The sequence below is a fragment of the Hyperolius riggenbachi genome, chromosome 8 (assembly GCF_040937935.1).
Source record: "Hyperolius riggenbachi isolate aHypRig1 chromosome 8, aHypRig1.pri, whole genome shotgun sequence".
Lineage (NCBI taxonomy): Eukaryota > Metazoa > Chordata > Amphibia > Anura > Hyperoliidae > Hyperolius > Hyperolius riggenbachi.
The window spans coordinates 277439798-277583976 of record NC_090653.1 but is presented as its reverse complement, the minus strand read 5'-3'; the positions used below and the strand labels follow the sequence as shown (position 1 = coordinate 277583976).

The 144179-nt window shown below is 46.8% G+C and overlaps 1 long non-coding RNA gene across 1 annotated transcript; it reads right to left on the bottom strand.

The window, feature by feature from the left end:
• Window positions 1–34373: 34373 nt before the first annotated feature.
• Window positions 34374–88419, bottom strand: LOC137528576 (uncharacterized). Its single transcript, XR_011023427.1, has 4 exons — window positions 88370–88419; window positions 78821–78882; window positions 68876–68957; window positions 34374–34581 (listed from the first exon to the last, which is right to left on the bottom strand). It is a non-coding gene; the product is annotated as an uncharacterized lncRNA (long non-coding RNA).
• Between the last annotated feature and the right edge of the window lie 55760 nt (window positions 88420–144179).

Sequence of the window (144179 nt, the reverse complement as noted above, 5' to 3'; positions counted from 1 at the left end):
ATGGAAAGAGGGCTTCATCCAACATTTTGCTGGTATGGCTCCACCCATGACCACACCCAAATTCTGGTGCATGGCCACACCCATTTTCTGGCTGGAGTGCCTAAAAGTGCTCCAAATCTCTTAGGATCCTAGCAACGCCCCTGAATTAGTTCCTGCAGAAGAGCGCTTTTGCCAGAAACATGTCCCTTTTTGGTAATCAGTGCCGGCGGTGGCATTCAAATGTATTCTTCTTTTACACTCTTGGCATGTGAAATACCAGATCACCATCCCAGGCCACAGGCCAGATATCTTAATCCTCGAAAGTCATTTACATACGTTGCTTGGATGTTCGAACATCATTTGCAATATCTACCCAGGCTCTCTGGCAACAAAAAAGTATCAAAGTCAATGTTTTGCATGCGTTGCAAAGAAAATATCAGCATCATAAAATTATATTCAAGAAATTGAGCTTAAGAACCTGGGCCCATACACAGAGATGCATTGTTGAGTGCTAGTAGAAGTCTTCAGAAACCCTTTAAGAAAAATGATATCCAGGCTTTTGGTCATTACGATATCCTTTGATTTTGCCATTCTGCTGTTAGCCATGCCAGGCAGCCTATTTATACTTCTGATGAATGTACGCAATGCGGCTACTTCAAAAAGACTTGAAATAAGTGACCAACTCATTTGTACCATCAATTTCTGCAATATTTTGTACCAGCTCTTATACATCAGTGAGGATGTTCTTTCTGTTATAAATACAGATGGTTGGTCCACCAATGAAGTTGCCTCAATTCTTTTTTGCTTTGAGTACATTCTTCATCAGAAAAAAGCCAACTGGTTTTTACAATAACACTTTGACTTATGAATATCAAGATGATTTTGTGACGATGTATAGGTCCCACATGAATTCATCTGAGATTTATTGTCTGTTATTTTCAGTGTCCTTCTTCATATCATCTTCTTCAGCCCTGGTGGTTTTGACTTCCTTGCTTCATCACATGAAGAGGATGCAGAACAGTTCTGAAGGCTTCAGAGCTCCAAGCATTGAGGCTCATATCCAAGCGGCTCGAATCATTCTCTCTCTCCTGGTGCTCAATATATTACAATTTATTTCTGGGTTGTACTGGTATATTACAAATATCGAGGTACTCTTTCAATATGTTTATTACTCGACTTCTGCTATAAGCTTGATCCTCTGTCCTATCATTTTTATAATGGGCAACAATAAACTTAAAAAGGCTTTTCACAAAATGCTAAATGCTATAACCACAGAGAACTGATCAAATCAAATCAAAATCAAATCAAATATAGCTTTATTGGCATGGCCGAGATTCATACAGGCATTGTCAAAGCAGGGGGGAATAGAGGACATGGAACAGGGTGGGGTAGGGGTACAGTGGGTTAACAGTTCATGGACATCTTTAGATTGATAGTTTATTTATGCTCATCTCAGTCTGTGGCATGATCTTTAACCACTTGAGGACCACAGTCTTTCTACCTACTAACCAGAACCTTTTTTTTTCAATTCAGACCACTGCAGCTTTCACGGTTTATTGCTCGGTCATACAACCTACTATCTAAATGAATTTTACCTCCTTTTCTTGTCACTAATACAGCTTTCTTTTGGTGCTATTTGATTGCTGCTGCGAGTTTTAGTTTTTATTATATTCATCAAAAAAGACATGAATTTTGTCAAAAAAATGATTTTTTTTTAACTTTCTGTGATAAAATTTGTCAAATAAAGCAAAATTTCTGTATACATTTTTGTCAAATTTTATTGTGCTACATGTCTTTGATAAAAAAAAAAAAAAGCATGCAGTGTATATTTATTGGTTTGGGTAAAAGTTATAGCGTTTACAAACTATGGTGCAAAAAGTGAATTTTCCCATTTTGAAACATCTCCGACTTTTCTGAGCACCTGTCATGTTTCATGAGGTGCTAATATTCCAGGATAGTATAAATACCCCCCAAATGACCCCATTTTGGAAAGAAGACATCCCAAAGTATTCACTCAGAGGCATGGTGAGTTCATAGAAGATTTTATTTTTTGTCACAAGTTAGCAGAAAATGACACTTTGAGACAAAAAAAAAAGTTTCCATTTCTTCTAACTTGTGACAAAAAAAAAAAATGAAATCTGCCACGGACTCACCATGCCCCTCTCTGAATACCTTGAAGTGTCTACTTTCCAAAATGGGGTAATTTGTGGGGTGTGTTTACTGTCCTGGCATTTTGGGGGGTGCTAAATTGTAAGCACCCCTGTAAAGCCTAAAGGTGCTCATTGGACTTTTGGCCCCTTAGCGCAGTTAGGCTGCAAAAAAGTGCCACACATGTGGTATTGCCGTACTCAGGAGAAGTAGTATAATGTGTTTTGGGGTGTATTTTTACATATACCCATGCTGGGTGGGAGAAATATCTCTGTAAATGACAATGTTTTGATTTTTTTTACACACAATTGTTCATTTACAGAGAGATTTCTTCCACCCAGCATGAGTATGTGTAAAAATACACCCCAAAACACATTATACTACTTCTCCTGAGTACAGCGATACCACATGTGTGGCACTTTTTTGCACCCTAACTGCGCTAAGGGGCCCAAAGTCCAATGAGTATCTTTAGGATTTCACAGGTCGTTTTGAGACATTTGGTTTCAAGACTACGCCTCACGGTTTAGGGCCCCTAAAATGCCAGGGCAGTATAGGAACCCCACAAGTGACCCCATTTTAGAAAGACAACACCACAAGGTATTCTGTTAGGAGTATGGTGAGTTCATAGAAGATTTTTTTTTTTTTGTCACAAGTTAGCGGAAAATGAAACTTTGTGAAAAAAAAAAAAACAATAAAAATCAATTTCCGCTAACTTGTGACAAAAAATAAAATCTTCTATGAACTCACCATACCCCTAACGGAATACCTTGGGGTGTCTTCTTTCTAAAATGGGGTCACTTGTGGGGTTCCTATACTGCCCTTGCATTTTAGGGGCCCTAAACCGTGAGGAGTAGTCTTGAAACCAAATGCCTCAAAATGACCTGTAAAATCCTAAAGGTACTCATTGGACTTTGGGCCCCTTAGCGCAGTTAAGGTGCAAAAAATGCCACATGTGGTACTTCCGTACTCAGGAGAAGTAGTATAATGTGTTTTGTGGTATATTTTTACATATACCCATGCTGAGTGGGAGAAATATCTCTGTAAATGACAATTTTTTGATTTTTTTTTTACACACAATTGTCTATTTACAGAGATATTTCTCCCACCCAGCATGGGTATGTGTAAAAATACACCACAAAACACGGGGGCGTGGCTTCCGCTTTGGAGAAGACGGACGCAACCTAGCTAAGCTCCGGGGAGACAGCGGGCTAAAAGCGGCTAACAGCAGTGACCACCGGCGATCACATCATGCAGCAGATGGAGGAGATGACGCTGGAGACGGAGAGCTCCAAAAAAAGAAAGCAGGGGCTGGCAACACCGGCACCGCGGAAAGTCACAGACTTCTTCCAGCCGCGGCAGGCAGAGCGGGCCCAAAATGGCGGCGACGAGACAGAAGGAGACCCGCGTGCAGCCTCAGCACAGGGCGGCGGAGAGGACTCTACAAATGACCCAGCAATCTGCAGGAAAGATCAGCCCAATGCAGACCCATCTCCGTCGGGCAGCCCTGCAAAATCCAGACCGAGGAGAGACTCAGGAAGCTGGGTAAGCGGAGCAGTGCAACCACACACGCAGGCAGAGGACATACTAACCTCCATAGAGGCCTTCCCCACCTCAGATACCACAGCATCACAGTCTTTTATTAAAGACATTCTAATCACCTTTAGAGCCTCCCTCATGGCAGATCTCTCTACTATAACTGCAGGCTTGCACACAGAAGTAGCTGCTTTGGGAAACAGAGTGGCAAAGGTAGAAGACAAAATGAGTGAGCTAATTACAAAATACACCACAAAACACATTACACTACTTCTCCTGAGTACGGCGATACCACATGTGTGGCATTTTTTTGCACCCTAACTGCGCTAAGGGGCCCAACGTCCTATGAGTACCTTTAGGATTTCACAGGTCATTTTGAGGCATTTGGTTTCAAGACTAGTCCTCACGGTTTAGGGCCCCTAAAATGCCAGGGCAGTATAGGAACCCCACAAGTGACCCCATTTTAGAAAGAAGACACCCCAAGGTATTCCGTTAGTAGTATGGTGAGTTCATGGAAGATTTTATTTTTTGTCACAAGTTAGCGGAAATTGATTTTTTTTCCCCTCACAAAGTGTCATTTTCCACTAACTCGTGACAAAAAAATAAAAACTTCTATGAACTCACCATACTACTGACGGAATACCTTGGGGTGTCTTCTTTCTAAAATTCGGTCACTTGTGGGGTTCCTATACTGCCCTGTCTGAGGTGTGCTGTGGGCGATCAGAGGGCGGGGGGGGATCAGTGTGTTTGGGTGCGACTTAGGGTGGCTGCAGCCTGCCCTGGTGGTCCCTCGATCACTGGGACCACCAGGGCAGGAGGCAGCCTGTATAATACACTTTGTATACATTACAAAGCGTAGTATACGCTTGTATGGTGGCGATCGAGGGGTTAACAACCCGCCGGCACTTACTACCGGCCGGCGCAATGATGTCGCGGGTGGGCGGAGCCTGTTGCCAGGGGCAACGAGTGACGCAATCACTGCCCCTATGAGTCGAAAGGAGCCGCCGCCGTTCGGCGTATTGCGCTCCTTTTGGCGTCCACTTTGCCGCCGCCCATCGGCTGTGGGCGGTCGGCAAGTGGGTAAAAGGACACCCGAGGTGATATGTGACATGATGAGATAGACATGTACATGTACAGTGCCAAGCACACAAATAACTAGGCTGCGTTCATTTTTTTCTCTCTCTCACTTGCATACCTGATGTTAAACACTTTCAGGCCATTTCTGTTTGGGTCGAACTAAAGCTAACCCTTACTGATAAGGAGTTGCAGCCATAAAAAACAATTTTCTGGCAGGAAATGGTTTCTAAGTGCAAGAGAGAGACAAAAAGGGTAAATAGATTTTAGCTCTGGCATACTTCAATGCATGGGTCATTGAGCAGAAGACAACAAAACAGTAAAAAGAAAAAAAAATGTAAAAAGTAAATTTAAAAATGAAATTAAACCATGGGATATCTAAAAAAAAAGCGAAGCAGGATAGATACAATGGTTTCTCTCATCAGTGTATGTTCACTGTGTTTCCATTAAGTGCTGAATGACTATTGGTGCATGAATTATTGGGGCCAATAAATTATCTACTGGCTTCTCACAGCTATGGTGACATCAAGGGCGAGATCCACTCATCATACGTCTTGGTTCCAGATAGCTGGATGGTCAGTGACTTTTCCTCCTTTGTCATAGTAAATATTTGTATCTATGTATGTATGACAAATCTGTATTTTTATTGTACAGCAGTGTGTACTATGTTGATTGGTTTATAAATAAAATATAACTATAATAATTTCTACCTCCTGTCACCTCCATCTTATATCTCAAATGTATCTTTCCCTTGCACAACATGCTGGTAAATGCTTATGCATGTGAGCAGAAACTACACCCAAACGTAATGACGCATTGTAATTCATAATTACGCATGGTAATTGTAATGCAAAGTTTGTAAATGACGCTTATGAATTTACGTGTAAAATCTACCACTATGCGTAATTACGACTGTTAAGCGTAGTTCACATGTGTATTGCGAAACCACCTACGAATGTACTATACGCATACGGATGATTATGATGCATAGGCATGCGAATTGGACTTATTTACGGATATACGCTTACGGACATTTTTCTGCACACGGACATAAGTGTCCGCATACAACTACGTTCAACTTACACGTAATTTCGTAATTTAATGCGTAATTACATTTGACAACTGTAGGTGAAAGCTGGTTACACAAACATAATTTCACTACGCGTAACTGCGGAAAATTACGCATAATTAAACGTAATCGTAGTTTGCTCATTACGAGTCAGTTGCATAACACATGCATTAAAATGTGTGTGAACTACAATGGAGACTGGACATAGACTTTAAGGCAAAGCCTGTTACTGCGAACAGGCCCATAGAATGGTATGGGCTGTGAGTTGACATACAGAATTATTCTGCAATGCAACTGACCACTGTAAACACGGCCTTAGGCTCACTGTCTGCAACAGCAAGAAGCTTTGAATCAGGATAATACCATTTATTGGCTAACTTAGAAGAGAAGCAGTAAGCTTTCAGCTATGAAGCCTTCGTCAGACTGATTTGTGTATACTGACAAAACTTAGAATAATACAATAATATAATAATAATACAATACAATAACATAACATTTCTATAGCGCTTTTCTCCCATAGGACTCAAAGCGCTTCGGCTCTCTCAGATTCATTAATTGGTAGTAGGATGAAGTATTCACAAAACAAAAGTTATATTTCTGCAAATGCCAAACTGAACAGGTGGGTTTTCAGTCTGGACTTGAACGCGTCCAGGGATGGAGCTGTCCTGATCTGTTGAGGTAAGGAGTTCCAAAACTTAGGGGCAGCATGACAGATGGCTCTGGGAATGACTAGATTATATACTATAATTATATAGACAGTTTATATACTCTGGGCATTAAAAAGAGATACATTGTTCTGCAATAAATGTCATTGGATGCCTTAATTACAACATCAAGAAGGTTTGACTGGCATGCCAGTTAATTTATGACCAAAAGATAAGACCACTTGTTTGATTTAACATTACATTCCACAGACTTAACAAGTGATGGATTAAGGTACGTACACACGTCCAACTTTTTTGAACAACTTTTCATCCTACTTGTCATTTGCACGACACGGATGTGTGTACGCGCAGTCAAGCAACTGATAACAGCCGATTTGCCCGATCCGCTCAGCAGTAGAGATGGCGCGAACCTCCAATTTTCGGTTCAGGAACATCCGCAAAAAGTTCAGTATGCAAGCACTTGCGCGAACCGCAACATCTGAGTTTTTGCATGGTAGAGTGGGATACATGCCAAAAGTCCCGGGGAAAAATCTGGATTTGACCCACAGCAGGATTTAAGGGCAGAAATCACATTGCATTGCTAAATTGGAGGCCTAAAGTGCTTTGAAACATCTTGCATGTGTATACATCAATCAGGTAGTGTAATTAGTGTACTGCTTCACACCGACACACCAAACTCACTGTGTAACTCACCGCAAACAGCTGTTTGTGTAGTGACTGCCATGCTGGACTGGTGCGCACCATGATGAGAGTGCAGGTGATGGCGGCTTTCAAGCCCATATGGTCGGCGGGCTGAGGTAGCTCAATGACAGAACAGTCACTGTCCAGCTGATCGAATTTGGTCTGTCCACAATGATGCAACAACCTTATTATCTTGGGTGTGAACCCCCCCCCCCCCCCGATACACTCATATAGCCGTCGGTCATTGCTTCATTGTGATACGCAAGCCCCTTCACCGCGGCAAGGTAACGATCACGAAGGGGAATTGACACATGTACAGTGGCTTGCAAAAGTATTCGGCCCCCTTGAAGTTTTCCACATTTTGTCACATTACTGCCACAAACATGAATCAATTTTATTGGAATTCCACATGAAAGACCAATACAAAGTGGTGTACACGTAAGTGGAACGAAAATCCTACATGATTCCAAACATTTCAAATTACATTACAAATCAATAACTGCAAAGTGGGGTGTGCGTAATTATTTAGCCCCCTTGGTCTGAGTGCAGTCAGTTGCCCATAGACATTGCCTAATGAGTGCTAATGACTAAATAGAGTGCACCTGTGTGTAATCTAATCTCAGTACAAATACAGCTGCTCCGTGACGGCCTCAGAGGTTGTCTAAGAGAATATTGGGAGCAACAACACCATGAAGTCCAAAGAACACACCAGACAGGTCAGGGATAAAGTTATTGAGGAATTTAAAGCAGGCTTAGGCTACAAAAAGATTTCCAAAGCCTTGGACATCCCACGGAGCACTGTTCAGGTGATCATTCAGAAATGGAAGGAATATGGCAGAACTGTAAACCTACCAAGACAAGGCCGTCCACCTAAACTCACAGGCCGAACAAGGAGAGCACTGATCAGAAATGCAGTCAAGAGGCCCATGGTGACTCTGGACAAGCTGCAGAGATCTACAGCTCAGGGGGGGGGGGTCTGTCCATAGGACAACTATGAGTCGTGCACTGCACAAAGTTGGCCTTTATGGAAGAGTGGCAAGAAGAAAGGCATTGTTAACAGAAAAGCATAAGTAGTCCTATTTGTTGTTTGACACAAGTCACGTGCGGGACACAGCAAACATGTGGAAGAAGGTGCTCTGGTCAGATGAGACCAAAATTGAACTTTTTGGCCAAAATGTAAAACGCTATGTGTGGCGGAAAACTAACACTGCACATCACTCTGAACACACCATCCCCACTGTCAAATATGGTGGCGGCAGCATCATGCTCTGAGGGTGCTTCTCTTCAGCAGGGACAGGGAAGCTGGTCAGAGTTGTTGGGCAGATGGATGGAGCCAAATACAGTGCAATCTTGTAAGAAAACCTCTTGGAGTCTGCAAAAGACTTGAGACTGGGGCGAGGTTCACCTTCCAGCAGGACAACGACCCTAAACATAAAGCAAGGGCAACAATGGAATGGTTTAAAACAAAACATATCCATGTGTTAGAATGCCCCAGTCAAAGTCCAGATCTAAATCCAATCAAGAATCTGTGGCAAGATCTGAAAACTGCTGTTCACAAATACTGTCCATCTAATCTGACTGAGTTGGAGCTGTTTTGCAAAGAAGAATGGGCAAGGAGTTCAGTCTGTAGATGTGCAAAGCCGGTAGAGACATACCCTAAAAGACTGGCAGCTGTAATTGCAGCAAAAGGTGGTTCTACAAAGTATTGACTCAGGGGGCTGAATAATTATGCACACCCCACTTTGCAGTTATTTATTTGTAAAAAATGTTTGGAATCATGTATGATTTTAGTTCCACTTCTCATGTGTACACCACTTTGTATTGGTCTTTCACAAGGAATGCCAATAAAATTGATTCAGGTTTGTGGCAGTAATGTGACAAAATGTGGAAAACTTCAAGGGGGCCGAATACTTTTGCAAGCCACTGTACATGCCTTTTGTTTTGTTGTTGCAGCTGCAGTGCAGCCAGAAAACTTAGGCAGGCATGTACACGCACCAGAAAAATTATTATAGCGACCGCTGCTAGCAGCGGCCTTAAAAATTCAGGAATCCGCCTGGAGTCCTGGACCCTGTTGGTGGTGGCGGAGAAGGCAGTCAAGCAGCCTGCAGGCAGAGATGCTGTGTGTGGGGACTGACTTAGTCTTCGGGGCGGGCAGTAGCCCTCCGGGATCCATGCCTCATTCATTTTGATAAAAGGTGAGGTACTGAACACTTTTGTGACCTAGGCGACTTCTCTTCTCAGTGACAATGCCTACAGCTGCGCTGAAGGTCCTTTCTGACAGGATGCTTGAGGCAGGGCAACACAGAAGTTGGATGGTAAATTGTGACAGCTCTGGCCACAGGTCAAGCCTGCGCACCCAATAGTCCAAGGGTTCATCACTGCTCACAGTGTCTACATCCACACTTAAGGCCAGGTAGTCGGCAACCTGCCAGTCGAGGCGTTGGTGGAAGGTGGATCCGGAAGGGCTAAGGCGAGACTGACTAAAGAATGTCCGCATGCCCGACATCACCATGAGATCGCTAGAGCGTCCTGTCCTTGCCTGCGTGGACATGGGAGGATTACTGGCAGTGGTACCTTAATTGCATTGTGCTGTGACATCACCCTTAAACGCATTGTAAAGCATAGTTGCCAGCTTGTTCTGCAAGTGCTGCATCCTTTCTGCCTTCTGGTGATTTGGAAACATCTTCGCCACTTTGTGCCTATACCAAGGGTCTACTAGCGTGGCCACCAAGTACAGCTCATTCCCCTTGAGTTTTTTTTATACGGCGGTCCCTCAAAATGCTGGACAACATGAAAGACAACATCTGCACAAAATTGGATGCAGACGTACTCTCCATCTCCTCTTGCTCTTCCTCAGTGATGTCAGCTAAGTTTGCCTCCTCCCCCAGCCACAAACAATACAACGGGAAAGTTGAGCAGCACAAGCCCCCTGCGACACCTGCTGCAGTTGTTCTTCCACCGCCGCCTCCTCCAAAAAAACACCTTCCTCATCATCTGATTCCTCTTCCCCACACGACTTTATGGCATTGAGGATACTTCTTCGGGCATTGCGATTTAGCTATGTTCATGTCCATGATACTTAATGCAGGGGTTACAGATGCGTTGCCACTGTTGATTGTAGCGAAAGTAGTATAAATGAAGTTAGGCAGAAGTGGTTGTTTTAATATGCCAAGCTCCAAAAGGTGGATTTATGGCTGTGTGAAGGCATTTCAAATTAAGCACATTGGGTATACCGTTGCCGAAAGTTTAGGAACAATGCAGCTGTGTAGGCCTGAGAGAAGGCCTGCAACTTACGTGTGCCCCAGTCTGAAGATGTATGACGTGGTCTGCGGTTGGAGGATTCAGGGCGTCAGCAGTGTTTCCAGCCAGAAAGGCAGTGGCCTGGGAGGATTGTGGTGGAGTCCAGGTTGATGCGGGTGCCAGTCCTGCGTCACAGGAGTCACCGGTGTGTAACGCGGGTTTTAGGCCTATACGTGGCCGCGACCTCGGGCTCGCGTAGATTCTGTGGCCGGCGGCAGGGGGGAGTCGGAGCTCTGAAGGTTGCGTCTGCTCACATGAGGCGCCGGAGCCGGAAGTCGTAGTTAGATTTTAATTATACTCTAAGGCCTCGTTCATATCTAGGGCATTTGTGCTTTTTTTAAGCGCAGAAGATTTTTAAAATCACCAAAACGCTTGTGCAATGAAGCTCTATGAGAAGGTTTATATCAGTGTTTTTCGTGCCTGTACCATTTTTGGGGTGATTTTGGTCTAATGAAAGGTATAGGAAGAGTGCTAAACGCTCACAAAATTGCTTTGTGCGGCGATTGTGTTTGGGATTTTAAGAATAAATACATTGTATTTATTCTTTTCCGGGTCAAAGAGTTCAATTCCTGACTGACATCAGGAAGTGAAAAACGGAATCGCTCTGCAAAAGCGCTTTGCACAAAATCGTAGTGCGCAGTGGAGTGCTAGGAGGGGGGGAAAAAAAAGCACAAAAAAAATACATTTCAAAACGCTCGTGTTTGCGATTTCGTTTTTAGATGTGAGTAAGGGCTCAGAGCAGGGGGACGCATGGACAAGGGAGTAAACAAATCTTCAATCCATATAGGGTTCTTCAAAATTGCGCCATGGCCATAGTCCGGGTAGGAGAATATGCCCATCTGTGTTTAAATGTTACAGGAACACTTACATTTTAATGTAACCCGTGACATTCCAGTAGGGCTTGTTCACACTGCAGGCGTCTGCTATTTTTTAAGTGCTTACGCAATGATTCTGTATGAGATAGTTCACATATGAGCGGCTCGTTTGCGATCCGCTTTGTAAAGCAGTGTTTGAGCCATTTTTGAGGCGATTTTGCCTCAAAAGGTATAGAAAAAACGCAAAACTCTCACAAAACCGGCTTTGTGGAGCGATTGCGTTCGCCTTTTTAAGAATAAATACATTGTATTTATTATTTTCCCGATCAAAGAGTTCACTTCCTGATTTACGTCAGGGAGTAAATTACCAAAACGCTCGGGAAAAACGTGTCGGAAACCGCTAACCACAAAAACGAATCGTCCAACCAAGCGCCGGGAATTGGAAAAAAAAGGCCCACCGCGTACAAACACGTGAGCGGAACGCAATATGAACAAGGCCTCAATTTTTGAACATCGATGGGCTGAGAAGGATATGGATTTTTCCTTTTAACCATTTAAGTCTATTTGGACAGAAATCCCGCCGCCCCGTTAGCCCGGAGATCAATGAATGGGAACACAGTTCCCATTCATTGATCTAAGTTCCCGTATGAAAGACCGACACTGTCAACGAGATGGTTCCGTCTTTCACAAATCCCCTCTGTCCCGGACATGCATCACTTCCGCTTTGCGGAGAAATTTTGGCATGCAGAAGTGAGCGGCGAGGGCATCTTGTGGCCAAATAGTAAAATTATATCTGGAAATAAAAATTTCCAGATAATGACATTTTTTACTTTTAAAATTGATCCCTTACCTCCCACACTCCCCCATAGGGAAGCATAATTTTTTTTTGTAAAAAAATAAATAATTAAACATACAATAAAAAAATAGTTATCTTAGGTACTGAACTTTTTAATATGTATATAGTAAAGTATATTACGGTTATTGTTTAAATTATGGGCTTATAATAAGTGATGGATGCAAAACTGAAAAAATGCACCTTAATTTCCAAATAAAATATCGGCGCCATACATTATAGGCCATACATATAGGGACATAAATTAAACGGTGTAATAACCAGGACAAATGGGCAAATAAAATGCAAAAAAAAAAAAAACCCTGAGAAATTGTATTTTTTATTTTTCTTAATCTTCCTGTTAAAATGGATTTATAATAAAATAATTCTTAGCAAAATGTACCACCCAAAGAAAGCCTAAATGGTGGCGGAAAAAAACAAGATATAGATCATTTCATTATTGGCGAATGAATGGGAGGTGAGAGTTGCTCAGATGCATAAGGTAAAATGACACTGAAGACTGAAGTGGTTAAAATAATACCAGTGTCTCTAATATTTTCAGCCACAGCCCCTGAACAAGCATGCAGATCAGGTGCTCTGACAGAAGTCATACTGGATTACCTGCATGCTTGTTTCAGGTGTGTAATCCAGCCACTACTGCAGCCAAAGATAAGCAGAATTGCCAGGCAACTGGTATTGTTTAAAAGGAAACATCCATATCCCTCTCAGTTAAGGTTCCCTTTAACCCAGACTATGGTCGTTACATAATTCTGGATGATTGCCTATGTAGGAGGGTGAGTTCCAAAAGTAGCTGCTAAACTGTCAGTCTCCACATCCCCCAGGAAAAAGCTAATTGTGAAACCATCTGGGTGGCAACATGACCGCTTTCTATCATCTGTATTTTACGTTGTATATTTTTATCTGGTTCATGGAGTTTGGACCCAAATGTAAGAGTTTACCCATAAGGCATGCAACCCACTGCAAATCGCTAGCGTTTTTTAATTAGTGCTTTGTAAGCTATTTCATGAGCGTTTTCTGGCGATTTTGGTAGCAAATTTAAAAAGTGTAAGCTTCTTGACAGTGATTGTAATAGCGATTTGCGGTTTTAATTCTGATTGGTCCTTTCAATTCATTACAATTTTTTACAGTTTACAGTATTTTAAAATCGCGCACAAATCACTATGTGTAGCGTTTTATGAGCGATTTGTCAACGCTTCAATACTTTACAAAGAAGCGCAAATGCTGTATGTCCTGAGATTGCGATTTTGCTAATCGCAATCGCTACTGCGGAATTTTACATTTATTTACATTGGCAGAGCGTTTAGGGAAATCGCTAGTGATTTAAAGCGCTCCCTAAATGCTCAAAAAAGCGCTCTAGTGGGTTCCAGGCCTAAAGGGAGGTTTGTAAATGGTGTGTGTGTAACATTAAACTTACCTCTCCACAAGGGTGTCAGCACTGCAGCTGGCCATGCCACTTACCACTCCACAAGGGCACCAATCTTGCAGCTGGCCATGCCACTTACCTCTCCACAAGGGCACCAATCTTGCAGCTGGCCATGCCACTTACCTCTCCACAAGGGCACCAATCTTTCAGCTGGCCATGCCACTTACCTCTCCACAAGGGCACCAATCTTGCAGCTGGCCATGCCACTTACCACTCCACAAGGGCACCAATCTTGCAGCTGGCCATGCCACTTACCTCTCCACAAGGGCACCAATCTTGCAGCTGGCCATGCCACTTACCACTCCACAAGGGCACCAATCTTGCAGCTGGCCATGCCACTTACCTCTCCACAAGGGCACCAATCTTGCAGCTGGCCATGCCACTTACCACTCCACAAGGGCACCAATCTTGCAGCTGGCTATGCCACTTACCTCTCCACAAGGGCACCAATCTTGCAGCTGGCCATGCCACTTACCACTCCACAAGGGCACCAATCTTGCAGCTGGCTATGCCACTTACCTCTCCACAAGGGCACCAATCTTGCAGCTGGCCATGCCACTTACCTCTCCACAAGGGCACCAATCTTGCAGCTGGCCATGCCGCTTACCTCTCCACAAGGGCACCAATCTTGCAGCTGGCCATGCCACTTACCTCTCCACAAGGGCACCAATCTTGCAGCTGGCCATGCCACTCACCTCTCCACAAGGGCACCAATCTTGCAGCTGGCCATGCCACTTACCTCTCCACAAGGGCACCAATCTTGCAGCTGGCCATGCCACTTACCTCTCCACAAGGGCACCAATCTTGCAGCTGGCCATGCCACTTACCTCTCCACAAGGGCACCAATCTTGCAGCTGGCCATGCCACTTACCTCTCCACAAGGGCACCAATCTTGCAGCTGGCCATGCCACTTACCGCTCCACAAGGGTGTCAGTGCTGCAGCTGGCCATGCCACTTACCGCTCCACAAGGGCACCAATCTTGCAGCTGGCCATGCCACTTACCGCTCCACATGGGTGTCAGTGCTGCAGCTGGCCATGCCATTTACCGCTCCACAAGGGTGTCAGTGCTGCAGCTGGCCATGCCACTTACCACTCCACAAGGGCACCAATCTTGCAGCTGGCCATGCCACTTACCTCTCCACATGGGTGTCAGTGCTGCAGCTGGCCATGCCACTTACCTCTCCACAAGGGCACCAATCTTGCAGCTGGCCATGCCACTTACCTCTCCACATGGGTGTCAGTGCTGCAGCTGGCCATGCCACTTACCTCTCCACAAGGGCACCAATCTTGCAGCTGGCCATGCCACTTACCTCTCCACAAGGGCACCAATCTTGCAGCTGGCCATGCCGCACAGCTGTAGCGTATAGGGTCCATGATTCCAGCGCATTCCCGGCCACTTGTGTATACTGGGAGATGTAGCTTGCCCAGCCACTGTGCATGCCAGGAGATATAAAGGCATTAATGGCTACATATCACTCTCAGTTCAGAATTAGTGTGCCGACTACTATGTTGTATTAGGTGTACAATAAGGACAGAGGAAAAGAAGTGGTAGAAGGGAAGAAGAGAGAAGAAAGCCCTGCCTGGGGTCAGAGAAGGGTGTTATCCATTTTGTTGCCTCAGAGGGGAGCGCTCTGCATGTGCACTACCAAGTTGTTATGAAGTACTTAGCTCAGTAGAGGTTTCCCCCTATTGCCATTCCAGCATTGGCACTCACCAAAGCATTTTGACCAAGGTTTGTCGACATAACTCGGCCACAGTGCACAGCCGGCTCCTTGCTACTGTGCGGGCTATCCTGCGTCTTCACAGTGTGGCCACGTTTGTTCTTGAGAGCATGGTCACAAACTGCAGAAGGCCCCAGTGCTGGAACAGAGGGGAAGGGGAAGCCTCTGGAGTACCAAAGGCTTTACTCTACCAAGGTAAGTATCTTAATTTTTGCCCTAAGATTCCCACAGGTTTGCTTTAAAGAGATACTTCTGTCCGTAAAAAAAGGGCAGTTATACTTACTTGGGGCTTCTACCGGCCCCCTGCAGTTGCCCTGTGCCGGTACTCAATGATCATCCAGTCTCCCGCCGATTGAGCTTGCGTGGCCCTGGCTGCACACGTCCTTGTTTGCACTCCCGTTGCTGGGAGAAACCTGTGCAGGCGCAGTAGGTGCAGTGGCCGGCAACAGGCTCAGTCGACAAAAATTAAACTGAGCCGCGGCCGGTAGAAGCCCCAGGTAAGTAAAACTGCTTTTTTTTTTTTTAACAGACTTACCGTATTTTTCGGACTATAAGACGCTCCGGACTATAAGACGCACCTAGATTTAGAGGGCAAAAACCAGGAAAAAAATAATAAAAAATACTAAATCTAGGTGCCTCCATGGTCCAGGAGTCTCCTATAGACCTTTAACCTCCCCCTAAGATGTTTCTATCTAAGTTATACTTCCCAGCTACACTAACCACTTCTGCCCCACCAACTACACTAACAACTGATTCCTCACCCCCAGCTACACTATACTTCACTAACCACTGCTGTATCCCCTGTAGAGGTCATCAAGGCTGGGTGCTGGACGGGAGATATGTTTCCCCGCTGTTTGGACTCTGGTCCCTTTAAGCACGTGTGGTCCGTGGAAAGGAGCCCGGGTTTTTAGGCAGCAAGCAATTGCTGCCTGTGTGTTTTTTTTTCTTTTCAGGGCCGGACTCCTGGGATGGGAGGGAAGGATGGGCGGGCCTTCCCATCCCACCTCGGGCCACACCTGTTTTCCTCTGGGCTGTTCAGCTCAGGTAATGAGATTCATAAGGGCTGCTCTGACAGGCAGTCAGGGAAGGTGTTTGGAGGAGTAGCATGCTGGCTACTGAAACTCTTGTTTATAGAGTATTGCAAATAAGATTGCTGAAAGCTTGCTGAAGGCCAGGCCACACACTGGACTGTGAATTATGTGTGGTTTGGTCCTGTTGGAGACTTGCTGTATCTGAACAAACTGGACTTTACCTTTACCAAAGCTGAAGTAAGCTTCCTGTTATTTTCCTTTTACTGCTGATGTCAAGCTGTTTAATACCCTGCTGGTTAAATAAATGGACTTTGTTTTTATACAAACTGTGTACTGCGTGCTGGCTGCGAACCCCAACTTTACAACTGGTGCTCGGATGCGGGCAGCGCAGCACTGCAGAGAAGAAGAAAAAAAAAAAAAAAAGTTCCATTTAAAAAGTGACATTTAAAGGGCCAGTCTTCTTGTGTGCATCATGGAGGAAGTGGTGAAGCAGTTGGCCTTGGCAACTTTACAGCTGCAGCAGAGTATGGTGGCCCAGCAGGCGAGCATGGTGACCCAACAGCAAGCCACAGAGGCACAAGCTGCGGCACATCAGCAAGCTATAGAAGCCCTACGGGAGACCGCAGAGGCACAAGCAGCGACTCAACAGCGGGCCGCAGAGGCGCAAGCTGCGGCACAACAGCAAGCCACAGAAGCCCTACGAGAGGCCTCGGAAGCACAAGCTAAAATGCTACTTGAGGCGGTGCGGCAGATGGCCCAAGGGCGAGAGGCAGCCGGAGTTGCCCCTAGCAACCAAGCGATCGTAAGAGCCAGTCACTTTCTGCAGAAGTTGACGCCCACCGATGATGTGGAAGCCTTTCTTAAGACCTTTGAGAGGACTGCAGAGCGCGAAGGATGGTCGAGAGACAGATGGGCTGGACTCCTTGCACCGTTCTTGACAGGAGAACCCCAAAAGGCCTACTACGACCTCACCCCTGCAGACGCTCTGGACTATGATCGGTTAAAGGCGGAGATCCTGGCCCGGCTAGGTGTAACAACAGCGGTTCGGGCCCAGCGGGTGTACAGTTGGAAATACCTGTTGGATCGGCCAGCCAGGTCCCAGATGCATGACCTAGTTCAACTGGCGACAAAATGGCTACAACCAGAGGTCCTCACCGGTCCCCAGATGGTGGAGCGATTTGTGTTGGATCGGTTTCTGCGTGCCCTACCAGTGAACCTACAACGGTGGGTCAGTCATGGGGACCCCAAAACAGCAGAGCAGCTGGTGGAGATGGTAGAGAGATACACTGCCGTGGAGGATCTGCTATCCCCAAAGGGTCAGGCGGGCCCCACCTCCTCCCGTGTGGCTAGGTTCTCTTCCTTTGGAAAGGGTGCTGCATGGAACCCTGGAACCAACACCTCCAGTAACAGGGAAGGGCCCCCAGGAGCCACTCAGGGTCTGCCACCTGTTGTTGCTGCACCTAGGAGGGGAGGTGCTATCCAGTGTTGGCGATGTTCTGCATGGGGCCATACCAGAGCCCAGTGTCCACTACAGGAGGAGCCCATGCAGTGTGATGTACTGCGGAGGGTTTCATATTTTGCTCATGATGTGTGCCTGGCGGGGTGCCAGGAAAACTTTGTTTGCACTATCAGTGTGAACCAGGTACCTACGAAAGCCTTACTGGACTCAGGCAGTATGGTGACCATGGTGCACGCTGATCTAATTAAAACGAAAATTATTTCTGGACTAAAGCCACTGAAGGTGGTATGCATCCATGGAGACACAAAGACTTATCCGGTGGTTCCCGTACTAATGGCGACTGACTGTGGGACAATCACTCATGCCGTTGGAGTGGTAAGGAACCTAATGTGTAAAGTGATTTTGGGAAGAGACTTTCCACTGTTTTGGGAACTTTTGGAGAGGGTAAGAGGGACTTCTGTTAGAGATGTTTTAGCCCCTACTCCCTCTCCAATAGAGATTGATGGTCAAGGTTTGAAAGAAAATATGTTATTAAAAAATGATAATGTATTGGCGCAAGTTGATAAAAGGATGTTCGAACATCCAGTTCGGGACCCTGAGCAGGTTTCTGAGGGGGGGGAAGATTCCCCATTACAAATTATGTTGGGCGAGGATGATGAGGAATCTTCTCCCCAATCTATGCTCCCCGATCTGGATGTATCAAAAGGGACATTTATTACTGCACAGATGCGAGATCCAACGCTGTCCCACGCTAGGGAGCAGGTAACCGTAATGAATGGAGTGTCCCAGGAGCCTGGGGCTGATGAGAGATTTCCCCATTTTTCAGTACATGGAGATCTACTGTATCGAGTCTCAAAAGTAAGAGACGAGGTGGTAGAACAGCTGCTGGTTCCTCAAACTTTTCGGAGGATGGTACTAGATTTGGCGCACAACGAAGCATTGGGAGGCCACCTGGGGGCTGAGAAAACGGAGGCGCGGATTGCTGACAGGTTTTATTGGCCGGGTTTAAAGGCCGATGTAAAGAACTTTTGTGCTTCCTGCCCAACCTGTCAGTTAACCGCGCCAATGTCCCATTTTCGAAACCCTTTGGTGCCCTTGCCAATAATAGAGGTTCCATTCGAGCGCATTGCTATGGATATCGTGGGACCCTTGGTAAAATCTGCAAGGGGGCACCAATATATCCTGGTAGTGCTCGATTATGCCACCCGTTACCCTGAGGCATTCCCTTTGAGGAAACCAACGTCCAAAGCCATCGCCCGTGAGTTATTCAATATGTTTACTCGGACGGGTTTTCCCAGGGAAATCCTTACGGACCAGGGGACTCCTTTCATGTCTAAAGTTATGGCTGATTTATGTAAATTGTTCAAAATCCAACAGATGAGAACTTCTGTCTACCATCCCCAGACAGATGGACTGGTTGAGCGGTTTAACAAAACTCTGAAAATGATGTTAAAAAGAGTAGTACAAAAAGACGGAAAGGATTGGGATTGTTTGATACCTGCTGTAATGTTTGCTGTCCGGGAGGTGCCCCAGGCCTCCACCGGTTTTTCCCCATTTGAATTGGTGTATGGGCGCAGACCTAGGGGGTTGCTTGACCTGGTAAAAGAGACCTGGGAAAGTGAGTCCAGTCCCCATATAAGCGTGGTGGAACATATTTCCCAGATGCAAGAACGCATTGCTAAGGTAATGCCCCTGGTCAAGGAACACCTAATGGCAGCCCAAGAAGCGCAGAGACGCGTATATAACCGTGCAGCAAAGGTCAGGCAGTTCCAGATAGGAGACAGAGTGGCGGTGTTAATTCCCACCGTGGAAAGTAAATTTTTGGCTAGGTGGCAAGGACCATTCGAAATTATCGAAAAAATAGGAGATGTGAACTATAAGGTACATCAGCCTGGGAAACGGAAACCGTTTCAACTATATCATGTGAATTTGTTGAAGCTCTGGAAAGAGAGAGAAACCGATCCGGTTATGGTGGGTGTGAGTGTGGTGCCCCAGGTCAGCATCGAGAGTGTGAAAATAGCTCCCACCCTGTCTAAGCCGCAGGTTCAACAGGTGAAGGAGTTTCTCCAGAGAAACAGGGGGATATTTTCAGATTTGCCGGGTCTCACCCATTTGATCGAGCATAACATTATAACTGAGCCCAGGACAAAAGTTTTCATCAAGCCCTATCGAATTCCGGAGGCCCGCAGGAAGGCCGTGTCGGAAGAGGTAAAACGGATGTTAGAGCTGGATATCATTGAGGAATCACAGAGTGATTGGTCGAGCCCAATAGTGTTGGTACCCAAGCCCAACGGAACTTGGCGGTTCTGCAATGATTTCCGGAAATTGAACGATGTGTCCAAGTTTGATGGATATCCGATGCCCCGGGTAGACGAGCTGATTGAAAGATTAGGCCCTGCTCGTTACATTTCCACATTAGATCTGACCAAGGGGTATTGGCAAATACCCTTGGCCAAGGAAGCTCGGGAAAAAACTGCATTTTCCACACCCGAGGGGCATTTCCAATACAAGCGGATGCCTTTTGGGTTGCAGACTGCCCCCGCCACCTTCCAGAGAGTCATGGACAGGTTGCTGCGTCCCCATCAGAGATATGCGTCAGTCTATTTGGATGACATTGTCATTTTCAGCTCAGACTGGGAGTCCCACTTGCCGAAGGTACAAGCAGTCCTGGATGCGTTGAGAAAAGGGGGTTTCACAGTGAACCCCGAGAAATGTGCCCTAGGTATGGAAGAGGCGAAGTACTTGGGGTACATTGTCGGAAAGGGGTTGGTGAAACCCCAAGTGAACAAGGTTGAGGCAATCCAGGAATGGCCCCGCCCCGTCAGTAAGAAGCAGGTTCGTGCTTTCTTAGGCATAGTGGGGTACTACAGACGCTTCATCCCCAATTTTTCCACCCTGGCAGCCCCCTTGACTGATTTGACGAAGGGCCGCAAGTCAGTAATGATCCAATGGACTGGGGAAACCGACAAAGCGTTTATGGAGTTAAAGTTAGCATTGTGCCAAAATCCTGTCCTGGTAGCCCCAGATTTCACCCGAGAGTTTGTGGTGCAGACAGATGCCTCAGATGTGGGATTGGGGGCGGTGCTCTCCCAGGTGATTGATGGTGAGGAACATCCAGTAGTTTTTCTCAGTAGGAAGCTGACAGCGGCTGAGAAAAACTATGCGGTTGTGGAGAGAGAATGCCTGGCCATAAAATGGGCTCTAGACTCCCTGCGCTACTATTTGCTGGGCAGGAAGTTCAGGCTCATTTCCGACCATGCACCTCTGTATTGGATGAAACAGAATAGGGGTACGAATGCCAGAGTGTCCCGGTGGTTTCTCTCTCTCCAGGAGTTCAACTTTTTGGTGGAACACAGGCCTGGAAAAGAGCATCAGAACGCTGATGCTCTTTCCCGAGTTCATTGCATGGTGGGTCAAAGTGCCTCCACCGCCTCCTCGGGGTTGAGGCAGAGGGGGGGGATATGTAGAGGTCATCAAGGCTGGGTGCTGGACGGGAGATATGTTTCCCCGCTGTTTGGACTCTGGTCCCTTTAAGCACGTGTGGTCCGTGGAAAGGAGCCCGGGTTTTTAGGCAGCAAGCAATTGCTGCCTGTGTGTTTTTTTTTCTTTTCAGGGCCGGACTCCTGGGATGGGAGGGAAGGATGGGCGGGCCTTCCCATCCCACCTCGGGCCACACCTGTTTTCCTCTGGGCTGTTCAGCTCAGGTAATGAGATTCATAAGGGCTGCTCTGACAGGCAGTCAGGGAAGGTGTTTGGAGGAGTAGCATGCTGGCTACTGAAACTCTTGTTTATAGAGTATTGCAAATAAGATTGCTGAAAGCTTGCTGAAGGCCAGGCCACACACTGGACTGTGAATTATGTGTGGTTTGGTCCTGTTGGAGACTTGCTGTATCTGAACAAACTGGACTTTACCTTTACCAAAGCTGAAGTAAGCTTCCTGTTATTTTCCTTTTACTGCTGATGTCAAGCTGTTTAATACCCTGCTGGTTAAATAAATGGACTTTGTTTTTATACAAACTGTGTACTGCGTGCTGGCTGCGAACCCCAACTTTACACCCCCCACCCAGCTACACTATACTTCACTAACCACTGATGTATCCCCCCACCCAGTTACACTATACTTCACTAACCACTGCTGTATCCCCCCACCCAGCTACATTATACTTCACTAACCACTGATGTATCCCCCCACCCAGCTACACTATACTACACTTCACAAAGCCCTGTCACCTTCTCCCCCCCCCCCCCCCCCCGAACCTAGCTACACTAATTAACCATTACTATTAAACTAAAAGCTCACCCATAATGAGGAGGTTCGTGGCAGCAGAGTTATCCGGAGGTGTTCCAGCATAGCAGCAGCTGCTGCAATCTGTATGCCGGTGTCCATTGTCTTGTCCCCCGAGCGGCGGCAGTGGGATCAGCTGTACATCTCCCTGGGTGGCATTGCAGCAGCCACTGCAATCATCTGCAATGCCTATGTGTATCAGCTGGCTTGTCCCCCGAGCGGCTCCAGCAGCAGCGTAATCCGAGATAACTCCCCGGGTGGCATGGGTGTAGGTGCTAATAAGATTGCTTATGCATGCGCCTCTTCTGCCCCGCATCAGCCGCAGGTCATTGTAATACAGGCACAGCGGGACATCTTCAGCCACGTTACTATCAGCGTCCGGCAGAGATCTCTGCTTCCTTATTGGCTCGCCACATGACCACGGCGCACATGCGACGCAAGTCATCAGAGGGCACCAATAAGGAAGCAGTTCAGAGGTCTCTGCTGGACGCTGATAGTAACGTAGCTGAAGATGTCCCGCTGTGCCTGTATTACAATGACGCGCGGCTGATGCGGGGCAGAAGAGGCGCATGCATAAGCAATCTTATTAGCACCTACAGCCATGCCACCCGGGGAGTTATCTCAGATTACGCTGCTGCTGGAGCCGCTCGGGGGACAAGCCGCAGATACACAGGCATTGCAGATGATTGCAGTGGCTGCTGCAATGCCACCCAGGGAGATGTACAGCTGATCCCACTGCCGCCACTCGGGGGACAAGACAATGGACACCAGCATACAGATTGCAGCAGCTGCTGCTATGCTGGAACACCTCAGGATAACTCTGCTGCTGCTGACAGTGCCCGCCCAGACAGGTAAATTGTTACATTTGGACTATAAGACGCAGTAACTCCCCCCCCCCACACACACACTTCTGGGGGAGAAAAAGTGCGTCTTATAGTCCGAAAAATACGGTAAGTACCCTCTAAAGCAGGTGTCCCAAACCCTTGGATCCACAGCCCATTGCTGGTCTGGCCTCTCACCTCGCCACCCCCCCCCCCCATGTTACCTTAGCTGGCGGCTGCTTCCTCTAATATTCCCCAGTCAGCTCTCCTCCATTTTTCACAGCAACGCGTCCTGCGGCTGCTGTGAAGAGGCAGGAGAGCGGCTTCCTGTAGCGGCGATTTATATCGCCGTTACCAGGGGAGCCGCTGTCCTGCTTCCTTCCTCTTCACAGCAGCTACCAGACGCGCTGCTGGGAAAAAAGTAGACTGAGCATGGGGGAGAGGGGCGTACCGGGGACTATAAGAGAGGAAGTGGCCGCCACTAAGGGCAACTATGCTCCCAATACTGGGGCAACTATACCTAGAAACCCACACCTGGCTATCTACATACCTATACACTCCAAATCGCTTAGCCGCCGCACCCCTGCCCCCAGAGAAAAGTTTGGTCTAGATAGCAGTCCCAAGGTCTGCACTAAACGACTATCATGAAAGATTGTAAAATACAGGTAGTCCCCGGTTAAGGAACGATAAAGGGACTGTAGGTTTGTTCTTAACCTGAATCCGTTCTTAAGTCGGAACACTGTGCCTTCACTGTCCCGTGCTTCCAGTGTCCCCCCCTGTGTCATCTGTCCCCTGTGCTTCCAGTGTCCCCCTGTGCCCCCTAATGCAGAGTCTGCGCAGCAGAAGCCATTACAAGTCTCACCTCATCCATGGCGGCTCCGGGCCAATCAGCGGCGTCCTCTCTCCCTTTGCCATACCTCCCAGCGGTTTCACTAGTAGCATCGCGTAATGACGCAATCAGAAGGAGTCGCGGGGTCTCCTTTCGATTGCGTCATTACGCGATGCTAGGGAAGCCGCTGGGAGGAACATTGAGGGGAGAGAGGATGCTGCTGATTGGCCCAGAGCCGCCATGGATGAGGTGAGGTTGCAGCTTCTGCTGCTCATACTCTGCTTTAGGAAAGGGGGCACAAGAGGTAGTCCCCGGGCTGCGTGACGTCATCGCGGCGGGTGTTCGTAAGCCGGGGACTACCTGTATATCATTTTGCATACATATAAAAACTTACATATGTCAGAGTACAATGTATCTTACATTACGACTGCCCCATGTTGCTGTAGCTTACTACTGTGAAAATCTGACACATTTGATAGAATTTGGAATAGTCCCATATCCTCATGGAAGAATCTCAGGACTATACTTTCAAAAGCATTTCCTGAATGGCAGTTGCTCAGTCCCCCTGCAAAAATAGTTTGTAAGCGTGCTGGCCTGCATCTTTGTGTAGATTGTTTCAAGGCAGTGCGCCTGATTCACTATTCGGTGCTAAACCTAGTTAGCACGCCTAAGGGCTCGTCTCCACTAGTGCGGCGTGCGTCTCGCAGACGCACACCGCACTGAGCCGGTGGGCGGGATCGCAGGCGAATCCCATGAGCCGTGCCATGCACGGCTATGGGATTCGCAGCCTCCGTGGCAAAATTTGCGGGGGGTTCCGGGCGAATCGCTCCCGCAAGCGATTCCGCCGCGGCGCCGTCATCCTCTATGGCAGAGTTTCTCCGTGCGAATGATGTGCGGGGAAATTCTGCAGAATCGCGGCGAAACCGCCCTAGTGGAAACGGGCCCTAAAGGTTTTGGGCGTGCTAAGTAGTTAGCACACAAAAAAAATGAATCAGCTTGCGCGCAAAGTCCTGGGATGGGACGAAAATGGCGCTGCCAATATGCCTATAAGGGCGCATTGGATGAGACCTTAACAGCGCATGGGTGCGACATTAAGGTCGCATCCTATGCGCCCTTATAGGCGCATCGGGTGCACTGTTTTTGTTTTGCGTGCGCAAAGTTTTGTGTGCGTGACTGTGCGCGAGCGCTAATTAGCGCGCACTAAGGGGTTTTACACGTGATATGGGGCTTTTCACAAGCATGCTAACAGTTAGCACGGCTTTGTGAATCAAGCCCAGTGCCTTTGAAAAAGTTAAGGCCCGGTTCACACTTGCGTTTAAGTGATTGGATCTGTATTTACTTTGTTGAGACTCCATTTTCGTTCCACTGCTTCTGTTCCATATTGGAAAGGGGAGAGAGCCATGCACTACCCCCACACCACCATACTATACGTTCAAAAGCAGCAAAAGACAAATTTCAATTCTGTCACTTTAGTTTTATTTTGGTATACAGCATACAAAAACAATTTTATTGCTTTTGATTGTCCTCAAAAACAATTCACATGTCATAGACCTCAATTCTAAAACCTATTCTACTCATCTACAATACCACCAAGTATTTTAGTGTCATTCAGTCTGGACACCAGAAAAAAGGCCACAAATGTCATCCGTATGAAAAGTAAACAGCCAGTGCTATTCAAATATGGGTAGCTTGTAAATGTTCATATTTTCCCCAAATCTTCCCAAGTTTGATCGTAATTTTGAAAATGACATTTTTGTAAAATGGATTGAGTCCCTACCTAGTTTTTATGTAACATGGGTCCAAGCTCAAAGACATAAAAATGTATTCTGAAACTCCAGCAGGGTAGAGGCACAAGTATGGCCTTGAGACTGTGGTATAGCATGAAGCTGCTGGTGTTTCTGCGCTGGCCACGGATGCAAGAGAGATTCCTGGAGCAGTGGTGAGGTGGAGGAGGATAGGAAAAGCTTCTGGATCAACCAGAGACATCCCTCTAATAAGTCAGGTATCTAACTTCTCCCAATAGGTTTGCTTAAAATGTACCCAAGGTGACAAGTGACATGATGAGATAAACAAGTATATATGTACAGTACTAAGCAGATTATTAACCAGGCTGTTTTACTGGTTTTATTTTGCTGCCTGAAAGAGTTGGCTAGAAGTGACAGCTTCTGTCTTGTCAGGACCTTGTCAGGAATATAGTAAACATTACTGATAAGCAAATTACAGCCATAAAAGTTTTCCTGGCAGAATACATTTTCTACAGAGAGCAGAGGGAGAGAGAAAGGGTCAATATAGTTCATGTATTTTCATTTAGGGACACTTAATAGACTGCAACTGAGCAGAGACAACAAAACATTCAATCTACTTTCTAAATGTTTAAATATAAAATAAAATCCTGGGATGTCTAAAAAAGTCATTTTTAGGAGTAGGAGGATAAATATAATTGTTTATCTCATCACTTTATTTTCACCCCGGGTTCACTTTAAGGTCTCTTTTTCAAGAGCAATTGATAGGCAGTGAAATGCCTCTGAACCTCTCACAGAGGCCTTAGGCAGGGAACACACTAGGCAGACGGTAGCTTTGCGGAAAACGCACATAATGCAAATTAATGGGCCACATGGAAAAAAAAAAAAACATATACTTGCGTTATGCAATGTGTGTTTTTAAAAAATTGTTTTTGTTGCATATTTTTCAAAAACGCACATAATGAAAGTCAATGGTGACGCAGAGGTATTGTGGTTTAGTGCATTTTGCATGCTTTTTTTTTTTTATTTTATAAAACAAGTTTATGTATTTCCGCTTCCAGTTAACTTCCTAGTAATTTGCATAAAACATTAAAAAACAAGCAAAACGCATATGCGATGTATATATGCGAACCGCAAACGCATTATAACGCACGCAAAATGCAAGAAAACCGCATGTGGGGAAAACCGCAAAACGCACAGAAAACGCAGAAATGTATATGCAGCAAAACGCTATCTATGTTTCCCGCACTGCCTAGTGTGTTTCCAGCCCCAGGCCTATTTTCCAGGAACAGATGAACTGTGTGCTCAGCAAGCAGTTACCAGGCAGCAGTGAGCAGTTACCAGGCAGCAGTGAGCAGTTGCTAGGCAGCAGTGAGCAGCTGTGAGAGTTTGAGAGGCATTTCACTGCCTATCAACTGTCTGTGGAAAAGAGGCCTTAAAGTGCACCTGAGCCCCCCCCCCCCCCCCCAAAAAAAAAACAACAACACATTTATACCTACCTGGGGCTCCCTGGATCCTCTGCTAGCTGTCCAAATAAGTATACTGCACATATCCATTGCGCTGTACTGTTGGCCAGTACTATTGCGGACACAGAATGTTCCCGTTGCAGGGAGAAAAAAATAAGGCCAAAAGGTGGCGATTGGAAGATATGCCTAGATGGCCAGTGGAGGGTAGAGGCAGTCCAGGAGGACGTCGAGGGAGCCAACTGCCTGAAGGGAGCCGGAGGAAGCCCCAGGTATGTATCAATGCCCTTTTTTTTAATATCAAGTTTCTTTTAAAGTGCTTTTCATTCACCATGATTCCCACACATTTAAAAAAACTGAGGGCCCCTATAAAAAAGCATAACGCCTAGACTACCAGCAAGTGCCAAGGTCTAGGGTGGGTGTAGCACGAGTTAAACCGTACACTACATGTGCAAAATCACCTGTGGAAAACCACAGAAGTTTTGTGCAATGCAAATGTGGTCCCAGCCTAAGAATGATCAGTGTTACTGGCTCAGGAAACGCATGAATGCCCAAAGAACTACATGTAACGGGCTTCTTAAGTACTCATTTCCCTTTTTTTTCCCCTTTAAAGGGAAACTGAAGTAAGTGTGATACGGTGGCTGCCATACTTATTTCCTTTCAAATACCAGTTGCCTGGCAGTGCTCCTGGTGTATTTTGCTGTAGTAGTGACTGAAACACACCTGAAACAAGCATGCAGCTAATTGTCAGATCCGACAAAGTCAGAAACAGCTGATCTGCAGCATGCTTGTTCAGGGGCTATTGCTAAAAGTATTTGAGGCAGAGGATCAGCATGATAGCCAGGCAACTGGTATTGCTTAAAGAGAGACTGAAGCGAGAATAAATCTCGCTTCAGACCTCAGAGTTAGCAGGGGCATGTGTGCCCCTGCTAAAACGCCGCTATAGCGCGGCTTAACGGGGGTCCCTTCACCCCCAAATCCCCCTCCGTAATGCGGGGGAGCGCTTCCTGGTTGGGGCAGGGCTAACCGCCGCAGCCCTGCCCCACGCGCGTCTGTCAGCGCGTATCTCCGCCTCTCCCCCGCCCCTCTCAGTCTTCCTTCACTGAGAGGGGCGGGGGAGAGGCGGTGATGCGCGGCTGATAGACGCGACTGGAGGCAGGGCTGCAGCAGTTAGCCCTGCCTCCAGGAGCGACCAAGTCTGCGACCAAGTGTCACAGTGGGGGGTTTGGGGGTCAAGGGACCCCCGTTTAGCGGCGCTATTGCGGCGGTTTAGCAGGGGCACACGTGCCCCTGCTAACTATGAGCTCTGAAGAGAGATTTATTCTCGCTTCAGAGTCTCTTTAAAAGGAAAAAAAAATACGATATCCTTCATATACCTCTCACTTCAGTTGTCCTTTAAAAGGGGACCCTGAGCAGAACTTTAAATAAAAAATTTCACTTACTTGGGGCTTCCTCCAGCCCACTGCAGGCCTTGAGGGTCCCATGGCGTCCTCCTGGCTCTTCTGCGGGTCCCGCTAGCGGCTCAGTCACCGGCGACACCTGGCCGACACTTCATGGATCTGGTCACACAGCGTCATCACGTCGACCGCTACGCATCATCAAGGCGGCCGGTGTGACAGTACTGTGCATGCACGGTTTGCTAACTCTGAATTGTGCATGTGCAGTACTGTCACGCCAGCCTCCTTGACTTGTAGCGGCCGGCGGGATGACGCTGTGTGACCAGATCCATGAAGTATCGACCCAACACCCGGCTCCGGTGTCGCCAGTGACGGAGCCGCCAGCGGGACCCGCAGAAGAGCCAGGACGACGCCGGGGGCCCTCGCGGTCTTCAGTGGGCTGGAGAGAGCCCCAAGTAAGTGAAATTTTTGATTTAAAGTACTGCTCAGGATCCCTTTAAAGTGCATCCCAAAAACATACAGATAAGTTAACTGGGCCTCCACCTAAATTGGCCCTAAATTACGATGGGCAGATTTGGCACGGATTAGATGGTGAGCTCCTCTGAGGGACATTTAGTGAGATAACTAAAGTGCATCCACAAAGTATTCACAGCGTATCATTTTTTGCACATTTTGTTATATTAGAGCCTTATTCCAAAATGGAAAATTCTACACACAAAACCCCTTAATATAGATAGATGCACATAAGTATTCACAGTGTTTGCTCAGTACTTTGTCGATACACCTTTGGACGTAATTAGGACTCGTTCACATCAGGGCCGTTTCTGTGCGCTTTTCACAGCGCATTTCCCTGTGCGTTCTGCGAGGCATTGATTTTCCCATGTAATTAAATGTGCCTGGTTCACATCTATGGGCTGTGCTGAGTTGCGTTACAAAAAAGTAGTGTTGCATGCATTTCTGTGCGTTGAGCTGTAAAGCGCACATCAATGCAAGTAAATGGGTGCGCTTCTTTTTCAGTGCATAGATTTTACCCCTAATTGAAAAAAAAAAAAAAATTTCATATGAAAACAAATCTTTGACAATAGCTACAATAAGCAAAACATGCTTAAAAAAAGCGCAACGCACTGAAATGCACACTAAAACATGCACCAATGCATGTGGTTTTCAACATGCGCTTTTACACGGGTCTTAACGCACCAGATGCGAACGAGCGAACACTGCCATTCCAGCGCAGGAGACTTGGGCGCAGCAGTGAGTAACTTCAGCGCCGTCAGAAGACGGCGCTGAAGTTACTTAAAAAAACAAAATAATAATTCGGCCTCCAGCAATTGCTGGAAGCCGAATTATTTCATTCCCCATCAGCCATGGTGGCCTAGTATTTAAAATACATGGGAATTTGTGCAGGAGCAGGATAAGCCATACAGGCTGTATCCTGCACCCAAGTCTCCCTCGACGATTCCTCTCGTACGCGTGAACGAGCCCTTACAGCCTCAAGTCTTTTTGAATATGATGACTTGAGCTTGGCACACCTGTACTTGGCCAGTTTCATCCATTCCTCTTTGCAGCACCTCTCAAACTCCATCAAGTTGATTGGGAAGCATCGGTGCACAGCCATTTTAAGATCTCTCCAGAGATGTTCAATTGGACTCAAGTCTGGGCCCTTACTGGGCCACTCAAGGACATTTACAGAGTTGTCCTGAAGCCACTTCTTTGATATCTTGGCTTTGTGCTAAGGTTTGTTCTGCTGAAAGATGAACCGTTGCCCCAGTCTGCACTCAGGCCGTGTAGGCAGGGGATCCATATTTTTCCCCTTTTTACCAGAGTTTGAATAACTAAAGTGACCATACAGACATTTAACAAATTGTTAAATGTCTGTTGATGCCTTGAGAGACTCTAGCAGTGATATTGTGATTTTATAATTCTTGATGTTACGCACTACCTGTTGAAGATGTTGTGGTTTTATTTTTTAAGATCTGCTAATAAAGATACATTGTAAAATAAAAAAAAAGTGTGCTCTGAATCAGGTTTTTCTAGAAAGCGATCGAATGGATCGGTTTCTTGCAGCAAAGAGTCCCCTAATAGTGGTAGTGAACCATGATTTGGTCGGAGACCTTATGTACAGAGTTTCTCTTTAAAAGATAATTCCTCTTGGAGAGAAATAGAGGCATTTCAAGAAGCATAAAGTATAGTAGATCTTTCAGTGCGTCTTCTACAAGGCCGTAGAAGAGATAGCAAGCGCATATGCCAGAATAGCTGATGGCAAGCCACGGGTAACATGAGCTTGTTGTCCTTTGAACAGAAAATATGGTCAGCGAGACCCGTAAACATATTCAGCTAGAACATACCATGAACATATTACCTCATTTCGGAGTATGGCCACATCCAGGGTTTTTCTGTACATTGCTGCAGTCATGTTTACCTTTATCCTGACTAATCTTCCAGTTCCTGATGCTGAAAAGCATCCCGTCACCATGCTTCACTGTATGAATGGTACTGGCCTGGTGATGAGCAGTGCTTGGTTTCCGCCAAATGTGACGCATGACATTCACAACAAAGAGTTCAATTTTTGTTTCATCAGACCAGAGAATTTTGTTTCTTGTGGTCAGAGTCCTCCAGGTTCCTTCTGGCAATCTCCAGGCTGGCTGCCATGTACCTTTTACTAAGGAATGGCTTCCATCTATCCACTTTATTATACTGGCCTGATTGGTGGATTGTGAAGAGGGGAGAACCATTCCAGAAGAACAACCATCTCTGCTGCTGAGGACCTCTGACAGAGTGACCATCGAGTTCTTGGTCACCTCCCTGACTAAGACCTTTTTCCTGTTCGCTCAGTTTAGATAACCGCCAGCTCTAGGAAGAGTCCTGGTGGTTTTAAATGTCTTCACCTTATGGATGATGTAGGCCACTGTGCTCATTAGGAACATCAAAGCAGCAGACATTTTTGTAACGTTCCCCAGATTAGTGCCTGGAGACAATCCTGTCTCGGAGGTCTACAGGCCATTTAACTTCATGCTTGGACTGTCAACTGTGGGACCTTATATAGGCAGGTGTGTGCCTTTCCAAATCATGTCCAATCAACTGAATTTAACACACCTGGTATCTAGTTAAGCTGCCGAAACATCTCATGGATGATCAAGGGAAAAGGGGATGCACCTCAGCTCAATTTTGAGCTTCATGGAAAAGGCTGTGAATACTTATGTAAATGTGCTTTCTCAATTTTTTAATCTTCAATAAATCTGCAAAAATCTCAAGTAACCGTTTTTTCACGTTGTCATTCTGGAGTTGTCCAGGTGTGTGTAAAACTGAGGAAAAAATGTATTTAATCCATGTGGAAAAAGTGATGAGCCGTGAATACTTACTGGACGCACTCTGTAAAGTGCTGCAGAAGACGTTAGAGCTACATAAATTAATAATAATAATATGGTAGGGGTAAGACTGAGCTCCTCTGAGGGACAGTTAGTTAGAACTATAGCTTCAATTCATCAAAGGCTGATCAATAAAAAAAAATGTTGGGAAAATACTGCATTCGGTATTTTAGATTTTTGCTAATTCATCAAGATTTTCACATGTGCGGTAGCAGTTCCTTAATTTACTGAAATACTATGCTTCAATTCACAAAAACCTGTTCGGTAACAGCAGAGCAGTGTGGAGTGTGTCTGTGTCCTTATAAGCTGTTGCAGTGAAGGCATTACAATAGAGGCATCCCCACATCCCTTTAGAATGTACAGGTTTGTTATACTGTCTCTGCTCACTCTGAATCTGTCTATTAGTCTTTAACATTTTATGTAATTGCCACAGCTTAGATCGGGGTGCCCATTAGGTAGATCGCGATCTACCGGTAGATCAAAAGGACTGACTTCATGGTAGATCCTGACCGCACTACATTTTCCATGCTGTATATACCATTGTGCTCCTACAATTGCACATAGGTAGATCATTTTGACTTGCTAAATTTTAAAGTGGCTCACAAGCTGAAAAAGTGTGGGCATCCCTGGCTTAGATTAACTTCCAGGAGACATTATACATGCCATGCTTAGGTGATTTCCGCATTTGCTACTCTGCAACTTCAAATAGGAACCTAAAAAGTTAATGTCTGAAGGGAGGCAGGGGAAACCACTTTTGTTCTTTTCTTTCTGCTCGTTGCCTGGGAAGTAGAAAAGCTGGACCTGAGAAGCATTCGCAACCAATCAATGTCAGATGAGCGGGACTTGCAGGAGATAGGGGCTGTTTCTATTGGCTTCTGCTCCTGTCAGTCATAGCTTATCCCTCTCTGCTTGCGTGAATCACGGCTCATCCGCACCGTTTCCGACTTACTTGGCTTTACCGCATGCTGTAACCTTGATGAATTGACATTTACTGACATGTGTTGAGGTATTTACCGCAGAAGACGGTAATTTACCTCATTGCTCGGTAATTTCAGCTTTTCATGCGGTAACTGCTTTGATGAATTGACACTTTCCTTAAAGAGAACCCGAGGTGGGAATTACTAATACTATTGGGGCACAGAGGCTGGTTGTGCACACTAAGACCAGCCTCTGTGCCCCAATAGTATTAGTAATTCCCACCTCGGGTTCTCTTTAAGGTGCGTACACACATGCGACTATAGTCGTTTGAAACGATCGTTCCCAGATCATTTCAAACGACGATCGTTAAAAAAAAAAAAAAAAAAAGCTAACGACCATTCAGTCTAAAGACGGACGAGCTAGATCGTTAAAAACGAACTAACTAGCTTGGCGGATTTTTTCCAACGACGATCGTTTGCAAAAGTAGTACTTCGTTGGGAAACAGTCCTTCATACTAGGCTTGACATGCGCATTTCGCTATTTCTCCATGGAACTTTTCATTTTTTATGCGCAAGTGCAATAGTTGCTTTATGTGATGTAACGTTTATTCTAACGATCAGATCCTTACACACCTTTAAAAGCTGACTTTACTTAGGTCGTTCTTTCGTCAATTAAAAGTTTGTTCATCGTTCACAACAAACGATCGTTGTATGTGTGTACGTAGCTTTAGTACTCGGTAAAGTCAGCTGTTTTCAACATTACCGAATGTGTTAATGCTTGATGAATTTAAGCCAATGTACTGTGAAGCACTGCAGTGGAGGTCAGCATTATATAGATACTAAATAATAAATAAAAATAATTTAAGCTTTAAAGTTAAAAAAAAAAAAAAAAAAGGGTAGCGGGACTTTAAAGTATTTCTAAACCTAAAATTATGAAAATGGACGGTAAAGTGCATCTAAACCTTCATTAAGGCTGGTTTCACAGTGGGACGTTACAGGCGCACGTTAGAGCAGCCTGTAACGCAGCCCACCGCACAGTAATGAAAAATCAATGGGGCTGTTCACAGTGCCCACGTTGCGTTACATTGTAACGCTGCGTCACAAGACAACGTACTGCATGCAGTACTTTGGACGCGGCTGAGCCGCGTTAGACTGCTTGCACATGCTCAGAAATGTTGGGGAGGAGCGGAGAGCGGCCAGGCACATGGCTAATTAATATGCACTGCACGTTATGACGTGCAGTGTTTACTTCCTGGAGCAGCCGCTCTGTGCGGCGATTGGCCGGCGGGACCACGTGATGCCGCATGCGCACAAGAGTGCGCATCACGGCATCACTGACGCCAGAGTGAGCTGCACAACGTGGCTCACTCTGACGTCCAGATCTAGCACCACCAGGCGTTCCGTTAGGGGGACGTTATGCGACCTTAACGCCCCCTCTAACGCAACGTCCTGGTGTGAAATTAGCCTTAAACATTAGTATATAGGTTAGGGGCTGTGAACATCCAGATGGAACTAAAATATCCAATCTAGAATCCTGAGTGGGTTCGTTGTAAACTGTCCCTTTCACAGATACCAAGCAGCTGAGAAAATTGGCACACACACAACCCCCCCCCCCCCCAAAAAAAAAATCCAGTCACATTTAAAGCAGCCACTAATTGTACAATCTTAATGGTGCAATCTTACCAAACCAATGTAGTAGAAGGATAAATTGAGTGAATTTATTTTGAATGGATATGTAATCACTCATACTACAACGAAGTGGTAAGATTGTATCATTAATGTGCAGCTTTAGTGGACAGCATCTACACACAGGAGAGTTTCAGCTGCAGCAATTAGACAAGATTGTCTGCAAGGAAAATCTGGAGTGTGCCCATTTCATTCACCATACAATTGCTGTAAACAGTATGTTGATCATCACAGTTAATCTTTGGCTGGCAACAATGGCTTTTGGTCAGCGTTCAACTTCTCAATCCTCTGTGGATTCTCTTCATCCTTTGTGAAGTCACAAATCTGCGAAAAATAAATTAAAAAAATTGTAGGTTATGTCTCTATACTGTTTTAATTAAAGAGACACTGAAGCGAAAAAAAAAATGATATAATGAATTGGTTGTGTAGTACGGATAATTACTAGAACATTAGTAGCAAAGAAAATATTCTCATTTTTATTTTCAGTTATATAGTCTTTTTTTATAACATTGCATCATTCTCTAATATTTGCAGTTTACACACTACTGAGGATTCTAAATGATTTTACAGAGCAGGATAGTGAACTATTTACCTGTACTTTGCTGAAGAAAAAACAATAGTGACTGACAGTTGAGATAACAAGCTTCAAAAACAAAGCTCTATGCGACTTTGAAAGTTGTGGCGCTCAATGGCTCTTTTGCATAGAGAACTGGAGTTTCTTAACTGTTCCTGTACTGGAAACATTAGATGAGAGTCTCTGCTCCTAACGTTTTATTTCTTAGCGGTACTACACATACAAATAATTTTTTTTGCTTCAGTGTCTCTGTAAAAGGGAAACTGTAACACAGAATATAATCTAGTTATAGAAAACTCGGATATAGTAAACATTCGGGTATGGTAACGCAAATGACCAGGTCCCGGCCAAGCCCCATTATAAGTCTATGGGAATAACGCCCAGTATAGTAAACCCGAGAGCAAGCAGGCATCCTGTACATAAGTACTGCCCCACCATGTGGAATGTACAAAATAGTACGCTTTATTGAACCGCAGTAAACAAACTCAATTAAAAAACATCAGAAAGAACCTAGACACACGATAATGTCAATAATAACAAAGCGCCTCACCTCAAATTGTAAATAGTGACCTGCACTGCTAATACACTTACCTGGGGTTCAGGTAATGATCCCCAATTGTAAAGTGGAGACCCATGCCCAAATCTACATTCATTCTCCTGCTTTCAGCATCAGAAACACTTCCAATATCTATATATTGCTGTATATTCATATGTAGCTCTGCCCTCCCACTGAAGCTTAGCCTAGGCTGTTTATTATTCGGAATTCTTCCACCTCCCCGAGCATTCTTGGAGATAGCTATATTTTCTGCTGCCTTTACAACGATTATGCTGAACAAACAGCATAACACAAACTGTTTCTTATGCAATCGTCAGGAATCGGACGATTATTACCGACATGTCTGACCTGCTCCAGTTCGATAACGGGATAGATTTTGAAGAGTTATAACGGGTACATTTGATCAAGTTATCGATCGGGAGCAGTCTGGACATGTATACAATGCAACTTCCTGTCAGACTGCTCATTGATCGGACGGGATATTGCATAATGTGTATCCAGAAGCATTTAGCAGAGATCACGTGACAGAATTAAAGATGTGTCCATCTGTGATAAATTTCAGAATGTAAATCAGGGAGAGGAAAGATGGGCAAACATTTATAAAGGAATACTGTAAAAATATAAGCAATTGTATGCATTCTTTAGCCAATAGTTCCTCTTTAAAAACAAATCTATTTAAAATTTTATAATGACAGTAACCTGGTAATTACCAACTTTTCATCACAGCAGTGAGTTTAAGTCAATAATATAAATTAGTCGATGGCAGCCTGATCCAGCAAACAATTCCTCCCAAATCAGAAAACGATTGGGAAGCAGCATCCGGTATATAACTAAATAAGGCAATTCCTTCAGTCCAGCTCTACCCATTCCTGGGGTCAATGGCAAAGATGGTTTCCGCCTGGCAAAAGGATCTTTATCTGGACAGTCATTCTTTCGCATCTTCCTGCATCTGTCTCGTCTCCACTGGACATCACTTAACCTCCTTGGCGGTAACCCCGTGCTGGACACGGGGTAAGCCGCCAGAGGGTGCCGCTCAGGCCCTGCTGGACCGATTTACATAATTTTTTCTTTGCTAAACACAGCTAGCACTATGCTAGCTGCGTATGCATAACGATCGCCGCCGCTACCTGCCAATTCGCCGCCCCCCCGGACCCCTTACGCTGCCTGGCCAATCAGTGCCAGGCAGCGCTGAGGAGTGGATCGGAACACTCGCTGACGTCACGACGTCGATAAGATCGTCGCCACGGAATGGGATTCCCTGCAGGGTAAAAGCGCCGGCGGCGAGCGGAGGGGTGGGAGGGATACCGAAGGGGGGGGGGGAAGCATGTAGCTGGCGCTAAGCTAGCTACATGCTTTAAAAAAAATTTTTTTAAAGTGCTGCGCTGCCCCCCTGGCGGATTTATGGTACTGTCAGGGAGGTTAAAGGACAACTGTAGTGGGAGGTGTATGGAGGCTGCCATATTTGTTTTCTGTTAAACAATACCAGTTGCCTGGTCTATTTGGCTGCAGTAGTGTCTGAATCACACCAGAAACAAGCATGCAACTAATCTTATCAGATCTGACAATGTCAGAAACACCTGATCTGCTGCATGCTTGTTCAGGGGCTATGGCTAAAAGTATTAGAGGCAGAGGGTAATCAGGGCTGCCAGGCCACAAGTATTGTTTAAAAGGAAATAAACATGGCAGCTTCCATATACCTCTCGTTACAGCAGTCCTTTAAAAGAAGCCGAAACGGATCCAAGGGTAGGATTGTGGACCTACAGTATAACAACTTCAGCCCTTTTCAATGTGTTTTCCTGTGCCAGACTTGGCAAGGGAGTCATGGGGGGAGATAGAGCAGGTGGGATCCTCTGCAAACAGTTTGATATTTTAGATTTAATTTAAAATAACGAATTTTGGATAGCGTAGTTTTGGCACCTTGAGGACCAGTTGGCTGGTGGACAGAGTATGCACAGTCTACATCAGGGCTTTACGCATCCCAGGCTGTGAACCACATTCCCATCATTTTTCCTCCTCCCTCCCAGCAAAGTTGCAAGCGGGGTGAAAGGGAATGGTGAACTCAACTTGTCTCATGGCCACAGCAACTTCATGTTAGATGCTGTCAGGACATTGCCAGCGTGTAACATGCTGGCACGTCCGAACGGTGTGCCACATGACGTTGCTGTGGCCATGGAGACAGTGCTGGAGGGAGGAAAGGGATTCTCAGGGCATGCGGGCCGTATCTGGCCCACAGTTTGCCCAGTGCTGGTCTACATAATTGCTGCCGTCACAGTAAAGCCTGGTTCACACTGGCAATAAACGGATGTGAATGCATCCAGTGTTAACCTATGCATCCGTTCACATTGGTCCATTTGCACGTTTGGCGCTCCAGTGTTTCTTTCCGGACAGCGGAGCCCAGCTGAACAGAAACAGAGGCCGAAGCACTGCATTGGGGGAATGAGAAAGGGATCCAGTAGTACACACTGGCGAAAAATGGATCGTTCTAGTCAACAAAAATCAACTTTGGTGATGGGGGTCTGGAGAGTATATAGGGAAACGGAACTTAACAGTCCCAGAGCGGAAACGGATCAGTTCTCACTGACCAGTTTACCAGATAAGTGCCCACTTATTAAAAACCGCTAAAAAGGAAAAATCGCAAAGACGACGAGCTTTTGTGATTACTCACATGCCTATGATCAGCCCTGTGGGTAACCACATAGTGAATTCTACAGCACCTACAACACATGAAGTGAAAGCAAAGAGGCTTGCAAAAAAAGAAAATCTGAAGTACAGGCAGTCCCAGTACTAACAGGTTTTCTTTTGGGAGATTGTGTTTAAGTTCAGATTGTAAGTTGAGTCTTCATGGTGAAACCTGGATAAATTTACAGTACTTTTCGACAACTCTGGATTTAACCACTTCAGGATCACAGGTTTTTTCGCCTTCAGGACCAGAGCAATATCATTCGCCAATAACTTTATTGCTACTTCTCACACTGACATGATCTATATATTAGATTTGTAGGACAAACTAGGCTTTCTCTGGGCAGTACTTTTTGCTAACTATTATTTTATTTATATGTATTTTGCAAGGAAGAAGTAGAAAAAATGGAAAAAAAAAAATCACCATTCTCAGCTTTCAGCCATTGTAGTTTAAAAATAAAAAGTGCTATTGATGATGAAACAGACATTTTGTCATTTGTCCCGGATATATATATATATATATATATATATATATATATATATATATATATATATATATATATATATATATAACCTATCCCTCTCCACCGGAATTTTTCCATCCTCACTCAAGAGGGCTGTTGTAACACCACTACTGAAAAAAACATCTCTAGACCCCACCGAACTTGCTAACTACCGCCCAGTGTCACTTCTTCCATTTGCATCTAAATTACTTGGACGCCACATCCATGCAGAACTAAGTCAGTATTTATCTGCAAATTCCTTGCTCGATCAGTTCCAATCTGGCTTCCGGCCAAACCACTCCACAGAAACAGCCCTCACCAAAGTAGCTAATGATCTCCTCACAGCTAAATCCAAAGGATATATATATATATATATATATAGATATAGATATAGATATATATATATATATATTTTTAATGGTGACAAGTGTTTTATTTTGGTAACTATGGGGTGGGGAGGAAGGGGTTAAAAATATTAAAAAAAAAAAAAACTTTAATTCTCCTATGGGTTAGTATATTAGACTGTTTTGGATGCATTTTTACTTTTTGGCCACAAGATAGCGCTATGGAGTTCTGTGTTGAGTAAATCTAACAGGAACGAAAGGTTTACATTTTGTTTTTGGTTGGATTTTTGTTAATCAGCACTTTAGGAAGCTGTGAGATGGAAATATTCCCTGATCACGGAGGGACAGGACTGCAACGATTGCGGATGGGAGAAATGTGGTGATCGTAAGCGGCGTAGGTAAACAGTATGCTTATCTACGCCCCTGCAGGGGCGTAGATAAGCGTCTGATAAATCCGGAAGTGGTTAAACATCCTATATAATAATCTCCCTGTTGCCGCGACCCTCTGTGTAAGTGCCTGGCGCGCATGCGCAGCGCGTGGGTGGGCTTCGAGCTGGATGGGCATGAGTTGGTTGTGGGCGTGCGCAGTCACAGCCGCACGTGGCTGTGGATGGCGCACGCCAGCCTGTTACATGGGCTTTGTGACTAGTATAGTATAAAATATGTTTTTCGTTGTTGTCAACGTGTTTTAAATTGTTTTAAACTACTTCTAGCAGTTAATACAATAATGTAACAAAAATAAAATACAAATTGTATTGTATATACTGTATACATGAAGACAACTTTGTATCTCTGAAACATAACGAGTTGTTTGCAAGTATGGGACCGTCTGTAGTTGGTAGACATGGTCAGTGAGAAAAAAAAAAATATATATAGTTGAATCAGGATAATGCACATGTATGCAAATTTATGCAAATGGCTCAATCAAATCCCACCAATGTGGACTTGCATAGGAAATTAGCTTAAATGCATCAAGTCAGCATTATTCGCATCTCATGGACCATCTCTAGTCATTAACCATTTCCAGTCCAGAGTATTATTGCCATGGTTGCAAAGAGGAATCATTTGATTGAGCTGCCCATTTTAGAAGTGCTTAACTGGCAAAAAAAGGAAAATTGTGCATAACCAATCAAAATTTTGGACAATTTTATTATAAAAGTGGAATTTAAATTTTAAGTGAATCTGTAGTGACAATTAAAAAAAACAAATACTCACCTAAGAGGAGGGAAGGCTCTGGGTCCTATAGAGCCTTCCCGGTCTCCTCGCGGTCCCTGTTCCCCCGCAGACTTCACCGTTCACACTTCGGCAGTCTTCAGGTGGACAGGCGACTCTGTACTGCGCACGCATGATTGCGCGAGAAAAGGGCACCAACGTGCGAAACAGCCCGTCTTCGAGAGCCAGAGTGCTTCCGAAGACTTCCAAAGCCAGCCAAAGCGGAAGAGAGCAGTTTACGAAACCATCAAACTAATAGGGTAGCCTGTGGTGGGGAATGCAGGGATCGTGAGAACCGGAAGGCTATAGGAACCAGATCCTTCCCTCACCTTCGGTGAGTATCTGTTTTTCATTTTTAATTTCCCTTCAGACTCCCTTTAAAAAGGCGATTTTGAAGTTCAACTAAAATCAGGGTTGAAAAAGAAAACAAAAAAACAAAAACAAACTCCAATAGAAATGTATTATACAGGTAGTCCCATGTTAATAACCGAGATAGGGACTGTAGGTCCATTCTTATGCTTCATACACACTTGAGATAAAAGTATTTGGAAAAGGCAAGATCACAGACCAATCTTACCCCCTTCCATGTAGTATGAGAGCCATACTCTACACAGTCTATTCTATGGAGCTGCACTCCCCATCAGACAGAAATCTTACCTCCTTCCATGTAGTATGAGAGCCACACCTACACAGTCTATTCTATGGAGCTGCACTCCCCATCAGACAGAAATCTTACCTCCTTCCATGTAGTATGAGAGCCACACCTACACAGTCTTTTCTATGGAGCTGCACTCCCCATCAGACAGAAATCTTACCTCCTTCCATGTAGTATGAGAGCCACACCTACACAGTCTATTCTATGGAGCTGCACTCCCCATCAGACAGAAATCTTACCTCCTTCCATGTAGTATGAGAGCCACACCTACACAGTCTTTTCTATGGAGCTGCACTCCCCATCAGACAGAAATCTTACCTCCTTCCATGTAGTATGAGAGCCACACCTACACAGTCTATTCTATGGAGCTGCACTCCCCATCAGACAGAAATCTTACCTCCTTCCATGTAGTATGAGAGCCACACCTACACAGTCTATTCTATGGAGCTGCACTCCCCATCAAATAAAATCTTTGCAAGATGCTGCACACACAGATGCCCGTACACATTCAAAAGATTATTATCTGCAAAAAGATCCGTTCCTGCAAAATGCATTCTTTAACAGACAATCATCTGCAGATCATATCCACCAGGATGGATTTTCAGATCTGCAGAGGATTGCCAGATATGCAGATGAAATCTGTTAAACAAGGTGTGTATGATGATCTGCAGATCTCAGACTATGAATGCATTTTGCAGGAATGGATCTTTTGCAGGAACAGATCTTTTACAGATAATGATCTTTTGAGTGTGTACAGCATCTTTGTGTGCAGCATCTTGCAAAGATTTTATTTGATGGGGAGTGCAGCTCCATAGAATAGACTGTGTAGGTATGGCTCTCATACTACATGAAGGGGGTAATATTGGTCTGTGATCTTTCATTTTCCAAATACTTATCTCAAGTGTGTATGAAGCATTAGGCCTGGAACTAAGAAAAATGGCAAAGCGCCATCGCAATTGCTAGCGATTATTATTATTATTAATTGTATTAAACCACTTGAGGACCGTGGGCTTTACCCCCCTTAAGGACCAGACCCTTTTTTTCCATTCAGACCACTGCAGCTTTCACGGTTTATTGCTCGCTCATACAACCTACCACCTAAATGAATGTTGGCTCCTTTTCTTGTCACTAATAAAGCTTTCTTTTGGTGCTATTTGATTGCTGCTGCAATTTTTACTTTTTATTATATTCATCAAAAAAGACATAAATTTTGTCAAAAAAAATGATTTTTTTTTTAACTTTCTGTGCTGACATTTTTCAAATAAAGTAAAATTTCTGTATACATGCAGCGCGAAAAATGTGGACAAACATGTTTTTGATAAAAAAAACAAAAACATTTAGCCTATATTTATTGGTTTGGGTAAAAGTTATAGCGTTTACAAACTATGGTGCAAAAAGTGAATTTTCCCATTTTGTAGCATCTATGACATTTCTGACCACCTGTCATGTTTCATGAGGGGCTAGAATTCCAGGATAGTATAAATACCCCCCAAATGACCCCATTTTGGAAAGAAGACATCCCAAAGTATTCACTGAGAGGCATAGTGAGTTCATAGAATATATTATTTTTGTCACAAGTTAGCGGAAAATGACAGTTTGTGACAAGAAAATCAAAAAGATTCCATTTCTGCTAACTTGTGACAAAAAAAATGAAATCATGAAGTGTACTTTTCAAAATGGGGTCATTTATGGGGTGTGTTTACTGTCGTGGCATTTTAGGGGGTGCTAATTTGTAAGCACACCTGTAAAGCCTAAAGGTGCTCATTGGACTTTGGGCCCCTTAGCGCAGTTAGGCTGCAAAAAAGTGCCACACATCTGGTATATCCGTACTCAGGAGAAGTAGTATAATGTGTTTTGGGGTGTATTTTTACACATACCCATGTTGGGTGGGAGAAATATCTCTGTAAATGACAATTGTTTGATTTTTTTTTTTTACACACACAATTGTCCATTTACAAAGATATTTCTCCCACTCAGCATGGGTATGTGTAAAAATACACCCCAAAACACATTATATTACTTCTCCTGAGTACGGCGATACCACATGTGTGGCACTTTTTTTGCACCCTAACTGCGCTAAGGGGCCCAAAGTCCAATGAGTACCTTTAGGATTTCACAGGTCATTTTTGTTTCAAGACTACTCCTCACGGTTTAGGGCCCCTAAAATGCCAGGGCAGTATAGGAACCCCACTAATGACCCCATTTTAGAAAGAAGACACACAAAGGTATTCCGTTAGGAGTATGGTGAGTTCATAGAAGATTTTATTTTTTATCACAAGTTAGCGGAAAATGACACTTTGTGAAAAAAAACAATGAAAATCAATTTCCGCTAACTTGTGACAAAAAATAAAATCTTCTATTAACTCACCATACTCCTAACGGAATATCTTTGGGTGTCTTCTTTCTAGAATGGGGTCATTTGTGGGGTTCCTATACTGCCCTGGCATTTTAGGGGCCCTAAACCGTGAGGAGTAGTCTTGAAACCAAATGTCCCAAAATGACCTGTGAAATCCTAAAGGTACTCATTGGACTTTGGGCCCCTTAGCGCACTTAGGGTGTAAAAAAGTGCCACACATGTGGTACCGCTGTACTCCGGAGAAGTAGTATAATGTGTTTTGGGGTGTATTTTTACACATACCCATGCTGGGTGGGAGAAATATCTCTGTAAATGACAATTGTTTGTAAATGGACAATTGTGTGTAAAAAAAAAAATCAAACAATTGTCATTTACAGAGATATTTCTCCCACCCAGCATGGGTATGTGTAAAAATACACCCCAAAACACATTATACTACTTCTCCTGAGTACGGCGATACCACATGTGACACTTTTTGCAGCCTAGGTGCGCTAAGGGGCCCAACGTCCTATTCACAGGTCATTTTGAGGCATTTGTTTTCTAGACTACTCCTCACGGTTTAGGGCCCCTAAAATGCCAGGGCAGTATAGGAACCCCACAAGTGACCCCATTTTAGAAATAAGACACCCCAAGGTATTCTGTTAGGAGTATGGCGAGTGCATAGAAGATTTTATTTTTTGTCACAAGTTAGTGAAAAATTACCCTTTGTGAAAAAAAAAAAATCAATTTCCGCTAAATTTTGGAAAAAAAAAAAAAAATCTTCTATGAACTCGTCATACACTTTACAGAATACATTGGGGTGTGTCTTTTCTAAAATGGGGTCACTTGTGGGGTTCCTATACCGCCCTGGCATTTCACGGGCCCAAAACCGTGAGTAGTATGGAAACCAAATTTCTCAAAATGACTGTTCAGGGGTATAAGCATCTGCAAATTTTGATGACAGGTGGTCTATGAGGGGGCGAATTTTGTGGAAGCGGTCATAAGCAGGGTGGTCTTTTAGATGACAGGTTGTATTGGGCCTGATCTGATGGATAGGAGTGCTAGGGGGGTGACAGGAGGTGATTGATGGGTGTCTCAGGGGGTGGTTAGAGGGGAAAATAGATGCAATCAATGCACTGGGGAGGTGATCGGAAGGGGGTCTGACGGGGATCTGAGGGTTTGTCCGAGTGATCTGGAGCCCACACGGGGCAGATTAGGGTCTGATCTGATGGGTAACAGTGACAGGTGGTGATGGGTAATTAGTGGGTGTTTAGGGTAGAGAACAGATGTAAACACTGCACTTGGGAGGTGATCTGACGTCGGATCTGCGGGCGATCTATTGGTGTGGGTGGGTGATGAGATTGCCCGCAAGGGGCAGGTTAGGAGCTGATTGATGGGTGGCAGTGACAGGGGGCGATTGACAGGTGATCAGGGGGGATAGATGCATACAGTACACAGGGTGGGGGGGTCTGGGGAGAATCTGAGTGGTGGGGGGATGATCAGGAGTCCCCAGGGTGCAGTTAGGGACCTAATAAAAAAAATAGCGTTTGCAGATAGTGACGGAGTGATTGATGGATGATTAGGGGGGTGATTGGGTGCAAACAAGGGTTTGGGGGGTGGGCGGAGGTCTGAGGGGTGCTGTGGGCGATCAGGGGGCAGGGGGGGGGGAAATCAGTGTGCTTGGGTGCGACATAGGGTGGCTGCAGCCTGCCCTGGTGGTCCCTCGGACATTGGGACCACCAGGGCAGGAGGCAGCCTGTATAATACACTTTGTAAAAATTACAAAGTGTATTATACACTTTGTATGCGGCGATCCGGGTGCTAGTAACCCGCCGGCGCTTCCGAACGGCTGGCGGCTTACAGCGCGAGGGGGGCGGAGCCAGTCCCCGGCGGAGGATCGCGTGACGGATGACGCGATCGCTCCGCCCATGCCCCTACAAGGACCGCCGCCTCTCGTACATGCGGCGGTCCTTGCGGGGTCCACTATCCGGCCGCCAATGGGCAGTGGGCGGTCGTTAAGTGGTTAAAAAGCGCCAACATATTGCGCAACGATTCGTCATAGCGTTTTGCAAGCGATTTTGGGAGCGATTTCCCTGCTCACATACAATTCATTGGAATGGAAACACTCCCAAAATGCTGCTTGTCCTGCGATTGCAATTTGCTTAATCGCAATCGCTCTAGTGGAACCTAGCCCATCCATTTACATTGTCAGAGCGTTTAGGGAAATCGCTAGCGATTGAAAGTGCTCCCTAAACGCAAAAAAAAAAAAAAAAAAAAGAAAGATCTAGTTAGTTCCAGGCCTCGAAAACTGAATCTGTCCATAAGTCAAAACACTGCGCCATCTCTGTCCCCTGTACCTCCTTTATGCCCCTTGTGTCTTCAGTGTCCCCCTCTGTGTCGCCACTGTGTCACCTCTGCCCCCCCACACACACTGTCACCTCTGTCCCCCTGTGCGCTCAGTGTTTGGCAGCAAAATGTCATTTTACCAGTCTTTATAAAAAAAAAAACAAAAAAAAAAAAACTAAGAAAAATGTTTTTTAAATCGATTTTTTCAAAAACAAGTTTTTTTTTTTTTTTTTTTTTACTTGCTCACAAAGAATCAAGTTTCACATTTTCAGGCTGTTCCTAGGTTAGGGACAACCTGTATAATGCCAGAGTTAAGGTGAATTTCACTTTATCAAATGTTTCTAATTCAAAAGCGGCACTAGTCGACAGGGGTGCCCATTAGTCCCTCATATTTATACTAGCACTGGAAACCTTTCTTTCAGCGGTTAGGGGGAAGAAAAAAAAAAAGACCAAAAGGTAAGTTTTTCTTGGGTCATCACGTTTAACTTTCTGCATATACGGACGACCTGATTTTCTATATCACTCAATCGAGAGTGACCTGTCCTAATCTAATGAAAGGATTTCAGGGCTTTGGAGACAGCTCTCAAAATCAATTTATCTAGCACTGACTGCCCATCTTTAACCTCCCTGGCTGGGGTTGCAATGGTATGAAATCCCATGGTATGAGAACGGTCAAAAAAAGAAAAAAAAAATAGCACGGTATGACGGTATTCGGCATTATACAATTATTTGGACCTGCGGCCCCCCCTTACATTAAATAATATGAACCCCACTTCAGTAGTCGTTGTCCACAGCAGAGGTAGCCAGGGATAGGTGTAGCCAATAGTAGGTGGCTGCAGGACAGGTAGCCAGGGATAGGTGTACCTAGTAGTAGGTGACAGCAGCATAGGCAGCCAGGGATAGGTGTAGCCAGTAGTAGGTGCTCGCAGCATAGGTAGCCGGGGATAGGTGTAGCCAGTAGTAGGTGCTCGCAGCGTAGGTAGCCAGGGATAGGTGTAGCTAGTAGTAGGTGCTTGCAGCATAGGTAGCCAGGGATAGGTGTAGCCAGTAGTAGGTGCTCGCAGCATAGGTAGCCGGGGATAGGTGTAGCCAGTAGTAGGTGCTTGCAGCATAGGTAGCCAGGGATAGGCGTAGCCAGTAGTAGGTGGCCGCAGCATAGGTAGCCAGGGATAGGTGTAGCCAGTAGTAGGTGGCCGCAGCATAGGTAGCCGGGGATAGGTGTAGCCAGTAGTAGGTGCTCGCAGCATAGGCAGCCAGGGATAGGTGTAGCCAGTAGTAGGTGCTTGCAGCATAGGTAGCCAGGGATAGGTGTAGCCAGTAGTAGGTGACAGCAGCATAGGTAGCCAGGGATAGGTGTAGCCAGTAGTAGGTGCTCACAGCATAGGTAGCCAGGGATAGGTGTAGCCAGTAGTAGGTGCTCGCAGCATAGGTAGCCAGGGATAGGTGTAGCCAGTAGTAGGTGCTCGCAGCATAGGCAGCCAGGGATAAGTGTGGCCAGTAGTAGGTGCTTGCAGCATAGGTAGCCAGGGATAGGTGTAGCCAGTAGTAGGTGCTCACAGCATAGGTAGCCAGGGATAGGTGTGGCCAGTAGTAGGTGCTCGCAGCATAGGCAGCCAGGGATAGGTGTAGCCAGTAGTAGGTGCTTGCAGCACAGGTAGCCAGGGATAGGTGTAGCCAGTAGTAGGTGCTCACAGCATAGGTAGCCAGGGATAGGTGTAGCCAGTAGTAGGTGCTCGCAGCATAGGCAGCCAGGGATAGGTGTAGCCAGTAGTAGGTGGACGCAGCATAGGTAGCCAGGGATAGGTGTAGCCAGTAGTAGGTGGACGCAGCATAGGTAGCCAGTAGTAGGTGAAAGCAGCATAGGTAGCCAGGGATAGGTGTAGCCAGTAGTAGGTGCTCGCAGCATAGGTAGCCAGGGATAGGTGTAGCCAGTAGTAGGTGCTCGCAGCATAGGTAGCCAGGGATAGGTGTAGCCAGTAGTAGGTGCTCGCAGCATAGGTAGCCAGGGATAGGTGTAGCCAGTAGTAGGTGCTCGCAGCATAGGTAGCCAGGGATAGGTGTAGCCAGTAGTAGGTGCTCGCAGCATAGGTAGCCAGGGATAGGTGTAGCTAGTAGTAGGTGCGCGCAGCATAGGTAGCAAAGGATAGGTGTAGCCAGTAGTAGGTGACAGCAGCATAGGTAGTCAGGGATAGGTGTAGCCAGTAGTAGGTGGCAGCAGCATAGGTAGCCAGGGATAGGTGTAGCCAGTAGTAGGTGCTCGCAGCATAGGTAGCCAGGGATAGGTGTAGCCAGTAGTAGGTACTTGCAGCACAGGTAGCCAGGGATAGATGTAGCCAGTAGTAGGTGCTCGCAGCATAGGCAGCCAGGGATAGATGTAGCCAGTAGTAGGTGCTCGCAGCATAGGCAGCCAGGGATAGGTGTAGCCAGTAGTAGGTGCTCACAGCATAAGTAGCCAGGGATAGGTGTAGCCACTAGAAGGTGCTTGCAGCATAGGCAGCCAGGGATAGGTGTAGCCAGTAGTAGGTGCTCGCAGCATAGGTAGCCAGGGATAGGTGTAGCCAGTAGTAGGTGACAGCAGCATAGGTAGCCAGGGATAGGTGTAGGCAGTAGTAGGTGCACGCAGCATAGGTAGCCAGAGATAGGTGTAGCCAGTAGTAGGTGCTTGCAGCAAAGGTAGCCAGGGATAGGTGTAGGCAGAAGTAGGTGCTCACAGCATAGGTAGCAAAGGATAGGTGTAGCCAGTAGTAGGTGCTCGCAGCATAGGTAGCCAGGGATAAGTGTAGCCAGTAGTAGGTGGCAGCAGCATAGGTAGCCAGGGATAGGTGTAGCCAGTAGTAGGTGGCAGCAGCACAGGTAGCCAGGGATAGATGTAGCCAGTAGTAGGTGCTCGCAGCATAGGTAGCCAGGGATAGGTGTAGCCAGTAGTAGGTGCTCGCAGCATAGGCAGCCAGGGATAGATGTAGCCAGTAGTAGGTGCTCGCAGCATAGGCAGCCAGGGATAGGTGTAGCCAGTGGTAGGTGCTCGCAGCATAGGTAGCCAGGAATAGGTGTAGCCAGTAGTAGGTGGCCGCAGCATAGGTAGCCAGGGATAGGTGTAGCCAGTAGTAGGTGCTTGCAGCATAGGTAGCCAGGGATAGGTGTAGCCAGTAGTAGGTGACAGCAGCATAGGTAGCCAGGGATAGGTGTAGCCAGTAGTAGGTGCTCGCAGCATAGGTAGCCAGGGATAAGTGTAGCCAGTAGTAGGTGGCCGCAGCATAGGAAGCCAGGGATAGATGTAGCCAGTAGTAGGTGCTTGCAGCATAGGTAGCCAGGGATAGATGTAGCCAGTAGTGGGTGCTCGCAGCATAGGCAGCCAGGGATAGATGTAGCCAGTAGTAGGTGACAGCAGCATAGGTAGCCAGGGATAGGTGTAGCCAGGAGTAGGTGCTCGCAGCATAGGCAGCCAGGGATAGATGTAGCCAGTAGTGGGTGCTCGCAACATAGGCAGCCAGGGATAGATGTAGCCAGTAGTAGGTGACAGCAGCATAGGTAGCCAGGGATAGGTGTAGCCAGTAGTAGGTGCTCGCAGCATAGGCAGCCAGGGATAGATGTAGCCAGTAGTAGGTGCTCGCAGCATAGGCAGCCAGGGATAGGTGTGGCCAGTAGTAGGTGCTCGCAGCATTAGGTAGCCAGGGATAGGTGTAGCCAGTAGTAGGTGCTCGCAGCATAGGCAGCCAGGGATAGGTGTAGCCAGTAGTAGGTGCTCGCAGCATAGGCAGCCAGGGATAGGTGTAGCCAGTAGTAGGTGCTCGCAGCATAAGTAGCCAGGGATAGGTGTAGCCAGTAGAAGGTGCTCGCAGCATAGGTAGCCAGGGATAGGTGTAGCCAGGGATAGGTGTAGCCAGGGATAGGTGTAGCCAGGGATAGGTGTAGCCAGGGATAGGTGTAGCCAGTAGTAGGTGACAGCAGCATAGGTAGCCAGGGATAGGTGTAGGCAGTAGTAGGTGCTCGCAGCATAGGTAGCCAGGGATAGGTGTAGCCAGTAGTAGGTGACAGCAGCATAGGCAGCCAGGGATAGGTGTAGGCAGTAGTAGGTGCTCGCAGCATAGGTAGCCAGGGATAGGTGTAGCCAGGAGTAGGTGCTCGCAGCATAGGTAGCCAGGGATAGGTGTGGCCAGTAGTAGGTGCTTGCAGCATAGGTAGCCAGGGATAAGTGTAGGCAGTAGTAGGTGCTCGCAGCATAGGCAGCCAGGGATAGGTGTAGCCAGTAGTAGGTGCTCACAGCATAGGGAGCCAGGGATAGGTGTAGCTAGTAGTAGGTGCTTGCAGCATAGGCAGCCAGGGATAGGTGTAGCTAGTAGTAGGTGCTTGCAGCATAGGTAGCCAGGGATAGGTGTAGCTAGTAGTAGGTGCTTGCAGCATAGGCAGCCAGGGATAGGTGTAGCCAGTAGTAGGTGCTCACAGCAAAGGTAGCCAGGGATAGATGTGGCCAGTAGTAGGTGCTTGCAGCATACGTAGCCAGGGATAGGTGTAGCCAGTAGTAGGTGCTTGCAGCATAGGCAGCCAGGGATAGGTGTAGCCAGTAGTAGGTGACAGCAGCATAGGTAGCCAGGGATAGGTGTAGCCAGTAGTAGGCGGCCACAGCATAGGTAGCCAGGGATAGGTGTAGCCAGTAGTAGGTGCTCGCAGCATAGGTGGCCAGGGATAGGTGTAGCCAGTAGTAGGCGGCTGCAGCACAGGTAGCCAGGGATAGGTGTAGCCAGGGATAGGTGTAGCCAGTAGTAGGTGCTCGCAGCATAGGTAGCCAGGGATAGGTGTAGCCAGTAGTAGGTGCTCGCAGCATAGGCAGCCAGGGATAGGTGTAGCCAGTAGTAGGTGCTCACAGCAAAGGTAGCCAAGGATAGGTGTTGCCAGTAGTACGTGCTCGCAGCATAGGTAGCCAGTATAGGTGTAGCCAGTAGTAGGTGGCAGCAGCATAGGTAGCCAGGGTTAGGTGTAGCCAGTAGTAGGTGGCAGCAGCATAGGTAGCCAGGGATAGGTGTAGCCAGTAGTAGGTGCTCGCAGCAGAGGTAGCCAGGGATAGGTGTAGCCAGTAGTAGGTGCTCGCAGCATAGGTAGCCAGGGATAAGTGTAGGCAGTAGTAGGTGCTCGCAGCATAGGTAGCCAGGGATAGGTGTGGCCAGTAGTAGGTGCTTGCAGCATAGGTAGCCAGGGATAAGTGTAGGCAGTAGTAGGTGCTCGCAGCATAGGCAGCCAGGGATAGGTGTAGGCAGTAGTAGGTGCTTGCAGCATAGGCAGCCAGGGATAGGTGTAGCTAGTAGTAGATGCTTGCAGCATAGGCAGCCAGGGATAGGTGTAGCCAGTAGTAGGTGCTTGCAGCATAGGGAGCCAGGGATAGGTGTAGCCAGTAGTAGGTGCTTGCAGCATACGTAGCCAGGGATAGGTGTAGCCAGTAGTAGGTGCTTGCAGCATAGGCAGCCAGGGATAGGTGTAGCCAGTAGTAGGTGACAGCAGCATAGGTAGCCAGGGATAGGTGTAGCCAGTAGTAGGCGGCCACAGCATAGGTAGCCAGGGATAGGTGTAGCCAGTAGTAGGTGCTCGCAGCATAGGTAGCCAGGGATAGGTGTAGCCAGTAGTAGGCGGCTGCAGCACAGGTAGCCAGGGATAGGTGTAGCCAGGGATAGGTGTAGCCAGTAGTAGGTGCTCGCAGCATAGGTAGCCAGGGATAGGTGTAGCCAGTAGTAGGTGCTCGCAGCATAGGCAGCCAGGGATAGGTGTAGGCAGAAGTAGGTGCTCGCAGCATAGGTAGCCAGGGATAGGTGTAGCCAGTAGTAGGTGCTCGCAGCATAGGCAGCCAGGGATAGGTGTAGCCAGTAGTAGGAGCTCACAGCAAAGGTAGCCAAGGATAGGTGTTGCCAGTAGTAGGTGCTCGCAGCATAGGCAGCCAGGGATAGGTGTAGCCAGTAGTAGGTGCTCACAGCAAAGGTAGCCAAGGATAGGTGTAGCCAGTAGTAGGTGACAGCAGCATAGGTAGCCAGGGATAGGTGTAGCCAGTAGTAGGTGGCAGCAGCATAGGTAGCCAGGGTTAGGTGTAGCCAGTAGTAGGTGGCAGCAGCATAGGTAGCCAGGGATAGGTGTAGCCAGTAGTAGGTGCTCACAGCAAAGGTAGCCAGGGATAGGTGTAGCCAGTAGTAGGTGCTCGCAGCATAGGTAGCCAGGGATAGGTGTAGCCAGTAGTAAGCGGCTGCAGCACAGGTAGCCAGGGATAGGTGTAGCCAGTAGTAGGTGACAGCAGCATAGGTAGCCAGGGATAGTTGTAGCCAGTAGTAGGTGCACGCAGCATAGGTAGCCAGGGATAGGTGTAGCCAGTAGTAGGTGCTTGCAGCAAAGGTAGCCAGGGATAGGTGTAGGCAGTAGTAGGTGCTCGCAGCATAGGTAGCCAGGGATAGGTGTGGCCAGTAGTAGGTGCTTGCAGCATAGGTAGCCAGGGATAAGTGTAGGCAGTAGTAGGTGCTCGCAGCATAGGCAGCCAGGGATAGGTGTAGCTAGTAGTAGGTGCTTGCAGCATAGGCAGCCAGGGATAGATGTGGCCAGTAGTAGGTGCTTGCAGCATAGGTAGCCAGGGATAGGTGTAGCTAGTAGTAGGTGCTTGCAGCATAGGCAGCCAGGGATAGGTGTAGCCAGTAGTAGGTGCTTGCAGCATAGGGAGCCAGGGATAGGTGTAGCCAGTAGTAGGTGCTCACAGCAAAGGTAGCCAGGGATAGGTATGGCCAGTAGTAGGTGCTTGCAGCATACGTAGCCAGGGATAGGTGTAGCCAGTAGTAGGTGACAGCAGCATAGGTAGCCAGGGATAGGTGTAGCCAATAGTAGGCGGCCACAGCATAGGTAGCCAGGGATAGGTGTAGCCAGTAGTAGGCGGCCACAGCATAGGTAGCCAGGGATAGGTGTAGCCAGTAGTAGGTGCTCGCAGCATAGGTAGCCAGGGATAAGTGTAGGCAGTAGTAGGTGCTCGCAGCATAGGCAGCCAGGGATAGGTGTAGGCAGTAGTAGGTGCTTGCAGCATAGGCAGCCAGGGATAGGTGTGGCCAGTAGTAGGTGCTTGCAGCATAGGTAGACAGGGATAGGTGTAGATAGTAGTAGATGCTTGCAGCATAGGCAGCCAGGGATAGGTGTAGCCAGTAGTAGGTGCTTGCAGCATAGGGAGCCAGGGATAGGTGTGGCCAGTAGTAGGTGCTTGCAGCATACGTAGCCAGGGATAGGTGTAGCCAGTAGTAGGTGCTTGCAGCATAGGCAGCCAGGGATAGGTGTAGCCAGTAGTAGGTGACAGCAGCATAGGTAGCCAGGGATAGGTGTAGCCAGTAGTAGGCGGCCACAGCATAGGAAGCCAGGGATAGGTGTAGCCAGTAGTACGTGCTCGCAGCATAGGTAGCCAGGGATAGGTGTAGCCAGTAGTAGGCGGCTGCAGCACAGGTAGCCAGGGATAGGTGTAGCCAGGGATAGGTGTAGCCAGTAGTAGGTGCTCGCAGCATAGGTAGCCAGGGATAGGTGTAGCCAGTAGTAGGTGCTCGCAGCATAGGCAGCCAGGGATAGGTGTAGCCAGTAGTAGGTGCTCACAGCAAAGGTAGCCAAGGATAGGTGTTGCCAGTAGTAGGTGCTCGCAGCATAGGTAGCCAGGGATAGGTGTAGCCAGTAGTAGGTGGCAGCAGCATAGGTAGCCAGGGTTAGGTGTAGCCAGTAGTAGGTGGCAGCAGCATAGGTAGCCAGGGATAGGTGTAGCCAGTAGTAGGTGCTCGCAGCATAGGTAGCCAGGGATAGGTGTAGCCAGTAGTAGGTGCTCGCAGCATAGGCAGCCAGGGATAGGTGTAGCCAGTAGTAGGTGCTCACAGCAAAGGTAGCCAAGGATAGGTGTTGCCAGTAGTAGGTGCTCGCAGCATAGGTAGCCAGGGATAGGTGTAGCCAGTAGTAGGTGGCAGCAGCATAGGTAGCCAGGGTTAGGTGTAGCCAGTAGTAGGTGCTCACAGCAAAGGTAGCCAGGGATAGGTGTAGCCAGTAGTAGGTGCTCGCAGCATAGGTAGCCAGGGATAGGTGTAGCCAGTAGTAAGCGGCTGCAGCCCAGGTAGCCAGGGATAGGTGTAGTCAGGGATAGGTGTAGCCAGTAGTAGGTGCTCGCAGCATAGGTAGCCAGGGATAGGTGTAGCCAGTAGTAGGTGACAGCAGCATAGGTAGCCAGGGATAGGTGTAGCCAGTAGTAGGTGCACGCAGCATAGGTAGCCAGGGATAGGTGTAGCCAGTAGTAGGTGCTTGCAGCAAAGGTAGCCAGGGATAGGTGTAGGCAGTAGTAGGTGCTCGCAGCATAGGTAGCCAGGGATAGGTGTGGCCAGTAGTAGGTGCTTGCAGCATAGGTAGCCAGGGAAAAGTGTAGGCAGTAGTAGGTGCTCGCAGCATAGGCAGCCAGGGATAGGTGTAGCTAGTAGTAGGTGCTTGCAGCATAGGCAGCCAGGGATAGATGTGGCCAGTAGTAGGTGCTTGCAGCATAGGTAGCCAGGGATAGGTGTAGCTAGTAGTAGGTGCTTGCAGCATAGGCAGCCAGGGATAGGTGTAGCCAGTAGTAGGTGCTCACAGCAAAGGTAGCCAGGGATAGGTGTGGCCAGTAGTAGGTGCTTGCAGCATACGTAGCCAGGGATAGGTGTAGCCAGTAGTAGGTGACAGCAGCATAGGTAGCCAGGGATAGGTGTAGCCAGTAGTAGGCGGCCACAGCATAGGTAGCCAGGGATAGGTGTAGCCAGTAGTAGGCGGCCACAGCATAGGTAGCCAGGGATAGGTGTAGCCAGTAGTAGGTGCTCGCAGCATAGGTAGCCAGGGATAGGTGTAGCCAGTAGTAGGTGGCTGCAGCACAGGTAGCCAGGGATAGGTGTAGCCAGGGATAGGTGTAGCCAGTAGTAGGTGCTCACAGCAAAGGTAGCCAAGGATAGGTGTTGCCAGTAGTAGGTGCTCGCAGCATAGGTAGCCAGGGATAGGTGTAGCCAGTAGTAGGTGCTTGCAGCATAGGTAGCCAGGGATAGGTGTAGCCAGTAGTAGGTGCTCGCAGCATAGGTAGCCAGGGATAGGTGTAGCCAGTAGTAGGTGCTTGCAGCATAGGTAGCCAGGGTTAGGTGTAGCCAGTAGTAGGTGGCAGCAGCATAGGTAGCCAGGGATAGGTGTAGCCAGTAGTAGGTGGCAGCAGCATAGGTAGCCAGGGATAGGTGTAGCCAGTAGTAGGTGGCGCAGCATAGGTAGCCAGGGATAGGTGTAGCCAGTAGTAGGTGCTCACAGCAAAGGTAGCCAGGGATAGGTGTAGCCAGTAGTAGGTGCTCGCAGCATAGGTAGCCAGGGATAGGTGTAGCCAGTAGTAGGCGGCTGCAGCACAGGTAGCCAGGGATAGGTGTAGTCAGGGATAGGTGTAGCCAGTAGTAGGTGCTCGCAGCATAGGCAGCCAGGGATAAGTGTGGCCAGTAGTAGGTGCTCACAGCAAAGGTAGCCAGGGATAGGTGTAGCCAGTAGTAGGTGCTCACAGCAAAGGTAGCCAAGGATAGGTGTAGCCAGTAGTAGGTGCTTAAAGCATAGGCAGCCAGGGATAGGTGTAGCCAGTAGTAGGTGCTTGCAGCATAGGTAGCCAGGGATAGGTGTAGCCAGTAGTAGGTGGCCGCAGCATAGGCAGCCAGGGATAGGTGTAGCCAGTAGTAGGTGCTCGCAGCATAGGTAGCCAGGGATAGGTGTAGCCAGTAGTAGGTGCTCACAGCATAGGTAGCCAGGGATAGGTGTAGCCAGTAGTAGGTGGCCGCAGCATAGGCAGCCAGGGATAGGTGTAGCCAGTAGTAGGTGCTCGCAGCATAGGCAGCCAGGGATAGGTGTAGCCAGTAGTAGGTGCTCGCAGAATAGGAAGCCAGGGATAGGTGTAGCCAGTAGTAGGTGGCCGCAGCATAGGTAGCCAGGGACAGGTGTAGCCAGTAGTAGGTGCTCGCAGCATAGGCAGCCAGGGATAGGTGTAGCCAGTAGTAGGTGCTCGCAGCATAGGTAGCCAGGGATTGGTGTAGCCAGTAGTAGGTGCTCGCAGCATAGGTAGCCAGGGATAGGTGTAGCCAGTAGTAGGTGCTCGCAGCATAGACAGCCAGGGATAGGTGTAGCCAGTAGTAGGTGCTCGCAGCATAGGAAGCCAGGGATAGGTGTGGCCAGTAGTAGGTGGATGCAGCATAGGTAGCCAAGGATAGGTGTAGCCAGTAGTAGGTGGCCGCCGCATAGGCAGCCAGGGATAGGTGTAGCTAGTAGTAGGTGCTCGCAGCATAGGAAGCCAGGGATAGGTGTAGCCAGGAGTAGGTGCTCGCAGCATAGGTAGCCAGGGATAGGTGTAGCCAGTAGTAGGTGCTTGCAGCATAGGTAGCCAGGGATAGGTGTAGCCAGTAGTAGGTGCTCACAGCAAAGGTAGCCAAGGATAGGTGTAGCCAGTAGTAGGTGGCCGCAGCATAGGCAGCCAGGGATAGGTGTAGCTAGTAGTAGGCGCTTGCAGCATAGGCAGCCAGGGATAGGTGTAGCCAGTAGTAGGTGCTCACAGCAAAGGTAGCCAGGGATAATTGTAGCCAGTAGTAGGTGCTTGCAGCATAGGTAGCCAGGGATAAGTGTAGCCAGTAGTAGGTGCTCGCAGCATAGGTAGCCAGGGATAAGTGTAGCCAGTAGTAGGTGACAGCAGCATAGGTAGCCAGGGATAGGTGTAGCCAGTAGTAGGTGCTCGCAGCATAGGGAGCCAGGGATAGGTGTAGCCAGTAGTAGGTAGCAGCAGCACAGGTAGCCAGGGATAGCCAGTAGTAGGTGGTAGCAGCATAGGTAGCCAGGGATAGGTGTAGCCAGTAGTAGGTGCTCGCAGCATAGGTAGCCAGGGATAAGTGTAGCCAGTAGTAGGTGACAGCAGCATAGGTAGCCAGGGATAGGTGTAGCCAGTAGTAGGTGACAGCAGCATAGGTAGCCAGGGATAGGTGTAGCCAGTAGTAGGTGACAGCAGCATAGGTAGCCAGGGATAGGTGTAGCCAGTAGTTGGTGCTCGCAGCATAGGTAGCCAGGGATAAGTGTAGCCAGTAGTAGGTGGCAGCAGCATAGGTAGCCAGGGATAGGTGTAGCCAGTAGTAGGTGGCAGCAGCACAGGTAGCCAGGGATAGGTGTAGCCAGTAGTAGGTGGCAGCAGCATAGGTAGCCAGGGATAGGTGTAGCCAGTAGTAGGTGGCCGCAGCATAGGCAGCCAGGGATAAGTGTAGCCAGTAGTAGGTGCTCGCAGCATAGGCAGCCAGGGATAGGTGTAGCCAGTAGTAAGTGCTTGCAGCATAGGTAGCCAGGGATAGGTGTGGCCAGTAGTAGGTACTTGCAGCATAGGTAGCCAGGGATAGATGTAGCCAGTAGTAGGTGCTCGCAGCATAGGCAGCCAGGGATAGGTGTAGCCAGTAGTAGGTGCTCGCAGCATAGGTAGCCAGGGATAGGTGTAGCCAGTAGTAGGTGACAGCAGCATAGGTAGCCAGGGATAGTTGTAGCCAGTAGTAGGTGCTTGCAGCATAGGTAGCCAGGGATAGGTGTAGCCAGTAGTAGGTGCTCACAGCAAAGGTAGCCAGGGATAGGTGTAGCCAGTAGTAGGTACTTGCAGCACAGGGAGCCAGGGATAGGTGTGGCCAGTAGTAGGCACTTGCAGCATAGGTAGCCAGGGATAGGTGTAGCCAGTAGTAGGCGGCCACAGCACAGGTAGCCAGGGATAGGTGTAGCCAGTAGTAGGCTGCTGCAGCACAGGTAGCCGGGGATAGGTGTAGCCAGTAGTAGGTGCTTGCAGCATAGGTAGCCAGGGATAGGTGTAGCCAGTAGTAGGTGGCCGCAGCATAGGCAGCGAGGGATAGGTGTAGCCAGTAGTAGGCTGCTGCAGCACAGGTAGCCGGGGATAGGTGTAGCCAGTAGTAGGTGCTCGCAGCATAGGTAGCCAGGGATAGGTGTAGCCAGTAGTAGGTGCTCACAGCATAGGTAGCCAGGGATAGGTGTAGTCAGTAGTAGGTGGCCGCAGCATAGGCAGCCAGGGATAGGTGTAGCCAGTAGTAGGTGCTCGCAGCATAGGCAGCCAGGGATAGGTGTAGCCAGTAGTAGGTGCTCGCAGCATAGGAAGCCAGGGATAGGTGTAGCCAGTAGTAGGTGCTCGCAGCATAGGCAGCCAGGGATAGGTGTAGCCAGTAGTAGGTGCTCGCAGCATAGGTAGCCAGGGATTGGTGTAGCCAGTAGTAGGTGCTCGCAGCATAGGTAGCCAGGGATAGGTGTAGCCAGTAGTAGGTGGCCGCAGCATAGGCAGCCAGGGATAGGTGTAGCCAGTAGTAGGTGACAGCAGCATAGGTAGCCAGGGATAGGTGTAGCCAGTAGTAGGTGCTCGCAGCATAGGCAGCCAGGGATAGGTGTAGCCAGTAGTAGGTGCTCGCAGCATAGGAAGCCAGGGATAGGTGTGGCCAGTAGTAGGTGGACGCAGCATAGGTAGCCAGGGATAGGTGTAGCCAGTAGTAGGTGGCCGCAGCATAGGCAGCCAGGGATAGGTGTAGCCAGTAGTAGGTGCTCACAGCAAAGGTAGCCAAGGATAGATGTAGCCAGTAGTAGGTGGCCGCAGCATAGGCAGCCAGGGATAGGTGTAGCCAGTAGTAGGTGCTTGCAGCATAGGCAGCCAGGGATAGGTGTAGCCAGTAGTAGGTGCTCGCAGCATAGGCAGCCAGGGATAGGTGTGGCCAGTAGTAGGTGCTTGCAGCATAGGTAGCCAGGGATAGGTGTAGCTAGTAGTAGGTGCTCGCAGCATAGGTAGCCAGGGATAGGTGTAGCCAGTAGTAGGTGACAGCAGCATAGGTAGCCAGGGATAGGTGTAGCCAGTAGTAGGTGGCAGCAGCATAGGCAGCCAGGGATAGGTGTAGCCAGTAGTAGGTGACAGCAGCATAGGTAGCCAGGGATAGGTGTAGCCAGTAGTAGGTGCTCACAGCAAAGGTAGCCAGGGATAAGTGTAGCCAGTAGTAGGTGCTTGCAGCATAGGTAGCCAGGGATAGGTGTAGCCAGTAGTAGGTGACAGCAGCATAGGTAGCCAGGGATAGGTGTAGCCAGTAGTAGGTGACAGCAGCATAGGTAGCCAGGGATAGGTGTAGCCAGTAGTAGGTGCTCGCAGCATAGGTAGCCAGGGATAAGTGTAGCCAGTAGTAGGTGCTCGCAGCATAGGAAGCCAGGGATAGGTGTAGCCAGTAGTAGGTGGCGCAGCATAGGCAGCCAGGGATAGGTGTAGCCAGTAGTAGGTGCTCACAGCAAAGGTAGCCAGGGATAGGTGTAGCCAGTAGTAGGTGCTTGCAGCATAGGGAGCCAGGGATAGGTGTAGCCAGTAGTAGGTGCTTGCAGCATAGGGAGCCAGGGATAGGTGTGGCCAGTAGTAGGTACTTGCAGCCTAGGTAGCCAGGGATAGGTGTAGCCAGTAGTAGGCGGCCACAGCACAGGTAGCCAGGGATAGGTGTAGCCAGTAGTAGGCTGCTGCAGCACAGGTAGCCAGGGATAGGTGTAGCCAGTAGTAGGCGGCCGCAGCACAGGTAGCCAGGGATAGGTGTACCCAGTAGTAGGTGGCAGCAGCATAGGTAGCCAGGGATAGGTGTAGGCAGTATTCGGTAGCCAGGGCTAGGTGTAGACAGGATAGGTGGCCGCTGCATAGGTAGCCAGAGCTAGGTGTAGGCAGGATAGGTGGCTGCAGAATAGGTAGCCAGGGATAGGGTGTAGCCAGTAGTAGGTGGCTGAAGTATAGGTAGCCAGGGATAGGTGTAGCCAGTAGTAGGCGGCCGCAGCACAGGTAGCCAGCGATAGGTGTACGAAGTAGTAGGTGGCAGCAGCATAGGTAGCCAGGGATAGGTGTAGGCAGTATTCGGTAGCCAGGGCTAGGTGTAGGCAGGATAGGTGGCCACAGCATAGGTAGCCAGAGCTAGGTGTAGGCAGGATAGGTGGCTGCAGAACAGGTAGCCAGGGATAGGGTGTAGCCAGTAGTAGGTGGCTGAAGTATAGGTAGCCAAGGATAGGTGTAGCCAGTAGTAGGCGGCCGCAGCACAGGTAGCCAGCGATAGGTGTACGAAGTAGTAGGTGGCAGCAGCATAGGTAGCCAGGGATAGGTGTAGGCAGGATAGGTGGCCGCAGCATAGGTAGCCAGAGCTAGGTGTAGGCAGGATAGGTGGCTGCGGAATAGGTAGCCAGGGATAGATGTAGGAGACCACAGTATAGAGCGGGAGAGGGAAGGGGGACGCAGCAGCAGGGGTTACAAATACTCACATGCCGGGCCAGTCCTCTTGCGTGTACTGGCTTCATTCTACTTCCTGTTCTTGCTTCGATCTCCTTGTAATGGCGCCCAGGGGGCGCGGTTTCAGGGAAATGGGAGGAAAGAACAGGAAGAATGAAGACAGTACATCGCGAGGAGTCGGCAAGCGAGTATTCCTTTCACCGCTGCGTCGCATCCCTGCCGCTACGTCGCCCCGCACCCCGAAAACTGGTAAAACGAGATTGTGCACAGTATGATTACTATGCACAAACAAACCGTGGTATACCGCGGCAACCCTATCCCTGGCGTTCACTTTTTGCACAGAAATCCTGGGGAAATTGATCTAAATAAATAATTTTCATAACCTTTATTTTCCTGTAACTTGCCAAAATGTGTAAGGCAAGGGTCTAGTATACAGAGCAGGAGAGTATTGATGTGTACACCTGCATAGTCAATACTGTTCACAGCAGGTTTTGTATTGATGTGTATAACCGCCAATACCGCTGAGGAGGTTAACCACTTCCCTACTAAAGGGTTTTTCCCCTTCTGGACCAGAGCAATTTTCACCTGTCAGCGCTCTTTTCAATCACTCGCCAATAACTTTACCACTACTAATCACAACAAAATGATCTATATCTTGTTTTTTTTTCGCCAGCAATTAGCTTTCTTTGGGTGGTACATTTTGCTAAGAATTACTTTATTCTAAATGAATTTAATGGTAATAAGAAAAAAATAATTGATAAATGTAGAATTTTTCCAAGAGATAGTGTAGCACCAGTAAACTTTCAGCAGCTAAATTTGGGATGAGAGCTTCCCTATAGCTCACTCATTATTCATTTTCCGCCATTATAGTTTAAAAAAAAAACATGCTACTGTGGATAAAAGCGGCACATTTTCTTTGCCCATTTGTCCCGGCTATTACAACATTTAAAGGACCACTAATCGCTAAAATTTAAAATACAAGTAAACATAAAAATAATAAGTATATTTTTTCCAGAGTAAAATGAGTTGTCAATTACTTTTTTCCTATGTTGCTGTCACTTATAGTACCGGTAGGTAGTAGAAATTTAACAGAACAGAATAGTAGAAATTTAACAGCCCATCGCCTCATGTAGGGATTCTCAGGGTTTTGTTTTCACTAAGAAGCACTTAGTTAATGGCAGATGCTCTGTCCAACTGCCAAAAAAAAGTGTGCAGCGAGCAGGGAGACTGGCCAGCATCACTGTATAAATCCTTTTCAGGGAGTGTCTTTATAAAGAATAAAAGCCTTGCTGAGAATCCCCCATGAAAAGATGGACTACTCCAAAACCTGCCGGTTCTGTCAGATTTCTACTACCTACTGTAAGTGGCAGCAACATAGGAGAAAAGTAATTTATGGCTCATTTTACTCTGGAAGAAACATGCTTATTTGTATAGGTTGTGGGGTGCTACCCACACTCAGGGGGTCTTGAGTGCAGAAATAGGAATACTTCCAGCAGGTTCAAGTGCAAGCAGGCCAATGCCTGTGCTTTATTAGCTAGTTGCTCAGCAAAAAAAATAAACAAACCCAAAATAAATCCTAGCCGTCTGGCTCCTAAACACCTCACTAGGTAATGCTAACTAGTCTAAACAAAAACAGTCTCTTTTTTAGCAACAGGAAACAAATGCAGAGCAACTTACATTAGCTGTAATTTCTCATCAGCACACAGCAGGCCAAGGGCTCCTTTCCTCTCAGTCTTCAGTGTCAGACTGAATCCAGAGCCCCACCCAATCACAGACCTGCTAAACTAAATAACTCACCTGTGTAACACAGGCTGAACACATCCCGGAATGGACCGGATGGCCAGGGAACCCACCCTGCTCTTCCCTGGCCAACTCCAGGACCCTAACTGGATTTCCTTTTTCCACATAACTTGCAGATAAAAGAAAATCTACACTTTCCTGGAGTTTTTAGAAAATACAGCGCTGGAGTCTGGGTGAAATATAAACCCCCTCCCAGACCCTTTCTGTAAAGCACTGTGACACCTTGTCACATATCCCCCCCCTCTGTTCGAGCCTGTGGGGTCGGACACTGTTCCCAACCATACAATATGTTCGAGACAGAGCGTCAGCATTGGCTTGTAGTTTTCCTGCTCTGTGTTCAACTGAAAAACTAAAGTCTTGTAGGGACAAAAACCAGCGAGTTACCCGTGCATTATGGTTCTTGGCTTGAGACATCCAAGTTAGGGGGGAATGATCTGTCACCAACCGAAACTGTCGGCCAAGCAAATAATACCGCAAAGCCTCCAGTGCCCACTTAATGGCAAGGCACTCTCGTTCCACGATACTATAGTTACGCTCAGCTGGGGACAGTTTCCTACTCAGATATATAACGGGGTGCTCTTCCCCATGCACTGCTTGTGACAGAACAGCCCCTAAACCCACATCAGAGGCATCCGTCTGAACCACAAATTCTTTTTTAAAATCGGGTGCAATCAAAACTGGCTCACTGCATAGGATCAACTTAAGTTTGCTGAACGCGAGGTCTGCACCCTTATTCCAGGCGATTCCCCCTGAGCTTTTCCCCTTAGTTAGATCTGTAAGTGGAGCAGCCACAGTGGCAAAATCTGGGATAAACCTTTGGTAGTACCCAACCATACCCAAGAACGTTCTGACCTGTTTCTTGGTGTGAGGTTGGGGCCATTCTTTAATCGCTTGCACCTTCTGGGCTTGTGGTTTAATGAGACCTTTCCCAATAATGTAGCCCAAATACCGGGCTTCCTCAAGGCCTATGGCACATTTCTTTGGGTTAGCTGTTAACCCAGCTTGTCGGATTGAATTTACCACTGCTTGAACCTTGGGTAAGTGACTCTCCCAGTCCTGGCTAAATATAACCACATCATCTAAGTAAGCTGATGCAAATTGTTGGTGTGGTCTGAGGACTTCATCCATTAACCTTTGGAATGTGGCTGGGGCCCCATGCAACCCAAACGGCATTCTAACATATTGAAACAGGCCCTGTGGGGTGACAAATGCCGTCTTTTCTCTAGCTGCTGGTGTAAGCGGAATCTGCCAGTAACCCCTGGTTAAATCTAGAGTAGTAATGTATCTTGCCGGGCCCAACCTCTCAATTAGTTCATCCACCCGTGGCATGGGGTACGCATCGAACTTCGAGACGTCATTTAGTTTCCGAAAATCGTTGCAAAACCGTAACGATCCATCAGGTTTCGGCACTAACACGATGGGGCTGCTCCACTCACTATGGGACTTTTCAACGACACCTAAGTCCAACATTCGTTGCACCTCCTCAGCCACTGCCTGTCTGCGGGCCTCCGGTATCCTATATGGTTTCAACCGGATGCACTTTTGAGGGTCCGTGACAATGTCATGTTCAATGACATGGGTACAACCAGGTTTATCCGAGAACACATCAGAATTCCTAAGGAGGAACTCCCTTACTTCCTGAGCTTGGGGACCCGTCAAAGCTTCAGATACTTTTACATCAGGGATTCCTCCCTGCTGTGGGATGCTGAGCAACTTAGCCGCCATAGCAACTGGTGGCTCCTTCCAGGCTTTTAACAGATTTACATGATAAATCTGTTCCTTTTTTCGCTTATTGGGCTGGTAGACCTTGTAATTTACATCATTAACTCTTTCTACAATTTCATAGGGCCCCTGCCATTTTGCTAGAAACTTACTTTCTGCGGTGGGCACAAGAACCAATACCCGATCCCCTGGGTGAAAAACCCGAAGTCGGGCATCCTGATTATAAACGCGGCTTTGAGCCTCCTGAGCCTGTCTCATATGTTTTCTCACGATTGGCATCACTGCTGAAATGCGGTCCTGCATCTGTAGGACATGCTCCACCACAGACCGATGGGGAGAGGGCTCTTCCTCCCAGGACTCTTTAGCTATATCCAAGAGTCCCCGAGGATGTCGCCCATACAAGAGCTCGAATGGGGAAAAACCAGTGGAAGACTGGGGTACCTCGCGCACAGCAAACAACAAGTAAGGTAACAGACAGTCCCAATCCTTCCCATCTGCTTCGACCACCCTTTTCAGCATCGCTTTGAGAGTTTTGTTAAAGCGTTCAACCAAACCATCAGTCTGAGGGTGGTAGACTGATGTCCTTAGTTGCTTTATCCCAAGTAGCTTGCACAAATCTCTCATTACTTTCGACATGAAAGGTGTCCCCTGATCTGTTAAGATCTCCTTGGGGATACCAGTTCTGGCGAACATATGAACTAGTTCCCTAGCAATTAGCTTCGCTGAGGTGTTTCGCAGAGGTACAGCTTCAGGATATCTGGTGGCATAGTCTAAAACCACTAGGATGTATTGATGTCCCCGTGCCGATCTTACCAGGGGTCCTACCAAATCCATGGCAATTCTTTCAAAGGGTACCTCTATAATGGGCAGAGGCACCAAAGGACCCCGGTAATGAGGGGCAGGGGACGTCAATTGACATTCTGGGCAAGACTCACAATAGCGCCTAACCTCTGCAAACACCCCAGGCCAATAAAACCTCCTCAGAATTCTTTGTTGAGTTTTTTCTGTAGCAAGGTGACCCCCTAGTGGATTCTTATGGGCCAGATCCAGTACCACCCTGCGGTGTGACTGAGGTACGACCAGTTGCTCAACAACCTCCCCATTTAAATTATCTACCCGGTACAGAAGGTCATGGTTAACTGCAAAGTGGGGAAAAACTCTCTCAAGATGCCCAGACTGTGTTTTCTCATCAATCACAGTCACATTCTCCCAGGCTCTAGCTAAGGTAGGGTCCTGTAACTGGGCAGTGCCAAACTGGTCTCGGGAGCATTCCAAATCTGGCAGGTTAACGTCTTCCTGTGTCACCAGAGTCTCCCCTGATGTTTCTGCAAACACCTCTAAAGGGAAATCATCAGGCTCCGGGGGAGCTACTTTTGGAGTTGGGACTTCATCCCTCACATAGTCAAACTCTGCTTTTGAGTCTCCTTCTAGGAAAACACCTGTGCTGGCAGAGTCCAGAGACTTAGCTTCCCACAACTTCCAGAACAGTGGGAAATCACGTCCCAGGATAACACTGTAAGCTAGAGCCTCAGATACAGCCACAATATGAAAGGCAGACCCGACATGGGTCTCAAATTCCACTATGGCTGTTGGGTAGGTCTTCACATCCCCATGGATGCATTGAACTGTAACCTGCTGTCCCAGGATCTGGTTTGTGTCCATCAATTTGGCATCTATCAGCGTGACCAGACTCCCAGAATCCAGCAGCGCCTGTACTGCCTTGCCTCCAACTTTAACAGCAGCCATATGTGTGCCTGTGGTAGAGAGAAATGCTGGGCGAGCAAAGAATGACACTCGCCGAGCTGTGTCACATTCCATGGGCTCAGCAGTGGAAGGGCAGTTGGCGGCTATATGCCCAGGCTGTCGGCAGCGCCAGCAGGTAGGTAGTCCGGACGAGCTTGGGGCTGTAGCAGCTGCGGAACCCCCTCTTTCAGGCTGCAGTCGACCACTCCGGAACCCCCGAGCTCCAGCATACCTGTCTGTTGCCCCGGGCAGCCTCTTCTTTGGCCCTTGACTTTCTGACTGTCTGTCTCCTGCAAGATACCCTTCTGCAGCTAGATATCGTTCGATCATCTCAACCATTTGATCTGCAGTCTGTGGATCTGCGTGGCTGACCCATTTTCTCAAGGTGTGTGGTAGTGCTGTGAGAAAACGATCCATGGTCACACGCTCGACAATCTGTGGTGCTGTCAGGGTTTCTGGTTGTAGCCATTTTCGTACCAGGTGGCAGAGGTCATGCATTTGAGACCTGGGAGACGTGTCAGTTTGATACGACCACCGATGAACTCGCTGAGCCCTTACTGCTACAGTAACGCCCAGTCGGCAAAGAATCTCCTTCTTTAATTTATCGTAATCATGTGCACTTTCAGGAGTCAAGTCAAAATACGCCTTCTGTGACTCTCCAGTTAGAAATGGAGCAACCAGGCCTGCCCACTGAGTTTTGGGCCAATCCTCCCGCAGAGCTGTGCGTTCAAACGTATGGAGAAAGGCCTCTACATCGTCATGAGGGGTCATTTTCTGCAGGAAATGGCTTGCTCGTACAATCCCTGGGGTAACACCTCCGGATAGATTTTCCTGACTTCTTTGAGACAACTGCTGCAGAACTTCTTTCAACGTTTTTCGGTCCTGCTCCGCTGCCTCAGCTAGTGCGGCTGTTGCTTCAGCATATACTTGTCTGTCCCTTTCAGCCGCTTGTGACTGGGCTAGCCTGTCCCTCTCGGCTGCATCCGACAGAGCTGAAATCTGTGCACTGAGAAGGCGGACTGTCTCCAGATGAGCTTCCTGGTGCCTGACATTCGCATCTTGGAGTGCCTGCTGCTGTCTGTCACTGGCTTCTTGAAGCCGAGAATTTGTCTCTCGCTGCACATTGTTGGCTTCCTGCTGTGCTGCACTCAGTTGTGCTAAACGCAACACAAGATCCTCCATTTCAGGTGCATATAATTTGCATGCAAAAAAAAAAAATTTTTTTTTTTTTTTTTTTTACTGTCTTTACACCACGCTTCTGCAGTGATATTCGTTGCACACTGTAGCGGATCCTAGTGCCCGCATCCTCCACTAATTGTGGGGTGCTACCCACACTCAGGGGGTCTTGAGTGCAGAAATAGGAATACTTCCAGCAGGTTCAAGTGCAAGCAGGCCAATGCCTGTGCTTTATTAGCTAGTTGCTCAGCAAAAAAAATAAACAAACCCAAAATAAATCCTAGCCGTCTGGCTCCTAAACACCTCACTAGGTAATGCTAACTAGTCTAAACAAAAACAGTCTCTTTTTTAGCAACAGGAAACAAATGCAGAGCAACTTACATTAGCTGTAATTTCTCATCAGCACACAGCAGGCCAAGGGCTCCTTTCCTCTCAGTCTTCAGTGTCAGACTGAATCCAGAGCCCCACCCAATCACAGACCTGCTAAACTAAATAACTCACCTGTGTAACACAGGCTGAACACATCCCGGAATGGACCGGATGGCCAGGGAACCCACCCTGCTCTTCCCTGGCCAACTCCAGGACCCTAACTGGATTTCCTTTTTCCACATAACTTGCAGATAAAAGAAAATCTACACTTTCCTGGAGTTTTTAGAAAATACAGCGCTGGAGTCTGGGTGAAATATAAACCCCCTCCCAGACCCTTTCTGTAAAGCACTGTGACACCTTGTCACAAGGTTTACATGCATTTTAAATTTTACAATTCTTCGCTATAGCGGTCCTTTAAATTGTGGCCCTAATACCATGTATGGCGACATTTTATTTGTAAATAAATGGTGCATTTTTTCATTTTTACGTCCATCACCAATTACAAGCCCTTCCTTGCAAAGACAACAGTAACATACTTTCCTGATATATTAAAAAAAAATCCCTAAGGTAACTATGCATTTTTTTTTCAATGTCTTATTATATTTGCATTTTTTTTATTTTGCCAACTATTGGAGAGTGGGGGAGGTGAGAGGTCAATTCTAATATTTTTTCATTAAGGTTTCTAGCCCCCTTACCCCCCCCCCCCCCCCCCTTCTTCCTCGACTGTGGAAGATAATGAATATCTATGTCCCTAGGCAGGAACTGAAGTCCTGCAGGATGTAGATCTACAGTCTGAAAAAAGTATAAGTGGTTAAGATTACGTGCAGTCAACTTATCCTTTTAAATGGTCAGATTCCTCCACAACCTACTTTGGAATTCAACTAACCAAAAATGTGTAAATGTAAATGCTATATTAAGAGGGGGGGGGGGTTTAAACAGAGTGCCCTCTACTAGTTTAACTTCCCCGGACAGAAAGAAGTGAAGCCAGCCGGAACCCGGAGCAGCGGCAGCTCCACAGATTGTGACCGGTTTCATTCTGAAATCGATTCACAATCTGTTTGCAGTAAAGGCAGCCATATGATGCCTCTCTGATCAGAGAGGGATCTATCTGTTGGTCGAATCTGATGGCAAATCGACCAGTGTATGGCCACCTTTAGGATCCTAGCAACGCCCCTGTTCAGAGGTAAGGACAAATATAAACGGATCGGACTCACTCATAAGCAGTAGCGATTCCCTTGTCTTTAGAACTATTTGGGGACCCGTAGTTCCGAAGAGCGATTTGGTCATACAGCTTTACTGACTGACAACGCTAGAATGATGGGCTGCATGGAGGACCGGCAAAGCACTATACCAGCCTTTCTCAACCTTTTTACCCTGGAGGAACCCTGCAAATAACTTTTGGATTTCAATGAAGCCCTGCAAACAATTTTTGATCTTGAGGAACCCAGGCATTTACTTTGCAGGAGGCGTGGTCTTTAAAAGTAGGTGAGGCTGTTTATTTCACTACCCCCTATTAACCTCCTCAGCGGTATGGACGACTATACACGTCCATCACCGCCGGAGGTCGCCGCTCAGGCCCTGCTGGGCCGATTTGAGCGAAATAAAAAGCAGCACACGCAGCCGGCACTTTGCCAGCCGCGTGTGCTGCCTGATCGCCGCCGCTCTGCGGCGATCCGCCGCAAGCAGCGGCGAAAGAGGGTCCCCCCAGCCGCCCGAGCCCTGCGCAGCCGGAACAAAAGTTCCGGCCAGCGCTAAGGGCTGGATCGGAGGCGGCTGACGTCCATGACGTCACTCCGCTCGTCGCTATGACGATGTAAGCAAAACAAGGAAGGCTGCTCATTGCGGCCTTCCTTGTTTATTTTGGGCGCCGGAGGCGATCGGAAGAACGCCTCCGGAGCGCCCTCTAGTGGGCTTTCATGCAGCCAACTTTCAGTTGGCTGCATGAAACAGTTTTTTTTTTAATTAAAAAAAAAACCTCCCGCAGCCGCCCTGGCGATCTTAATAGACCGCCAGGGAGGTTAAACTGCCACTCATACTATCTCCTTTATCCTAGTGCGTTTTATTTATGTGCTCATTATTATTCCGACCCCCAATTTAGTGCTTCTGTTTAAAGTACCCCTATAATAATGTGCTCTATTATACTCCCCCCCCCCCCCCCCACGATGGAGGAAAATGCCGAGGAAACCTGCTCTAGGCTATCCGAAACCTTTCCTCTACTTTGGTAAGTGTCAAACCTGAAGTAAACGTCTCCCTTCAGGTTTACTGTAAACTGTTGTAGAGTTTGTGAAAATTACATAAATAAAATAACATTGAAAGCACAGAACAAGCATACCTAGATCCATTTTGGAGGAGGACTGCGAAGCTGGACTGTATGTGCCCCAAGGACAGGAGAAACATTCATAGCGATGACAGCACTGTAAAAAATAAAAATAAAAACTAACAGTTGTATGATAAATGTGATGGTATATCTACGTCCCGCAGGACTTCAGTTCCAGCCCAGGGATGTAGATATTAGTCAATGGCTGCGAATGGCAGCCACTCACGCGGGTACTCGCCGCCGCCCGTTAGTGGGGCAATAAGGGGAGGGGGGGGGGGCTGCGTTTCCATTCATTTTGTCAGGCATAAAATCAATTCTTTATGTTTACCTGGTGAACAAGTAATAAGGATGCTAACCAGGCAATCCAAAAGTTCAAATCACTATTACTTTTCTTGTTGATAAATGATCATTCCCCAGTTTACCTCACTCACTCAACCTCACACAAAGGAAGTTGCAGGGCATGCTGGGTTGTCCTTTTTTGCTTCTCTACTTTCCCCTCAGACTTAACTGATGCAGTCTGATTGGTTGAAGCCTCTTTACCTCCTGTTTTCCCCTCCCACAAGTCTCTGATTGGCCAATATTTCTTATGCTGAGAAAATGCACTTTCTATAGTGAAGGGCAGGCAAGTCAGGCAGAGGAGAGTAAGGGAGGAAATGACATCAGGATTGGCTTCTTCAAAATAGCCACAGTTAAAATGGGAAAGGCTAAGAAGGATTTTCTCTTTTTTTACTGTAGAAAAATCACTAAAATCAAAACTTGGACTGCAATACATAGGTTATGTAAGTAGAGCAAGTAATTATCTACTTACAGTGAGTTGCAAAAGTATTCGGCCCCCTTGAAGTTTTCCACATTTTGTCACATTACTGCCACAAACATGAATCAATTTTATTGGAATTCCACATGAAAGACCAATACAAAGTGGTGTACACGTGAGAAGTGGATCAAAAATCATACATCATTCCAAACATTTTTTTACAAATAAATAACTGCAAAGTTGGATGTGCGTAATTATTCAGCCCCCTGAGTCAATACTTTGTAGAACCACCTTTTGCTGCAATTACAGCTGCCAGTCTTTTAGGGTATGTCTCTACCAGCTTTGCACATCTACAGACTGAAATCCTTGCCCATTCATCTTTGCAAAACAGCTCCAGCTCAGTCAGATTAGATGGACAGCGTTTGTGAACAGCAGTTTTCAGATCTTGCCACAGATTCTCGATTGGATTTAGATCTGGACTTTGACTGGGCCATTCTAACACAGATAAGTTTTGTTTTAAACCATTCCATTGTTGCCCTGGCTTTATGTTTAGGGTCATTGTCCTGCTAGAATGTGAACCTCTGCCCCAGTCTCAAGTCTTTTGCAGTCTCCAAGAGGTTTTCTTCCAAGTTTGCCCTGTATTTGGCTCCATCCATCTTCTCATCAACTCTGACCAGCTTCCCTGTCACTGCTGAAGAGAGCATGATGCTGCCACCACCATATATGACAGTGGGGATGGTGTGTTCAGAATGATGTGCAGTGTTAGTTTTCTGTCACACTTAGCATTTTGGCCAAAAAGTTCAATTTTGGTCTCATCTGACCAGAGCACCTTCCACACGGTTGCGGTGTCCCCCACATGGCTTGTGGCAAACTGCAAACGGGACTTCTTATGCTTTTTCTGTTAATGCCTTTCTTCTTGCCACTCTTACATAAGGGCCAACTTTGTACAGTGCATGACTAATAGTTGTCCTATGGACAGATTCCCCCACCTGAGCTGTAGATCTCTGCAGCTCGTCCAGAGTCACCATGGGCCTCTTGACTGCATTTCTGATCAGCGCTCTCCTTGTTCGGCCTGTGAGTTTAGGTGGAGGGCCTTGTCTTGGTAGGTTTACAGTTGTGCTATACTCTTTCAGCAGTTGGCTGATGGTGTAATGGTTAAGGGCTCTGCCTCTGACGCAGGAGACCAGGGTTCGAATCTCGGCTCTGCCTGTTCAGTAAGCCAGCACTAATTCAGTAGGAGACCTTTGACAAGTCTCCCTTACACTGCTACTGCCAATAGAGCGCGCCCTAGTGGCTGCTGCTCTGGCGCTTTGAGTCCGCAAGGAGAAAAGCGCAATATAAATGTTATTTGTCTTGTCTTCCATTTCTGAATGATCGCTTGAACAGTGCTCCGTGGGATGTTTAAGGTTTTGGAAATCTTTTTGTAGCCTAAGCCTGCTTTACATTCATCAATAACTTGATCCCTAGCCTGTCTTGGACCTGTCTTGTGTGTTCTTTGGACTTCACGGTGTTGTTGCTCCCAATATTCTCTTAGACAACCTCTGAGGCCGTCACAGAGCAGCTATATTTGTACTGACATTAGATTACACACAGGTGCACTCTATTTAGTCATTAGCACTCATCAGGCAATGTCTATAGGCAACTGACTGCACTCAGATCAAAGGGGGCCGGATAATTATGCACACCCCACTTTGCAGTTATTTATTTGTAAAAAATGTTTGGAATCATGTACAATTTTCGTTCCACTTCTCACATGTACACCACTTTGTATTGGTCTTTCATGTGGAATTCCAATAAAATTGATTCATGTTTGTGGCAGTAATGTGACAAAATGTGGAAAACTTCAAGGGGGCCGAATACTTTTGCAACCCACTGTATATATGTGGGGTTTCTGTTCTGAGATAGTATCGCTGACAGCTCCTCTTTAATACAAGTCCCCGTGTCAATGAGATGCCTGCGTCACTGTATCTTCCGGAGTAACATTACTTCCTGGTTAGTGTACTTTTAGTACGCTAATAGGAAATACGCAAGGACATCTTGTGGCCAAATAGTAAAATTACACCCATTTAAAATTAACCCCTTAAGTCCCACCCTCTCTCATAGTTACATAAATAAATGATATGCATAAAAAAAAAATACATAAATAGTTACCTTAGGGACTGATCTTTTTAAAAATGTAGGTCAAGAGGGTATATTAATGTTACCGTATTTTTCGGACTATAAGACACTTTTTCTCCCTAAAAGTCTAGTCCGAATGTACGGACGAGCGACTAGGTTTGTCCTCTGTCCACCAGTGTGTGGCATCCCTGTGTGCAGTGTCCCTTCCCTGTGTGCAGAGTCCCTTGTCCCTGTGTTCAATGTCCCCCTGTATCCTGTGTACCTTAGCGTCTCCCCTGACTCCTCAGGATGCAGCCAGCAGCTTTGATGAGAAGTAGCCATCGACCAATCAGGTAGGGGGGGCGCTGCCCCAAACCGCCAATTTCAGGGCTCACGTCTGCATCCTTCTTACAGGACGCGATAGTCCCGAGGGCGGAATAATGCTCAACACCGGGGCCAATCACTGCACATCGTGGGCGAAGCTTCAGGACGACAGCGACGGTTGTTACATCGAGGCCAATCACTGCACAAGGTGGGTGGAGCTTCAGCCAGCCTGTACTAAGCTGTGTTCTCCACCACAGGGATTTAGTGTGCATTCCGCTGCTGTACTAGACTGTAATCTAGCACTGCCACGCTGTGCTTCCAGGTCGTATGTGGTGAATAGCAGCAGATGGCTAATTGTTCTGCAGGAACTGCAAGTAGGCGAGAGCATCCCTTTAAAGCCTGATCACTGTAAATGGTCAGGGGCAGCGCCCCCCTCCATGATTTGTTGATAGCTACTTCCTCATCAGCCTGAGTATGAGGGAGAAGGTATGGTATGCAGGACACAGAAACTGAACGCAGAGATGGGGACACGGGGACTCCGCACACAGGGAGACATCCGACACAGTATACCACACAAAGGCATGTGACACAGGGGGACACCAAACTTATGGATTGGGACACTGCCCACATGGAAAGGACACAGCGCACAGGGACAGAAACATGAGGACACCGCACAAATGGGTGGGACACGGGAACACCACAGACGTGGATGGGACACGGGAACACTGCACATAGGGACGAGCACACAGACAGGGACACCAGAGGAGACAGCGTGTCACGGGGGGGCAGCACCAGAGGAGACAGCGTGCCACAGGGGGGCAGCACCAGAGGACACAGCGTGCCACAGGGGGGCAGCACCAGAGGACACAGCGTGCCACAGGGGGGCAGCACCAGAGGACACAGCGTGCCACAGGGGGGCAGCACCAGAGGACACAGCGTGCCACAGGGGGACAGCACCAGAGGACACAGCGTGCCACAGGGGGACAGCACCAGAGGACACAGCGTGCCACAGGGGGACAGCACCAGAGGACACAGCGTGCCACAGGGGGACAGCACCAGAGGACACAGCGTGCCACAGGGGGACAGCACCAGAGGACACAGCGTGCCACAGGGGGACAGCACCAGAGGACACAGCGTGCCACAGGGGGACAGCACCAGAGGACACAGCGTGCCACAGGGGGACAGCACCAGAGGACACAGCGTGCCACAGGGGGACAGCACCAGAGGACACAGCGTGCCACAGGGGGACAGCACCAGAGGACACAGCGTGCCACAGGGGGACAGCACCAGAGGACACAGCGTGCCACAGGGGGACAGCACCAGAGGACACAGCGTGCCACAGGGGGACAGCACCAGAGGACACAGCGTGCCACAGGGGGACAGCACCAGAGGACACAGCGTGCCACAGGGGGACAGCACCAGAGGACACAGCGTGCCACAGGGGGACAGCACCAGAGGACACAGCGTGCCACAGGGGGACAGCACCAGAGGACACAGCGTGCCACAGGGGGACAGCACCAGAGGACACAGCGTGCCACAGGGGGACAGCACCAGAGGACACAGCGTGCCACAGGGGGACAGCACCAGAGGACACAGCGTGCCACAGGGGGACAGCACCAGAGGACACAGCGTGCCACAGGGGGACAGCACCAGAGGACACAGCGTGCCACAGGGGGACAGCACCAGAGGACACAGCGTGCCACAGGGGGACAGCACCAGAGGACACAGCGTGCCACAGGGGGACAGCACCAGAGGACACAGCGTGCCACAGGGGGACAGCACCAGAGGACACAGCGTGCCACAGGGGGACAGCACCAGAGGACACAGCGTGCCACAGGGGGACAGCACCAGAGGACACAGCGTGCCACAGGGGGACAGCACCAGAGGACACAGCGTGCCACAGGGGGACAGCACCAGAGGACACAGCGTGCCACAGGGGGACAGCACCAGAGGACACAGCGTGCCACAGGGGGACAGCACCAGAGGACACAGCGTGCCACAGGGGGACAGCACCAGAGGACACAGCGTGCCACAGGGGGACAGCACCAGAGGACACAGCGTGCCACAGGGGGACAGCACCAGAGGACACAGCGTGCCACAGGGGGACAGCACCAGAGGACACAGCGTGCCACAGGGGGACAGCACCAGAGGACACAGCGTGCCACAGGGGGACAGCACCAGAGGACACAGCGTGCCACAGGGGGACAGCACCAGAGGACACAGCGTGCCACAGGGGGACAGCACCAGAGGACACAGCGTGCCACAGGGGGACAGCACCAGAGGACACAGCGTGCCACAGGGGGACAGCACCAGAGGACACAGCGTGCCACAGGGGGACAGCACCAGAGGACACAGCGTGCCACAGGGGGACAGCACCAGAGGACACAGCGTGCCACAGGGGGACAGCACCAGAGGACACAGCGTGCCACAGGGGGACAGCACCAGAGGACACAGCGTGCCACAGGGGGACAGCACCAGAGGACACAGCGTGCCACAGAGGGACAGCACCAGAGGACACAGCGTGCCACAGAGGGACAGCACCAGAGGACACAGCGTGCCACAGGGGGACAGCACCAGAGGACACAGCGTGCCACAGGGGGACAGCACCAGAGGACACAGCGTGCCACAGGGGGACAGCACCAGAGGACACAGCGTGCCACAGGGGGACAGCACCAGAGGACACAGCGTGCCACAGGGGGACAGCACCAGAGGACACAGCGTGCCACAGGGGGACAGCACCAGAGGACACAGCGTGCCACAGGGGGACAGCACCAGAGGACACAGCGTGCCACAGGGGGACAGCACCAGAGGACACAGCGTGTCACAGGGGGACAGCACCAGAGGACACAGCGTGTCACAGGGGGACAGCACCAGAGGACACAGCGTGTCACAGGGGGACAGCACCAGAGGACACAGCGTGTCACAGGGGGACAGCACCAGAGGACACAGCGTGTCACAGGGGGACAGCACCAGAGGACACAGCGTGTCACAGGGGGACAGCACCAGAGGACACAGCATGTCACAGGGGGACAGCACCAGAGAACACAGCGTGTCACAGGGGGACAGCACCAGAGGACACAGCATGTCACAGGGGGACACCACCAGAGGACACAGCATGTCACAGGGGGACACCAGAGGACACAGGGCGACACAAGGACACAGGGGGACACCAGAGGACAAGAAGGCAGAGGAGGACACGAGGCACAAGGGAAACATAATGGGGGGCGGGGTTAAGAAGACACCCCTGTACTATAGACGCACAAGGTTTAGAATAATTTTTCCCTGGTTTTTGTCCTCTAAACCAAGGTGCGTCTTATAGTCTGAAAAATACGTTATTTATGAAATGATGGGCTTGTAATTAGTGATGGACGCAAAACTGAAAAAATGCACCTATATTTCCAAATAAAATATTGACAGCATACATTGTACTAGTGAAATAATTTAAACGTTTTATCAACCGGGACAATGGGCAAACAATATGTGTGGGTTTTAATTACGGTAGCATGTATTTTTAAACTACACTGGCCAAAAAACGGAGAAACTTTTTTTTTATTTTTTTATTTTTCCTGTTAAAATGCATTTAGAATAAAATAATTTTTTCCCAAAATGCAGGGCTGTGGAGTTGGTACAAAAATCATTGACTCCAATTACTTAGTTTATGAAACCACCGACTCTAGGTACCCAAAATGGCTCAGACTCCTCAACTCCAACTCCTTAATCTAATACTTACCACAACAGCGTGTAATACGCATTATTTCAAATTTTTTGGCCAATATAGCTTTAAAATACATTCTATCGTAACTAAAACCCACATTTTATTTGCCCATTTGTCCCTGTTATTACAACAATTAAAGATGTCCCTAGTACAATGTATGGTGTCAAAATTTTATTTGGAAATAAAGGTGCATTTTTTCAGTTTTGCATCCATCACCATTTACAAGCCCATATAATCAAAATTAAAGGGAACCTAAACTGAGAAGGATATGGATTTTTTCTATTTAAAATACCAGTTGCCTGACTCCTCCTGCTGATCCTGTGTCTCTAATACTGTTAGCCACAGCCCCTGAACAAGCATACAGATCAGGTGCTCTGACTGAAGTCAGACTGGATTAGCTGCATGCTTGTTTCAGGTGTGTGATTCAGCCACTACTGCGGCTAAAAAGATCAGCAGGGCTGCCAGGCAACTGGCGTGGTTTAAAAGAAAACATCCACATCCTTCTCAGTTAAAGAGTAACTGTTAGGCAACAAAAGCAAATTTAACCTTTTGCCGATCGGCAGCCCCAGGGACCGCCTAACGCCGATTGGCGTTAAGTCCTGGGGCTGTAATTTGCATGAGATCGAGCGCACCTCTCCTGCTTGGGGGGGGGGGGGGGGGGCGGAGCTCCGCCCCGCCTTTAGTCTCCAAGCGGCTATTGCCGCTCGGGAGACTGTTAGACGGCGATTACCGTCTATTTACATGGTGCAGCGCTGCGATCAGCAGCAGCGCTGCACTGGGGACAGCCGTGTGACACGACTGTCCCCCTGGGGGACAAGAGAGCGATCGTCTCTCATAGGCAGAAGCCTATGACAGCCGATCGCCATAATTGGCTGGCTGTGGGGAGGGAGGGAGGGTTGACATTTAAAGAAACGGGGGAATTTTTAATAAAGAAAGAAAACAATATTTATAAAATAAAAAAATAAACATGGGGGGGAGCGATCAGACCCCACCAACAGAGAGCTCTGTTGGTGGGGAGAAAAGGAGGGGGGAAATCACTTGTGTGCTGTGTTGTGCGGCCCTGCAGCTTAACCTTAAAGCTGCAGTGGCCCATTTTACTAAAAATTGCCTTGTCACTAGGGGGGTTTAGCACTGCAGTCCTCAAGAGGTTAAGTCTTTGCGCAAAAGGTGGATCAGCGCATCACCAGGCCGCCTCCGAATGGCCTACAATCAGAGGTGCGCTGAGCCCCCCCAGAAACTGCAAACGCACCTTGAACCCAAACAGAAGCTCTGCATATACACCAAAAGCAAGGCTGCTAAGTGGGAGCAGCTGACCAAAAATGAAGTAAATTAGTACATGGCAAGGAAATAAACAGCGCTACTTAAAAACAGATAAGTGCCTACCTGCAAGAGAGCGCAAGCCTCACTTGTGGGATAAAATACACACCTAGCATACACATGACCTGTCTACCACTGGAGGATGTTGGTTTCCTGTAACAGCTTGCATGAAATTTGTTAGCTACTCGTCCCTCCCACTGCGGAGAAGTCACCCCCTATGGGAGGGGACCTAACACTAACTAAATCCTAACCTATGCATCTGCATAGCCTGGGTGTGCTACCAAGTAAAATCGAAAATTGCGCAAAAAGTGGATCAGCGCATCACCAGGCATGCAAGCTGTTACAGGAAACCAACATCCTCCAGTGGTAGACAGGTTATGTGTATGCTAGGTGTGTATTTTATCCCACAAGTGGGGCTTGCGCTCTCTTGCAGGTAGGCACTTGTCTGTTTTTAAGTAGCGCTGTTCATTTCTTTGCTATTTACAAATGTAAGCCTTTGTTCCCCTGTGTTAAACAGTTTGGCAGGTAGCAAAAAAGACAGTATTGAATTTAAAAATCTTTCTTACTTTGTGGGCTGAATAGGAATCCTCTTTTCCCCCATGCTCCCAAGGAGGCCGCATAACAGATGTAGCAGAGCATCCTGGGAGGATTTTTTTCTATCTACTGCCCTCCCTGGTCCTCCCCTTCATTACCCTATGCCTCCCTGATTATTTACTGCAGCCCGATTGGCTGCTTCCTCTATCCCTCCCGGCTCCGCTGACAAAGCTGTGAGGTACTAAAAGGCCGTGATGTCCGCCAGCGGCACCCCCCATTATTGTAATGGTTTTATTTTTTTATGCAAAATTTTTATTTTGGGTAATTATGGGATAGTGTGGAAGGCAAGATGTCAATTTTAAATGTAAGTCTTTTATCAAAATAAAATGTATTTAGGTGTAATTTTATTTGGCCACAAGATGTCCTTGTGCATTATTCTGTTATGGTTCAATAAATACGCTAACAGGAAGTAATGCATGGACGTGTTACTTCATTAGTTACAATGATCGCGCCATCTCATTGATGCCAGCGATCACTGACACGGTGACCGACATTGACCTCCTGAGCGTTACGCCGCTCAGGAGGTTTTTCTAGCCAGATACCGCCCCCCCCCCCCCCCCCTACAAAACTATTTTATGTGGCTGAATAAGATGTTAGCTAGCACTAGGCTAGCATAAGTGTGCAACCCCCCTCCTGCTTATACATTACCCAGCCTGGTTCCAGTGATCGGCGCAGCCTCCCCGCACAGCTCCGGTCTGCTCTATGGGGAGGATCGCACATGTCATGCGCAGTCCCGATCCTCCCCTTAGAGAAGACCGGAGCTGTGCGGGGAGGCTGCACCGATCACTGGAACCAGGCTGGGTAATGTATAAGCGGCTGGATTGGGGGCAATTGGGGGGTTGTGCACAAGTACACCAAGTTTAAAAGGGGGGAGGGGAAGTCGACTCCTGAGGCCAGCAAAACCTTTTAAGCGGCATGATCAACAGTGTCGGGCATACCACTCAGGAGGTTAATAAATGGAAACGGCGTTCCCAATCATTCATCTCCCCTCCGATGTTCAGTGGCGAGAATGTGCGCAGGAGCGAGCGTCAGCTTCAATAGACAAATATCTATGTCCCTGGGTGGGAACTGAAGTCCTTCAGGACGTAGACGTACTGTCTGAAACCACTTAAGTGGTTAGTCATGAAACAAATTAGTGTAGGAAATGCAAAATACTTACATAGTAAATCAGGGACGCTACAGAAACTATGAATCCTACGACTCCCAAGACAGCACCCGCCACTGAAAAGAAAGTAAAAACCATCAGCACCAGTAGGGAGGCAATTTAGTTAAATAGAAAGCTTGCTTAAGGTACGCCTGAAACTAAAGGATATGGAGGGGGCTATATTTCCCTTTAAACAATGCACATTGTCTGGCAGGCAAGCTAAACATCTGCCACCAACGACCAAAAAGATCAATGGTACTGCCAGGTAACTGGTATTGTTTAAAAGGAAACAAATACAGCAGCCTCAATTGCCCCTCTCAGATAAGGTGTACTATAAGAGCCTCTAAGAACAGAGCAAAACAAATGTGCGCTCTGCACAGGGCAGAAATACATTTGGCAAAGATCAAAGATTACATTTCACCTGAAGAGGCCAATATAAACTGTAATGGTGCCCATCCATGGTACAATAAAAACGTTAGATTTTACCGTTTGTTCGACCAAAACAATCAAATCAAATGAAAGTAAAAAAAACAAAAAACAAAAACAACACATGAACGATGTTCCAATTTGTTCTATAAAAATCTGATCGTACATGTTGGTAAAAACTTTATATTCGATCTAATGGCATAATTAAACAAAATTGTCTAATTAAAAAAATTAAAAAAATATTGTACCATGTATGGGCACCATACGGGCTCAGACACACTATAAGCACTTTCCGGAAAGTTTGCGGTTGATTAGCTTTTTAAAAATTGCTCCCATTCACTTGCATTAAAATAGTGGTAAAAACTGCAGTGATTGCGTACGTTTTTACACATATGCAATTGCAGCAATTTTTTACGCAAGTGAATGGGAGCGATTTTCAAAAAGCGAATCAATTGCAAGCGTTGGGAAACGTGTTTATAGTGTGTCTGAGCCCTAAAGCATGGTGGTGAAGGCTTTATGGTGATGTGAATTTTTATGATAGAATTCACGATGGCAGATACTGCATTTAATTGAATCTGCATCAACCTGGAGTTACTGGCATCTCGTTTAAGGGAGCCCGAAGTGAAATTTAAAACAAAAAACAGTTACTCACCTAAGGAGAGGGAAGGCAAAGGGTCCTAATAAGACTTCCAGATTTCCTCACGGTCCGCGCGTTCCAGGGCAGAATCTGCTCTCCGCCACTGCCTGAGGCTTCGGAAGTCTTTGGGAGCCTGAGTGCTCCCAAAGCGTGCTGCTCCGTGCTGCACATGTGTGAGCATGCTGTCTTGCACATGCATAGTATAGAGCCACCTGTCTTCGAGAGCACTCAGGCTCCCGAATACTCCCGTGGCTGGAGATTTGAACCAAGGATCGAGTGTTGGAACGCGGGGACCGTGAAGAGAATGCTCATTAGGACCCAGATGCTTCCCTCTCCTTAAAAAAAAAAAAAAGTGTACCAGAGCCGTAAAACAAGATTTGATACTCACCGCAGCTTCCTCCTGCAGCATAAACACGCGAGTCCTACGTCGTCGTCCCGCAGTCTACCCTTCAGCCCCGGTAATAGGCCAGTCTGGGTCTTCAGTGCATGCGCAGTAGACCCGGACCGACGCGACTGAGCCAGTTCCAGGGCATCAGTACACATGCCTGCTCCCAGTTTTTTTACATTTATATTTTTGCAGAGTTATCCTTTAATTTAAACCCCTTGCCAAATACATTTGAGGGTCTAGTTATGTAGATGGGGTCATTCTGGGGATATCGAGGGGTCTTGCACCACTATCAATGAAGTATAGTGCAAAAATTCTGCTTCAGATTTTCAGTCCATGGTAATGCACTCAGTCGATTGTGGGCCCCCCAGTTCTCTAACAATAGGACTGAGACATTGGTATTTGGGACCGCCCATTCACTGGAGAAGTTGTTTTAGGAAACGTTTTAGGGTGTATTTTGTGGCCTCCAAACAGCATATGTACATCATGTGCTTTCAAATTAGCATGTTTGCACCCCAAAAATTACTTTTTACCACATTTTTCCAAACAAAATTGAGAAAGACAAGAGGGTCAAATCTCGAATTATACCCCTTGTAAAAACATGGGGAAGGGGGGGGGGGGGGGGGGGGGGGAGTGTTGTCTAGTTGGGGCCATTTTGGGAGATATTCAATGGTCTTGTACCTTTAGCCCTGCTATAAATGAAGTATGGTGCTAGAAACCGAAAACCCAAATACATACAATTTTTCCTGAGACATCCAATAATACCAAATTGGAAATTAATATACAAATTTGGTGTCTCTACACCAGGGGTGCCCACATTTTTTCGGCTCGCGAGCTACTTTAAAATTTGCCGAGTCCAGGAGATCTACCAACCTTTAGGTAGCTAGGTATACGTGCCTGCAGTATAGGTACATGGGTATAGGTGCCTGAAGTATAGATAGCTAGGTATATCTGCCTTCAGTATAGGTAGCCAGGTATAGTATAGTTAGGTATAGGTGCCTTCAGTACAGTTAGCCAGGTATAGTGTAGTTAGGTGTAGGTGCCTTCAGTATAGTGTAGTTAGGTGTAGGTGCCTTCAGTATAGTTAGCCAGGTATAGTGTAGTTAGGTATAGGTGCCTTCAGTACAGTTAGCCAGGTATAGTGTAGTTAGGTGTAGGTGCCTTCAGTATAGTTAGCCAGGTATAGTGTAGTTAGGTGTAGGTGCCTTCAGTATAGTTAGCCAGGTATAGTGTAGTTAGGTGTAGGGGCCTTCAGTATAGTTAGCCAGATATAGTGTAGTTAGGTGTAGGTGCCTTCAGGACAGTTAGCCAGGTATAGTATAGTTAGGTGTAGGGGCCTTCAGTATAGTTAGCCAGGTATAGTGTATTTAGGTGTCGGTGCCTTCATTATAGTTAGCCAGGTATAGTGTAGTTAGGTGTGGGTGCCTTCAGTATAGTTAGCCAGGTATAGTGTAGTTAGGTGTAGGAGCCTTCAGGATAGTTAGCCAGGTATAGTGTAGTTAGGTGTCGGTGCCTTCATTATAGTTAGCCAGGTATAGTGTAGTTAGGTGTAGGGGCCTTCAGGATAGTTAGCCAGGTATAGTGTAGTTAGGTGTGGGTGCCTTCAGTATAGTTAGCCAGGTATAGTGTAGTTAGGTATAGGTGCCTTCAGTACACTTAGCCAGGTATAGTGTAGTTAGGTGTAGGTGCCTTCAGTATAGTTAGCCAGGTATAGTGTAGTTAGGTGTAGGGGCCTTCAGGATAGTTAGCCAGGTATAGTGTAGTTAGGTGTGGTGCCTTCAGGATAGTTAGCCAGGTATAGTGTAGTTAGGTATAGGTGCCTTCAGTACAGTTAGCCAGGTATAGTGTAGTTAGGTGTAGGTGCCTTCAGTATAGTTAGCCAGGTATAGTGTAGTTAGGTGTAGGTGCCTTCAGTATAGTTAGCCAGGTATAGTGTAGTTAGGTGTAGGGGCCTTCAGTATAGTTAGCCAGATATAGTGTAGTTAGGTGTAGGTGCCTTCAGGACAGTTAGCCAGGTATAGTATAGTTAGGTGTAGGGGCCTTCAGTATAGTTAGCCAGGTATAGTGTATTTAGGTGTCGGTGCCTTCATTATAGTTAGCCAGGTATAGTGTAGTTAGGTGTGGGTGCCTTCAGTATAGTTAGCCAGGTATAGTGTAGTTAGGTGTAGGAGCCTTCAGGATAGTTAGCCAGGTATAGTGTAGTTAGGTGTCGGTGCCTTCATTATAGTTAGCCAGGTATAGTGTAGTTAGGTGTAGGGGCCTTCAGGATAGTTAGCCAGGTATAGTGTAGTTAGGTGTGGGTGCCTTCAGTATAGTTAGCCAGGTATAGTGTAGTTAGGTGTGGGTGCCTTCAGTATAGTTAGCCAGGTTATAGTGTAGTTAGGTGTAGGTGGCTTCAGTATAGTTAGCCAGGTATAGTGTAGTTAGGTGTAGGTGCCTTCAGTATAGTTAGCCAGGTATAGTGTAGTTAGGTGTAGGTGGCTTCAGTACAGATAGCCAGGTATAGTGTAGTTAGGTGTAGGTGGCTTCAGTATAGTTAGCCAGGTATAGTGTAGTTAGGTGTAGGTGCCTTCAGTATAGTTAGCCAGGTATAGTGTAGTTAGGTGTAGGTGGCTTCAGTACAGTTAGCCAGGTATAGTGTAGTTAGGGTGTAGGTGGCTTCAGGACAGTTAGCCAGGTATAGTGTAGTTAGGTGTGGGTGCCTTCAGTATAGTTAGCCAGGTATAGAGTAGTTAGGTGTAGGTGCCTTCAGTACAGTTAGCCAGGTATAGTGTAGTTAGGTGTAGGTGGCTTCAGTACAGTTAGTCAGGTATAGTGTAGTTAGGTGTAGGCGGCTTCAGGATAGTTAGCCAGGTATAGTGTAGTTAGGTGTAGGGGCCTTCAGTATAGTGAGCCAGGTATAGTGTAGTTAGGTGTGGGTGCCTTCAGTATAGTTAGCCAGGTATAGTGTAGTTAGGTGTAGGTGCCTTCAGTATAGTTAGCCAGGTATAGTGTAGTTAGGTGTGGATGCCTTCAGTATAGTTAGCCAGGTATAGTGTAGTTAGGTGTGGGTGCCTTCAGTATAGTTAGCCAGGTATAGTATAGTTAGGTGTGGGTGCCTTCAGGATAGTGAGCCAGGTATAGAGTAGTTAGGTGTGGGTGCCTTCAGTATAGGTAGCCAGGTATAGTGTAGTTAGGTGTGGGTGCCTTCAGTATAGTTAGCCAGGTATAGTGTAGTTAGGTGTGGGTGCCTTCAGTATCGTTAGCCATAGTGTAGTTAGGAGTGGGTGCCTTCAGTATCGTTAGCCATAGTGTAGTTAGGAGTGGGTGCCTTCAGTATCGTTAGCCAGGTATAGTGTAGTTAGGTATGGGTGCCTTCAGTATAGTTAGCCAGGTATAGTGTAGTTAGGTGTGGATGCCTTCAGTATAGTTAGCCAGGTATAGTGTAGTTAGGTGTAGGTGCCTTCAGTACAGTTAGCCAGGTATAGTGTAGTTAGGTGTAGGTGGCTTCAGTATAGTTAGCCAGGTACAGTGTAGTTAGGTGTAGGTGTCTTCAGGATAGTTAGCCAGGTATAGTGTAGTTAGGTGTAGGTGGCTTCAGTACAGATAGCCAGGTATAGTGTAGTTAGGTGTAGGTGGCTTCAGTACAGATAGCCAGGTATAGTGTAGTTAGGTGTAGGTGGCTTCAGTATAGTTAGCCAGGTACAGTGTAGTTAGGTGTAGGTGTCTTCAGGATAGTTAGCCAGGTATAGTGTAGTTAGGTGTGGGTGCCTTCAGTATCGTTAGCCAGGTATAGTGTAGTTAGGTGTGGATGCCTTCAGTATAGTTAGCCAGGTATAGTGTAGTTAGGTGTAGGTGCCTTCAGTATAGTTAGCCAGGTATAGTGTAGTTAGGTGTGGGTGCCTTCAATATAGTTAGCCAGGTATAGTGTAGTTAGGTGTGGGTGCCTTCAGTATAGTTAGCCAGGTATAGTGTAGTTAGGTGTAGGTGCCTTCAGGATAGTTAGCCAGGTATAGTGTAGTTAGGTGTGGGTGCCTTCAGTATAGTTAGCCAGGTATAGTGTAGTTAGGTGTAGGAGCCTTCAGTATAGTTAGCCAGGTATAGTGTAGTTAGGTGTAGGCGCCTTCAGTATAGTTAGCCAGGTATAGTGTAGTTAGGTGTGGATGCCTTCAGTATAGTTAGCCAGGTATAGAGTAGTTAGGTGTAGGGGCCTTCAGTATAGTTAGCCAGGTATAGTGTAGTTAGGTGTGGGTGCCTTCAGTATAGTTAGCCAGGTATAGTGTAGTTAGGTGTAGGTGCCTTCAGTACAGTTAGCCAGGTATAGTGTAGTTAGGTGTAGGGGCCTTCAGTATAGTTAGCCAGGTATAGTGTAGTTAGGTGTGGGTGCCTTCAGTATAGTTAGCCAGGTATAGTGTAGTTAGGTGTAGGGGCCTTCAGTATAGTTAGCCAGGTATAGTGTAGTTAGGTATGGGTGCCTTCAGTATAGTTAGCCAGGTATAGTGTAGTTAGGTGTAGGAGCCTTCAGGATAGTTAGCCAGGTATAGTGTAGTTAGGGGCAGGGACCTTCAGTATAGTTAGCCAGGTATAGTGTAGTTAGGTATGGGTGCCTTCAGTATAGTTAGCCAGGTATAGTGTAGTTAGGTGTGGATGCCTTCAGTATAGTTAGCCAGGTATAGTGTAGTTAGGTGTAGGGGCCTTCAGTATAGTTAGCCAGGTATAGTGTAGTTAGGTGTGGGTGCCTTCAGTACAGTTAGCCAGGTATAGTGTAGTTAGGTGCAGGAACCTTCAGTATAGTTAGCCAGGTATAGTGTAGTTAGGTGTAGGTGGCTTCAGTATAGTTAGCCAGGTATAGTGTAGTTAGGTGTAGGTGCCTTCAGTATAGTTAGCCAGGTATAGTGTAGATAGGTGTAGGTGCCTTCAGTATAGTTAGCCAGGTATAGTGTAGTTAGGTGTAGGTGCCTTCAGTACAGTTAGCCAGGTATAGTGTAGTTAGGTGTAGGGGCCTTCAGTATAGTTAGCCAGGTATAGTGTAGGCAGGCGTAGGTGCCACTTACCTCCCTCCAGTTCCAGCGGCGGTGTCAGGGGCTCCTCCTGGTCTCCCCTCCTTTGGCCGCGCTGGCTAGCGTGCAGATTGGCGGCTGAATGGCGGGCGTCCTCCTCTCCCGCTGTACCACCTCTCTCCTCCTCTGCCTCTTCCAATTGGCCAGCAGCAGAATCGGATAGCTGCCGGCCGCAAAATTTAACAGGGACACGGCCGAAATCTACCAAATAGGCGGTCGCGATCTACCGGTAGATCGCGACCGACCTATTGGGCACCCCTGCTCTACATAAAAGACATTGAAAAAAATAGTTTTAGGAAAAAAAAATACATCTTTAACTCGTCTTTTAACCATTTAATGACAATCGCAGGTATTAAACCGTCAACTATAACGGGAGTGTGCACCATCTTGCGGCCAAAAAGTATATTACACATACAGGCGCATACATACTATGCACATACACAATATTAATAAAATAAATAAACTACACTTTCAACCCCCCCCCCCCCCCCCCAAAAAAAAAACAACACTTAAGAAAAAAAAATCAGCTTAAAATAAATAAATAGTTGCCTTAAATGGATACTGTAGGGGGGGGGGGGGGGGGGGGGGGGGGGTCGGGGGAAAATGAGTTGAACTTACCCGGGGCTTCTAATGGTCCCCCGCAGACATCCTGTGTTGGCACAGCCACTCACCGATGCTCCGGCCCCGCCTCCAGTTCACTTCTGGAATTTCTGACTTTAAAGTCAGAAAACCACTGCGCCTGCGTTGCCATGTCCTCACTCCCGCTGATGTCACCAGGAGTGTACTGCGCAGACACAGGCCATACTGGGCCTGTGCTGTGCGCTCTTGGTGACATCAGCGGGATCGAGGACACGGCAACGCAGGCGCAGTGGTTTTCTGACTTCAAAGTCAGAAATTCCAGAAGTGAACTGGAGGCGGGGCCGGAGCATCGGTTAGTGGCTGCGCCAACACAGGATGTCTGCGGGGGACCATTAGAAGCCCCGAGTAAGTTCAACTAATTTTCCCCCGACCCCCCTACAGTATCCCTTTAAAGTGAACCTAAAGTCAGACAGAAAAAAGGAGTTTAACTCACCTGGGGCTTCCCTCAGCCCCCTGAAGCTGATCGGTGCCCACGCTGACTCCATCAGATGTCCCTGGACCTGCCGGCGGTGACTTCTGGTTTCGCCGTCACCGGCCGACAGGCTGGGAACGCGTGTGATCCTTCGCGTTCCCAGCCAGAATAGCGCCCCCTATGCTGCTATTGCGGCCTCCCTATGCTGCAATAGCAGCATAGGGGGCGCTATTCTGGCTGGGAACGTGAAGAATCACTCGTGTTCCCAGTCTGTCGGTCGGTGACGGCGAAACCGGAAGTCGCCGCCGGCCGGTCCAGGGACATCTGATGGAGTCAGCGTGGGCACCGATCAGCTTCAGGGGGCTGAGGGAAGCCCCAGGTGAGTTAAACTCATTTTTTCTGTCTGACTTTAGGTTCACTTTAACCTCTTGAGGACCATGGTGGTAAACCCCCCTTGTGACCAGCCTAATTTTACAATAATTGGCCACTGCAGCTTTAAGGCCAAGCTGCAGGGCCGTATAGCTCTGCACACAAGTGATCTCCCCCCCCTTTTCTCCCCACCAACAGAGCTCTCTGTTGGTGAGGTCTGATCGCCCCCCCCGTGTTTATTTTTTTTTTTTATAAATATTTGTTTGTTTGTTTTAATATTTTTTGCCATTTTCTTTTTTTTTTCTAAATCCCCTCCCTCCCCCCAGCCGGCCAATCACGGCGATCGGCTGTCATAGGCTTCTGCCTATGAGAGCCGATCGCTCTCTTGTCCCCCATGGGGACAGCCGTGTCACACGGCTGTCCCCAGTGCAGCGCTGCTGCTGATCGCAGCGCTGCACATGTAAATACACGGCGGTTTCGCCGTGTAACAGTCTCCCGAGCGGCGACTGAAGGCGGAGCTCAGCTCCACCCACCAAGCGGGAGATCGCGCGCACCGTGCGCGCGATCTCCCGTAAACTGCTGCCCCAGGACTTTCCGCCAATTGGCGTTAGCTGGTCCTGGGGCTGCCGCCGCGGCCACGCCTACTGGCGTGACGCGGGCGGCAAGCGGTTAAGGACTCAGCTTTTTTAATCTATATTTTATGAGGGAAAATTAATTTTACTTTACTACATAGGGGCTTGTAATTATGGACCAGACAAAAAAACAAAACAGAAAAACAACACCTATATTTCAAAGTAATATATTGTCGCCATACATTGTGATAGGGACATAATTTAAACTGTTTAATAATCGGGACAACTGGGCAAATAAAATGTGTCGGTTTTATCCACAGGAGAATGTTTAATTTTAAAACTATCATGGCTGAAAACTGAGAAAATAATTTTTTCCCATTATTTTGGTATTTTTCCAATTAAAACGCATTTAGAATAAAAAAATTCTTAGCAAAATGTACTACCCACAGAAAGCCTAATTGGTGGCGAAGAAAAAGAGGTATAGATCATTTTCTTGTGGTAAGTAGTAATAAAATTATTAGGGAATAAAAGGGACAGGTGACAGGTGAAAATTGTTCTCGTCCGTCAGGGTAAAAACCCTTGGGGGTGAACTGGTTAAAATACTTTTGTGGCGTCAAAGTGAAAAAACTTTTTTTTTTTTTTTCAAAATGTGTTTATTGTTTTGTTGTAATGTGTGGGATTAAATGTTTAATATTAGAATGAAGCCCTATTTGTTCTGAAAAAAAAAAAAAAAAAAAAAAACAATACCAAGATTGTCTATTTATGAAAAAGTCAGTGTTCTGCGCAGGCTCTTTTAGCTGGGTGCTCCACCCGGCTAGTTTTGGTGAGCACCCGGGCTGTCATCGGCTCGCCTCCTCCTCTGCTGTAAGCAGAATTGTGCAGAGAAGCACCGGCCCTGCATTCTCTCATCTCACCCCACCCGGCTACTTTTTCATACCACCCGGCTGGAAAAAAATTCTGGGGAGAACACTGAAAGTACAGAAGAATTATAAGCTGTGGAAATGTAACACACCCAAAGGCAAAAAAAAATGCTCCGGTACCGAGATCTGCTTTCACTGAAGGTACAAAGTGGTTAATGAACATACCAAAAAGGGAGTGGTTGCAAAATGCTGTAGGACACGAAACACGGGAACCTGAAAAACAAAAAGGAAAAAAAAAGGAAAAATATAAAAAGCAACTAATAAGAGAAACGTGCTACTAAATCTACCTATGAACATAAGCCTAATGCAATTACAGAACGATGCAGTTTATAAGATTCCTATTATGCCAGTCTTTCAGTAAGCGATCATCAGATCCAGAAGGGGCCGAGACGCAGCTAGAATGAGCATTAAGCCTCATACACACTGTACAATTTTCCATCAGATCGACCAATGATCTGATAAGAAAATGTAGACGTCCAAATTGTTCTCAAACGTTTTTTCATTGATAAGTACCCAAAAATCGATCGGAATCAGATCGGACTGGTTAGAAATTGTACCGTGTACTCAGCTTTACTTATGCTCCACAGATTTTTAGACGTTGGTAGTTTACTAACATTACAGTTGCTACGTGCAGCAGGGCCCCTGGTCACGAAAATTAGTTGCTGTACAGTACTGGGGACTAATAAGGAGCACAGAAGAAAATGCTATGAATAGCAGCCTAAAAAGATTGGACAGTTACAATCAATTGTCTAATGTAGTGTTCACCCTTTTTCTGCTGCCCAAAAAAGTAGTAAACCCTCAAGAGGTGTATCCAAGCAAAGCCTCAGAAAGTCTGCTGTAATATATAGAGCCAAGATCAGCAGCAGATCCTCAGACTTCAGCGAGAAGGAGCCTCATGATTATTATTATTTATTGTATTTATAAAGCGCCAACATATTACGCAGCGCAGGACAATAAATACAAGGATACAAAGGATGACAGATGACAGACGCAACAAGGCTATACAATATAGGACAAAGCTATACAAGGCAAACCGGGTACAAGAGACATGATCATGTGATTTGGGCTGGTTAGGTAGGTCCAGTAATACAAGTACGAGGCTGTCATAGGAAAGGAGCACACGATCATGTAGGATGCACTAGGGAAGGGAGAGGGTACAAGAGACATGATCATGTGATTTGGGCTGGTTAGGTAGGTCCAGTAATACAAGTACGAGGCTGTCACAGGAAAGGAGCACACGATCATGTAGAATACACTAGGGAAGGGAGAGGGTACAAGATACATGATCATGTGATTTGGGCTGGTTAGGTAGGTCCAGTAATACAAGTACGAGGCTGTCATAGGAAAGGAGCACACGATCATGTAGGATGCACTAGGGAAGAGAGAGGGTACAGGATACATGATCATGTGATTGGGGCTGGTTAGGTAGGCCCAGTAATACAAGTACAAGGCGGTCATAGGAAAGGAGCACACTATCATGTAGAATACACTAGGGAAGGTGAAGAGGGTATAAGAGACATGATCATGTGATTGGGGCTGGTTAGGTAGGCCCAGTAATACAAATACGAGGCAGTCATAGGAAAGGAGCACACGATCATGTAGACTACACTAGGGAAGGGAGGACCCTGCTAGAGGCTTACAAGGGGAGGGGAGACAAACACACAAAGTAGGGCTGTAGAATATGTATCAGTAGAGAATTACTGTGTAGAAAGGGGTGGGTAGGAAATATTGAAGAGGCGGGTTTTGAGGGCTTGCTTGAATGTATTAAAGGGGTTCTGTGGGGGTTCCTGAGGAGAAAAACTGCCACTTACCTTGGGCTTCTATCAGCCCCCTGCAGTGGTAATGTCCCACGCCGTCCTGCTCCCATCTGCCGTTCCCCGCAGCCGGCACCGGGCTATTATTCGTCTGACATACAGACGAATAATGCGCGTTGCCGTGCCTCCGCTCGCGTCATCTGAGGCTTACTGCGCAGGCACAGTACAACGGAGCCTTGTACTGCGCTTGCGCAGTAAGCTTCCGATGACGCAGGCGGAAGCGAGGGCGTGCGCGGCCACTCTAGCGCAGCCGCAGTTGGATCCCATGCCGTTTAGACCGGGGCCGGAGAACAGCAGATGGGAGGAGGACAGCGTGGGACATTACCGCTGCATGGGGCTGATAGAAGCCCAAGGTAAGGGTCTGTTTTTCTTCTCAGAAACCCCTAACAGAACCCCTTTAAAGAAGGGGGAAAGAGTCTGATGGGCAGTGGAAGGGAATTCCATAGAGTGGGGCAGCTCTGGAGAAATCCTACAGGTACGCATGAGAGCTGGAAATTCACATGGCAGTGAGGAAAAGGTCAATGGAGGACGGGAAGGCATGGCCTGGTGTATACCTGTCAACAAGCTCAGAGATGTAACTAGGGGAGGCATAGAATCTTGAAACTTACCCTGAATCAGATAATGAGCCAGTGCAGGGATGATGTGGATGCAGAGCAGTGGGAAGAATGGATGAGTCCTGCAGCCGTGTTTATAACGGATTGAAGGGGGGAAATGCGTTTCAAGGGAAGGCCAGACAGAAAGAAGCTGCAGTAATCAAGGCGGGAGATGATGAGGGCATGGTCAAGCAGCTTGGTCGTATCCAGGGTCAGAAAGGGGCGGCTCTTGGAGATATTATGGAGGTGGAAATTGCAGGCTATGCTGACGTTTTGGATGTGGGGGATGAAGGAAAGGGCAGAGTCCAGGGTGATTCCCGGACAACAGGTCTGGGAGGTAGGGGGAATGGTCTTATCGATTGTGAGGTTAAAATCTGGGAGGGGTTTAGCAGCATGGGGTGCTTTACCAGCAAATCTTAAAGAGACTAACAAATTTTTCAGCCTTAGTTCTTCTATCCTATAAGTTCCTATGCCTGTTCTAATCTGCTCTGGCTTACAGCAGTCTTTCCTAACTGCACTGTCTCTGTAATAAATCAATGCATCTTTCCTCTGTCCTGTTTGTCGGGCTAAGGATTGATTGTGTGGAATGTGCAGGGCTGCTTGTGATTGGTAGAAGCGATACACACCCTCTGCAGGCCCCCTGCACACTCTGAATGACTCATACACTATGCTTAGCTGAGCCTATTAGAAGCTGGTTAGTTTGTTTGTAAACACTGCCTAAAACTGTTAATTACAAGCCAGGATTGCAGCAGAGAGTGGCAGAAACAGCACAGAGGGGCACAGGAGAAAATAAGGAATAGAATGGTATGCTTTTTATTGTAAGAATATTAGAGTACAGATTCTCTTTAAGGTGGCCATACATAAAACACCCCCAGTATCTGGCACAGGTGATTGCCTAATGCTAGATATGTGTGCTTTCCAGTTGCTTGAGAAATAAATAAAAATAGTTATGGGGGGGGGCTGTGGTCCTTCAGTTAATGCTTTTTTTACGAGCAGAATAAAAAAAAAACTGACATCCTGCAGGATTGTCATATTTCTCTATCAATTACATTAGCTGATGTTAACTTTTTATCAAACAGTTACTGAACCTCTCGTTCTCCTATACTCAGTCCTGTTATCCTCGGCAACTCCTAACCTGGACATACTATGCCTTAATGCACAGTAGGTCCATTCTGCTCCCCTGTGGCCGCAGTGATGTCAAAGGAAAGGAGCTCCTGCGTGCCGGGTGCACACTCCACTGCAGTGAGAATCACATGCTGAGTGAAGATGCAGGGGGAGCGAGCGCGCTCTTGTTCTGTGACATCACTGTACGCCCACAGTAGACAAGCAATTTTTCAGAGTTTTTAATTTTTTTTTAAATAATTAGGGAAATATTGAACACAAGTGGGTGATGCATCGGTAAGAGGTTTTAAAAGTAAAAAATAAATAAATAAAAAAAAGCCTGCTGTGTAATAATTAATTTGCCGAGGAGCGGCTCAATACGCCATCAGGGGAAGAGCCGCTGGATGGAAGGCAGAGTGGCTCATTAGCCGCACGTCGTCATTAACAGACAAGCAGTGAAAGGCTGGATAGGGAGAGCGGCTCATTGCGCAGCAGCGTCTGCGCCGGCAGCTGCCTCCCTCACAGCCTGTGGAAATGTATAGTGCTGGGGTCCTTTGGCTGTATGGGGAAGACGGGCAGCAGGTGAGCCTGTGCATAACAGTTTTCGGCAGTTGATAAAACAAAAACCAAAAAAGGCTCCCCCTGCTGTGACTGCTAATTACAAAAGTCCGTCAGCGTTGTGTGAGGGACTGACGGACGCAGATCACAGTGATATATGGGAAATTAAAGGGCCATCACAAACAAACAAAACAAACAACAACACAGCAAGGCTGCTAATATACTTGTTATATCTACTGTGGGATCGCTGAAAATTAAATGATTCATGGTAGTGGTCCTTTAACCTCCCTAGCGGTACTGACAGATATACAAGTCATACAAAACATGCTGCATACATGTCAGTACTCTCCTGCACTGTATACTAGACCCTTGCTTGACACACTTTGGCAAGTTACAGGAAAATAAAGTTATACAAATTAGTTGGATCACTTTTTGCACAGAAATCCTGGGGAAATCAAACGCCAGGGAGGTTAAGTGTAAAAGGGGCATTAGTGAACAGCAGTTACTCAGTCCAACTGCCAAAATAATGTGCAAACAGGTAGGGTGGGTGGGTGGGGGTGGGGGGATAACCCACATGTTTGTATAGATCCTTTACAGGAAATGTTTTTGTAAAGTATAAAGGAAATCCGGAGACTCCCCCATGAGGACATGGACTAGTTCAAAACCTGCCAGTTCCATCAGATTTGTACTACCTACTGTAGGTGACAGCAACATAGGAAATTTATGGCTGTACTTATTTGTATGCATTTCAAATTTTACAATTTTTCACAATAGTGGTCCTTTAAGTTTAATGAAGATTAGGAATATGAAACTGCACAGAGGTTGTAAATACCATTGCAGTTACATATACAAATAATTATCTTTTAAACTTTCAATTCAGGTTTTGTACCTTATTGTAAATCCCATGTTTTTAATGCACAAGTCAGCAGAAATGGGAGAGCTGTGAGCAGTGTCAGGTGCTAGGAGATCTGTCACGTGAGGGGAGGCCACCAAAAGCCCTCTAGTTTAAATGCTTTGAGGTACATCATGAGGCCTCAGTTACATAATTAAAGTACCCCTGAAGTGAGAGCAATATGGAGGCTCCCATATTCATTTCCTTTTAAAGGTTGGGTTCAGAAAACACATAGGAGAGGCAAGCCTCTGGATCCTAATGAGTCTTCCCCTGCCATCCTCTGGCCCTCTAGGACACCTACCCCCTGCCCTTGTCTGTAATCTTTGGAGGGTCCATAAGAGGCATCAGGGGACAATATGACACAGTGAAGAGTCTTTTTAGGATCCAGAGGCTTCCCTCATCTTGTGCATCCGATTCTGTACCCAAACTCTGGCTAAGGAACACTTTATAGGGCAACTTAAAGGGAACCTTAACTGAACGGGGGGTAAAGAGTTTTACTTACCTGGGGCTATTGCCAGCCCCCTGCAGCAGTCCTGTGCCCTCGGCGCCACTCTGGAATCCTCTGGTCCCCCGCTGTCACTTAGTTTCGTTTTTGACGACTCATCAGTCGCCGGCCGCCATGCGTATTATTGGACGCATTCACCAATGCAATTAGCGCTATTGCGGACCGCAACGCGTACAAAAATACGCGTTGCCGCATTCCGCACGCGTAGATATTCTGCAACGCGTATTTTTGTACGCGTTGCGGTCCGCAATAGCGCTAATTGCATTGGTGAATGCGTCCAATAATACGCATGGCGGCCGGCGACTGGTGAGTCGTCAAAAACGAAACTAAGTGACAGCGGGGGACCAGAGGATTCCAGAGTGGCGCCGAGGGCACAGGACTGCTGCAGGGGGCTGGCAATAGCCCCAGGTAAGTAAAACTCTTTACCCCCCGTTCAGTTAAGGTTCCCTTTAAGTGAAAAGTATATGGAGGTTCCATATTTATTTCCTTTTAAAACAATACCAGGTTGCCTGGCAGCCCTGCTGATCTATTTGGCTGCAGTGGTGTCTGAATAACACCAGAAACCAGCATGCAGCTAATCTTGTCAAATCTGACAGTTATGTCAGAAACACCTGAACGTCTGCATGCTTGTTCAGGGGCTGTGGCTAATAGTATTATGCTGGGCATACACGGCGTGTTTATGCGGCGGAATCGAGCCACATGGGCCAAAGTGCGGGGATCTCGTCCTACTGATTGTGATGTGATTCTCAGTCTATTGAATGGGAACAACAACAAAATCGCAGCAAAAAATAAATAAAAATCACTATTTGCATTCCAGGGGCCTAATTCACAAACGGTGATAACCCAGTTATCACGCCTAAAAGACTTCAGGCGTGATAACCTTTGCACTAGCAGAGTTATCACCGCTTTGTGCTGCTGATCGCGCAATTGAGCGTGCAGCGCCCATAGGGTTTAATGGGCGCATCGCGCGCACTGCGCGATTGCGCGCTGGAATTTCACGCGTGTTTCTTTTTATCACGCCTAAACTGAGTTTAGGCGTGATAAATGGCATTTCACAGGCGTGCAAACACTTTGCACCACTTTGTGAATCAGGCCCCTAGTGTGAACTACCCCGTAGAGCAGTGATTCTCAACCTTCTCAGCACATGTACCCCTTTGTGGGTCATCCCCAAGCAAATGTACCCAGTACCGAAGAAAGCAGCAAAAAAGTGGGTATAGCCATTACATGATGTGGGTGGGGCCAAATACTAGCAAAATAGAGGTAGTTACCAGTTAAAGAGTAACTGTCAGGCTGCAAAAGCTAATTTAAACCTCTATTCTTCTGTGTTAACCAATCGTGTGAACCAATCGTGTGTTTTTAAACGTTTTCTTTCAGCTCTAGGACATGGCGGACAGGTGAGCGGTTAGGGAGGGACCCCTGTGGGAGGGATGCCTGCACGGGGCGGTCCTGCTAGCGACGCAATCTTGCGATGGCGTCCAACTGAAGCCTCCCACCTGAATGCTAATGGCTGCTAGATGTGGTATGGCAGGTAAAGGGTGTATGACAGTGCATCCTGATTGGCTGACGAGCACCTGCTGACCGATTTCAAATGTAGCTGGATGCATGTACTGCTGTGTTCTGTTGCTTGTGTGTGTTGAATTAAACAGTTTTAAAGGAAGCCAAAAAGGCAATACTGCAGTTAAAAATCTCTCTTACTTTAGATGTTTGCTGACAGCAAGGCTCCGTATTCCCAGGCTCCTAAGGAGGACGCAAGCCGAATAACAGATACTGCAAAGCATTCTGGGGCCCTCCCCTGGCTGCTAGTGAGGCTCAAGTTTCAACAGCATGTAACAGTCTAGCTCACAGCACTAATAAATCTGGGGCAGAGTACACTGCAGGAGTCCGCTATTGTTCCTAGCCACATGGCTAATTAATATTCACTGCACAGTAGTGTTATTCATTACCAGCTTTTGTGAGAGTGGAATCATCAGGAAGCAGGCAGGACATGACGACACATTTGGCTTCATAGGAGACAGACAAACATGGAACCTGCCATGAGCTGTCAGGAGCATCATTCTCTGCAAATACTATATAAAAATTATGTGAAGTACAAACGTGGACAGTGAAATGCATATGTAATGTAAGTACAGCCAATATTTAGCTACTGATATGTGTGTTTATTTTCTCTGAGACCTTATACCTAACAGCTCCTCTTTAACAAATAAGATAGGGACTGTGTCCATTCTTAACCTGAATTCATTCTCTTTTGTCCCCCTCTGTTCTCCCTGTGCCTCTTTTTGTCCTCCTCTGAGTCACCTCAGTTTGTGCCTCATTTGTCCCCCTCTGTGTCACCTCATCTCCCCGTATTATCTCTGTTCTCCCTGTGCTTTTGTCCCCCTGCATGTCCCGTGTCACCACTTGTCCCCGTCCTAGCTAGGTATAGGTGCTCCCGTATAGGTATCCAGATATAGGTCCCCCAGTATAGGTAGCAAGGCATAGGTGCCCGCATTATAGGTTAGCAAGATACAGGTGCCCCCAAGTATAGGTAGCAAACTTTAGGTGCCCCAGAATAGATAGCCAGATACAAGTGGTGCTCCAGTGTAGGTAGCGAGCTATAGGTGCCCCAAAATAGATAGCCAGGTGGTGTCCCAGTATAATCTTACATAGCCCCGTTCCCGCGCAGACTCCTCTCACTGGGCTCTCCTCCTCTCTTCACGCTTTCCTCTTCTTGTCGCTTAGTCGTGTCCTCCAGCTATGGTTCCTGCCGGCAACACCTGACATCATGAGAGGCTGCCAGGTAACCATGGCGACAGGACCCGAGGCGGCGAGAGGAGGAGAGCATGGCCACAGGAATCCACGTGGGAATGGAGCTAAGTAAGTTGCTGCACCACTTGCCGCGGAACTGCCTGCCACTTCTCTCCTGGGAGTGAGATCCCCCATTTTGTCTGCGGCCCCTGGGGGGGAACCCCCTGACAGGTGCTGATGTACCCCTAAGTTGAGAAACACTGCCTTAAAGCCTTCCTGCTCCTCTGCGTTTCCTTGTACCACCTCCAGGGTGCCCATTCAAATCTCCCACTGGCTGCATCTGCAGACCCCCTCCGTACTGCACAAACGCAAGTCGCATGTCTTCAGAAGTACTCAGAGACCTGAGTCCTTTGGTGGCCTTTCAAGGAGACCCACAGGCCTCTGATGGGTCTCCAAGGCTGGAACAGGGGGCCCTGGTAATGGAACAAGGGAAAGCAGAGAGGAACAGGAAGACTGAGGGATCCTGCGTGTTCCCTCCTCTTAGGCAAGTATCTAACTTTGTTTTTTTAACTAGGTTATGGTTGCGATGCGATCTGCTAGAAACCGCGAATTTCACACATGGGCAACAGCACGGTAACCAGAAGTCATGAATGTCTACAGCGAGGCAGGTTGCGGTGCATATGCGCAGAAGCATATTTTTAAAATACACTTCTGCGCACTTCAAATTTCAGCCACAGGAAGGGAGCGCAAGAGAGCTTCACTTCCTGCTTTTAGATCACTAGAATGATTTTCCGTTTTTTCCGATTTTTTTTTTTTGTTGCATTTTTTTTTTTTTTTTTTTGCATTCTCTGATGCAAAAAAGGACTAATAAAATACTACCTGAAAAATTCCGCAGAATCTGATATGAGCATTTCCGACCACCCGCATTCATTTAGTACAGCGAAGCATATACTCAATGAAAAATATGCTTCACTGCAACTGTTGACATGTGCGTTTAGTGGTAACGCACTGCTTTACCATTCCGAAACCAGTTAAAAATGGCAAAGCGCCTGCCGCACTGGTAAGCGGCGACGTAAACCGGCCATTACACTGCACTACTGAGAACATGGCCTTAGGATAGAATCACACTTTTGAACAGAAAACCACGCGTTTACTGGCATACGTGTATTTTCACTACAATTGCATTTTGTAATTTTTTTTATTTATTTTTTAAGAGTTTTTGCTTTGCGGTTTTATTAAATATTCATATTGAACAAGTGAAAAAATACATTTTCAGATTTTTGTTTTTACAAAAAATGCGTGCAAATTGCAGGCATTTTTTTTAATTTCTCAGAGGAAAATATTGTATGCGAATCAGTATGAGAAAAGAAGGAATTTCCTGTGTATTAAAAATAAATAAAACACAAATACACAACGTATTGCATAATGCACGGCAATGAGATGAGATTTGTGTGTGGCCCATAGATCAACATTGGATGAGATCTTGCATGCATTTCCGCCTTGCAGCAAAAAGCATGCAATTCAAATAAGTGTGCTCCCAGCATTCAGGGCCTGAGCCCACTAAGGCCTCGTTCACCCCAGGGATGTTGCTGTACACTTTTCACAGCGCATTGTACTGTGCGCTTTGCTAGGTACACCTTTTTTTATTCTAATGTACCACGTTCTCACCTAAGCGCAGCGTAAGGGCCCTTTTTAAAGCACTAGCGCAATGTTAACTATAGGGCAGTGATCCCACTGCTGCATTTGTCAGCGATTCACGGTTAGCGCAAAACGCGCTGCATGCAGAATTTTTTTAATGCTTGAGTGATTGTAATGTATTTCAATCGCGATCACTCAAAAACCGCGAAACTGTCCAGTGAAATATACACATTACTCTCGTAAAAATAGTGTGCGCAAAGCGCTAGCATTTTGCGTTCTCAAGTGTGTACGGGGACTTACTGTCTGTTTAAGAAAAAACGGGTTCTGCATGTATTTCTGTGCATTGTACTGTGAAGCAAATAGCAATGCAAGTGAATAGAAGTGCATAGCAATGCACTTTGGAGATGTGTTTTTTTACAGTGGCTTGCAAAAATATTCGGCCCCCTTGAAGTTCTCCACATTTTGTCATATTACTGCCACAAACATGAATCAATTTTATTGGAATTCCACATGAAAGACCAACACAAAGTGGTGTACACGTGAGAAGTGGAACGAAAATCATACATCATTCCAAACATTTTTTTTAAATAATTAACTGCAAAGTGGGGTGTGGTCTGAAAGCACTCAGTTGCCCATAGACATTGCCTGATGAGTGCTAATGACTAAATAGAATGCACCTGTGTGTGATCTAATGTCAGTACAAATACAGCTGCTCTGTGACGGCCTCAGAGGTTGTCTGAGAATTTTGGGAGCAACAACACCATGAAGTCCAAATAACACACCAGACAGGTCAGGGATAAAGTTAGTGAGAAATTTAAAGCAGGCTTAGGCTACAAAAAGATTTCCAAAGCCTTGAACATCCCACGGAGCACTGTTCAAGCGATCATTCAGAAATGGAAGGAGTATGGCACAACTGTAAACCTACCAAGACAAGGCCATCCACCTAAACTCACAGGCCGAACAAGGAGAGCGCTGATCAGAAATGCAGTCAAGAGGCCCATGGTGACTCTGGACGAGCTGCAGAGATCTACAGCTCAGGTGGGGGAATCTGTCCATAGGACAACTATTAGTCGTGCACTGCACAAAGTTGGCCTTTATGGAAGTGTGGCAAGAAGAAAGCCATTAACAGAAAAGCATAAGAAGTCCCGTTTGCAGTTTGCCACAAGCCATGTGGGGGACACAGCAAACGTGGAAGAAGGTGCTCTGGTCAGATGAGACCAAAATGGAACTTTTTGGCCAAAATCCAAAACGCTATGTGTGGAGGAAAACTAACACTGCACATCACTCTGAACACACCATCCCCACTGTCAAATATGGTGGCAGCATCATGCTCGGGGGTGCGTCTCTTCAGCAGGGACAGGGAAGCTGGTCAGAGTTGAGGGGAAGATGGATGGAGCCAAATACAGAGCAATCTTGGAAGAAAACCTCTAGGAGTCTGCAAAAGACTTGAGACTGGGGCGGAGGTTCACCTTACAGCAGGATAATGACCCTAAACATAAAGCCAGGGCAACAATGGAATGGTTTAAAACAAAACATATCCATGTGTTAGAATGGCCCAGTCAAAGTCCAGATCTAAACCCAATCGAGAATCTGTGGCAAGATCTGAAAACTGCTGTTCACAAACGCTGTCCATCTAATCTGACTGAGCCTGAGCGGTTTTGCAATGAAGAATGGGCAAGGATTTCAGTCTCTAGATGTGCAAAGCTGGTAGAGACATACCCTAAAAGACTGGCAGCTGTAATTGCAGCAAAAGGTGGTTCTACAAAGTATTGACTCAGGGGGCCGAATAATTACGCACACCCCACTTTGCAGTTTTTTTTTTTTAAATGTTTGGAATCATGTATAATTTTTGTTCCACTTCTCACGTGTACACCACTTTGTATTGGTCTTTCACGTGGAATTCCAATAAAATTGATTAGTGTTTGTGGCAGTAATATGACAAAATGTGGAGAACTTCAAGGGGGCTGAATACTTTTGCAAACCACTGTAACTCCAATTTCTTTCTCTAGGGAAAAAATGTTTCAAATTAAAGCAAATCTTAATTGACAATTGCTACATCAAATAAGCAAAACATGCTGAACAAAAAACGCCTTTACGTGTTTATTTGCATGTACAATGCATAGGTCCACTTAAAAAAAAAGTGCAACGCATTAAAATGTGTTATGAAATGCGCATCAACGCATGCGGTTTTCTAATCATGTGCTTAAATACGTTTCTGAACACAACCAATGTGAACGAGGGCTAACGCATTTGCGTCCACTTTTCAGCATCTTTAACATTGATGTGTTGCTGAAAAGCGGACACAAATGTGTTGGTGAGCTCAGGCCCTAAATATCACAATGTTTCGGTGGATGATTTATGTACCAACTTCACAGCCCTGCTTCCGACTCAAACTACTCAGTATTTTAAACCACTGACTCCGACTCCAACTCCAGGTACCCAAAATGGCTCCGACTCCCTAGTCTAATACTTACCAGAACTAAGGATTGGGTAAAAGTCATCAGACTCCCGACTCCTCAGTTTATGAAACCACTGACTCAAAGCACCCAAAATTGCTTTGACTCCTCTACTCTGACTCCATAGACCTTAATGGAAGTACCCCACGTTTATCAAGCTAAGCAAGGTGTTCCTTGAACATGTAGTGATTAGGCTTTTTAAAGTTAAAATAAGGAAATGAGGCTGGGTAATGACTGTTAGTTTATTACGGATGTCTGTGTTTCCTGCTGAAGAGATTTCCTCCCATCACTTCCTCCTTGTGCCAAATGACTGAAATAACTCAGGCAGGGATACAGACAGCAATACATGCAGAATAGGGGCTTCCCCAGTCTAGAAACCATTGCCTGTCATGGACACTTGATCATGTGATCAGAGCTACAGCATACAAAGAAGTTGTAATGAAAAAGGTCTTACCTCTGTCTGTAACTGATATGTTGGTGCCGTTTTCGTAAACATAAAACAATGTTATAATCCGATTTAGCCAATCACTATCCGCTATTACAGACTTCCCGTCTATAGTTGCATTCCCTTTTGACACGATCTGGAGAACATAATTTTTTACAGTAATGAAATAATCCTCTGCCACTATGGTGCAGCGTTCGAATAGATCCCTCAGGTAAATCTGAGAGCAGGGAAAACAGGCGGTGATCATCAGAAAAGCAGCAACTGAAAGAAAAGAGAATTTGGGTTATCAGTATTTGTTCAAAATAAAGTTAGAAAACAAACAAAAAAAAAATCCACCAATGCATTCCATTTACACTTAAAGAGACACTGAAGCGAAAAAAAAATTATGATATTATGATTTGTATGTGTAGTACAGCTAAGAAATAAAACATTAAGATCAGATACATCAGTCTAATTGTTTCCAGTACAGGAAGATTTAAAGAGGAACTGTAACGACAAAACGGCCCCTGAGGGGTACTCACCTCGGGTGGGGGAAGCCTCCGGATCCTAATGAGGCTTCCCACGCCGTCCTTCATCCGTCAGGGGTCTCGCTGCAGCCCTCCGTGCAGCGGTGACGTAATATTTACCTTCCTGGCTCCTGCGCAGGCGCTCTGACTGCTGTCGGCTCCGAAGTAGGCGGAAATACCCGATCGCCGTCGGGTCTGCTCTACTGCGCAGGCGCAAGTTTCCGGTGCCTGCGCAGTAGAGCGGACCCGACGGAGATCGGGTATTTCCGTCTATTTCCGTGCCGAAAGCCGCCACAGCGCCCCCGCTGGAGCCAGCAAAGGTAAATATTGAAGCTACAGTCGGCTCTGTCGCCGGCTGTTCGGAGGGCTGCAGCGAGACCCCCGTGGGACAGAGGATGGCGTTGGTAGCCTCATTAGGATCCGGAGGCTTCCCCCACCCGAGGTGAGTACCCCCCAGGGGAGGTTTTTGTTGTTACAGAGTCTCTTTAAGAAACTCCAGTTATCTCTATACAAAAAAGCCATTAAGCTCTACGACTTTCAAAGTCGTGGAGAGGGCTGTTTTCTGACTTTTATTATCTCAACTGTTAGTTAATTTTTTACTTTTCCTCTGGCAGAGGAGAGGTCATTAGTTCACAGACTGCTCTGAAAGAATCATTTTGAATGCTGAGTGTTGTGTAATCTGCACATATTAGAGAATGATGCAATGTTAGAAAAAACACTATATACCTGAAAATAAAAATATGAGAATATTTTCTTTGCTGCTAATCTTCTAGTAATTATTCATAGTACACAACCAATTCATTATATCATATATTTTTTTTCGCTTCAGTGTCTCTTTAAGGTGCGTACACACGCACTACTATAAGGAACGACAGACCCCTCGTTCCTTATAGTAGTGCGTGTGTACGCACCTTAAGTGGCACTTGGTAATGTAGCTTAAATGAAAGGGGGGAGGGGGGGGGGGAAGAAATACACCTTAAAGAGACACTAAAGTCTTTTTTACCTTAATTTCTTATGCAGTCCAATTCAGCATTACATCCTAAGATTTGCAGCATCCCTGCAGCAAGACAAGTGGTTTATGGTTTGGAAATAGCCCTGCAAAGTTCTGGGCTTGCATCACTCTTTTCAAGAGCTGTGTGCAGTAGGTCTGCCTCCTCTACAATCGATCTCCGCCTCTCCTCGCCCCTCTCTGTCTTCTTTTTCCCCAGGGCAGCACAATCTGCAACCTGCAAAGTCGTGGAACTTTGCAGGTCTATTTCTAAGCCATAAATCACTAATTTTGCCGCGGGGATGTGGAGAATCTGCATAGGATTTAATGCTGACTGGATAAGAAATTAGAGAAAAAAAAAAAAAGAGGAGGAAAGACTTTAGTGTCTCTAAGGCTACCCGCACACTGCATGCGATTCTGATTTTTAATCATTTTTTACATGTGATTCCAATTTTTAATCGTTCCTGCATGCTGCCTTTTTTTCTGCTTTTTTTGTTGATATCATTCAGGGAAAATCTGAATTGCAAATTGGAATCGAAAATTGGATGTGCAGTGTGCAGGGAGCCTAAAGAGGAACTCCATTTTTACAATAATTATGTATAAATGATTTAGTCAGTGTTTGCCCATTGTAAAATCTTAAAAATCCCTAATTTACATTCTGACATTTATCACATGGTGACATTTTTACTGCTGGCAGATGTCAGTGGAAGGAGATGCTGCTTGCTTTTTTGGCAGTTGGAGACTGCTGTAAACAGCTGTTATTTCCCACAATGCAACAAGGCTCCCACAGTGTGATGTCAGCACCACGGTCCTGACATCACACTGTGGGAGGGGTTTCACCCCAGTATCAGCCACACCGAGCCCCCTGATGATCTGTTTGTGAAAAGGAATAGATTTCTCATGGGAAAGGGGTTATCAGCTACTGGGATGAAGTTAAATTCTTGGTTACAATTTCTCTTTAAAGAGACCATGGCCCATATGCAATTCCTTTTTTTCACCTGAGTTTTCTCTTGGGAGATAATTTTTCATCTTTAATTTAAAATACCGTATATACTCACAAGCAAGCCGACCCGCATATAAGCCGACCCCCCAACTTTCACCTGAAAAAACAGAAAAAAATGATTGACCCTCATAAGCCGGGGGTAGGAAATGCTATCCGTGTGATCCCCCCAGTGTGTCCTGGTATAGCTAGTATAGTGCCCAGTATGGGTAGGTGCTGCCTCAGTATAGCTAGTATAGTGCCCAGTATGGGTAGGTAGTGCCTCAGTATAGCTAGTATCGTGCCCAATATAGCTAGTATCCTGCCCAGTATGGGTAGGTAGTGCCTCAATATAGTTCCCAGTATAGCTAGTATCGTGCCCAGTATAGCTAGTATAGTGCCCAGTATGTGTAGGTAGTGCCCAGTATAGTGCCCAGTATAGCTAGTATTGTGCCCAGTATAGCTAGTATAGTGCCCAGTATGGGTAGGTAGTGCCCCAGTATAGTGCCCAGTATAGCTAGTGTAGTGCCCAGTATGGGTAGGTAGTGCCCCAGTATAGCTAGTATAGTGCCCAGTATAGCTAGTATAGTGCCCAGTATGGGTAGGTAGTGCCCCAGTATAGCTAGTATAGTGCCCAGTATGGGTAGGTAGTGCCCCAGTATAGCTAGTATAGTGCCCAGTATAGCTAGTATAGTGCCCAGTATGGGTAGGTAGTGCCCCAGTATAGCTAGTATAGTGCCCAGTATGGGTAGGTAGTGCCCCAGTATAGCGGCGGGAGCAAATTTCTACAACATGACTCGCAAGAAAGCCGACCCCCCAACTTTTGACCCACTTTTTGGGGGTCAAAAATTCGGCTTGCTTGCGAGTATATACGGTAACTTTCTACCACTTTTTAACTAAGTACCAATAAGTAGGTGAAAAAGGACGAGCAAAATAAATGAGTGTTTTGCTTTATGGTGGCATAAAAAGCATAATATTGCCAACTTTAAAAATATCACCTAGGAGAAACTCAGCAGAAAAAATGAATTGCATATGGGCCTCTGTATGGAAAAAAGTGGGCCCGTGGGGGGGTGCAAACCTCGGGAAGGGGAAGCCTCTTAATCCGATCAAGGTTTCCCCCGTCGTCCTCCGTCACACAGTGCTCACGCTGGGCCCCTCAGAAGCCACAGCAGACTATTTGTCAGGCTGTGGCACAGTAGCGCCTGGAACATTTACCTTCCCTGGCTCCAGTACAGTAGCGGCTTTCGGCTCGGATCAGGCGGAAATAGCCGATCCCAGTCAGGTCCGCACTACTGTGCAGGTGACTTGTGTCTGCACAGTAGTGCGGTTCCGCCTGGGATCAGCAATATCCGCCTGATCCCGAGACGCTACTGCGCCTGCACTGGAGCCAGGAAAGTAAATATTTACATGCCCGCCGTTCGGATCGGCCCAGCGAGACCGCCGTGGGACAGAGGAGGACGGAGGAAGCCTTGATAGGATCCAGAGGCTTCCCCCTCCGAGGCAAGTATCCCACAGGGGGCCTTTTTTTCAATACAGGTTTTCTTTAAAGTAAACCCAAGGTGAGATTGATATGGAGGCTGCCATATTTATTTCCTTTTAAACAATACCAGTTGCCTGGCTATCCTGCTGATTCTCTGCCTCTAATGCTGGGAATACACGGTAAGTTTTTGAGCCATTAACCCCCCTGGCGGTATGAAACATTCCGCCAGGGGGCAGCGCAGCAGTTTTTTTTTATTTTTTTATTTTTTAAATCATGTAGCGAGCCTAGGGCTCGCTACATGATAGCCGCTGCTCAGCGGCATCCCCCCAGCCCTGCCGATCGCCTCCGGCGATAGGCGATCAGGAAATCCCGTTCAAAGAACGGGATTTCCTGGAGGGCTTGGCGACGGGGCGGGATGACGTCACCGACGTCGGGACGTCATTGGGACTCCAGATCTACCCCTCGGCGCTGCCTGGCACTGATTGGCCAGGCAGCGCACGGGGTCTGGGGGGGGGCACGCCGCAACGAATAGCGGCGAACGGGCGCGCGACGGCGGCGATCGGGGTGCTGGCGCAGCTAGCAAAGTGCTCACACGGGGTTACCGTTAAGGAGGTTAAGATGGCTCGATTTTGCATAGGGAACAATGGGAAAAGATAAGGAAAATAAATGGAAGATAAGAGAATTGGGCGCGAAATCGAGTGGGAAATCGATCGGGCGGCAAAATCGAGTTGCAAATACGCACCATGTATTCCCAGCATTATACTTTAAGCCATAGACCCTGAACAAGCATGCAGCAGATCAGATGTCTGACAAATCTGATAAGATTAGCTGCTTGCCTGTTTCAGGTGTGTGATTAGACCCTACTGACCAGAAAGATCAGCAAGCACTGCCAGGCAACTTGTATTGTTTAAAAGGAAATAAATATGGCAAATTCCATAGGTCTCCCACCTTGAGTTACTTTTAAAGGGGAACCTGAGGTAAGAGGAATATGGAGGCTGACATTTATCTCCTTTTAAAGGGAAGGTCCAAGGTGATTAAAAAGCAAAAATCTACTTACCTGGGGCTTCCTCCAGCGCCTTTCAGCCGTCCTGTGCCCTCACCGCAGCTCCGCTCCCTGCCGGTGGCCCGGAGGTTCCCTCTGATACAAAATTCCTACCGCGCTTTAGCGTTTGACTAGTTCTGCATGTGCGCAGTACAGTCCGGATGACGTCAGTACGACTCGGTGAGCCTCATGTTGAAGCGCAGCAGATGCGGACCTGGCGAGATGGGCATCTGCACCGGAGGGGCCCGGGAGCCACCGGAGCTGCGTTGAGGGCACAGGTAAGTAGATTTTTGTATTTTAATCACCTCGGACAGTCCCTTTAAAAAGGTACTCTGAGGAGTAAAAATAAAGGAAATTGATACTTACCTGGGGCTTTCTCCAGCCCCCCATAGGTCGGGAGATCCCCCAGCGTCCTCCCGGTCCCGGCTGCCGAATACAGCCCCGGCCAGGCTCCCACTTCCTTATCGGTGGTGCTACGCGTCGTCACAGCGTGGCAGTACTGCGCATGCGCGGCGGTTTCACGCATAAAGAATTGGGAGCCCAACACCCGGGTGTCGCCGGGGCTGTATTCAGCAGCGGGACCGGGAGAAGAGCCAGGACGACGCCAGAGGATCTCCCGACCTACGATGGGCTGGAGAAAGCCCCAGGTAAAGTACCAATTTCCTTTATTTTTACTCCTCAGAGTCCCTTTAAACAATGCATATTACCTGACTATCAATTTTTGATCGAAACAGCTGCCTGATTTCTGTGTGAAACAAACAAAAAAAATCTCTAGAGATTTCAAATGGGGATACAATAGAGTACAGGCATCAAACACAAGGCCCAAGGGCTGAAAGCGGCTCTCCTTAACTTCAAACTTCCTGATTCATGGAAGCAGACATATTGTTAACATCCTGTGCTTTCAAATGAGCTTATCTGCCAGGGCAGTCAGCTGACACAGGAAGAGATCAGATTACAACTTGTGATTAGACAAAGGTGAAGGGGGAATAAGACAGGCTAAACTCTCTAAATACATACAGGGTGCATTTCTCTAGGTTTTCCTCCTGTCCAAGAGTTCAGGTCCAATTTAAAAGTAAATAAATATGGCAGCTTCCTTATCCTTGCCACTTCAGGTGTCATTTAAGGGGACCATACATTTGCCGATTTGCAATCGACCATCCAATTAGATTATAATCAAATTGGATGAAAATTGGTGCTGCCAAGTGCATGCCCGACCGACAAAGCGACCAATTTCGGGACGGAAATTGGCCGCACAGTCGATAACGCATGCTGGAAAATTTCGGGCCGACGTTCGTTGGTCGGGTGCGCGGCAGTACGGCTGCCGAATTGCAAACGAGCGACGAGACAACAAAACCCCCGCCGCTGCAATGTAGAAATGTATGTAGTGTATTCATACATTACCTGTCCAGTATCAACCTCTTCGCTGTTCCCGTCCATCTCGCCAGGTTCTGCATACACGCTGGCGGCGCATAGTGTCTGACATCAGACGCTATGCGCCGCTAGCGTGTATGCAGCGGTTACTGGCGAGATGGATGGACACCGTGCGGAAGCTGCTACAGGACAGGTAATGTATAAATACACTACATACATTTATACATTTTGGGGGCAGCGGCGGCTCAGTCGATTCCCTGATGATTTCATCAGGGCTGTGGAGTCGGTACAAAAATCCACCGACTCCTCAGTTTAGGATTCCACCGACTCCGACTCCTCTAATTTGCATATTACAATCTTGTTGATTAAAAGAATGTAACGTGAAATTTGTCTCTTAACTGCCAACGCTTAGGAGTTTTACAAGACAACTGAAGTGAGAAGGATATGTAGACTACTATATTTATTCCCTTTAGACTAAAACTAGTCCTTGGTAAGAGTACTTGTAAAAGGTACAGACCGGAACAAAGAAAATCTATCAGGCCCTAGGCAATGTAACTGTGGGTACATGTATGAGTGATGTGCAGGTACTCTGCAGGGGAATGAGGAGATTGTAAACAGACAACACCTCTGTGTTCAATGTGCACAGCATTCTCAGTGGATTCCCTACAGCTCTGTGAGGAGTGCATATGTAGAGTATAGTACTACTGTGTACCAAAGTAAACCTGAGACAGATGAAATTAAAGTTTTATACATACCTGGGGCTTCCTCCAGCCCCCTTCAGGCTAATCAGTCCCTCGCTGTCCTCCTCCACATGGATCTTCTGCTATGGGTCCAGGTACTTGAGCCAGTCTGGCGTAGTGCGCATGCACACACCACCGCCGGGAGAGTACTACACCTGTGCAGCACTATTGCGCAGGTGCAGAATGTTCCTGGCTGTGGGAGCGGCATGCGGCCGGACAGCGCTGACTGGCTGAATTACCAGGACTCATAGTAGAAGATTCGGGTGGTGGAGGACGACAGTGAGGGACTGATTAGCCTGAAGGGGGCTGGAAGAAGCCCCAGGTATGTATACAACTTTTCATCCTTCTCAGGTACCATTTAATTCGTAGTCACCAAACCAAATTTTAAAAACATATCAAATTATTTGATTTCACGAGCAAAGAGTACATGAGTACAGTAGTCTCATGTAGAGTAAATGAGTACATTTGCATAAATCAGAATCAACACAGAATTATTTCCATCTCATTGACTATCTATTAGTGACACAGCTACACATCAGGCTTTATTCTTACAGCATAGATGTTTAGTATATATGAGATTCCTGTGTACACATCATATATACAGTCACAATCAGATGTGTATATCTGACCTTAAAAATATGGGGACTGCTTTATTGAAGCAGCACAAGTAACTAATTTTGATTGGTTTATTTCATTTTTGTGGACTAAGCCCAGCTATTACTGTATATATACATTATTTATGATGACTATTATCTGAGAAATAGAACATTTTATCATATTTTCTATTTTAATTACAGTTTAAATTCATTAGGAGTCGGTGCATTTTTTCCCGACTCCAGGCACCCAAAATTGCCCCGACTCCGACTCTACAGCCCTGGATTTCATGCTGAAATCGCACAGGAATCTGCCTGTAGTGTATGGGCATATTCGATTAGAGACAAATTTGTCTCTTGGTCGAATGTGCCCATAATCTTCTAATGCATGGGCACCTTTAAGCTGGCCATACACTGGCCCGATTTGCTGCCGTTTCGACAGCATTCGATCACTGGGATCGAATCTGCTGCCAATCGTTCGCGCTACACGCCGAATTTCGATCCATTTCGTTTGATCCCATCGATCGCTCCGTGCGGAAAATTACCGTCGATCGCCCGCGGGTAGGGAGCGCGTCGCTAGCGGCGTTTGATTGCCCGACGACCGACGCAATAGAGCGGCAATACATTACCTGCTCCGCCGGCGCGACTACCCCCGGTCACCGCTGCTCTGTGTCCCCGCTGGTCTCCGGCATGCTTCAGTTCCTCCTGCCCGGCAGGAAGTTTAAACAGTAGAGGGCGCTCTACTGTTTAAACTTCCTGCCGGGCAGGAAGAAGTAAAGCATGCCGGAGACCAGACCAGCGCGGAGACGGAGCAGCGGTGACCGGGGGCAGTTGCGCTGGCGGAGCAGGTAATGTATGCGGGCTCTATTGCGTCGGTCGTCGGGCACTCGAACGCCGCTAGCGACGGGCTTCCTACCCGCGGGCGATAGACGGTAATGTATGTGGGGGCAAAGCATGCTGGACCTGGAGACCAGCGGGGACACAGAGCAGCGGAGACCTGGGGACTGGAGTCGTGCCGGTGGAGCAGGTAATGTATGCGGGTGGGCGGGGGGGGGGGGGGGGGGAGCGGCGGCAGCACCACCACCACAACAGATTGTGAACGGTTTCAGGCTGAAATCGGTTCACAATCTGTTTGCAGTAAAGGTAGCCATACGATCCCTCTCTGATCAGATTCGATCAGAGAGGGATCTATCTGTTGGTCGAATCTGATGGCAAATCGACCAGTGTATGGCCACCTTTAGAATATACATGGAGGTGACTAAAGGCTCTCAAACATGTCCAACATAACGCACAAGCAACCGCCCAACAAGTTGTTTAAGCCAGTGTTCCCCAACCCAGTCCTCTAGGCCCACCAACAGTGCATGTTTTGTGGAAATCCACAGAGGTAGTTAATCAGCCCTGCTGTTACACTAATTAGTATATTAAAAAAAAGAGATATCTAACACACACTCTATTTCAATTTTTAGTATCTATTCAATAAAACTTCTTAGTAGAAAAAGAGAGGGAAGATGTTTCCTAAACTCACTCAATCATACTACAACAACCTCACAACCACACCATAGAAGGGCCCTTCTAAAAAAAAATTTTGGGTATTAATGCAGAAACAAAAGAATGAAAAAAAAAAAAAAAAAAAAAAAAAAAAAAAAAGTGTATAAAAATTATAAATACAGTTGATGAATAGAGGGACAAGTTATCCCTCTATTTGTGAAGTGGGCAGCGCAAATGATAAAAATATTGTTAGCTCAATTTCATCGGAGGCAGCTACAAGATGACTTAGCAGAATAATCTGCAACCCAGGTTAAAGTTCTCCCCCAATCCAAGTGAATACCCTCTCTCCAGCTGGGAGACACGGACCACGAACACTTAAGTTGGTGGAACAGCATCTGAAATCTTTATTTACAGGTCAATCTTATATACCCACCGGTGTTGGGGAAAAAACAGATTAGACCGGAGTGCCCATAGAAAGTATTTGAGACAATAGCATAGACATGGTACAGACAGCAAAGACAATAGGATTTGTTGTTCTGTAAACACTGGCAGAGGTAGAATTTGTTACATGTGTTAATTGTCAATAGACCAGGTTCTTAACAACAAAGCATGAATAGGTCTGAGTCTTCAGATCTCTGTCACAGTGGCTTGTATGGTAATATACCAAGTGGGTATTCAAATATAGGTTTGTCTCCTGTATGGCACAATAATGTGTTTCTGGCCAGACAGAAGACAAAATGAAAATTTGATGTGCTGTATATCTTTTAATATCAGGGTGGTTCAAGCAGCACATTAAAGAGACTCCGTAACAAAAATTGCATCCTGTTTTTTATCATCCTACAAGTTCCAAAAGCTATTCTAATGTGTTCTGGCTTACTGCAGCACTTTGTACTATCACAGTCTCTGTAATAAATCAATGTATCTTTCCCCTGTCAGACTTGTCAGCCTGTGTCTGGAAGGCTGCCAAGTTCTTCAGTGTTGTGGTTCTGCTATGAACTCACCCCTCAGGGGGGAAAGAAACACACAAATGATCTCTTGAGATTCAAAAGGAATGCTGTATACAGCCTGCTTGTGTATGGATGTATTTTCTATGTGTGGACATACTGTACATCAACCTACTTCAGTGTTCTCCCCAGGCTCTTTTAGCCGGGTGCTCCACCCGGCTAGATTTGGTGACCACCCGGCTGTCATCGGCTCACCACCTCCTATACTGTAAGCACAGTTGCCCTGCATTTTCAACTCGCCCCACCCGGCTACTTTTTTATGCCACCCGGCTACTATTTTATGCCACCCGGCTGGAAAAAAATTCTGGGGAGAACACTGTACTTCCTGTTTTGGTGGCCATTTTGTTGGTTTATAAACAAACTTTTTAAAACTGTTTTTAACCACTTTTAATGCGGCGGGGAGCGGCGAAATTGTGACAGAGGGGAATAGGAGATGTCCCCTAACGCACTGGTATGTTTACTTTTGTGCGATTTTAACAATACAGATTCTCTTTAATAAAACCTTTCAAATATAAATGTCAATCTGTTTCATAGGGAGCAGTTCCTTCTTTCTGATGGCTTTCCATGCTGTAAACACTAGATCCAACTTCCTCAATCAATAAAAAACAAGTACTTCAGAACATATCCAGAGACTAGCGAACCCCTCCTGAAGAAGGCCACCGTTAAGTGGCTGAAACGCGTAGAGGTTTTTCTTCTCTAGCTCTAATAGACTGGGGGAGAGCACAGATTATAGGTGTTTTGCAGAAGCGCGCAGCAGTCACCTAGCTACTAAGTCCAAGCGATCCCGGAGAGGCGACGTCACCCGAATATCCAACTGAGCGAGAGTCAGCGGGACGGAGGTGCGGCGGGTGGATCATTGTGTTTTCCAACACGGAAGTGACGTAGGCCGCACTCACAGACTAGCGTGGAACGCAGTCAACACACAGCCGAATAGCGTACAGCTCAGTGCATGTAGCTGTGTGGAAGATTGAGGAAACTGGGAGCGGTAAGAAGCACCTGTGGAATTACATCATTGAACTGTAAAGCTGGCCATACACTAGGCCGATTCCCCGCCGATCGACAGCAGATTCGATCACTGGAATCAAATCTGCTGTCACATCGTTCCCGCTACACGCTAAATTTTGATCTATCCCGTTGTGCGGAAAATTACCGTCAATCGCCCGCGGGTAGAGAGCGCGTCGCTAGCGGCGTTCGAGTGCCCGACGACCGACGCAATAGAGCCCGCATACATTACCTGCTCCGCCGGCGCAACTGCCCCTGGTCACCGCTGCTCCGTCTCCGGCATGCTTTACTTCCTCCTGCCCGGCAGGAAATTTAAACAGTAGAGGGCGCTCTACTGTTTAAACTTCCTGCCGGGCAGGAAGAAGTGAAGCATGCCGGAGACCAGACCAGCGCAGAGACGGAGCAGCGGTGACCGGGGGCAGTTGCGCTGGCGGAGCAGGTTATGTATGCGGGCTCTATTGCGTCGGTCGTCAGGCACTCGAACGCCGCTAGCGACGCGCTCCCTACCCGCGGGCGATAGACGGTAATGTATGCGGGGGGGGGGGGGGGGGGTTGAGCGGCGGCAGCACCACCACCACAGATTGTGACCAGTTTCAGTCTGAAATGGATTCACAATCTGTTTGCTGTAAAGGTAGCCATACGATGCCTCTCTGATCAGATTCGATCAGAGAGGGATCTATCTGTTGGTCGAATCTGATGGCAAATCGACCAGTGTATGGCTACCATAAGTGCAGGACCTTTGTGGAATACTGGATATGTTCTCAAGTGCTTGTCAGTGTTCTCCCCAGGATTTTTTTCCAGCCGGGTGGCATGAAAAAGTAGCCGGGTGGGGTGTGACAGGGGAATGCAGGACCAGTGCAATTCTGCTTACAGCATAGGCGGAGGATGAGGAGACGAGCCAATGTACCTGCTAGGTACACACAATGCAATTTTATGACAGATTTACTGTCAGATCGACTATTTCCAACATGTTAACTCTGATTTTCAATCCATTTTTCGTTCACTTCTATGGGAAACCGAGCAGAAATGTGATCAGAAATCAGATTGGACATGTTGGAAATAGTCGGTCTGACAGTAAATCTGTCAGAAAATTGCATTGTGTGTACCTAGCGTTTGGGAGAAATTGTTTCAGATTATTGTGCTCAGGTTCCCCCAGCGACATGATTGACAGCAAAGACGAGATTGTAAGATCTTCTGAGTACAGTTAGTGACATGACGGTAGGGATTAGATCACAAGCTCCTCTGTGGATAGTTAGTGACATCACAGCAGGGATTAGATTGTAAACTTCTCTGTTTGTAGTTAGTGACATAATGGCTGGGATCAGATTGTAAACTCCTCTGTGGATAGGTATGCCTGGTACACACCATGAGATGTTCTGGCAGATTTTTTTACCTGATCAATTATTTCCAACATGCCCAATTTTCCAAAAGATTTGAATGAAAAATCAATTGGAAATAATCGATCTGGCAGTAAATCTGCCAGAAAATCTCAGTGTGTACCAACCATTAGGGGCATGACGGCAGCGATTAGATTGTAAAATCGTTTGTGGATAGTTAGTGACATCACGGCAGGGATTAGACTGTAAAATCCTTCCTGGATAGTAAGTGGCATGAAGGCAGGAATTCGATTGTACGCTCACCTGTGGATAGTTATTAACATGTTGACAGGGGTAATTCAATTATCATAAATAGGTATTGAACCAAAATAGGCAGCAAAAAGCTGAATTAAAAAACAAAACACATGCACGCAGACTCCGATTTAAGATCTAAGATGGCGCCTGGATAGGAAGCCACGGCCACAGGGCTCCGGCAATTACCTCTTTTTTTTTCTCCTCTCCCTGGATCCCCGCCTGGCCATGGCTCACCACAGAGGCTCCCTCCAGCACCTTCAGCGGTGCGGTGCGGTCGCTCTCCGGCTTCCCAGCGCTCGCTCTGAGGACCAGCTGGCTGACCCCACGTGTTGATGCGGATGCTGCCCCCTTGGCGGATTTTGCCAGCGGGCTGGCATATATATTTTAGTATATATACAGCGCCGACATATTACGCAGCGCTGTACAGAGATCTATATATATATCTTGTCACTAACTGTCCCTGAAAGGAGCTCACAATCTAATCCCTACCATTGCCATATGTCTATATTATGTAGTGTAAGTACTGTAGTCTAGGGCCAATTTTTAGGGGGAGCCAATTAACTTATCTGTATGTTTTTGGAATGTGGGAGGAAACCGGAGTGCCCGGAGGAAACCCACGCAAACATACAAACTCTTTGCAGATAGTGCCCTGGCTGGGATTCGAACCAGGGACCCAGCGCTGCAAGGCGAAAGAACTAACCACTACACCACCGTGCTGCCCATTTATCTGACATTTATCTTTTATCATTTGCGCTGCCCATTTTACAAATAGAGGGATAACTTGACCCTCTCTTCATCAACTGTATCTACAATTTTTATACACTTTTACATACATATATATATATATATATATACACATATATACATATATATATATATACATATATATATATATATATATATATATATATATATATATATATATATATATATATATATATATATAAAATTTTATATACTAATTGATTTGGAAGTTGAGGGTTGGAGGGATCCCTCGATCCTACACGCTGCTGATTTGATAGAGATTCCCCTCCAGCGCAAGGTCATTTTCTTCTTGTTACACTAATTACCCCCCCACCTGTGAATGTTTGTGGTTTCCTGCAAAACATGCACTGTTGGTGGGCCTTGAGGACAGGGTTGGGGAACTCTGGTTTACACAGCAAGTACGTAGACACACGCCAACCAACTTAACAACCAACTCACTGAGGCTCCCTGCACACTGCAAATCTGTTTTCCAATTCCTTTTCAGATTCCGATTTTCCCTGAATACATTCAACAGAAAAACTGATCAAAAAACGCAGCATGCAGTAAACATTAAAAATCTGAATCGGATGTAAAAACCTATTAAAAAGCGGAATCCGGAAATGCAGTGTGCAAGAGGCCTTAAAGCGGATCCGAGATGAAAAAGTACCTGTAACATGTAACTTGTCTATATATCTCATCTAAAGTTTAGATAGTTTACCCAGCAAATCTGGCTGCAAACAGCTTCAAAAGTTTATGATTATTTATTGCTGCGATACAATGAGGGCAGCCATATTCTGTTTGTCACATTACACGCAGGCAAGCTGATAGCATCTTCAGCCCTCAGCCTGTGGAAACTTTCACTCCCACCTCCTCCTCTCTCCCCGCCCCTCTGAAATCTCTGGCTAGTAACCTCCTCCTACCCAGACTGAGCTCCCATAAGCCCTTGCTACAGTGCCAAGGCACTCTGAAGCTGTGGGCGAATTAGATTAGGGAATTAGATTAAAAAAAAAAAAAAAAGTATTTAGCTTGAGGAAAGCCCTATAAACTATATGAAAGGAACACAATTACGCAATGAGTAAAGTTTATCTTGGATCCACTTTAAATACTATGTAAGCTAAACAAACTTCTCAACATGTCCACATTTAAAAACAACGAATTTGTTCAAAAGACTTTTAGTCACCTTCCAACCTGCATGATAGTTTGCCAGATCCAACCAGTGGCTCAATCTGCCCAAAAAACGGTTATCAGTTGGTCATCTGGTTGCTTGTTAGCCGTAAATATGCCCAAATTACCTTCCAACAGACAAGTTTGGAAGATAAGTTGGACAGAAGATTGTTCGCCAGTCTAGGTAGCCAGGTATAGGTGGGTAGCCTGGTGGTCTAGTGGAGGCATACTGGGTATCTATTTGCTCCCCTCCCCCAAGTCCATCGACAAGCAGCCTCTTCTCTGATCAGCATCCAGCCTTGCACGACTGCTAAGGCCGGTTACACACTGAAAGCGTGCAGGAGAACGGCTCCTGCAGGCGTTGCGGCGTGTCATCGGGAAACTCCGGTGCGACGCTGAGTAGTGGCGGTAGTAGTTAATTAACCCGAGGAGGAAACGGTGATTCGACGATAAAATGCGCCGGGACGCGTCGTACCGCAACGCATCGAAACGCAGCGTGGGGTGTGAAAGGTAAAAGGAAAGTCTATGGACTTTTACCCTGGTTAACGCAAAGTATAGACTTTGCGTTAAAACGCGGAAAAAGGGCTCTGGTGTGAAAGAGCCCTAAGTACTGTGGCATGACACCAGGGGCTGCGTGATGTTGGATGCAATCAGAACGGAGTGCTGAACTCCGCAGGAACCAAGGAAAGATGAGAGTCATTCCTCTCCTGCAGCGAACTAGTGATCACTATGATCGGCAGTGATCGTAGTGATCACATGTTGAGGATCCAATCGGCATGGCTACTGATCAATGAGGGGGGGGGGGGGGATGTCAGCTGTCATATGACAGCTGAATCTCCCACTTCAGCTACACCCAATCGCAGCAGAACTAATGCTGGGAATGCAGTTAATTCTTTTTAGCTGATTAGATAGATAATTTCTGACATGTCCGAACAACATTCAATCATTTTGCCGCTCGATTTGTCATTGAAGTGAATTGAAAAACATAAGAAAAAGCAGCAGGAGATAAAAGAATCGAGTGGGAATCAAGCGGCAAAACAATCGGGCGCAGAATCGGGCACCAGAAACGACCCGTGTATTCCCAGCATAAGGTCAGTTACGTCCTGACAGCAGCAAACAAACACAATTAGGACTTAACTGTAATGTTCTTAGTTCCAAATAGGTTAAAACAGTAACCAGTCAAAGTTGGTTGTCAGAATAACAGGTGATGGTGGTGGGGGTTATCCCAGCATATAAATCAATAATAATAATGCATACACACTCTTATATTTACACCATTAGGTGAAGACTGAAAAGCAACTGCCGGTGTTCCGACGTGATAACCTACACGTCGAATTTGCCTACATCCACTATCAAACGTATACCAGGAGGGTTAGGGTTGGGGGAAGGGATAGTAAAAGTCTATGGGATGTAGGTTAGTTCGACGTGTAGGATAAAGTGTTGGAGCACCGGCAATTAGACACTCAACAAATCTATCACCAGCAGAGCACTCTAGGCAGGTGCCTGGGGCCTAGTGGGTGTCGGAGGGGCCACCTTCATTGACCTCCCTTCACTTCAGCTTTCCAAAAGAACTACAAGGGGGCCTGAAATCTACTACCCTGCCTAGGGCCCTATTATACCTTAATTCTAGGTTCTCAACCTTTTTCGGGTGAGGGAACCCTTGATGGCTTTCTCAGGGCACCCTTCAGAAAAATTACCCCGCTGTGGTTTAATCCATCTCTGATCACCAGATGTGCCTGAAATAACGTTCCCCAGCACAACACTGAGTTATAAGTCAGTGGAAGAGTAACCCTCTGCAGTAATACTATAGATGACAGTATTTCATCCTCCAGTCATTGTGACGCCCCCATGCAGAAGCCCCCTCTCCATACCGGTGTGGTGTCTGATTTAGCTACTTCGTCTGATTAAGCTACCGGTAGCTAAATCAGACAGCACAGTGTGTCTGGAAAAGCTACCCTGTCTGAATTAGCTACCATGGCAAAAAACAAACCCTGTGTATATGCTGCATAATGTTGTTTGCCCTTGAGTGATAGGTTACAGATCTTATTTATGTAATAATTATTATGTTGGATATGAAATAGCCAATGTATTGTTCTTCTAGTTCAGCTCGTTCTTATTATTATTAATATTGTTATTATTAGCGCTCCCCATTTTCTATACGCTACGCCTTCCACAGTTTTAGGGTTACAAGCGCCAAACTTTCTACACTTATTCGTCCTGTAGCAAAGTATATTGCTTGTGCTTTAATAAGCGATCCCACCCTCCGTGCCCCTGCGGCGGACCCCGGAAGACCCCTTTTTCCGTGTTGACTTTGACAGGGAAAAATTTTAAATCACTGCCACTCGTCCAAACTCGGACCACATATTGTAGGTGTAACCCCCCCCAAAAAAAAAATATGTATTTTGGGGGGGGGTCACCCTGAAGTGGGCAGAGCTACCAGCGGCCAATGAAAATTTGAAGTTACATTTACCAAACTTGGGTCATTTGTTAATGGAGTGAAGCTGAAACATTTTGTCACATTTTGGGGACCCCCAAAAGTGGGCAGAGCCATAATCAACCAATCAGATTTTCCCTATTGACTTCAATGAGAAAATGTAAACAGCTGTAATTCTCACTGTATTAAAGCCAGAGTTCCCAGACTTGGCACACTGGGTCACTGGGGTTGAAATTTGGCAAAGTGGGCGGAGCCACATACAGCCAATCAGACACATAGCCAACATCCTGTGGTTTCTTCAGAAACGACACCATCTAGTTAATATTATTATCAGTGCCCCCCGACCCCCCATTTTCTATACGCTACTCCTCCTACAGTTTCACAGGTACAAGCCCCAAACTTTCCACACTTATTTGTCTTTAAAGGGAACCAGAGAGGAATGATTTTATAAAATATAAAAAGTTTATACATACCTGGGGCTTCTTCCAGCCCCATAAGCCTGGATCGCTCCCACGCCGTCACTTCCGGCGGACGCGGCCAATTGTCCGCATCACAGGGGCTCCCTCCATACCCGTACGCATGCGGCTGCGCAGTAGGCAGCCACACGCGTACCTGTATGGAGGGAGTGCCCTGTGATGTGGAGAATTGGCCACGTCCGCCGGCCGACTGGCGGTAATGATGGGACCCGGTATCGGCGGTTCCAGGAAGCGGAGGACGGCGGCGTGGGAGCGATCCGTGCGTATGGGGCTGGAGGAAGCCCCAGGTATGTATACTTCATCCTCTCTGGTTCCCTTTAAGCCCCACCCACATGCAGAGTAGCACAGAAAAGGATTAAGATGAAATAGGGCCCTAGACAAGATAGCACTTTTTTGGGCGCTACTCTACTTTAGGGGACCCAGCAGGAAACCTCATAGGGAACAATTCTCCAATCACAGCATCCTTTACCGCACAAAGCATTGTGAATGGCTGAACAGGGTGGGTGTAGTTTATTACAACCTAGAAGTTCAAGAGCATGCCGTCCACCAAATCACATTAGCTAGATTTCCCTATGAGGTTTCCTGCTGGGTCCCCTAAAGTAGACTAGCGCCCCTTGTTGTGCACAGCTGATGGTCACCTGACTTTTTTGGTTAGATTTGGTGGGGGTAGTATCCACCAGGCCCCGAAACCAGACGCGTAGCTTGGGGGGGGGGGGGGGGTCGGGGTAGGATCCCAAGGGCGCCCATTGGGGATTTTACACCCCCCCCTGGCCGCTCGCTGCCAGGCAGGAGCAGCCCAGCTTCAGACCTCCGACCAGCCTGCAACCACTATGCGGGCGCTAGGACGTAGCGGACACCGCACTGGTATGCAGAAGTGACATCACTTCCGCATATACAGCGTGGTGTTCACTGAGATCGGTGCATCCACTCTAACTGGTCGACAGCTGATACTGAGGTCTGAAGCTAGGCTGTCCCTGTCACTATCTAACCTGGGGGGTCCCTGTCACTACCTGAACTGGGGGGCTTGTCACTACACACACTGGGGGTCACCAGTCAGTAACTGAACTGGGAGCTCCTGTCACTACCTAAACTGGGGGGTGAGAATGGGCCCATAGGTTATTATTGCACTAGCGCTTTAAAAAGCAATAGTGCTTCAGCGGTTTGCCGAAATCGACGGCAAAATGCTCAGATGTGAACGGGGTCTTTAGGCATTTACCAGGCATAATAGCAAAATCCGACATTCATATTTGGCATGTTAACCCTCGGTGGATTGTGGTACCTGGGTTTTTTTTTTTTACTACTTTAAGACCGGCCCATGCCAATGGGCGTGGCCACAGAGGCAGCCCCAGGACTGCCGAACGCCAAGGGGAGGTGGGATCGATTGTGTGCTTGGTTGTGCGGCCCTGCAGCTTGTCCTTAAAGCTGTAGCGGCCAATTTATCAAAACATGGCCTGGTCTTTAGGGGTTTTAACACCCTGGACCTCAAGAGGTTAAGGCGCATTGTGGCCAAAGGAGCAAAATCCGACAGTGCTATTTGGCATCCTAACCCTCCGTGGATTGTGCTTCCTGTTTTCAAGCCAATTTTGAACCATGGCGCAGGATGACTATGGGGGGAGGGAGGGTGGGGGTTGTTAGAAGTGAAGCTACTTTTTTGTCCCAATCCAGATTAGATTCTCTTTTAATAGGAACGGTAGTGAAAAGTACATATAATATTCATTTTAAAATTATTTCGTCAGTGTTTGTCATTTGTAAAACATTCACAGCCCGATGTACATTCTTACATTTATCGTAGCTACATGTTTTAGTTCTGGCAGCAGATCAGTGCCGGATGTTTCTTTCTGAGAGTTGTATGCACAGGGGGAGATATTGCTGGCTTGGCAGTTGGAAAAAGCCATTATTTCCCACTATGCAACAAGGTGCATTCAACCTCATGCAGCCGCAAGTATTGGGTCCTGCCTTGATGATGCCATCAACCCATGACACGTTACATGTGTCAATATGTAGCTTGGTGTGCTGTACTTCTGGCATGGAATTACTCCTCATTATCAGTGCAGTGTCTCATTTTGCTCAACTAAGGGTGGGGTGCATGTTGCCCACTACAAACCAGGGAACTACAGTGGAGCAATAATGACCAGTAGGCACCACAGAACACTATAGGTGAGTGAGGGTGCCACGAGACAATTTAGTGAATTAAACATGTTGAGTTCTGCAAATAAAATTGTGACCTTGCTTAACATGTGGCAGGGGTGTGTCTTGATGCCCCCTTTGAGGCTATGCTAGCGAGGTTTGCCATGGGGCACAGCATTACGTGACCATAAAAAGCATCTTATGACTGGTGCAATGGAGGAGGTGGGGGGTGACAACTCCCTGGGAGAGGGGGTTCATGGTTGCATCTGGGAGTCCCATTTACCAAGGGGATTCCCAGATGCTTGCCCCCCCCCCCTCCCCAGGAGAATTGAGTAAAGGGGTGCAAAGTACCATATCCAAAAGGGTTAAATGACATAAAACACACACGAATAAAGTCCTTTATTATTCTTAATTAACCAAAAATACTTAGTTGTACCTTTAAAAAAATTCTGATGCCAATATCCTCTATCTTGCGACTTTCTTGATACATTGATTGAAGATATCCACAGACCCTACGCCACACACTGCCATCAGCTATACTAATTATAGCACAGCTGCATCTTTCTCCATAGCTTTGCCCTCTCCTCCCTGCACCTATCACCCCCACTGGCAACCTTCTTAAATTGGAACTCCCAGATGCCACCATAAAACCCGGCAGTGAGTCATCAACCCCCACCACCTCCTGGGGCAGCCTAAAGATGGGCATGGATGGCCCAGAGCACTTCTGAGGATGAAGATCAAAAAAATATAGGTTTGGAAGAGATGGGCAACAGCTTGAAGATGGTCAGAGTAGGTGCAGTTTCTAGGCTAAAATGCACCCAGGGCGAGGGTGTTAAAATTGGGCCCCCACCGCGGAGCCAGGTATACATGCCCACAGTATAGGTTATCCAGGTCTAGTTGCACTCAATATAGGTATCCAGCTATAGGTCCCCTCAGTATAGGTAGCCAGGCATAGTATAGGTAGCCAGGCATAGGTGCCCCAGTATAGGTTAGCCAGGTAGGTGCCTCCAGTATAGGTAGCCAGTATAGGTAGCCAGTATAGGCTAGGTAGGTGCCCCCAATACAGGTTAGATAGGTAGGGGCCTTCCAGTATAGGTTAGATTAGGTAGGTGCCCCCCAGTGTGGTTAGATTAGGTAGGTGCCCCCCAGTATAGGTTGATTAGGTAGGTGCCCCCCCCCCCCAGTGTGCTATATACACACCATATATACTGCTATATAAACCATACATACACCATATACCCCAGCCATACATACACAGCTATATACATTATATATACACACTATATACCCCAGCCATACATCCACAGCTATATACATTATATATACACTATATACCCCAGCCATACATGCACAGCTATATACATTATATATACACTATATACCCCAGCCATACATCCACAGCTATATACATTATATATACACTATATACCCCAGCCATACATCCACAGCTATATACAATATATATACACCATATACCCCAGCCATACATCCACAGCTATATACATTATATATACACCGTACATACACCATATACCCCAGCCATACATACACGGCTATATACATCATACATACACCATATACTCCAGCCATACATACACAGCTATATACATTATATATACACCGTACATACACCATATACCCCAGCCATACATACACAGCTATATACATCATACATACACCATATACCCCAGCCATACATACACTTTACACAGCTATACATTCACTAAACATGTATACACAATACATTAACACATACAAGTATCTTGGGCAGAGCGCTGCACGGGGATGAACGGGAGGGAGGAGAAGAGGAGGGAGGAGAAGAGGAGGGAGATCGGACTACCAAGAGCTCTCAGCCATACACTGCTATATACACTATCCATACACCATACAGACACAGCCAGGATAGCAGCAGTGAGTGACAGACATCCACACAGCAGTACATACATTAGACACATATATACACCAGCCATAAATACACTTTACACAGCTATACACAATACATTAAAGTATGTTGGGCAGAGCGCTGCATGGGGACGATCCATACACCATACAGACACAGCCAGAATAGCAGCAGTGAGTGACAGACATCCACACAGCAGTACATACATTAGACACATATATACACCAGCCATAAATACACTTTACACAGCTATACACAATACATTAAAGTATGTTGGGCAGAGCGTGCATGGGGACGAACGGGAGGAGAAGAGGAGGGATATCGGATCACACACACACACACAATACATTAACACATACAAGTATCTTGGGCAGAGCGCTGCACGGGGATGAACGGGAGGGAGGAGAAGAGGAGGGAGGAGAAGAGGAGGGAGATCGGACTACCAAGAGCTCTCAGCCATACACTATACACTGCTATATACACTATCCATACACCATACAGACACAGCCAGGATAGCAGCAGTGAGTGACAGACATCCACACAGCAGTACATACATTAGACACATATATACACCAGCCATAAATACACTTTACACAGCTATACACAATACATTAAAGTATGTTGGGCAGAGCGCTGCATGGGGACGAACGGGAGGAGAAGAGGAGGGATATCGGATCACCAACACAACGTCCTTACAAAAATAGAATCCTTCCTTACCCTGCTAAAGTTCTAACTCTGAGGGCTCCCCTAGCAGACGTCCAAACTCTCCGAAATCCACTTCAAACTGTCGTGCCCCGGTGTCCTCGGGGAAAGATGTAGTAGCTATTTCGTACGACCCCCCCCCTCCTATGACGCGTTAATGGATGTGCGCATGCGCACGCATGCGCAGTGCTGAAGGGAGCTATTTAGGATGGGTAGCTGTTATAGACAGGACACCGGCAATCATCAGGAGCCCGAGAACACCGACAGCCACGATCCATCTAGTCACCGGAGACATCGTGCAGCTCCGCGGGCACTGACAGCCGCGACTATCCATAGAGAGCGCTGGGCTCAGAGTGACGGACGCGGTGCTGGATTCCCTCGTCACACACACCGGCACCTCGCGCCGATACACCTGTCCGCCACGCCTCCCCCGCAAGAGGGAGTCTAGCGGACTCGTTTTCGGCGCCTTCGGAGCTGATTCAATGAAAAAAGTAACAGGCGGTTCGGCCGCTAGAGGGAGCACTTCCGCGATTCGCGCTGCTGCGAGGAAGGAGAGCTGCACGTGCACAACGTGCGGGGCGGCACTACCGCGGCAGCATAAGCTGATAAGTTACTGGCGTGTGTGCGCGCGGGCAGACGGGCAAACCGTAAACTTGTGGAAAACTACAGGCGAGCCCGGGAATATACGGGTGGCTATGAGCGGAGGGGATGCGGGCGGGGTGGGTTTGGTACGGCTGTGGGCGGAGTTTACAGGTGTCATCTGTGGGCAGAGATCAAAGCTTGCAGGCATATGTTAGTTGTGCCGGTGTAATGTCTGATTGTGCTGCCTGGAAGCTCCTTTCCACACTGAGTAGCACGCATGCTCAGTGTGAAGTTAATGATGGTGCAGGAGCTAAAATACGAAATATCTCCACTCCCATACCTCTTACACTCCCCTAATTTTCAGGGTAGGGAGGGGGAGCTAGTCTACTTTAGGGGACCCACCGCAAATCCCCATAGACAAATTGACCTCCGTGTATACTGCAACAAATGTCCGCCTTCCCGCAGCCACTACCCCCACATGTACTATATCGTTAGAAAGCTCGGGATCTCCTCTATCGAAATATCTTAACCTTTTCAGGCTGTGATACATATGCTGCATACACACTTGAGATAAAAGTCTTTGGAAAAGGCAAAATCACAGACCAATTTTACCCCCTTCCGTGTAGTATGAGAGCCATACTCTACACAGTCTATTCTATGGAGCTGAACTCCACATCAGATAAAATCTTTGCAAGATGCTGCACAGAAAGATGCCCGTACACATTCAAAAGATCATTATCTGCAAAAGATCTCTTCCTGCAATAGATCCATTCCTTCAAAATGCATTCATAGTCTATGAGATCTGCAGATCCTCATACACACCTTGTTTAACAGACTTTATCTGCATATCTGGCAATCATCTGCAGATCTGAAAATCCATCCTGGTGGATCTGATCTGCAGATGATTGCCTGCTAAACAAGGTGTGTATGATGATCTGCAGATCTCATAGACTATGAATGCATTTTGAAGGAATGGATCTATTGCAGGAAGAGACCTTTTGCAGATACTGATCTTTTGAGTGTGTACGGGCATCTTTGTGTGCAGCATCTTGCAAAGATTTTATCTGATGGGGAGTGCAGCTCCATAGAATAGACTGTGTAGAGTATGGCTCTCATACTACATGGAATGGGGTATAATTGGTCTGTGATCTTGCCTTTTCCAGAGACTTTTATCTCAAGTGTGTATGCAGCAATAGTGGAGAAATAAATAGCCCCGAAACGCCGCGCTTCCGTTTGTAGCAGCCATTTGCTTTGATGTGTGCTTCATCCTGATTGGAGAAATGCTGGTGCTGGGGGGGCGTGACTACATGTAGACTAGCTCCCATTGGTCCACAAACTGTTTCTGAGCTTTGTAATGGTATATCACTGAGGTAAATTTGTCTAAGGTGGGTCCCCTAAAGTTGACTATTCCCCGAGCTGGATATACTTGTTTACATAAAGCAGTATAACAATACTACACTGTCAGCAGCATAGTTATATGAGAACTGACACGAATAGTGAGAGCCACAATGAGCAGCGGGCGGAGCTAGTCTACTTTAGGGGACTCACCGCAAATCCCCATAGACAAATTGACCTCCGTGTATACTGCAACGAATGTCCACCTTCCCGCAGCCACTACCCCCACATGTGCGGTGGGTCCCCTAAAATAGACTAGCTCCAGGGAGCTGACACGAATAGTGAGAGCCACAATGAGCAGCGGGCGGAGCTAGTCTACTTTAGGGGACTCACCGCAAATCCCCATAGACAAATTAACCTCCGTGTATACTGCAACGAATGTCCACCTTCCCGCAGCCACTACCCCCACATGTGCGGTGGGTCCCCTAAAATAGACTAGCTCCAGGGAGGGGCCCCCCCGAACGACCTTTATGCCAAATTGCAGCCCCCGGAACCCGCTGGTTCAGGAGATAGATTAGAGAAATCTATCTCGGGAACCAGCGGGTCTCGGGGGATGCAATTTGGTATAGAGGTCGTTCTGGGGGTTCCCTCCCTACCCTGAAAATTTAGGGAGTATAAGAGGTGTGGGAGCGGAGATATTTAGTATTTTACCTCCAGCAGCATCATTCTATAGGAAATGTGGCCGCACAGTCTACTACTGCGCATTCGGGGCAGAGCAAATCCACAGGCAGCGTAATCAGACACAACACCGGTGTTCAGTGGAGATTACACATCAGCACCCAGGCAGCTAGCTGGGGTTGCAAAAGTTAATGCTGCTGATGGGCATTATGGGGTTAATGTATGAGCTGCATGACTTTGCACATGCTCAGTAGTATTTATATGCTATTAGGTATGCTAAAATGTTGGAACACCGGTACAGAAGTGACTGTGGGCGGAGTTGTGACTCATGCGTTTACCATCTCAGAGAGATGCCACTGATGCAGTGAATGATCAGAACGACCATTCAGTGCACAGGTAATCATTGGCCTTCCTTTCCATTTAACGTAGCCTTTGAACAAGCCTAGATTTACATCACAGGAGCCTATAGGCATAGATGTCCTGGCACTTTAGACTTAGCCCTCCATGTACCATAACAACGCCGCCGCCGCCCCCCCCCCCCCCCCAAACCACACCATGAGTGCTCTGGCTGGCCCAGCTGTAACTACTTCCTTTGCGGTCAACTTTCCTGTCACTTCTGTCAGATTTCTACTGCCTACTGTAAGTGAAAGCAACATAGGAGAAAAGTAATTTATGGCTCATTTCACTATGGAAAAAATATACTTCTTATTTGTAAGTGTTTGCATATATTTTAAATTTTACAATTTTTCACCATAGTGCTCCTTTAAGGGGCCAGAGACTGTTGGTACCAAAAGACAGTGCTCACTTCCGATTCACCGCATAGACCCACTGCTCACCCCTCGCTATGACGACAGCTCTGTGAGTCATTCAGGAGCTAATTATATTGTCTTCTAACTCTATCATCAATATGAGCCAATGGGATTGGTTTACAGTGATCACGGGATCATGAGCTAATGAATTCGGCCACAAACAAAGCGTAGATTGATTACCGTGGCCCGAAAGCGTTTACCGTGACACATTCGGGGAGTAAAAGGTCCTTATTGACACAGTTTTTTTTTTTTTGGATTAAGTAACAACTTTATTTTAATTAACATTGAGAATAAACAAAGCAACAGTCAATGATTCAGTCGTTGGTAATTGCAAATTGAAAGCTTTTTTTTTCATTCGACTGAAAAATCCGATCGTATTTCCCATTTTCTTCGATTTTAATCGATCCAGACTGCCAGATATTTTTTCTTCAATCTTTCTAAAGATTGTATAGCGTGTGTTGGATTGTCAATGTATTAATATACACACCCTAGCAATTTTTTTCAGAGTTTCCAATCATTTTTATGATAATTGGGGGAAAAATTGAACATAGGTGTGTGGTACATTGGTCATATTTTTGAAATGTTGCAATTAGTCAGAAACATTTATCGAAATTCTTAAATTGAACAGATATTTAAAAAAAATTGTATGGTGTGTGGCCACCTTTAAAATTGCTCAACAGTGTTTTTCTGACTAAAAAAAGTTTGACATGTGCTAACCTCATAACCACTGTGCACACATAAATACTTTCATGACAGCAATCACCACAATCTAGTACAAGGGTTGGCAAACTACGGCCTGCAGGCCATGTCCAGTCCGTTTCTCTATTTCATGCGGCTCGCCGATGCAGGGCCGGATTCAAATTCAATCTCCCCCTCTCTCCCTCCCTGCAGAGTAAATAACAGGCGGTGGGAAATTCAGCCGCTATTCTCCACTGCCACAGCAGTACGAGTCAGCTGTTAATTACCCTTAAGTCCGTCGTCCTCCCTGCACGCCAAACAGCTTGCACATGTCCTATTGGACGCGTTGCAAGCCTCACTACGCGCACTTCCTCCTTCAAGCCGGAATGAGGAAGCGCACAGTCCACACCATGACGTGCAGATGGCCATGCAGTGGAGGAAGCGCACGGTCCACACCATGACGTGTAGATGGCCATGCAGTGGAGGAAGCGCACGGTCCACACCATGACGTGCAGATGGCCATGCAGTGGAGGAAGCGCACGGTCCACACCATGACATGCAGATGGCCATGCAGTGGAGGAGGTGCGTCATGGTGCATCTGCACGTCATGGTGTGGACTGTGCGCTTCCTCCACCGCACAGCCATCTGCACATCATGGTGTGGACTGCCCACACCATGACGTGCAGATGGACATGCGGTGGAGGAAGCGCACAGTCCACACTGACATGCAGATGGCCGTGCGGTGGAGGAAGCGCGCAGTCCACACCATGACGTGCAGATGGCCATGCAGTGGAGGAAGCGCACGGTCCACACCATGACGTGTAGATGGCCATGCAGTGGAGGAAGCGCACGGTCCACACCATGACGTGCAGATGGTCATGCAGTGGAGGAAGTGCGTCATGGTGCATCTGCACGTCATGGTGTGGACTGTGCGCTTCCTCCACCGCACAGCCATCTGCACATCATGGTGTGGACTGCCCACACCATGACGTGCAGATGGGCGTGCGGGTGAGGAAACGCACAGTCCACACCATGACATGCAGATGGCCGTGCGGTGGAGGAAGCACACAGTCCACACCATGATGTGCAGATGGCTGTGCGATCGTAACGCAAAGTGAACGCAACAAACCCCTTCTCATCCATCCACACGCGAGGCAATTAAGCCTCATTTAAATCAACAAATTGGAGTCCTTAGGGACTCGGGACTACTCGTGAGCCTATACCTTAGCATGCGTGTCCTCCCTGGGCCTGGAAGAACCCATCCTGCACCCAGCACACCATCAGCCCACCTCTGCCACCTGCAGAATCCCTGGCCTGCACAGCTGCCCCTCCTTAGTCCCCAACTGGATCCTCTGCGGGATGCCAGAGGAAACTCAGGGTGAAGTGTGTGTGCTACCTGTCTTCTGTTTGTGCGTGTTTCATACTGCGTGTGTACACTGCCTGCCCGCGTGTGTGTGCTACCTGACCTCTCTTCTGTGGGTGCATGTTTCGTACTGCCTGTGTGTAGGTGTACTGCCTGCCCTTTCTCCTGTGTGAGGGGGGCTGCTAATACTGGGGCACACCTGTCTTGTTAAACTGGGTAGGGGGGCTGCTGAAACAGTGGTTCAGTATTAGGGTACTGAGGAGGGAGCAGGCGATACTGGGTGCAAACCTTGCTACTTAGCTGTAGGGGGCTACCTAATACTGGGGGCACACCTGGTTACCAATACTGGGGGAAAGTTCATAGGGTAGGGGGCGTTTGTCAGCTCCTTACACGGGTCCTGTCAAATGTAATATTGCTTTGTGGGATGGGATTTGCCATGGGATTCGGCTGCACACTCGCACAACAGGAAGTGCCGCCGCACGTCTTGTAGGCTATTGAAAACGTAGCCTCAAGAATACAAACAGGTAATCCCACACCATAATTTAAAGCAGTTTCACGCCAAAACACGCCAGCAAATGTGCCTGTGATAAGCGATTTTCACAGTGCTTTTGCTTTTTTATACTTTCTACAGAATCGATACAAAAATGCTACATGCAGCGCTTTTACAATTTCTTTTTACAAAACTGTTTCACTCCAGCGTGGAATACCCACCAAGGAATACAATATCCAAGCACTCGTGGTTTGACATCGCCAGACATCCGCTGTAAGCGCATTGTACTTGCACTTACCCCTCCCTCCAAACACCCCTCACTCATGCACCGCCACTTCATCCTCACTCTCCTCTCCATTAAAAAGGGACTGTAGTGAAAACAATTAATAAAATTGCTTATTGTTTAGAAATTTTCATTTATAGATTTAGTCAGTGATTGCCCATTGTAAAATCTTTCCTCTCCCAGATTTACATGCTTAAAGAGGAACTCCAGTGAAAATAATGTAGTAAAAAAAGTGCTTCATTTTTACCATAATTATGTATAAATTATTTAGTCAGTGTTTGCTCATTGTAAAATCTTTCCTCTCCCCGATTTATATTCTGACATGTATTACATGGTGACATTTTTACTGTGGGCAGGTTATGTAGCTGCTCCTAGCTGTTTTGGCTGTTAGAGACAGCTGTAAACAGCTATTTCCTGACTGTGAACATTGTTACATTGTGGCAGTTTGCCCAGAGTACCGCGGTACTCAGAGCTTCTTGTGGGAGGGGTTTCAGCACAAAATCAGTCATACAGCGCCCCCTGATGGTCTGTTTGTGAAAAGCAATATATTTCTCATGTAAAAGGGGGTATCAGCTACTGATTGGGATAAAGTTCAATTCTAGGTTGGAGTTTCTCTTTGAAGCGGAACTGTAAAGTGTTTTTACACACATAGTTTCACTTACCTGGAGCTTCCCCAAGCCCCCAGCAGCCATCCTGTCCCGTGCCAGACATGCCCGAGCCGCCGTTCTCCCACCGCCAGCAGCTTTCGGTTTTGCTATTGCAGAGGGGAACGCGAAGAAAAGATGCGCTTGGCAGGGCTGCGCTGGCGTCGACTTAGAAGTCTTCGGCACAGAGCGGCGGCGGGAGAACGGCGGCTCGGGCAGGACAGGACGGCTGCTGGGGGCTTGGGGAAGCCCCAGGTAAGTGAAACTGTGTGTAAAAACACTTTACAGTTCCGCTTTAAATGCACCACTGGTGCTGACATCTTTAGTTCTGCCAGGTGATCTGTATGGAATGTTTGTTACTGAGAACTCTATGCACAGAGGGAGATGCTGCTTGCTTGACAGTGGGAAACCACTGTTTTCCCACAATGCAATGAGGTTCACAGACAAACCTGTGGGGACCATGGTCATGACATCACATTGTGGGAGTGGTTTCACCACAATATCAGGCACACAATATTTCAGAAACCTGTGGGGACCATGTTTATGACATCACACTGTGGGAGTGGTTTCACCACAATATCAGGTACACAATATTTCTTGTGGAAAAAGGGTATCCGCTACTGATTGGGATGAAGTTCAATCCTTGGCTAAAGTTCCTCTTTAAACAGTGCATGCTGCCTGATTACAACTGAGCCATGTGTCTGTACAGTGCTCATTCCCCCAAGTTTCAGCTCAAATGGACCTGTACCCTTGCAAAGGACAGAAGGAAAACCGAGAGAAATGTGCTTTGTATGGAGTTTAGCCTGTCTATTTCCCCCTCATCTGTGGCTAATCACCACTGTAATTTAAACTATCAGCTGTGTCAGCTCAGGAATCTCATCTGCCACCGCAGAGCAGCTAATCTGAAAACACAGGATGTTAATATATCTACTTCCATGAAAGCAGGAAGTAGACAGTGCAGATGTATTGCAGTATCTGTATCATCTGTAACAAATGTAACTCTTGGAGGGTTATTGCTGTTGCTTTTAGAGCAAAAAAGGAAGTTCTGCGTTCTGGTCCGCATTAAAGGTATCCATACACTTATAGCTTGCCACCCAATGTGGCATGATAATCAATTATTTTCTGTCAGAAGAGATTCCAAGTGCAAGTGATTCTTATCACACACTGCACATACATTTTGAATACATTCCCCATGCCCAGTCCTTTAACCACTTCCCCTCTCCCAGGTCCCTGCATTTCCCCACTTCCCCTCCCACGGGACGAGTAACTACGCCCCTTGCCGCCACACTCCCGCACGCTCGGTATCGCCGCCGATCGTTAGACGGGAGATGAATTAATGGGACCGCAGTTCCCATTTATTAACCTCTGTCCCCATAGGAATGATCACAGGCATCAATGAGGTGCTTCAATCATTTGTTTACTTCCCACAGAACACATCCACGCATTACTTCCCATTTAGCATTCTATAGGTACGAAAAAGGAAGTAATGCACAAGGACATCTTGTGGCCAAATAGTAAAATTACACCTACACACTTTTTGTTTTTGTTTTTAAAGACCCACAAAATACATTTAAAATGAACAAATACATAAAATAGTTACCTTAGGGACTGAACTTTTTTTAATATGTATGTTAAGAGATTAAATTACTGTTAACTTTTAAACTATGGGCTTGTAAATTGTGATGGACACAAAACTGAAAAAATACATCTTTATTTCCAAATAAAATATTGACGCCATACATTGTACTAGGAAAATTAAATATTTTAAAGAGAACCCGAGCTGGGTTTGAAGAATGTTATCTGCATACAGAGGCTGGATCTGCCTATACAGCCCAGCCTCTGTTGGTATTCCAAACCCCCCTAATGTCCCCCTGCACTCTGCAATCAGACATAGATCACAGCCGCCTGTGCAGCTGTATTTACATCTGTAGTGTCAGTCTCGGCTGCTCCCCCAGCCTCCTGCATAGCTCCGGTCCCTGCCCCTGTCCCTTCTCTCCAATCAGCAGGGAGGGAAGGGAGGCAGGCGGGGACCAGAGTTCTGCAGGAGGCGGGGAGAGCAGCAGACTGACACTATAGAGATAAACACAGCCAGCTCTGACAAGCTGTTTGTCAGCAGCATGGCTGTGATTTATGAGGGATTGCAGAGTGCAGGGGGACCTTAGGGGGGTTTGGAATACCAACACAGGCTGGGCTGTATAGGCAGATCCAGCCTCACTATGCAGATCACATTCTTCAAACCCACCTCGGGTTCTCTTTAAATGTTGCAATAACCGGGATAAATGAGCAAATCAAATGTGTGGGTTTTAATCACGGTAGCATGTGTTATTTTGAAACTATAATGGCCAAAATTTGAGAAATATGAATTTTTTCATTTATCATATCGTTTATTTTTCTTAAAATACAGTTAGAATAAATTCTTAGTAAAAATTGCCCCCCCCCCCCCCCCCCAAGACAGCCTAATTAGTGGTGGAAAAAAAACAAGATATAGTTTTGTTGTGATAAGTAGTAATAAAGTTATAGGAGAATGAATGGTAGTTGCACTGACAGGTGAAAACTGCTCTGGTTTTTAAGGTAGAAAAACCCTTGGATGTGAAGTGGTTAAGTATTAAATGACATCCTCCAGTCAATCGCTTTACCAGGAGGTTCCCCCAAGCAATGAGAAGAAGGTGCAGATCTGTACCGCATGTGCACAGAGAAAGCAAGTACTCGTTCACGATTGCTTCCACTGGGCATGCACAGTTTACAACTCAGGCCTGCACAGTTCCGGAAAGCTTGGGAAGTAAGAGGACAGAGAACGGGAAAGACCCAGAGTGTCTGGACGCTCAGGGGGAAGTCATCTAGCCCCTAGGCTCTCAACATGTGGTACGCGTAACCTCAGGGGGGTACTTCTGATGGTTCTAAGGGGTACTCGGGCTTGATATACTTAACCAAGAATAACAAATTTAGAGTTTTAGAAAATTATAAATCTTATTTAAGCAACACCAAAATAGTATTTTAGCTATCGTAATTAAAAGCAATAGTAAATCCTAGGAAATTGTTTAGAACCAATTATGTACTATGATTTACCACTTTACCCCCGCCCGTACGAATTTCTCCGTCCGTTTTTCCATCCTTTAACCCCCCAGGGACGGAGAAATCCGTACTTTCCGCGCTCCCGCTAGTAAACATGCCGCCGCCACCCGGAGATCAATGAACGGGAAAATCCATTCCCGTTCGTTGATCTAAGCCCCGCAATGATCCGCTGCTCTCCGATGGGCAGCGCGATCATTGTGAAAAAAAAAAAAAAAACACTCACAGCCTCCTAGTACTTCCTGCGAGCGTCCGGAAGGACGCTCGCAGGTCGCAATAAACAAAAAGTTACTGTTGCCATCTTGTGGCCAAATAGTAAAACTACACCCTAAGCATTTTTTACATAGAAATAAATTAGTGTTGCACAAAAAATTAACTCATTACCTCCCACACTCCATTTTTTTTTTTTTGTAATTAAAAAAAAAAATTAAAAAATTCACAATTAAAAAAAATACATAAATAGTTACCTTAGGGACTGAATTTTTAAAATATTTATGTCAAGAGGGTATAACACTGTTACTTTATAAACTATGGGCTTGTAATTAGGGTTGGACGCAAAACTGAAAAAAAATGCACCTTTATTTCCAATTAAAATATTGGCGCCAAACATTGTGATAGGGACATAATTTAAACGGTTTTATAACCGGGACAAAAGAGCAAATAAATTTCATGGGTTTTAATTACAGTAGCATGCATTATTTAAAAACTATAATGGCCGAAAACTGAAAAATAATTTTTTTTCTCACATTTTTCCTATTTTCCCATTAAAACACATTTAGAATAAAATAATTCTTGGCATAATGTCCCACCTAAAGAAAGCCTAATTGGTGGCGGAAAAAACAAGATCTAGTTCATTTCATTGTGATAAGTAATAATAAAGTTATAGACGAATAAATGGAAGGAGCGCTGAAAGGTGAAAATTGCTCTGGTGCTCAGGGGGTAAAACCCCTCAGTGGTGAAGTGGTTAAATATATATTTGTCAAGGGGTACTTGTGATAATGTTTACTATGCTAGGAGATACTTGGTGAGTAGAGGGTTTTAAAAGGGGTACATACCAATACAATGTTGAGAAACACTGATCTAGCCCACCATGGGCTTAATTCAATAGTATTTCACCAAATTCAGGAATACTTTCCTACAAAAATTGTTGGGGTCCTTTCAGCTCATGGTGGTATTTAACCACTTTATTCCAAGCTAAAAAACATCCTGCTAGAGCCTCTTAATGGCTCCAGGACGTTTTTATAAGTCACAGTGCTGCTGCCGCTGTGCGCGCTCCCACACGTGGAAAAAAAAATACAACTTTATTTCCAAATACTATATTGTCACCATACTTTGTACTAGGGACGTAATTAAAATGTTGTGATATCCAGGACAAAGAGGCAGATAAAATGTGTGGGTTTTATGTACAGTAGCAGTGTTTATATTAAAACTATAGGGGATGAAATTGGAGAAAAAGTGTACTTTAATTTTTTCCTTGTTTTTCCCTTTAAAATGCATAGAAAATAAAGCAATTACTGAAAACAAATATCAACCCCAAAAAGCCTAATTGGTGGTGAAAAAAAAACAAGATATAGATATTGTAATTGTGATTAGTAGTGATTAAGCTATTGGCAAATAAAAAAGGGATGAGCACTGAAAGGTAAAAACCCCTTTGGGGTGCAGTGGTTAAAGGGAACCAGAGAGGAATGGAGCCTGAAAATAGAAAAAGCTCTTATACATACCTGGGGCTTCTTCCAGACCCATAAGCCTGGATCGCTCCCACGCCGCCATCCTCCGCTTCCTCTATCACCACTACCGGGTCCCGTCACTTCCGGCGGATGCGGCCAATTGGCCGCATCACAGGGGCTCCCTCCATACCCTTACGCATGCGGCTGCGCAGTAGGCAGCAGCACGCGTAGGTATATAGAGGGAGCCCCTGTGATGCGGAGAATTGGCCGGGTCCGCCGGCCGACTGGCGGTAATGACGGGACCCGGTACCCGGGGATCCAGGCACCTTAGGACGGCGGCGTGGGGGCGATCCGTGCGTATGGGGCTGGAGGAAGCCCCAGGTATGTATAAAAGCCTTTATGTTATCCTCTCTGGTTCTCTTTAAACAATTATTGCACACTTTCTGTAAAGCCAGTAATTTTCACTTTTCAGTGCTCATCCCTTTCATTTGCCAATAGCTTAATCACAATGAAATGATCTATATCTTGTTGTTTCACCACCAATTGGGCTTTTTGGGGTTAATATTTATTTTCAGTAATTACTTTATTTTCTATGCATTTTAAAGGAAAAAACAAGGGAAAAAAATGAAAAAAATACACTTTCTCCAATTTCATCCCCTGTAGTTTTAATATAAACACTGCTACTGTGCATAAAACCCACACATTTTATCTGCCTATTTGTCCTGGTTATCACAAGATTTTAATTATGTCACTAGTACAAAGTATGGTGACAATATAGTATTTGGAAATAAAGGTGTATTTTTTCTATGGTGGGGTTTCTTTTTCACTATTTTCACGTGCACAGTGGCAGCAGCACTGTCTTACTTATAAAAACGTCCAGTAGCCATTAACCACTTAAGGACCGCAGTCTTTTCACCCCTTAAGGACCAGAGCCTTTTTTCCATTCAGACCACTGCAGCTTTAATGGTTTATTGCTCAGTCATACAAGCTACCATCTAAATGAATTTTACCTCCTTTTCTTGTCACTAATACAGCTTTCTTTTGGTGCTATTTGATTGCTGCAGCGATTTTTACTTTTTATTATATTCATCAAAAAAGACATGAATTTTGGCAAAAAAATGATTTTTTTAACTTTCTGTGCTGACATTTTTCAAATAAAGTAAAATTTCTGTATACATGCAGCGCGAAAAATGTGGACAAACATGTTTTTGATAAAAAAAAACCCATTCAGTGTATATTTATTGGTTTGGGTAAAAGTTATAGCGTTTACAAACTATGGTGCAAAAATTGAATTTTCCCATTTTGAAGCATCTCTCTCATTTCTGAGCACCTGTCAGGTTTCATGAGGTGCTAGAATTCCAGGATAGTATAAACACCCCCCAAATGACCCCATTTTGGAAAGAAGACACCCCAAAGTATTCACTAAGAGGCATGGTGAGTTCATAGAAGATTTTATCTTTTGTCACAAGTTAGCGGAAAATGACACTTTGTGACAAAAAAAATAAATTAAAAAAAGTTTCCATTTCTGCTAACTGGTGACAAAAAAAATGAAATCTGCCACGGACTCACCATGCCCCTCTCTGAATACCTTGAAGTGTCTAGTTTCCAAAATGGGGTCATTTGTGGGGTGTGTTTACTGTCCTGGCATTTTGGGGGGTGCTAAATTGTAAGCACCCCTGTAAAGCCTAAAGGTGCTCATAGGACTTTGGGCCCCTTAGCGCACCTAGGCTGCAAAAGAAATGTCACACATGTGGTATCGCCTTACTCAGGAGAAATAGTATAATGTGTTTTGGGGTGTATTTTTACACATACCCATGATGGGTGGGAGAAATATCTTTGTAAATGAGATTTCTTTTGATTTTTTTTACACACAATTGTCCATTTACAGAGATATTTCTCCCACCCAGCATGGGTATGTGTAAAAATACACCCCAAAACACATTATACTACTTCTCCTGAGTACGGCGATACCACATGTGTGACACTTTTTTGCACCCTAACTGCGCTAAGGGGCCCAAAGTCCTATGAGTACCTTTAGGATTTTCACAGGTCATTTTAAGGCATTTATTTTCTAGACTACTCCTCACGGTTTAGGGCCCCTAAAATGCCAGGACAGTATAGGAACCCTACAAGTGACCCCATTTTAGAAAGAAGACACCCCAAGGTATTCCGTTAGTAGTATGGGGAGTTCATAGAAGATTTCATTTTTTTTTCACAAGTTAGCGGAAATTGATTTTTATTGTTTTTTTCACAAAGTGTCATTTTCCACTAACTTGTGACAAAAAATAAAATCTTCTATGAATTCCCCATACACCTAATTGAATACCTTGGGGTGTCTTCTTTCTAAAATGGGGTCACTTGTGGGGTTCCTATAATGCCCTGGCATTTTAGGGGCCCTAAACCGTGAGGAGTAGTCTAGAAACCAAATGCCTCAAAATGACCTGTGAAATTCTAAAGGTACTCATAGGACGTTGGGCCTCTTAGCGCACCTAGGTTGCAAAAAAGTGTCACACATGTGGTATCGCCGTACTCAGGAGAAGTAGTATAATGTGTTTTGGGGTGTATTTTTACACATACCCATGCTGGGTGGGAGAAATATCTCTGTAAATTAAAATGTTTTGATTTTTTTTACACACAATTGTCCCTTTACAGAGATATTTCTCCCACCCAGCATGGGTATGTGTAAAAATACACCCCAAAACACATTATACTACTTCTCCTGAGTACGGCGATATCACATGTGTGACACTTTTTTGCAGCCTAGGTGCGCTAAGGGGCCCAACGTCCTATTCACAGGTCATTTTGAGGCATTTGGTTTCTAGACTACTCCTTACGGTTTAGGGCCCCTAAAATGCCAGGGCAGTATAGAAACCCCACAAGTGACCCCATTTTAGAAAGAAGACACCCCAAGGTATTCCGTTAGGTGTATGGTGAGTTCATAGAAGATTTTATTTTTTGTCACAAGTTAGTGGAAAATGACACTTTGTGAAAAAAAACAATACAAATCAATTTCCGCTAACTTTTGACAAAAAATAAAATCTTCTATTCTCTCGTGACCTGGACATGGCAATTAAGTCGTACCAGCAGTGATCAGAAAAAAAATTTCTGTCACTGCGGTGGGGCGGGTGAGGGTTTGGCCGGGTGATCAGAAGCCCGCAGGGGGCATATTAGGGCCTGATCTGATGGGTAGCAGTGACAGGGGGTGACGGGGTGGTTGATAGGTGATCAGTAGGTGATTACAGAGGAGAATATATGCAAGCAATGCACTGGCGAGTTGATCAGAGAGGGTCTGGGGGGCTAATTGAGGGTGTGGGCGGGTGATTGGGTGCCCGCAAGGGGCAGATTAATGTCTGATCTGATGGGTAGCAAAGACAGTTGGTGACGGGGTGATTGATGGGTGATCAGTGGATGATTAGAGGGGAGAACAGATGTAAACGATGCACTTTCGGAGGTGATTTGAGGGTGGGTCTGCACGCAATCTGAGGGTGTGGGTGGGTGATCAGGTGCCCACAAAAGGCAGGTTAGGGTCTGATCTGATGGGTGGCAGTGACAGGTGGTGACAGGGGGTGATTGATGGGTGATTGACAGGTGATCAGTGGGTGATTATAGGGAAGAATAGATGTATACAGTACACAGGGGGGAGGGTCTAGGGAGGATCTGAGGGTGTGGGGGGGGGGGGTGTTCAGGAGCCCCCAGGGGGCAGTTTAGGACCTAATCTAAAAAATAGTGTTGAGATAGTGACAGGGAGTGATTAATGGGTGATTAGGGGGGTGATTGGGTGCAAACAGGTGTCTGAGGGGTGGGCAGGGGGGGTCTGATGGGTGCAGTGGGTGATCAGGGGGCAGGATCAGTGTGCTTGGGTACTTACTAGGAGGGCTGCAACCTGCCCTGGTGGTCCCTCAATCACTGGGACCACCAGGGCAGGAGGCAGCCTGTATAGTACGCTTTGTATACATTACAAAGCGTATTATCCGCTTTACTTGCGGCAGATCGGGGGTTAACAACCCGCCGCCGCTGCTAATTGGCTGGAGGGTTGACGTCGCGGGTGGGCACATCCAGCGTGCAATCCCCGGCCAGCTAGTCCGCAACGAGCCGCCGCCGATCGGCGTATTGCGGTCGTTGCGGGCTCCACTTTGCCGCCGCCCCTAGGTAGGGGCGGTCGGCAAGTGGTTAAAATCACAATCCAGTAAAATATATATAGATCTATATATATATATATATATATATATATATATATAGATATATATATATATATAGATATAGATATATATATATATATATAGATATATATATATATATAGATATATATATATATATATAGATATATATATATATATAGATATATATATATATATATAGATATATATATATATATATAGATATATATATATATATAGAGATATATATATATATATAGAGATATATATATATATAGAGATATATATATATATATAGAGATATATATATATATATATATATATATATATAGAGATATATATATATATAGATAGATAGATAGATAGATAGATAGATAGATAGATAGATATATATATATATATAGATATATAGATCTATATATATATATATAGATCTATATATATATATATAGATCTATATATATAGATCTATATATAGATCTATATATATCTATATATAGGTGGTTGGGAGGGGATCAAGGGATACATGGGGGGGAGATCTGGATTTTTTTTACACTAAAATCGCACAGCCTGTCACGGCTGCAGGCTGTGCGTCTCTCCCTGTCACACAAGATCCACAGTGACAGGGAGAGGGAGGCGGAGAGGAAGGCGGAACGGCAACTATGTTGCCTTTCGGAGGGTGATCGCTGTGATTGGCTCACAGCGATCACACGGCAGGGAGCCAATCAGTGACGGCTCCTGCCGATACCCGGAAGCCTTAGCTGTCATAAGACAGCTAAGTGCAGCCGGTTCGGTGCGCGCGATCGCGGCGGGGAGCGGCGGCGCCGGTGATAGAGATCTACGCCCTGCCAGCCAGGAGCCCATCAAAACAGGGCGTAGATCTCTATCACCTCGGTCCTTAAGTGGTTAAGGGCTCGTTTCCACCATAGCGAATCCGCATGCGGCGACGAGATGCGGATTCGCTCGTTACACTGAAGTGGCCGGGGCAGTTTCCACATGTGCGGCGTGCGGGAGCGATTTGGCGGCGGGCCAAATCTGCACGACGGGACCCACCGAATTCGCCTGCGTCGGGAATCCGTGCGAATCGCCGCTAATGTATTTAATAGTAAAAACGCATGCGTTTGTTACATGCGTTTTTACCCGCGATTTTGCGTGCGATTTCGCACCTTTTTCAATGTTATTTTGCCCTGGCAGTGTCAATGGTTAATTTCGCATGGCACCCTGCCATGCGAAATCGCACGCGAAATCGCGGGTAAAAACGCATGCAGAAACGCATCCGCATGCGTTTTTACAAGCGTCGGAATGCCGGCGAAATCGCGTTGCAACAGTGGAAACGAGCCCTCAGAGGCTCTAGCAGGATGTTTTTGTAAGTCAGCTTTTCATTAAAGCCAGTGTTTACCAATTTAAAAATAATAAAGTCAGATACTCACCTAAGGAGAGGGAAGGCTCGGTCCTAATGAGCCTTCCCTCTCCTGTCCCGGTGCCCTCGGTGCTGCGCTAGCTCCCCCGTTCGCGTCCGCCGCCGTAGGGACTTCGGAGGTCTTCGGGAGCAGTCGGGCTTCCGAAGACGGGCCGCTCCATACTACGTACCTGCGAGTGCGTCATAGAGGGCGCTCGCGCATGCGTAGTATGGAGCGGCCCGTCTTCAGGAGCCCGAGTGCTCCCGAAGGCTTCCGAAAGCTCCCTTCGGCTGCGGAAGTGGCAGTATTTGACCGAACTGGTCGAATACTGCCACGGGGGATCCTGCGCGTTACCGGGAGAGGAGAGGGAAGGCTCATTAGGACCGAGCCTTTCCTCTCCTTAGGCGAGTATCAGACTTTTTTATTTTTAAGTTGGTAAACATTCACTTTAAGTGATTAAATAAAATTAGGCAGGTGCATACATTTGGGCACTGTTATTTTATTGATTCCAAAACCTTTAGAACTAATTATTGGAACTCAAATTGGCTTGGTAAACTAAGCGACCCCTGACCTACATACACAATTTTCTTTGAAGAGTAGGCATATGGGAGTCCCGAAGCAACTCTCAAATGACCTGAATACAAAGATTGTTCACCATCATGGTTAGGGAAGGATACAGAAAGCTGTGTCAGGCTCTACTCACACCTGCGTTTTCAAAACAACGGCAATTTTTGCCGGTGTTTTGCAGGAGTGATTTTTCCGTGATTTCACGTTGGAAAGATCACTGAACAGTGCAGCGATTTTGTCAGGTTTGCGTTTAGCGCTTTTATAGCACTGAAACGCGATTGCCGGGAAATCGTGTGAAAATGGTGCAGGCGACGCGTTTGGCATTTTTGGGCGATTTGCGCAAATCGCCCAAGTAAGAACGGGCCCATAGGGTTTCATTACGCTAGCGCTTTTAAAAAGCGCTAGCGTTTGAGCGTTTTGCCGAGATTGCGGCAAAACGCTCTAGTGTGAATGGGGCCTCAGGGATTTCAGCTGTTTCCACAGTTAGGAACATATTGAGGAAATGGAAGACCACAGGCTCAGTTCAAGTTAAGGCTCGAAGTGGCAGACCAAGAAAAATCTCGAATAAACAGAAGCGACGAATGGTGAGAACAGTCAGTCAACCTACATGATTGAGCTAAATGGGGCTATAATCATTATGGATCAAAACCCTATTCCTAATGGAATATAAGTGGATGGGGAGATAAAGGTCCTTATACCCGTTTCATTTATTACACACAAACAAAGAGGCAAAGCAACCTCCCCTAACTTATGGTAAAGATAATGAAATTCGTGACACTGAATATATTTGTACCAAAATCTTTATTTTACCAACAACCACTGGCTAAAACAATTAAAACCACAATAGGGCATTGCTCCCCCAGGTTCCAATGATCCCAAATATATAGGTATTGGCGGTAAGTGCCATACAAAAAAAATATACACGTCTCCTATTTGACCAATCTAATATGGTGTCAGCCCATATATTTTGTAGGCATGCAAACCAATATGCATGCGAAGAAGCTTGTAAGCAAATGGTGTGGCACTGGTCAAATAGTATACATATATCAATTAGTACAACAACTCAACCCGATCCCAAGCTTGGTAGTTCACATTGGCTCAAAATAAGTCGGATACTGTACCGCAAGTATCGCAGACACGCATATCAATGTGTGTACGCTACATGTGAAAGCGGTGCAGTATTGAGTCAATGGAACAAAAATAAAACTATAAGTAGCTTACAATTGATTCATATAACATCTAGTGTTACACACAGATCCAGCAGACATGCATAGATATATGCATGAACGCATATTTTAGTAACCTTAAGGCATTCATGCAGAGGAACAAATACAACATTCTGGAATGGCCATCTCAGTCCCCAGACCTGAATATAATCTGTGGACTGAGTTAAAGAGAGCTGTCCATGCTCGGAAGTAGGCCTGAACGATTTTAGGAAAAGATTTAACTGCACGATTTCTGTCAGAAATTGTGATTTTGATTCTATTCTGATTCTATTCACAATTTTCTTCAAATCAAACTTTATCACTAATTCCACAGTAACACAAATGTGCACAGTAACATTTGCAAACATGCACTGACAGAAAATGACATCATACTATCAAACTGCCCGTTGAAACGCGTTAGCCCCGATATATCTTCCTGCACTGAAGTTCTAGAGAGGTACTGACAAGTGGATTGCTGGTACAACGCTAAATAAACCTATACACAGCTCTACAAACTGCACTGCGGCGGTTACCTAGCTACAACTGGACGCTGGAAGCAGGTGACGTCACCGGGTGTGACGTAGTAGTAGTAACCACCGCTGCTGGACCCAAGAGCGGTACTGGGATTGAGCGGAGGACGGAGAGTTATTGAGCTGCCGGCCGGAGTGCTAACTCAAATAAACTTTTATCTACTCATCGCTATAAGCGCCTGGGGAGCATGAGTATATAATTGCATACATGGTACAACCTAATCAGAAGTAGATAATAACTGGATGCTTAAGATACCTGTTTTATTGGCGAACATATTGGATCCTATTTTTGGTCTCACCTGCTGAACATACAGAAATAAGAATAACCTATTTTTGGGAACATTTTCTGTCACGTTTGTAAAGGTTACTGCGTTATGTGAATTTATCAAAACAAATGGCTATTAATCTAAAATGCAATGATAAAAATTAAAGGCAAGAATTGCTATTTAATTAACGTATTTATTAATAAAAAACATGCATGTGTCTTGCATGAACATTCTTTAAAGTTTCTAACAGCAGTAACTTCTTGCAGAAATCCAGCACCCCATCAAATGAATGGCGATGTGCCTAGCTTATGGATCACCAATCCAATCGAAATAGGAAGAAGCAGGGCCGGATTACCGACCAGGCAACAAAAGCAGTCGCTTGGGGCCCCATTCAGAGTCAAAGGGGCCCCATCAGCACATAAACCAGCCCTCGCCATCCTGTCAGCGGTGGCTGGATGGTATAATGGTTAACCTCCTTGGCGGTAATCCCGAGCTGAGCTCGGGGTATGCCGCCGGAGGTCGCCGCTCAGGCCCTGCTGGGCCGATTTAAATTTTGTAAAAAGCAGCACACGCAGCCGGCACTTTGCCAGCCGCGTGTGCTGCCCGATCGCCGCCGCTCCGCGGCGATCCGCCGCGTGCAGCGGCGAAAGAGGGTCCCCCCAGCCGCCCGAGCCCAGCGCAGCCGGAACAAACAGTTCCGGCCGGCGCTAGGGGCTGGATCGGGCGGCTCTGACGTCAGGACGTCGACTGACGTCCATGACGTCACTCCGCTCGTCGCCATGGCGACGAGGAAAGCGAAACAAGATAGGCCGCTCATTGCGGCCTATCTTGTTACTTTCGATTGCCGGAGGCGATCGAAAGTACGCTTCCGGAGCGCCCTCTAGTGGGCTTTCATGCAGCCAACTTTCAGTTGGCTGCATGAAATACTTTTTTTTTTAATTTAAAAAAAACCCTCCCGCAGCCTCCCTGGCGATTTTAATAGAACGCCAGGGAGGTTAAAGGGACTCTGAGCAGTGCATTAACTATGGAAAGATGCATATCATTTTCAGTGTTCTCCTCAGATTTTTTTTCCAGCCCGGGTGGCATGAAAAAGTAGCCGGGTGGGAAATTAAAGTCACGATGGATGGGGAAGGAGGGTGATGTTGTCTGCTACTA